The sequence below is a fragment of the Prionailurus bengalensis genome, chromosome B1 (genome assembly GCF_016509475.1).
Source record: "Prionailurus bengalensis isolate Pbe53 chromosome B1, Fcat_Pben_1.1_paternal_pri, whole genome shotgun sequence".
NCBI classification, from domain to species: Eukaryota; Metazoa; Chordata; class Mammalia; order Carnivora; family Felidae; genus Prionailurus; species Prionailurus bengalensis.
The window spans coordinates 186,633,571-186,777,749 of NC_057344.1; the positions used below are offsets into that span (position 1 = coordinate 186,633,571).

The window sequence follows — 144,179 nt, forward strand, 5'->3', positions numbered from 1 at the left end:
AGTGTCTGAAGAGGTCAAGGCAGCTAGAATGTGTGGGTCACACCAGAGAGGAAAGAGTCACATGGAGAGAGCTCTGAAGACCTACAGAGGGTTCCCTTTGAGTGTTTCAGCCTGGCACTCCTCAGTACATGTGTATCTTACTTAAATCCAGCTGCTGTGACAAAATACCATAGGCTGGGTGGCTTAAACAATGAACATTTATTCTGCATAGTTCTGAAGGCTGGAAGTCCAAGATCAGAGTACCTGGTCAAGTTCTTGGTGAGGGGGCCCTCTTCTTGGTCATACCCTTAGGTGGTCTTGCTTGGTGCTGCTTGTAGATAGGAAAGCATCCTGTGTTTCCTCCTCTTTTTAGAAGGGTGTCAATCCCATCATGTGAGTCTCACCCTCATGACCTCATCTAGCCCTAATTACCTCCCAAAGACCTCACCTTCAAATGCCATCTTGTTGGGGTTAGGGTTTCAATGTATGGATTTGGCGGTTTCAAACATTCAGGCCACAGCAATGTATATGAGAAGACCACATGTAAGTGAGAGACCACCAGAAAGGATCACGCAGAACAGTCCCCACAACTAGCTTTATCAGGGTAAAGACCCTTCAGGACCTAACTATCAAAGCATAATAAAAGCAAGCTTTGAAAGGATCAGATTCCTTTGCAATATTTTAACTGTGTCCTAAGACAAAGCCCAAAAATATTTAAAGGGACAAAAAATACCCCGTGTTGAACAAGACAAAATTCATAGTATTTGCATCTAATGAAAGCTTACCAGACATGCAAAGAAGGAGAATAATATAACTCATGATGATGAGAAAAAGAATCAATAAAACAGACCCAGAAATAATACACATGATAAAACTAGTAGGCAATGGCATTAAAAGAATAATCCCGTTTAAGGAGGTGGAGAAAGGCACGAATGTGTTAAGAAGGAGCACAGAAGATATAGGAAAGACCCACATGAAATTTCTAGTGACTGAGGTTTTGAAGACTGAGCCATTCAGTGAATTGGCCTGTGGTGAATTTTGGCTTTTCGAAAATTGGCTTTGGGGGAACTGACCACTAACTGTAGCTCAGACCTGTGACTGACAGCGGGCTAATCTCTTCACTCTTGGAATGGAAGTAGCACCACTGGGTAACTGTAGGCATTCCTCCTCCTGGTGGAGAAATGGGGGCAAGAGCAGTGTGGGTGTTCTTCTTGGCCATTTACAGGAGGAGTAGAGGAAGGGAACAGACTCCATTGGTGGGCAGGCAGATCCAAGAGAACAAGAACCAAAATTCTGGGTCACACAGAGACTCATTAACCCCACCCAACTGAGAAACATGAACTAATGGAGATAAGGCTCTCGTTGAGTGGGTGGAAACGGTGAAATCTTCCTCCTTGGTACTTCTCTATGAGGAAGATTGCCTAAAAAGTGTGTAAAGCTGGGAGTGGAAGGAGAAACTGTCCCCATCACTAAGTTCTAAGCACCACCAGCTTGTGGTGATGTGGCTGCTGTTCTCGTTTCTCAGTCTGGTGGGCCTGGTTCCTTATTGTCTTCTCCTTCCTGTTTTCTTTCTAGGCTTCCATTCATCTTACTTGCCTCTCAAATAATCCCGTACCTGTATGGGGCTGGTAACAAGGTGCTACCCTGAGCTTTCTGCTGCTGTGTTTATAAAGTTGACATGAGAGGGGGAGACTCTGGTACAAAATACTAGAGCCTAGAGCACGGTCTCCCTTAGACTCAGGGAACCAGGGCTCAAGCCCTGAATGGCCCAGATCTTATGATCGTTCTTATGACCCCCGGAGTCCTGGGCCATTCAGGGATCCACCAGGGGTCTTTTCGAGCCAGTGTTCACCCACTTGGTCAGTTGTCTAGAGGGCCAAGGGAATGTGGCCATTTGGAGTCCCTATCCCTGGGAACCTGGACAGGAGGCAGAACAGTGGGGCTGGGATGTCCATGAAGGGAAGGGAGAGAAGGTGTGCATACCACAGGCCAGGAACATTCATTTGTATCCTTGATCCAGATCCCTTAAATGTTGGCAGTAGGCCTGTTTGCCAGTCTGAGGTGGTCTGAGTTCTTGCTGGTGGAACTCAATATTATTTTTTACCAGCTTGAACACTTTCTCTGGGGTCTGGATGTTGTATCAAAACTCATGGCTTTACCTATCCCTCTGTGTCATATATTTTCATCTCTCATTCACTCAACCCCTTTGTCCGGGCTTTTATCCCCACCATTTTTCAGAAACAGCTCATATAAAGGTCATCAATGGGATCCATCGTTCCAAAGCCAGTGGTCAGATATCTGTGCCATCTTATTTCAATGTTCATTTTCTACTGTTACTGTAACACATTATTACACACTTAGCAGCTTAAAGCCACAGAATTTATCTTATAGGTCTATGTGACGGAAGTTTGACAGAGGACTCACCAGGCTAGAATAAAGGTGTCAGCAGGACTGCATTCCTTCCTGGAGGCCCTAGGGAAGAATCTGTTCCTTTGTTTATTCAGAATATTTGCAGAGTTCAGTTTCTTGTGGTCATAGAACTGTTTGGTTTGCAGGCTATCAGCTAAGGGTTGTTCTCAGTTTGTGGAGGTCACATTCATTCCTTCGCTCATTGCCCCCTTCCTCCATCTCCAAAGCCAGCAACAGAGGGTTGGCTCCCTCCCATGCTTTGAATCTCATCACATTCTTTCATCACATCAATCTGACTGACTGTTCTGCCTTCCTCTTCCATTTTTAAAGCCTTTTTGATTACCTTGGGATTGCCAGCATAATCCAGGATAATCTCCCTATCTTAAAGTCTGTGAGCTTAATTTCATCTGCAAAGTATCTTTTGCCACATGATGTAATAGATATAGGCGAAACATCCAGAGAATGAAAATCATAGAGCCAAAGTCCTGCCTACCTTACTGGGCTTCCTAGGAACATGGAATGTTTTCTTCTCGAGATGCTTACTATTCTTATTTTAAGGGGCCTGTTTTTGATGGCTGGTTCTCCTCCGTTGCCTTCTCTGGCAGATGAAAGGGCGCCAGGAGGATTCCAGGGCCTGGCTCTTACTCATGGAGGAATGATCTCACCTAGTTCCATGTTTTCAAATAACATCTCTATGCTGATGACGCCTAGGTTTATATCCCCAGCCCTAAGGTTTAGTTGTAGGCTTAGCTGCCTCCTTGGTATCTCCACTTGGAAGTCTGATAAGCATCTCAAACTCAGCACAACCAAAATAGAACACTTTAAAAGTTTGTTAATGTTTATTTACTTATTTTTGAGAGGGAGAAAGAGTGTGAGTGGGGCAAGGCAAAGTGAGAAGGGGACAGAGAATCCCAAGCAGGCTCCATGCTGTCAGCGCAGAGCCCAGCATGGGGCTTGAACCCATGAACAATGAGATCATGACTTGGGCTGAAATCAAGAGCCAGACACTCAACTGACTGAGCCACCCAGGTGCCCCTCAAAATAGAGCTCTTAATTCATTCCCTCTGACTCCCCATCACAATCCTACCCACCTTAATAAACAGTTCCACCATAAACCCAGTTGATCGGATGTCCCATATTCTTCTTTCTTTCTCCTTTCTCAACCTTCTGTTGAGACAACCCATTAGCATGTCCTGTTGGCTCTGCCTCAAGAAGAGAACCCAAATCCAACCATATCTTGCCTGCTTTTGCCATCATCTGGGTCTAGTCACCATCACTTGTCACCTGAGCTACTTCAGCAGCTTCGGTACGAGTCTCCCTGCTCCCATTTTTGCCTTTTTCCCCAAAGTTGATTCTCCAGTGGTAAATGGTAGCTAAAGTGACTTATTAAAAAGTAGAACAGGGGCGCCTGGGTGGCTTGGTCAGGTAAGCGTCCGACTTCGGCTCAGGTCATGATCTCACGGTCCATGAGTTCGAGCCCCGCGTCGGGCTCTGTGCTGACAGCTCACAGCCTGGAGCCTGCTTCAAATTCTGTGTCTCCCTCTCTCTCTGACCCTCCCCCGTTCATGCTCTGTCTCTCTCTGTCTCGAAAATAAATAAACGTTAAAAAAAATTTAAAAAATAAAAAAGTAGAACAGAAATAGGCTGGAATACATCCAAACTCCTCACCATGACCCATGGGCCCTACACAATCTGGCCCCTGCTTATCTCAGTGAGCTCATCTCAGCCCAGTCTCTCTTGTTCGCCATCTCCGTCCACACTGGTCTTTTCCTGTTGTTTACACACTCATAATAATTTCCCTCCTTACACTTCTTTGTCTGGAATATTCTTTTCCAGTTCCTAAAAAGGCTGAGTCCCTCTTGCTTTGGCAAGTGCAACTTCTAAAAGGAGTCTTTCCTAGCTACCTTCTCAATATACTCCCTTGTAGCATTTTCCGTCATTCTCTATCATACTATCCTGTATTATTTTCCTCACAATACTCATCAATGTCTGAAATTATCCTATCAATTTATTGCTTATTGTTTATTGTTCTCCACTGGAATAGAAGTGTCTCAAAGGCAGGAATCTTTTCTATTTTGTTTATCACCATAGCCTTAGCATCTAGAACAGTTCTTGACATATAGTTGTCACTGAGGAAATGTATGTTGAATGAATGAATGAATGAATGAATGAATATATGAAACTTTCAAACTTTCTGACAAGTCATCTAGAATGTGTTTGGAGGTTGTTTATATTGAAAATAAGGAAACCAACTCTAGTATCTTAAATTGGGTTTCCTGGGAAGCAGATACTGACATTGAGATGAGCACGTAGGAAATGTATAAGAGAGTGCTCCAGGGATCAAAACAAGTGGAAAGGAAGGGAAGAGAGTAGGATTGGACAGAGAGAAAAGTGTGGCTGTGAGAGTCCCCCAAAAGGCTGACGTCAATCCCAGTGGGAACTCCAAAGCTAGGATAGCTCTTCCAATTGGGTCCAGTTTACAGTGGGTGGGACCAAGACTTACATTCCCATAATAGTAGGTCATTAGACATAGGCTACCCTGGTGAGGAGGGGTGCAGACACCAGCACTGCAACAGGTCTCAATGCTGCAATGAATCCTCATTGCCTCCTTCCTCTACTGCCCATCTACTTTACCCTCACTCTCAGGCAGCATCTTGGGTGCTCCTGATGGCTTACCTGGTAATAAAACCCAGGCCTTCAAATCTTAAGGGTCTGAGTCCCTGGTCATTATGCCATTCTCAGGCTATAGCTACTACATTTGTATATTTATTATCAAATTTAGAAAACAGAGTATCTAGAGGCGCTCAAATGAATCACCTGAGTGGAAAACATATTCTTTTTTATGTAGCAGCAGCCTGATCTCCTTCTGGTGACCAAAGCCAATTATCTCCTTCTGGTGACCAAAAGCCATCCTTCTGCCAGGATGGTGATTCCTCTTCCTGCCTTCTGGTCCCTTGGCATGAAGAGCTTAGAGAGCCCAGTTGACGGTCATGGTAGGAGTATTCCCTTTTAGGAACCAGGACCCTTAATTATTCAGAATCCAGACTTTCAGGAATGGAAAGTATAAATTCTCAAAATGAATCATTAGAAGTGAAGGAAAGTGGGGATACTCTTTCTCCCAACTTCTGATTTCCAGATCTACGTATTCTACCTATTGGGGAAACAGCACCATATAAAAGTCATTTATTTAGTGGGGTTGTTGTTTGTTTGTTTGTTAGAGAGAGAGAGACAGAGACAGAACACAGAAAGACAGAGAGAGAGGGAGGGAGGGAGAGAGAGAGAGAGAGAGAGAGAGAGAGAGAATCCCAAGCAGGCACCACACTCAGCACTGAGCCAAAATTAAGAGTAGGATGCCCAGGGGCGCCTGGGTGGCTCAGTTAAGCGTCTGACTTTGGCCCAGGTCATGTTCTCATGGGTTCTTGAGTTCAAGCCCCGCATCAGGCTCTGTGCTGACAGCTCAGAGCCTGGAGCCTGCTTCTGATTCTATGTCTCCCTCTCCCTCTGCCCCTCCCCTACTCTCGCACGCTCTCTCTGTCAAAAATAAATAAAATTAAGTTAAATTAAAAAAAAAAGAGTAGGATGCCCAACTGACTGAGCTACCCAGACGCCCCCAAAGTCATTGATTTAGGATGTGCATCGCATTATGGTGGATGGCATGCCATCTACATAAGATGTTGTCTCTGAGCCAGTTATCCCATCATACTCATCACTTCTGGGTATTGCACCATGTGATAGGAACAGCGTACCTCCTGGTTATGTGTCTGTTCCAGCATTTCCTTTAATGTTAAGTAGGTCCCTTTGTCTGACACAATAGTATGTGGAATCTCATAATGGGGGATTAAATATTCCATATGCTCATGGATAATGGTACTGGCTGAGGATCTGTGGATAGAGAAAGCAAACCCATACCTATTCTTGTCAAAATGTGTTTATTCTTCGCAAAATGAATGGCTACCCCTTCCAGGGTATCCAAAGTAGTTAACCTGTTATCAAGCGGTTGCTCGGTCTCTTGGAGAAGTTGTATCATGCTGGGCATTCAGTGCTGGTTTCTGTTATGAAAAGGTTGGACATTCTGTTGTTGCAACAGTTAGATCAGCCTTGTTACGTGGGACCCAGGCTGTTGCATCCACATATAGCCTCCATCCCTGCTACCATGACAATTTCATTCATTTGCCCATCAAGCAAGCAATGGAGTGGCTGATGACAGAGGGCCCGTCTATCACCGGATGATATGTGGTTTATTAGTGCCTCTTCTATGATGGATGTTCTCTGATATGCATTAGCATATGAAATAAAGGTCTTCGCACTCTGTGCCCACTTCAACTGCATGGCTTTACCCTAATCCTCACTGTCTACCATCGTCCCCCCAGTCTTCCAAGCTCTCTGCTTCTAGACCCCGGACCAGATGGTCAAGCTATCCGGCATTGCCCACGAATCCCTGTGTTCTCATTTCTTTGCAGGCAAAGTGGCTGACTGAGTGCGACGACATCTCCTTACCGCTAATCTTTCAGGACCATGCTGAGTGAGGCGGCAGTGCAGCCTCTGTTCATTTCCAGCTTTCACCAACAAACCCAATCGAGCCATTTGTGAATCCGTCTCAGGCTTTTCCCTCTTGCATCACCTGATCATTGAGAGGGGAGATGAGCGGCGGTGTCCCGGTAAATATGTAACAACCAGCTTACTGAAAAAAAGGAAAAAAATATGTGATTTGCAGCATTGGCTCACTTTCGTGGGAGAAATACTTCTACTGTGGTCGGTTTCCAACTATCCACGGGATGTCAGTGGGATGGCAACATTCCTGAAAATTTAACAATGAGCTCGCGCGAGCTGGTGCGAACTGGCTCCAGCATACCATTACAGCTGAGGGAGGGGTGGTGTAGACCGGGGGCGGATGATTGAGCTACATGCCCGCTTCCCGCTCTGGCAGTTTTCTGCTTTCTGGTTTTATTGACGTCCAGTCCTAAAAGTTCCTCTTCCACCTGGGCCCATCCCACTCTATGGTTTGGAGAAAGTCATAGAACCTAGCTCACGAGGGGCAGTTCTAGTGTCATGGTCACTTGATGTTGTATGATAAGGTACCTGCCTCAGTTGGGGCCTGATAGTACTCCCAAAGCTGTTTTGTGAAAGGTGTTCAACTCTCTGTCGTAGTTGATAGGGTTTTGATCCAGAATCCTATGGATCCACATTGTGATTCTCCAATTGTAGTTACGTAAAATCCATGTGACATCTCTTTCCGTCACTGATATCCCTAATGCCATAGGATCTGCTCAGCGGTATGGCCCAGAAGGCTGTTTGCCCTCCAGCCTGGACCCGTGGCAGAGTCCTTTCCAGCTGTGTCACCCAGTGAGTTGGAGCAGTACTTCTGGGAACATATTGCTTCTTAAAAAGATTTTTTTAATGTTTACTTATTTTTGAGAGAGAAAGAGACAAAGCATGAGCTGGGGAGGGGCAGAGACACAGAATCTGACACAGGCTCCAGGCTCTGAGCTATCAGCACACAGCCCAACACGGGGCTTGAACTTGTAAACCACGAGATCATGACCCGAGCTAAAGTCGGGTGCTTAACCGACTGAGCCACCCAGGTGCCCCGGAGTATATTGCTTTTAGAACTTGAAGAGACCAACCTGGCAGGCATTGTGCATGATGGCGAGGAGGGGATGTCCCCGCATAGCGAAGATCACTAGACTCTAAAAAATTACTTATGGGTCAGGCTCCTGAATCTTTCAAGGTTTGCCTCCCTCAAGAGTGCATGTGAATTACCAAGGCCTCCAGACTCCCAGCCACTCATTTATTTGGTCTCGCTAGTATGATGTCACCAATTTCCCAGACCAGTGTGATATTCTGTGGGAGGTCCAGCTGGTTCATGTCTCCTTAGGCTCTGTTATAACAGAGGACGGCAGAGTTAACACAGCATTGGGGCAAGTCTATAAATGGAAACTGTTGCATACTCCAAAGGAATGTGAATTCTGATTCTTGTTTTGATAGGGATAGAAAAAGGGTGGATTTGCCAGATCACTGCCACATGTCACATACCTGAGTCCATGCTAATCTGCTCTGGCAGAGGTAACACACCTGACACAGCAGCTGCCATTGGGGACGCTATTAATCAGGTTTGCGATAGTCAATTGCCATTTTCCAGAATCTGGCTGGATTTTGCAGCGTCCAGACCAGTAAATTAAATGGAGGTATGATGCAGACTCCCACCCATCCATCTTTCAGATCTTTAAGGGAAGCAACAATTTTTACCTTCTTTCTCTCATTTCCTTTTTAATGTGGCAAAATATATACAACATGATGGTTGCCATTTTAACCATTAAGTATATGGTTCGGTGGTATTGTGTTCACATTGTTGTGTGTATACTCATCTCTAGAAAGGTTTCGTGTTTCAATGGAAACTCTGTACTCATTAAACAAGAAATCCCCATTTCTATCTCTCCCCAGCCCCTGACAACCACCATTTTACTTTCTGTCTCTATGAATTTGACCACTCTAGGCACCTCACATGAGTGGAATCATATAATACATGTCCTTTGGAGTGGGGAGGGGCAGGGGGAGAGGGAGAGAGAGAATCTTAAGCAGGCTCTATGCCTAGCACAGAGGGGGCCTGATGCGGGGCTCGACGTGGGGCTCGATCTCACAGCCATGAGATCACGACCTGAGCTGAAATCAAGAGTCATTAACCAACTGAGCTACTCCATTTTACATTCTCAACAGCAGTGCACAAGGTTTCCAATTTCTTCACATCCTTGCCAATGTTTGTTTTATTTGTTATAGTAGCCATCCTAATGGGTGTAAAAGTGGCTTCCCATTGTGTGTTTTTTTTTTCTTTTAACGTTTTATTTATTTATTTTGAGAGAGACAGAGACAGCATGAGTAGGGGAGGGGCAGAGAGAGAGAGGGAGAGAGAGAATCCCAAGCAGGTTCTAGCTGCCAGCACAGAGCCCAACGTGGGCCTTGAATTCACGAAACCACAAGATCATGACCTGAGCTGAAACCAAGAGTCAGACACTTGGTGTCCCTCCCAGGTGACCCTCCCATTGTGGTATGAATTTACATTGCCCTAATGATTAGTGATGTTGAGCATCTTTACATGCACTTATCGGTCATCTGTGTATCTACTTTGGAGAAATGTCTATTAAAATCCTTTCCCCATTTTCAAAAAAATGTTTATTTTTGAGAAAGGGATGGGGAGGGGCAGAGGCTATGAAGTAGATTCCCTGCTAACCGGAATGAGCCCACCTCGGGGCTCAAACTCTCGAACTGTGACATCATGACCCAAGCCGAAGTCGGAAGCTCAACTGACTGAGTCACCCAGATTCTCCTGAATCCTTTATTTATTTTTAAAGTAAGCTCAACGGACTGAGTCACCCAGGTTCTTCTGAATCCTTTACTTATTTTTAAAGTAAGTCGTTTTTCTTGTTTCCCTAGGTTGATTTTGTAACTGTTTTCTATTCCTTATAGTTTTTTCTTTATTTTTTTTCACCTGTTCTTTTGCTTGCCTTCCGTGGCTTAAATTGAGCATTTTATATAATTCTATCATATCTCCTCTCTTTATTTAAAAAATGTTCATTATTTATTATTGAGAGACAGAGTGAGAGTGGGGGAGGGGAAGAGAGAGGGAGGGAGACACAGAATCTGAAGCAGGCTCCAGGCTGTCAGCACAGAGCCCAACGCGGGGCTCAAACCCAGGAACCGTGAGATCATGACCTGGGCTGAAGTCGGACGCTTAGCCTACTGAGCCACCCAGGTGCCCCTATTGTATCTCCTGTCTTAATGTGTCCCTTACACTTAAATTTAGTTGTTGCCATGCACACCCTCTTGGCTCCTGCAGGTACCTGTTAGCTAGGTCTTACAGCCTTTGTGGGACAGGGTCACTTTCCAATATTATCAACCCTAAGATGTCCCTGGAATATCATATGTTGTGACTTCACTTTATTGCCTAGTAGTCAGCAGGGGAAGTGGGGGTATATCCTGAGAGAAGTGCATTATTATCCCGCAGACAGGAGGCCTGTCACTAATTCACAAGCAAGGACCACTGGCTTTTAATAGGGAGGAGTGGGGCATTTGGGCCGTCTCAGCAGGTTGAAGGGAATTTAGAAATTCAACATTGTTCAGGTGTATCAACCTAAGTGCCCCCATCCCATGTGTGACAGTTCCACTCTCCCTACCAAGGCCCTGCCTTTGACAAATCACGTTTGCCTAAGTTGAGAGTTTAATCTTTGCAAGTTTCCACTTGGCTTTCTGTACTGTCAGGTTTAAGTCCTGGGACTGGTCCTCAGTGTTCTCTGCCTTCCCACTGCAGATGAGAACTTCTTTATATGCTCCCAGAAGGTCTTCTGGTGTTCACACTTCACTTTGAATTGCAGATCTACCACTCTAATCATTGATTATCTCTCCAAAGCATCAACTCCATTTAGCAGTAGCCATCACATCCTATATGTTTACAGTTACTATTTCCCTCATATTTTGACAGCAATGCATGTTCTTTCACTATATACCACAGGCTCTTTCCCAGTACACCATGGGCAAAACTTTTAACAATTGCCCTGTTTTCTCGTGGTAGCTATGTTCTACCCATCAACATTGATTCATTGTGGGCCGGTGACCAGTGGCAAACTTCAAAATGCAACCACGGCGTCTGCTTTCTTAGACCGTTCCTGGCACCAAATCTTTTCGAGTGGGTTCCATGAAAAGTAAACTCTGGGGGTGCCTGGGTGGCTCAGTCGGTTAAGCCTCCGACTTCAGCTGGGGTTGTGATCTCACGGTTTGTGGATTCGGGCCCCACGTGAGGCTCTGTGCTGACAGCTCAGAGACTGGGGCCTGCTTCGGATTCTGTGACTCCCTCTCTCTCTCTAAAATAAATAAACATTAAAATTTTTTTAAAAAAAAGTAAACTCTGAAGCAAAGATCAATGTTAAGGAAGTTTATTAAGGAGTACACTTAGGACCAACACCGGTGGAAGGGAAGAGAGGACAGCAGGATCAGACAGTGAAAAAGATGGGCTGTGATGCTTTTGCATAATGCAGGATTTGACTGGCCTTTGTCCCTGGTTCCTGAGAGGTAACTTCTAAACCCTTGGAATTTCCCAAGTGATAGGACTGTTTTTGCCATTTATGGTGGGTCTTTGGACCACACTTGAGTTTGCTAATAAGATGGTTCAGGGTGAGGGCTGGTCATGCCAAAAAGACAAACCCTGCGATTAAAAGGTTGAGGTTTTGAGGGGCGCCTGGGTGGCTCAGTCGGTTACGTGGCTGACTTGGGCTCAGGTCGTGATCTCACCCGTTTGTGGGTTTGAGCCCTGCATCCAGTTCTTTGCTGCCAGCTTGGAGCCTGGAGCCTGCTTCAGATTTTGTGTCTCCCTCTCTCTCTGCCCTTCCCCTCCCCCCCCCCGTCTCTTTTAAAAATAAACATTAAAAAGAATTAAAAAAAAAAAGTTTGAGGCTTTGAGCCTCTTGACATCAGCCCAACCTCCTGACCTTTAGGGAGGAGAAAAGGGGCTGGAGATTGAGTTCAATCATGGGGCTAATGATTCAATCAATTATGGCTACAAAATGAAACCCCAGTAAAAACTCTGGACACTGAAACTTGGTGGAGCTTCCTGGTTTGTGAATACATTCACGTGCTGGGAGTGTGATGTGTCCTAATTCCACAGGCAGAGGGTACAGAAGCTCTGGGTTCAGGACCCTCCCAGACCTCATGCTATTTCTTCATCTGACTGGTCCTAATTTGTATCCTTTATAATAAAATTGTACTCATAATGATAGTGCTTTCCTGAGTTCTGTGAGTCATTGTAGCAAACTAGTGAACCTGAGGGAGTTGTGGGGGAACCTGAATTTGCAGCCAGTTAGTCAGAAGTGCAGGTGGCCTGGGCCCCCCGAACTTGTGGATGGCATCTGGAGCAAGGCCAGTCTTGTTGAGGACTATACACCTAACTGTGGGGTCTGAGCTAACTCTCTGGGTGGTTACCGACCGAACCGTATTGCGGTACAGAAGATGCCATTATAACAACAGCCCCAGGTGACCTCGCAGGGAGCTCTGAGACTCTGGAGCTCACAGTTGTCCCAAGTTAGGAAGAAGGATGAGGCGCATATACTTCCACACTGTATTCAAAATGCCATCGGGGACCTTCCCTTAGCCAATGAGCTTCCTGAAAGGAGCTGACAGCTAAAGGATGTCTTCAGGTAGCCTTCTTGGGAACTGAGGGATGTCATTCACTCTTGGCAGGATTTCCATGGCCAATCATAGTGCCGACTACACTTTGTAACCATTTCTATCCATTAAGTGGTGGAGAGAGGACAGGGTGATTAAAGGCAGTACTGAAGATTCTTGCAAATTAGTAGGCATTTTGCTGCTAAAGAGAATCCAAAGCGGGGGATTTGTGGCAACTGATCCTGGCAATTGCTCAAGGGTGATCATACTGTCTTCGCACTTAAAACTTTGTGATGCCCTCCTGTTGTTCTTGGGAAGGATAAAGTCTCCACGTCCTTAGCAAAACCCCTCAGGCTCTGCATGATGTGGTCCCTTCTTGGATCTGCGGGATCATGTCTTTCTCATCTCGTTGCAGTCGTTTGTTCGGTCTATGGATTGCATCTGACCTTTGAAAGTTTTGGGGCCTTTGCACAGGCTGTTTTCTGTTTGGAATGCTTTCCTCTTTTTGCCTGACCAATTTGTACCCGTTTTTTAGGTCTTTGTTTACATGTCTTTTTCTCAGGTCTCCCCTAACACTCATTCTGGTCAGAACCACTTGTTATATGTGTGCAGAGCACCTGTCCCCTTTAGATGGCCCTTTTGGCGCTTATCAGAGCTTTAACAAATGACAGGTATTTTCAGCTGTTTAATGCCTCTCTTCCTTTGATAAGTGTTACGAAGGCAGGAGCTATGACTGTTTTGTTCTGTCGTCTCCCCAGGACTAAACTCAGTGCCTGACATGGGGGTTTAATAAACACTCATTGAGTGAGTAAGTACATGAAGTAATTAAGATAGACAATAGTGATGCAGTGTAGTGGTTAATAGTGTGGCTCTGGAGTCAGGCTGGGTTCAAATCTTCCAAATCCTAACTTGTCTACCCAGAGCCCTGTAAATGAGTCCTCCCCTCGTACAATGTCGAAAATTCAGTTTATCAGTCCACATTGAGTTTGTCAGATTCGTGGAACTTGTCCTTAATAACCAAACTCTAGGAGAACAATGTGGGGTAAGAATACCTACTTAGCAGCAGCACAGCATAGCACTTAAACACAGTCTGGGAATCCCAGAACTGTGATCTTGCCCACAGTGCTTAACCCTGTCTGTGCATGTTTCCTCATCTGTAAAGGAGTCTAGCTCATAGCACCTAGCTGAAAGTTGTTGTAAGGGCCAGATAGGTTAAAATATACAAGAAACAGGGGCGCCTGGGTGGCTCAGTCGGTTAAGCATCTGACTCTTGGTTTCCATTCAGGTCATGATTTCCCAGTGGTGGGATCGCGCCCTGCATCAGGCTCCACGCTATCAGCCCAGAGCCTGCTTGAGAATTTCTCTCTCCCTTTCTCTGCCCCTCCCCGGCTCGCTCTCTCTCACATAAATAAATGAACTTAAGAAAATATTTATATACGTGAAACAGTGTCTGGTACGCATTAAGTTCTTCATATGCATTTGCTATTTTCATTATTGTTAATTTAGGTTGGAAGACATCTCTGACTGGACATTTGGAGCTGGTTAGTTGCATAAGACGTTCCCTCCGGGTGAATAAATTCATGCCACAGACAAATAATAGATCAAAGGTTTGTCTAGTAGATAAAGAGTTGGCGTAAAGGAAGTATTTCCTGGCATTTCCAGGAAGCTCTAGGGACCTGGTGGGTGGCTCTTCTCTCTTCTAGGGCCAGTTGTATCTAAAAGTCTAAGGTAGGACATCTAGGCACAGGACTCTGCCCCTCCTTCCAAGCAGTGTGAACGTTCTGGCAGATTTTGGCTTTTTGTTCCCCTTATTACAGATTCCAGAAAGGCCACTATCTTTTGGTAGGTATGGCTTTTCTTCGTTCAGATTACAACACAATTGATTAGGTTATCCTTTTCTTTCAGTACAGGCTAGGACCAAGGCAGAAGCATCACTGTCTTGATTTCAGATCCTCCTTCACCAGGTCTCCATGCACATTTAAGACAGGCTGATTCTCTTAGGGTGGATAGAATTCCAACTTTTCCATCGTTGTTTCTCCAAAATTTTAAAGTACTTAATGGTAGCCTTCAAACTGGGAAACACATATGCTCTGGGTGCAGAGACCCACAAAAGTCATTTCACCCCAACAATTTTCTATGGCTTTCGGATAGCTATTATGACCGTATGACTTACCTTCCCCAGGCTCAGTGTTCACATCTATTAACACCTACCTTGCAGTGTCACTGTAAAAATGAGGACAGAAGTAGGGTTAACACTGTGGAATCCCATAATACGCACACAGGGGGTAAAAAAAAGCAAATTACGCCTTTACTGCCAGTTTCCTCTATTCTGGGAAAAAACATACATACAAACAAAATATAGATTGAATACAGGCCGCCCGTGCTAGTTTAAAAAAAAAAAAAAGGGCAAAATGGATCACGGAGAGTTTTGACATTTTCTCACCTCAGTTTCCCTGACATAATTGAAAGGGGTCTGGTCAGTGGCTGGCTGCAAGTTCTTTTAGATTTGGAGTTACAAAATACTGGGTTCCAAATTTGGCTCTGCCCTGTTTTTGCTGTTATAATCTCGATTAGTTTCTTAACCTCTCATGGTGTCAGACTCCCCTAAAGCCAGGATAATGGAGACGGATAAAATTTCCTAAGCAGGACTAGACTGTCTCCTCTCTGAATTTCCCAAATCAGAAGGGCAGGAAGGCCATAGGACATATACCTCTGAGCAGCCGCACCGTTGGCGGACAGAGCTCTCAGGAGGGAGGAAGCCGCCGAGGCGGAAGGAGGGCGGGCCTGGGATTCCCGCCTACGATGCGTGCGCGCGCACCACGCACGCATGCACGCACAGCACGCACAGCACGCTGCGGAAGCGCGCGCGCAGGCCCAGCCCTCGCCGCCGCCGCCATTTTAGCTCCTGGTTCCGGCCGCACGGTGTAGGCTGTTGTAGCGGGAGGGGTGGGGGTCCTCCAGAGTTAAGTAGCTGCCCTCGACTGTACCAATACAGCCGCCAGCTTCTTTTTCTTCTTCCTTCAAATCCGCGCGCTTGCAGAGTCCGAAGATGTCCAAGCGGCACCGGTTGGACCTGGGGGAGGATTACCCCTCCGGCAAGAAGCGTGCGGGGACCGATGGGTAAGCCAGGCCGGGGGCGCGAGGCAGCGGCTCGGGCTTTGTTGGGGTCCTCCGGAGAGCGGGCCAGGGCCGGCCTAGCCACGTCGGCCCTGGAGCCCGACCCTTTGTTTCCCTCTGGGCTTGGCTCACTAGCGGCGGGTCGGGGAAAGCGGCGCCACTCCCGGTGTTCGGCTGGGCAAGGGCGCGGGGAGATGTGTGGTGCGGCCGCCGCCCGGCCCAATCGGGAGGGTGGAGAGGCCTGCGTGGCCACGAGGGCGCCTCCTCCCCGGGCCGAGCCAAGCAAGAGTCACTTCGAGGGGAGCAGCCGGGAGGAACCGCGGACCTCGTGGCCTGGGTTCCCGGGTAAGGCCTGGAGAGGGTGGGGGAGGGCGCGGCGGGAGTCTTCCCTTCCAAGGGCACCAGGTATTTCTCAGGCCGAGCGACCGCGGAGAGGACCTTGCGGGGGGGGGGGGGCGGCTGGGTGCCCCGCAAGGAGAAACGCGGAGGCCAGAAAGTGAGGGAAGCGCGTGGATTCTTGTGTAGGTTGGGATGGGGGTGGCGGGAGTTGAGTGAGGCGTGCGGACGAGTTCTCGGGGGAAGGGAGAGTAGAGGGCCTGCGGGGGAAAGGAAAATGTGGAGTATACCTGATGGGCACGAGGGCTGGGGGTTTGGAGCCACTGCATTTGTAGTTTGGCGGGAGAGCTTGTGTCTCGGTCCATTCAAACACTTCAAAGTAGATACTAGGCAAACTTCCGCTCTCTGCGTACGCTCCCGCCATCTCCTTTATTTCCTGCTTTGGCTAAAACTGGTTGTTGGGCATCCCTGGGATGGGAATTAGAAGGCATTCCCCCCCCCCCCCCCCCCCCAAGAAGTTCTCGTTTTCTGCCCCTCTGCTAGTAGCTTTCGAAACAGGCAGACACCTTTCAAAACGTTTTTAGTATTTATGGCAAAATGTCGCCCGTGGGGAGGTTGTTGGGGAGTTGAAATAGACTCGTGATGTTTCCGATTGCTTTCCCTTCGCGTTTTCTGAAAGCTACAGAGGAATTTAACAGTTGACTTTAGCAATTTCATCAAAATCGTTTCTTGTCCAGTGTGTGTTTTCATTCCTGAAGTTCAGAGATTTATTTGGATAATTCAGGCTACAACACAAAAGTCTGAGTATCCAAATACTTTTCACAGTTTTATCCTTGAGTATGTAGAGAGAGCGTAAAGAATCACTGTGTCAAGCCATCTATATAACTTCTGTGAATTTTTGTCCGCCCAAAGTTCTTCATTTGGATTGGTTTCCAGGTGTCTGTTCAGTGTCTGGAGTATAAGCCAGGGTAGGGTGTACTTTTTGATACCTTCCCGTGTTGAATGTGGAAAGCAGAAGTATGTAACATTTTAATCTTGTGATTTTTTTAGTTTTACAGTGTTAGACATTCGTTTTCTCTATTTTTAGGCTATTTTCTTTTTAGGATCTCTCCTCCCCTGCCCTCAGCAAAACTTTAGCACATTTGGGTTATAGTGTTACAGACTCCTTAGAGCTGGAAGTGACTTTGAAGAGTATAATCAGCTCCACTCAAGGGATGAGAGATGGAGACTCCGTGAAGGTGGCTTGGGCTCTTAGTGTGTAGCTGGATCTGGAACCTTGATCTTTTCATTCTCACTCTTGGCCATTTTCTTGACAGCACAGACCATGGCTGTAGTTAAGTCAATGCAGCCTATCTTAATGACATTTGTAACGGGTTGTAAAGTAGGGAGCACTTGGTTCTTGGTTCCTGTGAAGTAAAAATAAATTGCATCATCTGGCTAAGATGCACCTGATGTCTCTCACACGAGTTCACGTTGAAACAAAATACACTGGGATGCAGTGAATTCATTTATTCATATTTGTGTGTATGTGCACCATTTAAATGCTTTTCTTGAGATGAGTGGTTCCATGGTACATATAGAGCTGCTCCCTTTCTCTTGCAAAACAGCTATGCTCTGTAAAAATGTGGACGTTTTCGGGTCTGCGATGGTGACCCTATGATTCTCTTGGATATCACATGACATCTACCTGTTGGTGAAGGAGAGTTCTTTGGAATAAAGCCCAAGTTCTGAGATATTCTGGAGAGAAGTTTCTGTACACATTTCTGTATCACTTCTCACAGAACTAATTTTCTTTAACAGTGGGTTACAATGTTTGATAGTGCTTGGGTTCCCCCCCCCCCATTGGATAATTTTAAAAGTTAACTTGTGTTGACTGCCGTGCAGTCTTGAAGGGTTTTTTGGTTTTGGTCCTAATAGTTATTAGCAAGTGGTTTTATCTAAGGGAATAATAGGCTTGTCAGTCTTATGAACTCCACTGCTGAAAATGGCTGGCCCATTTCCCCAGAGAAGGAAGGTAATTTGGTGGAAGATTTCATTTAGATTCAAGTTCCCAAACTGTATCTGGCATTATTTAGTCCTGCTGTATTTTATTTGGAAATCAAGTACAAAAGTTGAAGGTTTCTGTTACATAGTGACCTTATTACTGCTTTTTTCATCATCCCACGTTTTCTATAATAATATAAAATTATTACCAAAAAAGGCAGCTGAAGTATGGAGAAAACTTCATGAACATAGGGACATTATCCATTTTGATGTTTGTTTCAGAGATTACTTCCTTAAGAAAACATTTTTTTTTAACGTTTATTTTGTGTGAGATGGCATGAGTGGAGGAGGGTCAGAGAGAGAGGGAGACAGAGAATCCCAAGCAGGCTCTGCACTGTCAGTGCAGAGCCGGATGCGGGGCGTGAACTCACGAATTGTGAGACGATGACCAGAGCCGAAGTCAAGAGTCCGATGCTTAACCGACTGAGCCACCCAGGCACCCCAGAAATTACTAACTAATTGTGGACAAGTGAAACAAATAAAACATGGGTAGAATACATAACTGTGCTCCCCAAAGGATTCTGGGTGCTTTGTATGTATAACCACATTTTCACTGCAGTCCTTTGATGAAAGTGAGGTTTTAAGTCACTTGCCCCAGGGAACCGAAGAAATGTCTGTACTTAAAGATACAAAGGAAAGGCAGAAACTTCTCTGAAATCTTCATCCTCCTGTTTAACCCCTTGATGAGCATTGTATTTAGTCTTTGCATGGTTATTCACAAATAGAAGTTGTAATATTTATTACCAGTGGGATGTTTCAATATTGGTTGTTTTTATTTACTAAGAAATGTGTCAAACAATAGACTAGATATACATTATCCTTTTCACTGGCTCTGTAATATTCTATTTGTAAAGGGGTATCATGACTTGTCTGCCCTGTTTCCTGTTTGTTGGTGTTTAGGTAGTTTCCCAGTCTTTATTATTTTACAAGTGAAAAGATTATTGATATGTATACATACATGTTTGTGCACTTCTATCCTTAGGAGAACTTCCAGAAGTGAGATTGCCAGATAAAAAAGCTTGCTTATTTAAAATATTCTGATTTTAATAATCCGTTGACATCTTATATGCAGTTCTTGTTATTTCATGTGGAATTTTCACATGGTATTGTAAATTAAAAAAAACTTTAATGATAAGCATATTTATTGGGCATTTACTGTGTTCAGGCACAATTTTAAGCACACTGCGTATATTAACTTATTTAATTTTTGCAATACTGCACAAGACATATGAGTAACCACATTTTACAAAGAAGTAACTGTGGTCATACTGTTAGCTTAAGTGCTGAGCCAGGGCAGTGGCTCAGACATTTAAGAAACAAGTGCTTCACGACTGTGTCATACTGTGTCTACCTGCCAGTACCGTGGCTGTGTGATCAGTAAGCACTGTTTTTTACTCAGGTTTTTAAACATTACTCTTATCTCCATGAGTAAATCTTTGTGACAACAAAACTCCTGTATAATAAAAGTGCTTGTTTAAAAAAAGAAGACATGCATGTACTTGGTAGTCTACACATTATTTATGAAGCAGTGGGTTTGAGAGTCCTCCCTAGCTGACTTAATTTTTATCCTCCCTCCGCCATTGAAAGTAGGTAGTTTGAATCATAGGCAGCATTTCAAGATGATTGAATTTACCCTCTGCATCCTTCTTGTTGCTTTCTTTCTTTTTTAAATTACGTATAAACACACACACACACACGTGTGTGTGTGTGTATTTAATTTGAGAGAGACAGAGAGCACGGTAGGGGAGGAGCAGAGAGAAGGAGAGACAGAATCCCAAACAGGCTCTGTCTGCTCTGTCAGCACAGAGCCTGATGCGGGGCTTGAACTCACAAACCTTGAGATCAGGACCTGAGCTGATATCAAGAGTTGGACGCTTAACCGACTGAGCGGCCCAGGCGCCCCTCTTTTTAAAATTTTTTAATGTTTGTTTATTTGTGAGAGAGGGACTGAGCACGAGTGGGAGAGGGGGAGACACAGAATCTGAAGCAGGCTGCAGGCTGTGAGCTGTCAGCACAGAGCCCAATGCGGGGCTCGAACCCATGCAGTGCGAGATCACTACCTGAGCCCAAGTTGGCCACCCAACCGACAGCCATCCAGGTGTCCCACTTCCTGTTGCTTTCTTATTTTATTACTATTTTATTAATACTTCTCATTTTGCAGGTTAGTAAATTGAGGCTTATACCTTGCCAGTGGTGTCTTTACTTCCATTTCTTAGCAGTTAAATCTTGTGTCCTTAGAATGTATTTTATGCTTCCTATGCTATATTTATTTTTGGTAATGAAGTTTCTGATGAAATAGGCCCTCGAAAAACATTTTTGTATCGCTGTTAACAAGGTGATATGATTTACTTTGTCAATCACTTTCCATCCCCTGTATTTTATAACTCTTGAAAGATTAGGTCCATATGTTAAATGCCTGGTACTGTGCTGGGAGTATGGTGGAGTTCGTTAAACTTCTATTTTTGTCCTGTGTCTCTTGTTGGTCAGGTAATGGTCTTGTGTCGCACCCTGCCCCCCACCTCTAGAGTACTAGAAACATGAATCCTTTGCATTTAGACCAGATTGTTCTTTAAAGGTTCTTTTATGTTCTGTGACCTTTTTTTTTTTTTTAAATTTTTTTTTTCAACGTTTTATTTATTTTTGGGACAGAGAGAGACAGAGCATGAACGGGGGAGGGGCAGAGAGAGAGGGACACACAGAATTGGAAACAGGCTCCAGGCTCTGAGCCATCAGCCCAGAGCCCGACGCGGGGCTCGAACTCCTGGACCGCGAGATCGTGACCTGGCTGAAGTCAGACGCTTAACCGACTGCGCCACCCAGGCGCCCCTGTTCTGTGACCTTTTAAGATACCTGGTCTTTGAACCATTCATGGCTACGGTGCTTCTCATTTTGCTGGGCATATTACTGTGTCAAAGTTACAAACTTTCCCATTTACATTCGGGGCAATATGCTTATTTAATTAATGAGCACCTGAGACCAGAGGCAGAATGCGGAAAGCAAAGAAAGGATGGTTGATGGCATATTTCAAAGATAGGGTAGGGAGCTGAGTTCTGAGACTTAATTTTGTATGTTTACTAGGTTATCCTTGGGGTTCTTTTTCCCTTTGATTTTCTTTTTCTTTGTGCCAAATGGGATGAAAGGCTTCAATCCTAGCTTGTTACCTCCTGTGATTCTGGAGGTGAACACTGGGATGGGAGAAGGGAGAATCGCTTTTCATATATATGTTTTATATGTATATGAAAAGTGTAAGTGGGTATATGAAAGTATACATACATATGAAATGTGTGTATGTATGTTTGCACATAATAAAACTTTTCTGTCTATGTAAATTACTGTGCAATTCAATTATATTTTAGGGAGGACAACATAAAATATAATTGGTCTCCTTTCGGTAGTTGGGAAACCATCCTGACTCTTGCTGGGTCTAGCATTTTAGCTGTATACTACCAAGGGATTTCTCTTGTCCTGCTGATGTGCTAGAGAATGAATGGTCCTTCCTGCTTGGCTACTGATAATTGGGGTATGGGAAATTTGTATGTCTTTTGTGTCTTATGGATAAGGGATAGTGATGTGTAAGTGGCTTGTCTTCTAGCTCTGTGTTGCTTCACTATTTCAAGTCTGGATCCAAACACCTTGTGGCCCATTTGCTATAGGATTTGTTCTGAAGTAAACAGGATTAGTAGAATAAAGAAGCAGAGATTATTTAAAAAGTATTGTATTAGGAGTCATGTCTAGTAAATAGAAGTAGATACTAGAATTGAGTACTTAAAATTGATGTAGGTTTAATACAGTGGCCATCTGCAGAATTTTAACATTTAAAAAAAAATTTACTGTTGTTCATTGGAGCTTGTTTTTATTGGCTATATTTCACTTGATGGTGACAAAAATATACATAGGCTTACAAAGTAATTTCAGTGTTTTGCAGTTGTTATAAAGGAGATCATGTAGGAGTAAACAATGAACAAAATAATGAAAGTGTATTGATTTTAGTATTTCTTATAGAGCAAATATATGCTTATTAAACAATGTTGAGAACGTGCTGGAAAGTGTAACTTGGAAACAAACTCACCTACAGTCCTTTAATTTATATCCTGTTACATGAAAAGGAATTGTCTTTGAGTACAGAAATAGTTTTGAATTTTGAACATACTAGTCAATGCAGAAAATACATTTCATGTAACATGAAGGAGAATCTGGGGAAGATTGTGGTATCACCCTCTTTTTGCTTTATTTACCTCTACCTTTTCCCCACCTTGCCCTCAGTTTTTAACTTCTGCTGTCCTGTTTAAGAAGGGATTTTACCTTACTCGAGTCTGAGTTCTTGTGTTATCTCAGCTGGTGACTAAAGGTTGTAGAAAGAGGCCGTCCCTTAACAAAATTTGAGGCCTCATCATGGAGGGAGAGATGTTTATGGGTGAGGCATGGAGAATTCTTGATTATAAGGACTTTTTATTATCATTATTTCTGATACTTAAGTAATTCATTGAGTTTTTTACATTGGTTTTATACATTTGGTTGTTGGACATTTACTTTCTTTGTGACTGTAACATTGCCAAAAACATTTTGCGTAAAATTTCAGAATCTGAATTCTAAATTTTTGTTTTTAGGAAGGATCGAGATCGTGACCGGGATCGTGAAGATCGGTCTAAAGATCGAGACCGAGAACGTGATAGAGGAGATAGAGAGCGGGAGAGGGAAAAAGAAAAGGAGAAGGAGTTGCGAGCTTCGACTAATGCTATGCTTATCAGTGCTGGATTACCACCTTTAAAAGCTTCCCATTCAGCTCACTCAACCCACTCTGCTCATTCAACACATTCGACACATTCTGCTCATGCAACACACACCGGACATGCAGGACACACATCACTTCCACAGTGCATTAATCCATTTACCAACTTACCCCATACTCCTCGATACTATGATATTTTAAAGAAACGGCTTCAGCTCCCTGTTTGGGAATACAAGGATAGGTTTACAGATATTCTGGTTAGACATCAGTCCTTTGTACTGGTTGGTGAGACTGGGTCTGGTAAAACAACACAGGTGAGTTATCGTATACCATGGTATATACTGTATTGATGTTTACCTTTACTAAATGTTGCTTATTTGATTCTGGTCGTCCTTCCCATTGTCTGTCTGGTAGAACATCCTGAAGAATAATAGCTGCTTTGATGGTTAGCACTTTTCAGTGACAGAGAGTGGGAATCCGGTAGGGAACGCCTGTTTTCCTGAGTCTAGAGGGAAATAGCAGTGCTGTTTTGTTAATATTAAGTATGGCAGAATGATGTTTTCCCACCACTTTGATTCTGGGGTAGTGCAAATTTGGAGGTACAAGTTTTGTCCATTGCTTGAGTGTAGAGATTTGAACCATTGGGACGGTTTTGTTTTTGCTATTCTCGTTTGTTTCTTTGTTTTGTTTTGTTTTGTAATTGTTTTGAACCATGTGAGGATTATCTATGCTTAAAAAAAAAAATGGAATGGCTAAATTAAAGTCTGTTTCCCCGTGCATGACCTCCATCCATCTAGTTACATCCTCCCCCCGTGTACATAGAAGTAAATGCTAGTATCTTGTTAGTAATATGCCTAGGATATTTTTCAAAAATGGATGAGCCATTGTTTACTGGATCCACGTTATAGACCCCTATGCTGCTTCTAATGGTTTTCATGAGCAAGTAGATCCATATCCAATAGAGTATACTACTGAATGTGAAATTTTACAAATCTGATAGGTAAAAAAGGGCATTTCAGTGTAATTTTTTTTTTTTAAATTTTTTTTTTCAACGTTTATTTATTTTTGGGACAGAGAGAGACAGAGCATGAACGGGGGAGGGGCAGAGAGAGAGGGAGACACAGAATCGGAAACAGGCTCCAGGCTCTGAGCCATCAACCCAGAGCCCGACGCGGGGCTCGAACTCCTGGACCGCGAGATCGTGACCTGGCTGAAGTCGTATGCCTAACCGACTGCGCCACCCAGGCGCCCCTCAGTGTAATTTTTAAAAATAATTTAAAGTTTATTTTGAGAGACTGAGAGATGGTGAGCAGGGGAGGGGCAGAGAAAGAGAGAGAGAGAGAGAGAGAGAGAGAGAATCCCAAACAGGCTCTGCAGGGTCAGTGCAGAGCCTGATGACGGGGCTTAAACTCATGAAACTGTGAGATCATGATCTGAGCCGAAATCAAGACTCGGATGCATAACCCACTGAGCCACCCAGGCACCCCTGAGTGTAATTTTTCATTTGCATTTTCTTGCTGTGAGTGAAGTGTTAATCATATTTTCATATGCTTGACTTAAAAGTTTTTAAGATACTACAAAAGTAGTAGTCCCTGGCCATTGTAGAAAATGTGGAAAATCCAGGGAGTACTGAAATGAATTTAATAAATTCATAAATTATTATGTTGTGTTTCCTGGTGGCTTGTTTTCCACGTTTATATACCTGTGATACATGTATAGAATTGAGCATACTGCATATGCGATTACCATTTATTTTTATTTTATCTCTATTTTTTTTAAGTTTACTTATTTTGAGAGAGACAGTGCGAGTGGGGAGGGGCAGAGAGAGAGAGAGGGAGAGGGAGAATCCCAAGCAGGCTCCATGCTGCTAGCACAGAGCCCAGTGCAGGACTCGAACCCATGAAACTGAGAGATCATGACCTGAGCCGAAATCAAGAGTCCGGATGCTTAACTGACAAAGCCACCCAGGTGCACCTCCCCACCTCCCGCCCCATTTTTTTATTTTATTTTTTTAAAGTTATATATGCTACAAACCTATCAATTTGGGTATATCATGGAGACATTTTGAAGGCTACAGTGGCAACCAGAGTAGGAAGCTTTTAAAGACTGAGCCTTTAAGGGGCACCTGGGTGGCTCAGTTGGTTGGGGATCCGACTTCAACTCAGGTCATGATCTCACAGCTTGTGGGTTCGAGCCCCACGTCGGGCTCTGCGCTGACAGCTCAGAGCCCAGAGCCTGCTTCGGATTCTGTGTCTCCCGCTCTCTCTGGCCTTCCCTGTTCATGCTCTCTGTGTCTCAAAAATAAGTAAACATTTAAAAAAAAAAAAAAAAGTTACATACACTACAAACCTATCGATTTGGGTATATCACGGAAACATTTTGAAGGCTACAATGGCAACTGGAATAGGAAGCTTTTAAAGACTGAGCCTTTAAAATGATTTTTCTTAATAAGTGAAAGAAAACTTCTTGTGTTGATATTAGGAATTGAAACTGATTTCAGTTTCACTATTACCTTGTGAAAATTTGAATAATGTGTGAAAAGATATAATAACTCTAAACTTCTTAGTATAGTATTTTGAAGAATTACTTCAACTGGTTTATCTAGTTTGGACAGTGTTAATTTATCTGTTTAGTTAACAGTTGGATAAAGCTAGGCACTGTGTCCTATGTATGTATTACCTCACTTAAGTGTTTCAACAACCCTACAAGGAAGTTAATCACCATTTTACAAATGAGCAAAATGAGCCTTAGACTCATAACAATCTTAGAGATATAGTGGGTTGCCCTAGGTTACGTAATAGATATTTAGGTGGGCTCAGTATTTAAAACTATTCCTTTGTTATAGCTAAAGTTATATTTATTTCATTCTGCTATTCTGTGGTCTTACGTGGTTAACCTTAATTCAGAGATGAGTTTATTTAGGAGCAATTAATGTAGAAGAACATCAGTTCGAAACAAAAGGTTTGTGATTATTTGGATTAATATTTATGGGTTTTTTTTTTGTTTTTGTGTACTTACAATGGCAGGGCATTTGGGGGATTCAAAGGGAAGCTGAAAGCTTGAATAATGAGTTGCATCCAAATGCTTTTTTCACATAATCCTGTTAAAAACTTTGACTCGAAACCACTAAGAGTAGTCAGCCATTTTTGGTTATCTTTTGGTGCCTGTCAGAAAATGAAATCCTCAAAGCAAAATCTAAACTATCGACTTTTTTGACTAAGACTCCTAATAAAGTCACTTTGCATTGCAACTTGCTACGTTCCTACTATATCCATATATAAGAGACTGAAGCTAGTTCTTTCAGTCCACGGGACCGCATGAACAAGGGCACAAGTTCAGAGAGGAGAAAGCTTTGTGTACCCTGGCCAGCACATAGGGTGTGTGTGAAGAGGCAGGTGAGATGAACAGCGGGCTGAGAGCCTTAATGTATCATACTGTAGATGGGGGAGCCATCAGAGCATTTCACTGGAGGAGAATGATAAGAATTTTTACAACAATGTTCTGTCTTTGAGAATGTTGATGACAAGACTGTGTAGGAGGTAATCACAAAAATTTGACTGGATAAGGTGGTAGAATGGAGAATGACAGGTGGATTGGAGTTAGGATGTTAATACTGCTGAGGGGACATGGGAGGAATTAATAAGTATTTGGAGGAAGGGGAGAAACGGTTTTGGTTTTGAACTTCCTGAATTTGTGATATCAATGGACTGCTCAGGTGGAAATGACCACAAGGTTAGGTATGGGAACTGTCATTAGGATTGTTATTTGGTGTATTCTAGGTAATGTTAGAAGTCCGAGGAGAATGAGACCAATCAGGATAATGTGTAAAATAAGACTAGAGGGTTGAGGATCAGTTTTTAGGAAGGTAGCCTCAAATGGAAGGGCAGAAGCTGAAAAGAAGGGTTGGAGCCAGTTTGAAGCCTGGTTTGAAGAAGCCTGTACCCTGCATATTTCCGTTCCTGCTTCCCTTCTTAATGCTGTTCTTAGAACTATGAATAGATGGCATTGACTGCGCCGTTTTCCAAATACTGTCTGGGAACCCTTGAAGGTCCTTGAAACTCTTTCTAAGGTCCTGGGAATTTCTGAGTTTACTTCCAGTGAAACACAAATAATGGCAACACATCCAGAATTGAAGCCCATTAGAGAATAAAACTCTTCTAGTAAGCCAGACATTAGACATCTGCAATAATGCAGGAACAATGTACTCTTGCTAATTTTTTCTTTTTTCTTTGGAAGATGTAATTATTTTTCATAGAGAATGTTTGTGTTAGTATAGAGTGGGCTTTTATTGTTAGGAATTAATAGTCTAACAATTTTTCAGTTTTAATTTCCTAATATAGTAAATCTATTAGTTTGGTATCCTTGGTTATTTTAAGAGTATAAAGAGGTTCTGAGATCAGAAGTTCAGAAATTGCTATATTAGTCAAAACTTTATATTTTGTTTTTAAAGTGGGAGTAAGTTATCCATTTCACTGGAGTAAATTTAAAAATCTTTTGAACGTTCTTGCCTTCAGAATTCAGAATTAGTTTTAAATAGCTTTAACTGAATGGCAAATGTTCCTTTGAATTTCATTTTGTTTGGTCTTATAAAGTACATGTTTTTGCCTATGTAAGAAGCTTGATGAAATGAGATAAATCTATAAAACTTTGCTAGAAAGCCACTTAAACTTTGGTTTGTGGGTTTACAGACGTAGAGAGGAGACCCTTCTGTTTTAGGGTAGTATTTATTTCTGTTCATTTCAAATCCTTTAAAGATACATATTGTTAAAAAATTCTTAGAGAGGTTGCAAAGTCACCCTTCCCCTGTCAGATATTTGTCAGTGAAAACGGTTATCCCCAAATTGCAGAAGTAACGTAACTAAAATACAGTAATGGTACAGCAGCCTATATACAGGTGTCCTTGTACAGATCCTGTACCAAAAAAACCCGCACATGGGTTTTCTCTAGTATCAGAGTTTGTTAGGCTTTTGGATGTTTTTATGGACACCCATCATGAACTTACAGCAATAGATTCCCATTTCTCGTAGTGATCACTTAGATTTTTTCCATGGTTTTTATGCAGGTAAGTGAATGAAGAGCCATGAAATTCGAGGTTCTATTAGGTTCTATTGATAATGGAACAAGGAGGAAATGCACTGTCACCATGGCAGCCATCCAGCTTGCGCTTGGTGTTTTTGGTGATTTTTCTGGCTTCTCCAGGTGCTGTTGAATTCGAGATTGACAATTACTGTAATTGACTTCTAAGATGGCACCTAAGGTGTTGGTATTGTGCCTCCTCTCCTGCAGGCAGAAGGATAGGAGTTAGATTCTGCTGGCTTACAAACCAAATTTGAATGGACCTACAAGGCACATAGCTCTATAACTACAAGAGGATGTGATTTCTACTTTTACCTGCATTTTGTAATTCATTAAGAATTTAATTAATAGTTTCTTAGAATAATTTTGGAAACTCACATTTGTTACAAAGTAGAATTTTTCTGTATTTTTTTATTAAAAAACTTTTTTTTAATGTTATTTATTTTTGAGAGAGAGACAGAATGCAAGCAGGGGAGGGGCAGAGAGAGAGAGGGAGACACAGAATCCAAAGCAGGCTCCAGGCTACAGAGCCCGATGTGGGGCTCGAACTCACGAACCGTGAGATCACAACCTGAGCTGAAGTCACACTCAACTGACTGAGCCACCCAGGCGCCCCTAAAGTAGAATGTTTCATGGGTTGAGTTTCTTTCCAGTGTATAGAGAAATGCTTAATGATGGAACAGTTGATGTTAGAGAGTGTACTCCGCACAGCCTTGGGGGACCTAGCCCGTTCAGGAGTACAGTTATGTCATATCAGTGTTATGTAGGACTCCTCCTTGGCCTAGAGAGCTCACAGAGCTCATGCTGTAAGTTTGAGTCTTAATAATTTGTGGTGTGCCTGACTGAATTTTGTTTTACGTGATCGGAATGCAATAAAATACGACATGTTAAGTATACCTAATATGCAGGCAGAGTAGAATTTAATTTAAATGTGAAATTATTTGATAGATTCCACAGTGGTGTGTGGAGTACATGCGATCATTACCAGGACCCAAGAGAGGAGTTGCCTGTACCCAACCCAGGAGAGTGGCTGCAATGAGTGTGGCTCAGAGAGTTGCTGATGAAATGGATGTGATGTTGGGCCAGGAAGTTGGTTACTCCATTCGATTTGAAGACTGCAGTAGTGCAAAAACCATTCTTAAGTAAGTACTATCTTTAAAAATGGCTACTTTGTTTCTCTCCTTTCAGTTTTCTGCCACTAGACAGGGGACTTGCTAGTGGAGTCTCAAGTCATCCAAGTTTAGACTAGTGCAGAGTAGACCTTCCTAGACTTACTAGGTGACTTTTTGATATGGATTCTCTTTCTTGCTGGTAATATATATCGCTCAGTAGACAATGAATTTCAAAGGTCAGATTTTAGTTATTTTGTGCTGTATTGTAGGTGAAATGTTCTATCACTTAAATGATAGAAAAGTTAAGTGATGCATCTTAGTAAAGGATAGTTACTTTAGAAAGAAAGATGTGTGGGATGAGATAGAAATTATTTGGGGAAAAGGGCTTTTAATGTTAATTATACAGCTATTACCATACATATATTATGAGCTAAAGAGAGGAATCTTTTGTTTTGTAATATACTCTAGGAGTCTCCTCAAATTCCTTTTCCTTTTCCTTTATAGCTGTGGTGCATTATTGACTACCATATGGAGTTTTTTTCTAAAATTTTCTTTAACTCCTAATTTTTTTTTCGTCTTACACTTGTACTCTGCATAAGTCGTAATACATGTTGCCTGATGGTGATTCTTTTGAAAATCTTCCCCTTTTGTTGCTTCTGTTTTTTCTGTGTGTATGTGACATTTAAATCATTTTTTAAAAGTGATTTGTCACAATGTAATCTCTTCCCTGAGGTTTTTAAAAGACATTTTTGGAACAGAATGTTACATGGGCAGTGAAATGAGTCATTGATGGCAGAAATATATGCGGTGTTGTAGGGTAAATTATGTATTATGGAAATTGTCAAATGTATGCAGAAGTTACCGTAGTATAACGAACTCCCATGTATTCGGCATCTTCAGCTGTGACAGTCTTGTTTCATCCAGATCTCAACCTTTTCCCTGTCCCGTATAATTTGGAACGAATCTTAGACGTTACATATTTTCAGCTCTAAATATTGCAGTGTATATAGCTCAAAGATAAAGTTTCTTAAAATACGGCTATGATGTTCACAACTTAAAATTTTTCCCTAATCAAAACATCCAATCACTCTTTAAGTTTCATGTCAATTTTTTCTAGCTTCTTTGATAATATTTTATTGGAACTCCAGGTTAAAGAATTCAATATTGTTTTTTTTAATGTTTATTTATTTTGAGAGAGTAAGCGAGCAGGGGAGGGGCAGAGAGAGGGAGAGAATCCCAAGCACACAGGGCTCTAACTCACCCTGAGTTCATGAGATCATGACCTGAGTTGAAATCAAGAGTTGGATGCTTAGCCTATTGAGCCTCCTAAGTGCCCCTCAGTATTGTTTTGTTTTTTTAATTTTTTTTAATGTTTATTTATTTTGAGAGAGAGAGAGCGCGCGCGCGCGCGCACACACACACACACGCACGCACACATGAGTGGGGGAGGGGCAGAGGGAGAGGGAGACGCAGAATCCAAAGCAGGCTCCAGGCTCTGAGCTGTCAGCACAGAGCCTGATGTGGGGCTTGAACCCATGAACTGAAGATCATGACCTGAGCTGAAGTCGGACGCTCAGCCTTCTGAGCCACCCAGGCGCCCCTCAGTATTGTTTTTAATATAGTAGCTGGATAAGTATTTACTTAAGTTAGTTTGCCTTTTGACTTTAAGGCATTGTTTTGGTTTGTATCTTAAACTTCATTGGATATTGTTTACTTGTAATTATATAATTGATGAAAGAACTACATAAAATCGTAAGATTTTATACTAATTTAAAACGTAGATAATGTCAAGGACTGGAGGAAAATAAAGGTAGATTCTACCCATTTTTAGAAGAAATAATATAATTTTGACATTCACTGTATTGAATGTTCTTTGGTAAGCTACAGTTGAGCAAGGAAAATGGAATTTGGAAATGGGGCATGAAGAAAGTTACATGCAACACTGGGTCAGAGAGAGAGAGAGAGAGAGAGAGAGAGAGAGAGTGTGTGTGTGTGTGTGTGTGAGAGAGAGAGAGAGAGAGAGAGAGAGAGGAAGTGGCAGGCTTTCAAAAGATGTATGCTTATGGTTCACTTAATAGGGAATGACAAGTAATGTAAATTGATTTGATAGGTCAAAATGAATGTATTTTTGGCATTGTGATGTTTTCTTATGGAATGGTTCTCAGAGGCTATTACTAAACTTAAAAAAAAAAAAACAAAAAACCCAAAACTTAATTTTGGACAGGGTAAGCTTACTGAGATTTCTTCTAGAACTTGAAGAGCTAGAAACTAACCCAAGATTGTCTATAAGTGATAGTAAATCCCATTTAATAGTAAGGAGTTAGTGGTAGTTTTGATGATAGGAATGCTTCATCATAAATCTCTAGATATATTTTGTATAGTCATCTATCAACTCATTTCTTGAATACCCCAGATCCCAGATGTTAAAAACAACTAGAACCTTCTTCTTTTTTTTTTTTAAATGTTGACTTATTACTTTTGAGAGAGACCGAGAGAGTGTGAGCCAGGGAAGGGGCAGAGTGAGAGTGGGAGAAGGAGAATCCCAAGCAGGCTTGATCCCATTAACTGTGAGATCGTGAGTTGAGCTGAAACCAAGAGTTGGATGCTTAACCTACCGAGCCACCAGGTGCCCCGAAAATAGCTAGCACCTTAACTTAAGGAAGATCAGTTATAGGTAATTGGGCAGGAAGAGTGAATACCTCAGGCAGCTCTCAGTGTGTCCTCTGTTAGCTTTTCTCATACACAGATGAACTTTGAGCCACATAGGGAGTAGGAGCAGCAGCCCCCCAAGTCAAATCTGTATATACCTTTTTTTTAATGTTTATTTCGAGAGAGAGAAAGTATGAGTGGGGGAGGGGCAGAGAGAGAGGAAGAGAGAATCCTAAGCAGGCTCCACGCTGTTAGCGCAGAGCCCGACTTGAGGCTCGATCCCACCCCTGTGAAATCATGACCTGTGAAATCATGACCTGAGCCAAAATCAAGAGTCAGACCCTCACCTGACTGAGCCAGCCAGGCACCCCTGCATATAACTGTATAACTTGTGACTTCCCCCAAACTTAACTTACCAGTAGCCTACTATTGGCTTCATCAGTAACCGTCAACACATATTTTGTATGTTACGTGTGTACTATCTACTGTATTCTTACAACAAAGTAAGCGAGGGAAAAATAAGCGAAAATACATTTACAGTACTGTACTGCATCTGTTGAAAAAAATCTGTGTTTAAATGGACTTCTGCAGTTCAAACATGTTGCTCAGGGGTCAACTGTGGATATAAATGCCTGTATGTCCATTATTTAGCCAGGAAGAAAAAAACTTCTAATTTTGACCATAGAAGGATGGTTAAAGAGGACTAACTACTGAAAAATCTACCTGGGGGACTCAGACTGCAACCATACTCTTCCTGATTTCATTGTTGAAACTAAACAAATAACTTTTTTGCTAATTAAATAATTTTGTTTTAAGAGTATTTAAATTAGTGTATATTTAAGTCATCTCTTGGCACATTAAGGGTTTAAAAGTACTTTTTCCGGTGTTTCAGACATAGATACTTACATTCTGGATTCTAGGTCTAATCCTGTGCTATTTTCAGAAGATTGAATCTAGTGTAAATTCGTATACTCTGTTAGACTAGCCTTAAAAAGCTGTCCTGTCCCAGTAGACAGATTAGTTTTCAAGCCGCCACAGCTAAATGGTTTTTATATTTTGTTTGTTGTGATTTTTGCCTGCTCCCGTCTCTTTTCTGAATTATTCCTTTTGCAATATGTTTATGTTCCATTTACCATTTTGGGATGGAAATTACGAAAAAAAAACCTAGTGAGATAGCTAAAGAACAGCACCAGTCAGTGGACGATGTTGCCAGGTTTGTGACTCGTCAGTGAAAATTATTTTAATTCACAAAAATTGTGAGGAAGAAGAGGTGATATACTTCTGCAGTGGATTTTAAGAAGCACCTTGGAGTTGTGATAAATTGTAAGAAATAGGTTATTTTATTTTGAGAGAGCAGATGATTTTTTTAGGGAATAAAACAAGTTGATAGTCTTGAGCCTTCAGGCAAACATATTTGCAGTTGGTAATTTGGTAGCTAATTTAGTTATTTCCTTTTTGTTTTCTCCCCCAAAGCTGCAAAATTTTGAGATATTTTGCTATTGAGAGAACCTAGTCATTTATGTAAGTCAGTTAATTGAGTGCCTTCTGTGTGTTGGACAGTGCTAGATGGATAGTGCAAGATGTGCTAAAATGGAGATCTGGTTCTTGTCCCCATAAAGTAAATACTACAAATGGTGATTAGGTTTCTGAAAGAGAGTACTGGGGGTTATATGAGAGCATGATTTGAAAATTCAACTTAGACTGGAAAAGAGAAGGTGGGATTTAAGTCAAGGCCTAAGTTGAAAGTAATAGTTCTCTAAGTGTAGGGATTGGGGTGCAGGGAGCAGAGCATTCTTGGCAGATGGAACAGCATTTTTAAAAACTTTCTGAAAGGAAGAAAAAAGCACTTGAGAAGACATTGCAGTCTATATATCCTTTAAAGTGTCCAAATGATTTGTGTATGTCAGCATTTCCATGCCAAATCACTTTTGAGATGTTACAGGACTGGTTTATGGAAAGTATGGATAATTAAAGATTGGTTTCTTTCTTTTGCCTAGTTGGAGTATGAACTCTTTAGGAACAGAGTTTGTGTCTATGTCTGTATACTTATGCATGGAACTTAAAAAAAAATTCTGAGTTGGAAAAGGCAACAGAAGAGTGAAACTTGTCAATACAATGTAGAGTGTGGGTGAATCTTAGACATAATTGTGAGACATGGGTAGCTTTTTCATGAAAAGACATTTTCCCCTATTTCTTGGTAGAGAGGGTATAGTGATAGTGTAATTTGGTGTATACAGTTTATAATTTGCCTCTTATTCTGAATCTTTTGCTTTTGGGTATCAGATTCCAAAATTGAAAGGAATCTGTCCCAGGCTAAGGAATTGATCTGGGGTAGTGTTAATGAAACAGAAAGTGTTATGGTTCTTTATTCAAGGACACGTGTTTGTTCTTTAAGACTGCACCATCCTGAGTTGTTATTTGTGTATATGTAGCTTCAGGACAAGCTGCTGGAGAAATCGAGAAAAGTTAAGGACAGATCATAGTTTAAATCTATAATTGTGAGTGATAAGGAGAAATTAACAGTCTTGGGTCTTAAGGTGTGGTAAACTCCTAGAGAGCTTGAGGGAGAAAAATTTTGAACAAATCAGCCAAAGAAGTGCTATTCTACACAATATGGGTCGGAAATTTTTAGCATTGTTTAATCTCCAAAAGGCAATCTGGACAAGAAGATGAAAGAAAATCTAAAAATACTTATTAAATATGAGATTCCAGGACAAACATTGCTACGATATGGAGCTGGCTGGTGCAGGACCTTTAAGGTTGACACTGGGGAAGGTTTACCAGGCATTGCCATAGCAGATCCCCATAGCAGATTGTTTGGGGCCTGTGGAAACAACAGTTTCAGGGGCCAGCTGCATAAAGACTACTTAAGCGATTCAGAGCGGGTTTTCAACAAGGCAACCTCGTTATTAAACTGATGAGAAGAGAATCAAGAGCAAATACATCCTAAACCACATCCTAAGATTATAGGGCCAGAATTGTGTCCTAGCTTTGCCACCTATTAGCTCTGATCTTGGCAATGTTAATTAACCTCCCTGTGCTTACTGCTTTTTCAGAAGATAGAGCTAATCATAACAACTACCTCATACGGTTGTTATGAGATAAAATACATTCATTTGTGTACAGCCCTTAGAGTAATTCCTATCGCCCAGCAAGTGCTAAGTCAACATTTTTACTTTTGCTGCTGCCGATAGCAGGGGTAGATTTCCAGTTGGAGAAATTATTGGATCTTATTAACCGGTTAACCCAGTTAATTAAAAAGAAACATAAAAACAACTTAATGAAGTTCCTTTTAACGCAGCAGTTGAATTACAATATAGGGGTTTTAACTTGAATTAAAACTTGACATTACTTATCATTATGAAATGGATGAATCCAAATCTTTTAGGGCTGGAGGTAAGCTGTGGAAACAGACCATTAATTACATAAACACATATAATGTTTATTATTTATATAATACATAGTTATGTGTGTTTATATAAACATAAAATATACATTATTTTAATTATATAAACATCAATTATAAATTAATTTCTCAAACATCTATTTTAGTAGGCTTTGTTCTAATTCAAGTATAGCACTGGGATTAGATAAAGGTAATTTTGACTAAATCTTTAGAAAGGGGTGGTAATAAAGAGTAAGTGCAGTTATTTACCATTTACTTATTTCCTGTCAGACTAAAAACTCGTTATTGTCACCTAGAGTTAGAATTCTTGGGCTTTTGTTAATTCATAGAAAGCTAACATGATTTCCTAAAGGTATGCATGTATTATTACACTTGACCTTTGTGTTTGACTTAGGTAATTACAAGGGTTTAGTTACAGTAGGCTCTTTATTTACCTTGCTAACATCTTACAAAATATTACATAGAACGTATGCATTTATACTAGCCCTCTGTGAATTGTGTTGTGAGGATGATAGAGCATTTCTTTCAAAATTTTTGAAAACTTGAGGAATGGGCAGTGTATTTCGAAACAGTGATTTAGTTGCCTTCTATTGTTGTTAATTTCTTAGGCATTTCTTTTGCTTGATTACATACGTAGCTGACTGAAACACACCAGTTGTATTTCAGCTGTTTGCCCAAATAAAACTATGTTTTGGATGCCGATGTTAAGCATTTCAGCTGAGAACTAGGAGGCTGTCTATACATGTGACAAGTGGGGTTTGATGTTTTCTGTTTGCTTTCTTTTTGTCCATTTTTTGGCATTAGAAATACATTAAAACATTGTAGATTCCACATTATTCAAAATATTGTGTGGTACCTTTCCATGTGACTGTTTACATCTAGTAGTTGTCATTGTACTCAATATCCTGGTATATATAGGCTGTTGTGATTGTAGTAAGAGGACTGTTGTTTCGATGTATCAAATTGAACTTGATCCTACATAAATGTTGACTTATACCATTACAGATGAAGGCAACATTAAGTACATAAAGGAACTGTGCTAGTGTCACTGGTTCTTCTCTGACTTGGTTGGGGGGCTTAAGCTGTGAGGCAATTAAGAAGATAGTTTGACTCAGTCACATGAATTGTGTAGATGATTTCATAGAGACAAGGTATTTCATCTCATTGGAACTAAGAAGGGTGGGAAGGCTTAGGTAGGCAGATTAACTAGGTAGATGAGCTAGGTTTTAAGTAGAGTAGAAGTTCCCATGCTACCTTGGGTTCACAGCATCAGTGCTTAATAATGTCTCACTAATTTTTCATGGTAGCCTAGGCCTGAAGAAATAACTAAGAAGTCCGTTTATTTAGTAGTTCGGTCCTAAAAACTTATTACTAAGAATATTTATGTCCTAACAACTTAGTAGCCATTTAAACAAACACCACACATACATCGGGAAAATACTTTTATTGCATTCTTAACTACCGTTGTCTATTAGTGTGATGTCTGCGCCAGTCGAACACTGCAGTTTCTTAAACTTTGGGGTCACATTGGATACGGCCACCTTTATTTATTCCACACTGATATTTGCCTTATATTTGCTTTTTATTATAGCAACGATCAGAAATTGAGCTTTTGAAAGGTAATATCAAAAGGAATATAGCATAATGAACTACTTCTGCTAGTAGTTCCTGTGGCATCCCATTTTGAGTGTATGGAAAACAATAATTAATATAAATTGTTTGGAATCATTAAGGTGAGAACATAATTAGTCTTCTCTCTGGACGTAGGATATCATGGAGCAAATTGAGTCAGTTTACTAATAGCAAGTTAAGTGACCTGTCTATACTCAAAGAAGGAAGTAGTTTTCTCCTGACTGGATGTATAAATAGATGTTAAAGTTATACAGTAATCTAAATTTGGACTGTGCTAGGGGATTATGCATAAGCTCTCCTTCAGGAGATCTTAATATTAAACACAAGTGTATTTGATTATTTTTTTTTAATGCTTATTTTTGAGAGACTGAGAGAGCACAAACAGGGGAGGGGCAGAGAGAGATGGAGACACAGAATCTGGAGCAGGCTCCAGGCTCTGAGCTGCTAGAACAGAGCCCGATGTGGGGCTCAAACCCATGAACCATGAGATCGTGACCTGAGCCAAAGTCGGATGCTTAACCGACTGAGCCACCCAGGTGCCCCTATTTTGATTTTTTAAAGTGCTGCGTTCACATGTATCAGGTTTGTAAAGTGTTGTTGTTTTTTAACATCATAAAACTATATAAATTGAGAAATACAGTGCTAGCATTTTGGACACATACAGAAGACTTTAAGTTAGTGATGAATCCAGAAATAGCCAGATTACCTTAAAGAGGTGAGTAATTTCCTATTAAACTGATTTATATGTACTTTGAATAGATGGTCAGTTCTCTTATTTTTGTACCCACGACATATAGAAGTAAATGATATTGGAAGAAATTGTTGGAGGAAGGTAATTTGATGACTTTCAGTAGCTGCTGAATAAGTACAATAGCATTCACTGTGTGAACATGTTTAAAAATTGGTAATTGACCATTTCATTATGTTGGTATTGTGAAAGATGGGTAGTGTGTGGGTGTTAGACTCACCATATTTATAGTAGTGAAAAGAACTGTATTTTATAAAGTCACTATACTATATATGCTTCTTTCTTCTAATATAGTTCCTGGCAAGCGCATGCTGTTTTTAGCTTTGTCATTTCTTCTGTTTCCTTTACTGCTGTTACTTAAAACGTATTTTACTTATAGGGGCTTTAAACAAAAATAGGTTAGGTGATATGGGGGGGAAAGAGAATAAATTTTTTGGGGGGTTATAGTCTTAGAAGTCTTGATTCATTATAAAGAATATTGCACACAAAACTGTTTGTGTAGCCATTTTAATGTGGGTAGTTTTTATCTTAAGTTTGTTTATTTTGAGAGAGGCCCGCATGCATACACCCAAACGAGGGAGGGGCAGAGAGAGAAGCCCAAGCAGGCTCCACACTCGGTGTGGAGCCCCATGCAGGGCTTGATCCCATGAACCTTGAGATACTACCTGAGCTGAAACCAAGAGTCAGATGCTTGACTGACTGAGCCACCCGGGCACCCCTAGTTTTTCTTTTTCTTTCCTTTTTTTTTTTTTTTTTTTCAACATTTATTTATTTTTGAGAGACAGAGCAAGACAGAGCATGAGTGGGAAAGGGGCAAACAGAGAGGAGGACACGGAATCCGAAGCAGGCTCCGGGCTCTGAGCTGTCAGCATGGAGCCTGATGCTGGGCTCGAACCCACAGACTGTGAGATCACGACCTGAGCTGAAGTCAGATGCTTAACCAATTGAGCCATCCAAGTGCCCCCTATTTTTTCTTTTAATAGAGCCACTCATATGATTAGATTGGATTGTAGTGGGTTAATCTAAAGATTTTAGTAAACAGTAATAAAAATTTATACAAACCTTAAACAGGTTCTGAATTATAACTTAAAACTTGTACATTCATTCATCAGTCTGTTAATGTAGGACTGACACCTTTTCCTTGAATACGGACCCTTTGTTTGGAGTTGAATTATGTAGTAAAATGTCTAGATCTTACCGTGGTATTTATAAACTTCACACACTTACAAAATACACAAGCGTTATCTTTCTGGAAATCAAGAGAATTCACCCTTTGAAATTCTAGAATTCCAGACTGCTTTTGCTCTTATAGTTATGTCAAGCATTTGATAGTTGTGTGTGTGTGTGTGTGTGTGTGTGTGTGTGTGTGTGTGTGTAACAGCTTTTTTAAGCTTTTCTGAGCACATAGTAGGACATGCATATAAAACTCTTTTCTGTGCTAAGAGTTTACCATTTCATGTCAAGTATAATTATGTTGACCCAACTGGTAGGAACAGAAATGTGGCTATACCACTGTATGTTTTAAAGAGGGTATGATTGGGGCGCCTGGGTGGCGCAGTCGGTTAAGCGTCCGACTTCAGCCAGGTCACGATCTCGCGGTCTGTGAGTTCGAGCCCCGCGTCGGGCTCTGGGCAGATGGCTCAGAGCCTGGAACCTGTTTCCGATTCTGTGTCTCCCTCTCTCTCTGCCCCTCCCCCGTTCATGCTCTGTCTCTCTCTGTCCCAAAAATAAATAAACGTTGAAAAAAAAAATTTAAAAAAAAAAAAAGGCAAAAAAAAAATAAAGAGGGTATGATTATCTCGAGGATTTATTCATTAGATAAGAGGTAATTAAGAGTGTAGTGTGGACTTCTATATTGAGTATTTAACAGGTGTCAGACAATTGGTATACTAGGTTCTTTTAAATACATTGTTTTGTTTAATTTAAACAAAACGACCGTATTCTCATTTTACAAATAGAGCATGAGAGAAGTTCATCTTGTTCAAAGTCAGCTGCCAATAAGAAAGCAGGGACTTGAACCTAAGTTTGTCTTGATCAAGGATATATTCTTAACCACTGTTACTCCTCAACCATCCTCATTCCTCATCTCCATGTAATTCTTTTATATGTAAGTATTTGGAAAGTGGTAATTGTAATTAGATTAAACAGTACCAGTCATTTGTAATAGATAAACTTCAAAGTAGGTACCAAGAATTTCTTTGGGTCATGCTGTGTTTTGGATTCTTAAGAAATGCAGTTTTATATTATCTGCATATTTAATTATGCCAGAATAAAGTCTATACTTTGAAAGGTAACCGAATCCTAACAGTATTGTAATGGCACTACATAACTAGGATTTTCAGAACTAAAGATTAACTTCGTCAGTGTTTATAGCAGGGCTGGTGTAAGACATGGCTGCTGATTTCACTTATATTGTTCTAGAACAGTAAAAATAAAGTTGCCCTATTTCTTTTAATGACTGTATATAGTTTGTCAGATTCTATCGATGGGTACTCAGATTTGTGGTCTTTGCTATTAAAAACACTTGCTGCCCTTAGTACCCTCTTAGAACCTTGTACACACATTTTTTCACACATGCATAAATATATGTCTGAAATGAATTCCCTACAAATGAAATTGGTTGGGGCACAGGGTGTCTTTGAATTTTATTAGCTTGCCAGATTGCCCTTCATAGATGTATCTACCCCAACCAGTAAATAATGAGCATGCAAGTGTCTATTCTGTATTCTTTGCTGGCACTGTGTTGTGGAACTTTTTTTTTTTTTTAATTTTTTATTAATGTTTATTTATTTTTGAGAGAGACAGAGACAGAATGCGAGTGGGTTGGGGCAGAGAGAGAGGGAGACAACAGAATCTGAAGCAGGCTCCAGGCTCCGAGCTGTCAGCACAGAACCTGACCTGAGGCTCGAACTCACAAGCTGTGAGATCATGACCTGAGCTGAAGTCAGACGCTCAACTGACTGAGCCACCCAGGCACCCGTGGAACTTTTTATATTTGTCAGTATTATAAGTGAAAAATGAAATGTTATTATGGTTTTAGTTTGCGTTTCTTTTGTATGAAATTGAAATCTTTACATGTATTTATAGCCATTGGTGTTTCTTTTTGGATCTAAGACCAGTGCTTTTCTCAACTTTCCAAAAGTATTGCTACCTGCTTGACTGACAGTCATTTGTAAGGTGGTATTTTAAAATGCATCCCAATCACAGAGAAGGTAAATTTGAAAAAGTGTAGAGTACTATAGGATTAATAAAACTTGGTGTCTGTTCATATTCTTTGCCCATCTTTTTATGGTTAGCTGGCCTTTTTCTTTAAAAAAAATTTGTTTTAATGTTTATTTTTGCGAGAGAGAGAGAGAGTGCGCGCGCGAGCGAGCAGGGGAGGGGCAGAGAGGGAAGGAGACACAGAATCTGAGGCAGGCTCCAGGCTCTGAGATGTCAGCACAGAACCTGATGTGGGGCTTGAACCCATGGACCAGACTGCGAAATCATGACCTGAGCTGAAGTCTAATGCTTAACCGACTGAGCCACCGGGGTGACCTGAGCTGGCTTTTTTCGTATGGATCGTAGGTGCTTTTAACAGAATAGCTTTCTCGATAGAAGTTGCAATTTTCTTAACAAAATTGGCATTCTGTATTTAAGTTCTAATTTTTGCTCCTGTTTTTTTGCTTTGTTTATCACTTCATACCATGTAGAAACTTGAATTTTATACAAGTGCTTTTAATGAATTGAATTATTTGAATCCATGTGTTCCACTATTTACTGTTTTAGTTTGTTTTATACATCTTTGATCAATCTGGATATATATATATAATATATATAAAATATATATTATATACATATATACATATATAATATATAAAATATATATATTATATATATATTTTTTAGTTTATTTTGAGTGAGAGAGAGGAGAAAGAATCTTATGCAGGCTCTGCACTGTCAGCACAGAGACCTACTTGGGGCTCGAACTCATGAACTGTGAGTTCATTACCTGAGCAGAAATCAAGAGTTGGATGCTTAGCTGACTGAGCCACCGAGGCACCTCAATCTGGAATTTTTTTTAGATGGATGTAAGGTTTGAGGTAGGGATTCAGGAAGGCGCACAGTCTCTATCTCAATATATTCCCTCATCAGAAAACATAACACTGAGTTATTGGGGGTTATTTCCCCATATTGACACATTTTCATTACTCATAATTTGAGCATTAGTCATTGAGATTCATTAAAGTTATAAATAATTTGATAGAGTTCATTAAAAATTTAAAACTTTCTGGTGTACATTTTGGGAAACATTTTCACCTTTCTGTGGGATCTTTTTTATGATTCGTTCTTTGAACCAGACCACTTGAGAGATACTTCAAAAAACTCTTATGTATATGTAAACACAAAAGTAAACAAATAATGCCTTTGCAGTATCTCATGTTTTGCCATACTTGGTTCACGTCAGAATTGGTGATACTGGCTGGTGTGAGGTTTGGCACTAGTTGTTGTACTATGCCATTTGCGTGTGCCCGTTACAAAAAAGTACTCAAGTTGATACTACTCAGCACGCTGAGGTTTTTTTTGGCTTATTTTCTTAATTAAACAGGGTTGGAAATATGAACTGCTTTTGACTTGCTTTCCAAGCATGTTTTTGCTGCTTTAGGCATCTATTTAACATGCCTCTTATTTGCCTTGACTTAGAGTACTGTTTCTCATGCTTTAGCGAGCGTCAGAGTCACGTGAAAGCTGGTTAGAATAGATTGCTAAGCCTCATCCCCAAATTTGTGATTAAGTGTGTCAGGGGGCAAGACCCAAGTTTTGTATTTCTAACCAGTTCTCAGGTAATACAGATGACTTTTTAAGCGAGTCTTTGTTTCAAGACCGGAAAACACTGGATAACAGGGTATCCAGTCAAATGTAGAATTTGACTTTCTTGTGCAATTTTCAATTATTAGTCTGTCATTGAAACTTCAAAATTAGGTAATCACAGTTTTTTTTTTTTTAATTTTTTTTTTTTTTAATGTTTTTATTTATTTTTGGGACAGAGAGAGACAGAGCATGAACGGGGGAGGGGCAGAGAGAGAGGGAGACACAGAATCTGAAACAGGCTCCAGGCTCTGAGCCATCAGCCCAGAGCCTGACGCGGGGCTCGAACTCACGGACCGCGAGATCGTGACCTGGCTGAAGTCGGACGCTTAACCGACTGCGCCACCCAGGCGCCCCTGGTAATCACAGTTTTAATAGCGTGACACCCTATTTTTGTGACTGATGCCTTAGTCTGCATAAATACTCCATGATTATTATGAAAGGTGGTAAAACTTAAAAGGAAAATGGTTATAATTCATAGGATCACTAGTACTTGGTTCTGCCTTTTTCTGTGCTCTCTGTTAGGTTATTTATTTATTTATACATACGTGGAGGGCCTCATCTATTTAGTAGTACAGCAGATCATCGGGTAGCTTTTCTTTTTTTCTCAAGGTTAATAAAGGCCTTAATTTCTCTCTCTGTCTCTCTCTCTCTGTCTCTCTCTCTCTCTCTCTCTCTCTCTCACACACACACACACACACACACCCCTCTATGCATAATTTAACAAGGAAAGAAAAACAAGAATCCATAAAGGATATGAGGGAGCAGTTCTGTTAAAACACAGATAAAGTGCTGTTCCATACAAAACAGCATAAAGAATAAGAATCAAGTCACTCTGAACACGAAGAAAATCATCTCATAAATCATGTAGCCAAAGTTGCCAGTAAATCTGGTATTGGCTCAATTAGGCAACCTGCTGGATCCTTTTCCTCTCTGTAGCATAAGTAAACGACACTGACAGCAGGCCAGAGGGGTCTAGATGGAAGGAGGAGTACAGAGAGGGAGGAAACCTGGGGATGATGGGTCTGTGGTCTTGCTCCCTGCCTCCCCTCTGGTTTTGAAATAGGCCAGGTCAGTTGGTTGTGGTCTTCATTATTTCTGACATTTTTGACCTGTTGAACTTGGGTCTTGATCTAGACCCTCATCCCCTCTAGTTTGCCAGTGAATATGCCTATACTTTGAACCTCTTACTGTACTTTGAAAAGTCCACAGTGTTCGCAGAGTCAATGGCTTAAATTCATACTAGTATACTTTTTATCTAAAATTTCAAAACCTCAGACATATAGCAGACATAGAAGAATTTACTGTGTATAAATATAATACAGTGGTAACGACTGCCTCAAGCCTAGTAATCAAAGCATGCCATAAAGGAGTCTGTGATTGTGGTGACACACAACAGAAGGATTGTCACAAAACTCTCAAGGCCTAACACACCAGTTTTCCAATAAAATATACTTAAGTTTTTCAGATGTTAATAAGATACTCCAGTAGAGACAGAATTGGAGTTTTGAAGTGATACATGAGAAAGATGTTAGTTAGATCTAAGGCAGAAATCTGTCCAGGTTTGGCATACACTTAAAGAGGGCATTGCTCAGTTTTCAAGTCAGATGGGGAGGGGGAAAAGGACATAGCTGTTTTTGGAGGACACTTTTATGTGACTTGCATCTGGTGCTGGGTTATTGATAGATCTACTTCTGTTTCCCTGATTTAAAACAAAAGACCACCTAAGGGTTGGGATCAATTAAATCAGGGCCAAAAAAAAAAAAAAAGTGCAGATGACTAACAGCATCCACTGTAGATGAAGAAGGACAGAGAAGAGTAATACTTTTGTTTGTTTTAATATAATCTCTGTTCAGTAGATCACAAACTTTTTTTCCCTATGTTTCCAACTCCCACCCCCACACTAGCTAACTTTTTGCTATTTATACATACATTTTCTTGGGACTTTGAGGAGAGTGTGTTAATGTAGGAGGGGCCCAGGATTGGGAATCAGTACAGTGATAACTAGTCTTAATAAGCTGCTTAATTGGCTTCAAGACCCTGGAAAGATTAACTACTAATACTGAATTTTGTTCATTGGAAAAGCAGCAGTATTGACTGTATTTTTAAGAGACCTTTCAACTTTAAAAATGTAGTTTTTCCTGAAGTTCTCTATAGCACAAACAGTAAGTTTCTTATATTCCTGTGATAACAGGATAGCAGTAGATAACAGTAGCATCTCGTGGAATTGGATCATTGGGTGATGATCGAATATTGAGGTACTAGAGTAGTGTTGACTGTCTGTGGAGTCTGGAAGTCTGAGGGTTTGACCATTTAACTGAGTACATACACTATGCCTAGTTTCTAATAAAACATGGCAAATAGTTCCGTTAATGTACAGTATTGGTGTTCTGCCATTTACACCAATTTGTTCTCAGCATTTGTTCTCAGAAAAATAGAAAAGAATGAGTATTTGGGTTAACTGTGCTTTTGAATGCCTTTACTTTATGCTGTTGAAGCTTGAGGAGTCTGAGCAGGAAAAAGATCAAAATAAAGAGAGTGGCTTTTTATCTTAATGTGTTTCAAGGAGTTTTCAAGTTCAAGTCTGATCTGTTACCAGTTCTGTGACTTTCTCATATTTTTAGTATGTGAGATTGAAGGTACATTTTTACAGTCTGAGGGTCTTACAGACTGGTAGCTGTTTGGTGGTTATTGCCTGTGAATGCTTGAACTTGATCTAACTGTACCTATTTCACTTCACTTCAAGTAAGTAATGTGCTACTGTTGGAACTATGTATTGAGGTAACTTGCTAATTAAAATGTCTTCAAAAAGATGACACTAGGATTCTATTTTGAAATGAGTAAACTTGGAAACTGAGCAGTATGGTGGTGTAAATTTGATAGTATTTAAACAAATATTTATTGTTCGACAAGTGACCAATTTGGTTTTTGTTTTTTTGTTTTTTTTTTCTTGCCTTGCAAGGCAGCAGACAAGCGCTTTGTTGAGTCTGAGGAAGTTACTCGCAAAGTAGATGAAAACTGTATTACGTTTTGCTACTGAGATAATGTGGAAAAGGATTGCCTGTCTTATGTCAGTAATCACATCTGAAGGCAGGAGAAGTTCTAAATATCCTCAAATAGATCAAAGCTATTTCAAAGCAACTACAGGCTCTAGTGTAGCTGATTCATGCTCTGTGCTGCACTGTCATTAAGGCACTGAGTCATAGTTTAATTGGCACTGGTTTTTTTTTTCATGGTCTTAATATAAAATAATCTTGCAGGTAGTGCTGTGTCAACTCCAGAAACGTAGTTTGCTTTAAAAAATATGGCCAAAGAAGAAAGAAGCGTAAAATATATTGAGTAGGATGGGTTTGTTTGCCAAAAGTCTTATTAAATTTAGAATTAAGTTCAGGTGAATTAAAGAGAAGGCTTCACTTCTATTGTACATTGTCAATTTGGTGAATTTAAGTGCTCCAACAGATGGCATTAGCTAAAAATACCAAGTTGGTCCGTGAAAGATTAGGTTAGGCTATTTTGTGAAAAGTAGAGACCCAAAATAGCAAAGTCATAAATGATGACTTCAGATTTTTATACTGTTTTTCAATTTGTAAATAAACACATTAATTGAATGAACTGTGACTTCAGCATTTGCAGGTGGACTTTATTTTGTCCACATGCTGAACAAAATATGGTTGTTTTGTGCTAGTGACGGTAGCAGGTGGAGTAGAAGGGATGGGAGATGGCCACCCATACCGGTATTTGCAAACCACACTTCATCTGAGTGCTACATTAGCCAATTTGTCTTGAACCTTCTCTAAACCTAGTTTCCCTCTCTAGTTCATTGATTTAGCAGATGTCCTTTGCCTTTCTCTTTCATACATGTTTATCAACATTTCTATAGCACTAGTTCCGCCCCTTATTATCCCATGAATGTATTCCTTTTTGTGCTTCTTTGCCATCATTTCATTGAATTGGGTGGGGCTTGGGAAAAGAGATGGTAGACTTACATGCTGTTTTAGCTCTTTTGAACCGAGTGGCCTATTGTTAGCGTAAGTGGGGAATTACTGAGGCTTTAAACAAATGTAAATTTGCATGTGGTAACATTTTAGTGATGTTACAAAACCAGTGTCTTAGTTTTGTTTTGCAGGTTGAATATTTGTGTTTTAAATTTTGTACTTTAGACACTCATTTAAGTGATGACTTTTGCTTTGGTATTTGTGTGAAACCACGTGATCATTATATTCCATAATCAGATTTAAATTTGTTAACACGTTTTCACCATTACAGTCTCACTTGACAAGATTTTGTAGTGTATGACTTGTTTCATATATACTCTTTAGAAATTTTTCTTGATGGTTAATTTTGCAATTGATTATGAAACAATAGCACATTTGTTTTGGGAGAAGGTTTAATTTTGATTCACCTGATGTCTTTGCGTTTTATTTTTATGTCATGAAGTTCAGTTTTAAATGCCCTAAATGAACCTTGACCAACTTTTTTTTTGTGAATATAGGTATATGACTGATGGGATGTTACTTCGTGAAGCTATGAATGATCCCCTCCTGGAGCGTTATGGTGTAATAATTCTTGATGAGGCTCATGAAAGGACATTGGCTACAGATATTCTCATGGGTGTTCTGAAGGAAGTTGTAAGACAGAGATCAGATTTAAAGGTGAAGTAATTTTTTTACTCGTTTATTTCATAAAAAAAAGGTACATATAAAAAACAGAACACATGCTGATTACTCTAATCAACTGTAAAAGAAGGAACCAGTAAGTACCTGCGTTGGCATTTTTCTTTGTTTCTAATATCCTTACCTGTGTCTTCATTTTAGACTTTAGTATGATTCCACTTTTTAGTAGTGTATTTTGAAGCCAAATCTTTTCCATTTCTTTTTTTTTATTAAAATTTTTTTTAATAAACGTTTATTCATTTTTGAGAGACACAGACACAGTGTGAGTAGGGGAGGGGCAGAGAGAGGGAGGCACAGAATCTGAAGCAGGCTCCAGGCTCTGAGCTGTCAGCACAGAGCCTGACGCAGGGCTCGAACCCACGAACCATGAGATCATGACCTGAGCCAAAGTTGGATGCTTAACCGACTTAGCCACCCAGGCAGCCCCACCCAACCCTTTATTAAATAGAGAAACTTCTTCCTATTAAGGATCAAATCTTTGTTCTGTCCCAACATAAACACATCCGTTATAACTTGTCACGTTGGGAAGTAGGAACAACTGTACTCGGAACAAGCTGTTCCTCAGAAATGTGTTTACTTAACCTACTTGTCTCCACCAAGGCAGAAGGATTCTGGGTCTTAAAAATTGTTATCCTAGTTTGGTTTTGCTTCTAGAAATTTACATTTTTAAAGATTGAAGTACTATGAGTAGTCATTGATTAAAACTTAGGAGCCGTTGAAGTTTGTGTTTTGTTTTAATTGAAGTATAGTTGACACACTGTGTTAGTTTCAGATGTGCAGCGTAGTGATTGGCAGTGACAGTTCTGGGTGCTGTGCTCAACTCGAGTGTAGCTACCAGCTGTCACCACAGTGCCATTACAGTACCATTGACTGTATTCCCTGTGCTGTACTGTTCATCCCTGTGACCTATTCATTTCCATAACTAGAAGCTTATACCTCGCACTCCCCTGCACCTATTTTGCCCATCGCTCCGCTTCCCTCTTCTCTGGCAACCACCAGTTTGTTCTTTGTATTTATGGGCCTGTTTCTGCTTTTTGCTTTTAGATACCACATATAAGTGAAATCGTGTGAACTATTAAAGGTTTTAGGAAGGAAAGTCAAAAAGTAGAAATTAACACTCTAGTAGAATAGTTAATGGGAAAGCTTTTATTCAAGTAAATTTTTAATGGCTTCTATAATGTGTGATTTACATGGAGGGAGGGTGACTGCATAGTTTTATATCCTTGCACCTGAAGAGCCTTTTGTGCTGTGGCTTTTTTACAACAGTGTAGAAAATCCCTGTTTAATTTTAGGAATTTTTAATTTTAGGAATTTTTCTAAAGAAGTCATGCTTATTAAAGATGATTTGGGGGCGCCTGGGTGGCGCAGTCGGTGAAGCGTCCGACTTCAGCTCAGGTCACGATCTTGCGGTCCGTGAGTTCGACCCCCGCGTCGGGCTCTGGGCTGATGGCTCAGAGCCTGGAGCCTGCTTCCAATTCTGTGTCTCCTTCTCTCTCTGCCCCTCCCCCCTTCATGCTCTGTGTCTCTCTGTCTCAAAAATAAATAAACGTTAAAAAAAAAAAATTAAAAAAAAATAAAGATGATTTGGAGAGAGGAGAGTAAATTTATATCTGCCACATTTTTTTTTGTTTTTGCATCCTGTTTACTGTGTACAAGGTTGTCATGTCCTGTTTTAATAAACATAGCAGTAGTTGCACTATTTATTAATGTTGCTTTTACCGATCCCTTTTATACATTATGTTAACCTTATGTAAACATAAATATGTGTTTTATAAACTTGGGTTTTTTTTTTAATGTTTATTTATTTATTTTGAGAGCAAGAGAGAGAGCATAAACGGGAGAGGGCAGAGGGAGGGAGGGAGACAATCCCAAGCAGCCTTCGTGCTGTCGGCTCTGTGCCCAGCACAGGGCTCGATCTCATGACTGTGAGATCACGACCTGAGCTGACATCAAGAGTTGGGTGCTTAACCAACTGAGACACCCAGGTGTCTCTAAACTTTGGATTTTAAGGTATTGTTTCATGAAAATATAGTTTATTTATCGGATATCGGGTTTATTTCTTATTTTTTAAAATGTAAGTCTTTTACTGTAGCTCAGTGTTTCTGTATTTGATTTTTTAGTTAGTTTATTTATAGGAAGGCTTTTGTAGGCTTTTTTATAATTGATGTATATAGAACAGTAAACATTAACTTGTCTTTTTTTCCTGAAGACCATGTGAGAATCCTTGAAGACAACTTTAAATAATTGACTGTTTTCTTTGCAGGTTATAGTTATGAGCGCTACCCTGGATGCAGGGAAATTCCAGATTTACTTTGATAACTGTCCTCTCTTAACTATTCCCGGGCGTACACATCCTGTTGAAATCTTTTATACTCCTGAACCAGAGAGAGATTATCTTGAAGCAGCCATTCGAACAGTGATCCAAATTCATATGTGTGAAGAGGAGGAGGGAGATCTTTTACTTTTCTTAACTGGTCAAGAGGTATCGTCATTGTTTGCTTCATTATTTAGCCTTTAAACATATTAAATTATGCAACTTTTTAAGCCCAAGAACTTGGCATATATTAACCACATATTTCTTATCCCATGGTATAAAGTTTCTCTTCAGCCTGATTGCATTTATATATGAAATACATAACCCCTTTGTATACTCTGTGGATACCTCTGTGTCATTAGTGTTAATTACCCTGAGAATAAATTGTTTTAGAATTTCACGATTTAGCAGCTGTAGTCTCGACTTTGGAGAGACCTGGGTGCGGTAAGTAGTGGTGTGTGGTAATTTGCAGTTTTGCTGAGGTATGAATTTGATCCACACAACCCCTATGAAGTCGGGTTGTTAGCTTGTGAATGAACTTGAGTAACTTGGATGCCCATCCAACGTCAGAATGAATGTTTGTGTTTTGGTTTGGTCATCTGTGTGTGCGCTGAGGATTGTAAGAAATCGTTGAAATTTTTTAGTTAGAATTTACCCGTTTTAAGATACACGTTTTATTCTCAGGTGCTGCGTGTTTTAAACTTCTTTCCCACGGTAGCTTTATAGGTGTGCTGTGACATTCTGGAGCTGAAGTTGAGGAAAAAGCTGTCTGGATAAATCCGTTTCAGAGAGCCTTTTGGTGGAGGCTGTTCTTAGAATTTGTCTTCTGTTTCAGTAGGCTTTAGGGGTTTTCTAGAATGTGCTTCTCAAACTGACATACGTGCAGATCACGTAGAAAATTTGCAGATTCTGATTCAGTAGGTCGGGTGGAATCTGAGACTGTTCCTGACAAGCTTCCAGGTAATGCTGAAGCTCCCCAGGTTTGAGTCGCACAGGTTCTAGAGCGGCGTTGTTCTGTTAGACCTTTTTTCAGTGCCACACGTGTTCTGTAACTGTGCTGTTCAGTGTGGTAGTCAGCGGCAGCGTATGGCTTGTGAGTGTTTGAATGTGGCTAGTGAGAGAAAGGAGTAAATTTTAATTTTACAGCATTTGAATGAAGAGCTACCTGTGACCACCCTTTTCCTGTTTCAGTTTTTGTATGGCCCATTAGTTAAGAATTTTTTTTTCCGTTTTAAGTTTATTTATTTTGAGAGAGGAGAGAGTAAGAGTGCGGGGGAGGGGCAGGAGAGAGAATCCCAAGCAAGCTCCTAGTCCCCAGCCTGGAGCCCACACACTGTGAGAGCGAGACCTGAGCTGAAACGAGAGTCGAACACTTAACCGACCGAGCCACCCAGGTGGCCCTGTTTTCACTTTTCTGAAATGTTGTAAATAAGACCAAACAATGTGCGACAGACAGGCTGTGTGGATGCAAAGCCTGATGGTTTTTGGCCCTTATGGTAAAAGGTCTGACCTCTGCCCCAGAACATTTCTCAAGTGTGGCCAGTGGACTGCCTGCCTGGGGAAGGAGAGTTTGTTAAAGCAAGTTCTTGGTCCTGTTCCAGACTTGCAGAAATAGGTGAAACCTGAGGCCAAATGTCGGAATCTGCATCTTTGATGAGGTCTACAGGCCACTTTTATATTTCCTTAGGTTTAAAGGTCACTGTGCCAGAGGGATGTTTAAGCCTGTATAATTCCTGTAGTACGTTAATGACACAACTCTGGACAGGGTTGTGGGGAATTGCCCTAGTTGTCCCAGATACCAAAATCCGAGGTCTTCTGTGTGATTGCCTGCCTCTATTGGAATGTGAATTATTTGATTTGTATTCAGTTTCTACGGGAATGCTTGGTATACATAATATTTGAGCAAATGCTATTGCTTTAAGAGCTAGAAATGTTGAGTAATTGTTTATCCCTGCATTTCTTCAGTATTCATGTAATTTACGATTTGTGCCCCATTGGCCGTGGTTCCTTTTCTATAGAGCAAGGGTTTTCAACCTCAGCGCTGTTTACCTAGTAGTTCAATCAGTATTTTTGTTGTGGGGCGCCCTGTGCATTGTGGCATCTTTGGCCTTATCCGTTAGATGCAGTAACGTTCCCTCCTCCTGTTGTAGCAACCAAAAATGTCTGCAGACATTGCCAGATGTCCCCTGGGTGGAAAATCATTACCAATGCAGTCATACTTTTTCTTTTGGGATATAAAACGTGTTGCAAATTCAGTTTTACGGATACACCTCTGTTGGTACTAGTCTTCCTTTCTGTGTGTTTCGAATGGAAGAATTTTTATATATTTTGTCAACAAGAGTACCAAATGCTTTTTTGATGGCATATAAACAGGATTTATGCTCTAATGCAGTGTTTAGGTTGTTGAGGTCTTTTTGTCCTTTTGTATCTGGTCTCTAGTTTCTTCATCTAGAGTGCATAGTGTATTTTCTTAAACGACTTCTTAAAATAGCCATTATATTCAGATAACTAAGCAAATTAGAATCTTATCAAATATCAGATGGTCTCATGAAAGGCTTTTCTATGATTTAACTTCATGTACTTGATATTTTGGCAGCCATCCCATATTTGGGGAAAGGGAGTAAGCCCCATGGTTTTCAAATGTGTGCTGGAGTGTATGTTTTCCAGTGAAGTTATTAACTGTAATTGTGAACTAGTTTTGCATGTGCCCTGTTATATTTTTAAATACCCTTTAGGTGACTAGGTTTGAATTTTGAAGATCTTTAGGGAGAAAGTAGCAGAGTACCTAATGTATTTTGTTTCACTGATTGTGTTTTAGTAGAGCTGACTCAAAGACATATAAAATACTATTTTTCCATGGCTGTGAATCTGTGTTACTCCTACATGGTCAGTTAAATGGTAGATTTCTAGAATTCTCCGGACTCTTGTCTTCATAAATTTGAATAGCACCCATAAAATTTAGTTTTCTCATGAAATTTTAAAATGATTTTTTTACGAGCATTTTACCATTTTGACCACTTAAACAGTAATGCTTGTGTGCTAATCTGAGTAAATTTGGGTAAAGGAGATCAATCTTAATTGGTGAAAGGTTGGGAAGAATTTGAATTCTAGAATTTTTTTGTGTTATTTTATTTTATTTTATTTTATTTATTTATTTTTTTTTTTAAATTTTTTTTTTTCAACGTTTATTTATTTTTGGGACAGAGAGAGACAGAGCATGAACGGGGGAGGGGCAGAGAGAGAGGGAGACGCAGGATCGGAAACAGCTCCAGGCTCTGAGCCATCAGCCCAGAGCCCGACGCGGGGCTCGAACTCACGAACCGCAAGATCGTGACCTGGCTGAAGTCGGACGCCCAACCGACTGCGCCACCCAGGCGCCCCTGTGTTATTTTATGTTAATGCATAAAATCTGGACTTACGATTAAAATTAAAAGTCCTTAGGGAAGCTATACTTCTGAATTAGATAAGAGTGATTGTAACTGAAATATCAATTGTTTGTGATATGAAGATGTTGAAACCATTCTTAAAGCAGCACGTTCTTTTACCGTGAATTTTGATGAATAAAATATCTTTTCCATATGCAGTGAGTTCAGCCTCCTCAAATTACTAGTCCAAATTTATTTATTAACCTATATTAATACTTTTGGAGCTGAAAGTCGTAAAAACTCCCGAGCTTCTGTCTCAACACTCAATCTTGCTCAAAACTAACAGATGGTTGCTTTATGCTGATGAATGTCAATGAGTTTTGTTCTTTTCTGAACTTCCCATGTTGACTGTGGGAATTTGGTAAACTTAAGGAAAAATTTTGTTGCAGTTTTAAAAGTGTTTAGAACTTTGCTTATATAAAAAACATAAGTGGTGTCGGAATTTTTTCCTCTCAACTTTAGAGATATCTTTATATCCCATGCAGTAGTTCTTTTGTTTTAACTCTGTACACATTTGACAGATTGGATAGCCTAGTCCAAGTAAAACTGGGGTTACCTTGTTAAAATTCTGGAATCTGCAAATGTACGATTTTGGGTACTTTGTTTTCTGATATATGACATCTGGATGTTTGCTGGCGTTGGACCTTTTATTGTCTGGTCAACTACATGTTTAATTAAGTAAATTAAAAACATTCTGGATATTGGAATCAGTTTTTTTCCTATGTTTCTTAATTTTAGAAAAAACTAACTTGGGGCTTATATCCAAATCTTTTTGATTTGGAAGAGATATAATTTTGTATTTGCATACCAGCAGGGGGCATTCTAATCTAGATACAGCATTTAAAAGCTTTTTTTTTTCCCTAAAAATATTTGTTTTATTTGTTGTAGTTTTTCTTTCAATCAGTAGCAGTCTTTGATTTTCTTTTAAAACTTCAGATTTCAAAGGGAACTATTAACATCAAGTCCTTAATAGTAATTTTCTGTGTGATAATTTTCTAAGACCCTTATCTTTTTTTTAAGGAAATTACTGTATTTGAACGAGAGGGGACAATTTTTGTTCTTAAGTGCCCAGAAACTTTGTATTCTTTAGCATGGAAACAGAATTGCATGTTGATTTAAAATCATTTCAAGGAAAATCATTTTAGTTTGATGTAATAAAAATACAGACTACATTTACCTGATACATTTTCCCCCTTTTTTGTTTAATCATTCTGATTTTTAAATAAGAGATACTTTGTTGATAAAGATAGCTTCTGATTAGGTTGTCCATTGGATAGGCTTCCACATTATTTAACATACTTCTGAGTATAACCAAATTAAGGTTTCAGTAAAATTTAAATTTCTGGGTCCCCCCCCCCCCCCATTTTTAAGTCCCCTTGCCACTCCCTTAGAGCCTTCACCTACCTCTCATTTTCTGTCTCCCACACTCTGAGTAATCATTGTGTGTCTTCTCTTTAAAACCTGGATTTGAATGAAAATGCATTGCGATTATATTCTGTGATGGAGAAGTTTTTGAAGATGCTAAGTTATTTGGGTTAGCCTACTTCTTAAATATCTGTGTTGATACTGTAAAGGTGTTTGTTCTCATTAGGCACAATGAAGCAAATCTTCCATATAATTACATTAGCGATACGTGACATTAAAGCCTAATTGGCTTATTTAAAATATCTAGCACATCAATTTCTTTTAGATTGTGAAAATTGAAAAGGTTATGAGTGCAGTTAAATATTCCTGGGTGAGAAATTTCAATTTTAGTACAATTTGTTGAGAATTAATTAGGACATTTGACTAGAAGAAAAAGAGTGTGGAATGCCAATAAGATAGTTATCTATTTATTTGATTATAGAAATGAAAATTTCTTCAGTAGTTTCGGAAACCCAGTGAGGTTTACCTAGTTTGGGTTTACCAAATTCGAAATAAGCTCTACAGAATTAAGATAATGGTAAATACTTACATGTTTCAGTGTGTATTTGTTGTTTTTACACTCAGACTTTTATTTTGTAGGAAATTGATGAAGCCTGTAAGAGAATAAAGCGTGAGGTTGATGATTTGGGCCCTGAAGTTGGTGACATTAAAATCATTCCATTATACTCTACACTTCCACCTCAGCAGCAACAACGCATTTTTGAGCCTCCGCCTCCAAAAAAGCAGAATGGAGCGATTGGAAGAAAGGTTAGCATAGAAATGTTCTCTGTAAACATTTCATTAATACAGAAAGTGTATTGAAGTATGAAAGTATGAGATATGGAAGTATATTGAATTATTAAGGACTATGTGATGGGTGATAGTGATCTGGATTGCACACTACAAAATCTGTATTTCAAATGCAAATATTAAACCGTATATTTAGGTGGAATTTTGCATAACTTTTGACTGTAAAGTAAGAGCATGTACTGTTTCCCATTCCCTCCTTATTAAATGGGAGTTTGATTAGGCTGGCTAAAGAAAAGAGGGAGATGGCCTAGTGTTGTCTTTCTCTCCATTAGTAAGTGGATTTCTTTAGAGCTCGAATGTAGATTCTCTTAGTATAGATGTCTGCCTGGCATAGGAAGGGAGCAAGGGTTTTCCAAACCTGTTTCTGGGCTCTTTGTTGGGATGGGAAGGGTATCTGAGTTCTAGTTTGAAACAGAACAGCTATCCTTTTATTTTTTTTAAGAGCTGGGTGTTCTAGTAGATACTTTGAAAATAAAATTACATTGCTTGAAAAGGTTTGAAAAACACTAGTATAGTGGAGTCAGTCATTAGGTTAAATAGTAGCTGTATATGAAATTTGTGAAGATTCTTGATCTCTGGATTTAAAGTTTTCATTTAAAAAAAAATTTTTTTTTCAACGTTTATTTTTGGGACAGAGAGAGACAGAGCATGAACGGGGGAGGGGCAGAGAGAGAGGGAGACACAGAATCGGAAACAGGCTCCAGGCTCTGAGCCATCAGCCCAGAGCCTGACGCGGGGCTCGAACTCCTGGACCGCGAGATCGTGACCTGGCTGAAGTCGGACGCTTAACCGACTGCGCCACCCAGGCGCCCCTAAAGTTTTCATTTTTTAAAAACAATTTTTTTTAACATTTATTTTTGAGGTGGGGGGAGAGAGCGCATGGTAGTGGGGGAGGGGCAGAGAGAAAGGGAGACAGAATCTGAAGCAGACTCCAGGCTCTGAGCTGTCCGCACAGAGTCTGACACGGGGCTCAAACCCATGAACTGCAATGCAAGATCATGACCTGAGAAGTCGGATACTTAAGCAACTGAGCCACCCAAGCGTCCCTTAAAGTTTTCCTTTTTTAAAGTAGGTATAATTTACCTTCATCACCTTGGGAGATTATTATCAAGGATTAAGCTTTGTGTATACAGGGTACTACTATATCTAGAAGAAACTAGTCCTTCATGGTAGCTGCCATAAATTCCTTGAATATATTCACGTAGAAAAAAGTCTCAGTTGAAATATTACTTACTTATGATTTACTTATCAGATTTGGAATTTATTGCTCTCTTATTTCTATATTCAGGACTAACAGTCTCACAACTTTTTTCTGCTTGTTTTCAATCTTTTGCTAATGTTTATCATGATTATTGAAAAATTACACATTATCAAGGTACTTAAATATATCAGGGCTAATTATTTCTTTACATGGTTGTGTAAAAGTTAAATGAACCAGATACATTTTTCAAATTAAAGGAACTTACTGAGAGGATATACAACACCAGCTTAGTGGAGTGTAAATTAACAAGAGATTGATAAGGAAGAAATCAGCCTTCTGAGTTTTTCAGATCAGCAAGAGTAGTGAATATGACTTAAAAAACTGTCTGATCAGAGCTTCATTATGTTGAACTTTTCCAGTTATTTTAGTCGTAGTGCTGTTTCTAGAACATGTTAAAATAGTTTTCCCTGTTACTTTATGTGCATTCTGAACTTTGGGGAAAACTTGAAGTTTAAGTGATAGTTTTAGTATATAATTCTGAAGTTGATCTGTTGACTGAAAAATACTTGTGGAATTCTTAGCATAATTCTGTATCAGTGGTTGTATATAAAGTAGCTGTTTTCTTATATATTTCAGTAGTAAAGAGGAGTGGCCTTAAGGCAGATGATTAAATTTTTCTTGAAATCATGTACACTTTGCATATCTGCATTTGTTTTAATTTGATGGGTTTTTTTTAACCACTGAGTAAAATTACGTATATAGCAAGATTTGCCAAATTTGTGTCTTTTCGTGTAGTTCTGTTTATTCCATTTTTAGGTTACTGTGAGAACTTAAAAGGGCCTGAGCTTACTGAAATATATTTCACATCTGAGCTCTTTTGCTCTGTTAATTATCAGTGTATTGGAAAGTTAAGTTCAGTCTGCTGCCAGTCCAGTAGGTGATATGTTTTCTAGGATCTTCAGCTTAAGCTCGTGGAGTATAATTGAACTCTTGCTTTTTGTGTTCTTTTAAATCATAAGGATATTGAGGAGAGTTTTGTCTTCCTGAAAAGAATAACTCAGCAGTAGTTGGATGTATGTGTGGTGAAGGCCATAGATGATGAGGGGGTGACTGGAGTCCCCAGGGCTTGGGGAATCCCATCCTGGGCTTTTAATTCAGAGTCAAACCAAGGGCCATAGTGCTGCTTCATCATCCATTGATGGTGTTTCATTCAGCTAAGGCTACAGGACCTCTTGCTGGGAAATCATGTTCTCTTCTTGGCATGAGTCAGCTTCATCTTCCAGCCTGAGAAGAGCATTATCACAGCCCTCCTGGATGGACCCAGGAGAGGGAGGGAGGACTTCATTAGTGCTTGGTGTGTCATTGTCATGCGAAAAAAAGAGCTTTGAAGCCTGGCATGTTTGAGGAGAAGTAAACGTCTTTATGGAAGCCTAGTTACAGAGAAAGATTCACTCCTCCAGTCCTGTTTTTGGTGCCAGGTGGAGAAGTTGCCTGGAGGAAGGTAGGAGTGCCAGCTGAGACCCAGAGATAGCAGAAAAACACCCCGTCCACGTGCCGTGACTGGCACGTATGACGAACCGATGACCTAGCAGGTCGCAGGCGACCGTGACCCTTAGAGAGGTCAAAGGGATTAGTGGGACTTTGGGGGAAGGCGGAAGGGTATGACGGAAGATGCAGAGGTTCTGTGAAGGCAGGTGGCTGGGTACTGGAACAGGAGGAACTGGCATTCTGTTGCTGTTTTCCTGTTGCGCTATTTTAAACAAAAATGCCACAAGTTTGATAATGTCCTGTTTATATTATAAAATATAGGGCTAGAGGCCAGGGCTTGCTGCTTCTGTCATGAATTCATTATACTGCCAGTTACTAGAATGGAGCTTTCATTCATGAGTGTTAAACTGTCACTGATTGATATTCACAATTGATTTAAATGTACAAAGGAACGTTTAAGGGATTTATGTTCTGCTTCCAATTGTGTAAAACAAAATACAATTTGATTCTGTTTTTTCGTTAAATTTGTTCTAATATAAGGATACTAGCTAGCATAAAGTAGAATGTAATAAGTTAGAACGTTTGGAACAAAGAGAATATTTAATACAGTTTTTAAAATTCCACCAAAATATTTAAGTATAATTCCATGTTTATATTGGGGCACCTTTCGTAAGTAGTGCCTTGTTATCTTACTGAATGTATTAACTTATGCAAAATAGAGTTTATAATATGATTGCAGTAAAAGAAGCAAAACAGCTTTTTACTATTAAAGTTTTAAAATGTAGGCTCTATTAAAGGTAAAGTTTTATGGGCATTGGGGACTTTAACTAGCATTCCTTTTGCAAATAGTTACTGAGTTTTTTTACATGGACTTCTAACACAGCACTACTGGTAAACAGCTTCAAAGTTTTAGTGATCAAGAAAGTTGAGAATGCATGTATTTATGTGAGGGTAGATCATGTTACCTGTTTTTGTTTGTTTATTTGTTTAATGTTTATTTTTGAGAGAGGGGGGAGTATGTGCAGGGGAGGGGCAGAGAGGGAAGGAGAGCGAGAATCCCAAGGAGGCTCTGCCAGCACAGAGCCCTACATGGTGCTCAGACCCATGAACCTTGAGATCATGACCTGGGCCTAAATCAGGAGTCAGACGCTCAACCAACTGAGCCACCCAGGCACCCCCGTTTTACCTGTTTTGATCATGCTTGACATTTATTCACGTATTTGACTTTCAGCTCAAGCTACAGTAGTTTTATAGAAGCATTAAAGTTTGCTCATCGATAAATTACTTGTATGCATCTTTTGACTAAGACTTACAATTGCTGTTTTATAGATTTGATGTTATTAAAATCCAGCAACTATTCTTTAATTTCACTTAGTTTTCATTAATTTTGTCCATACAAATAGCTGATTTTTCTGTAGCTTATCTTACAGTTTACTAATTAACATGGCTCAAAGCATACGCTGCTCAATAAAAAAGAGAAATGGCCCTTGTGGAGATGGTTCTGTAGTTTTAAAGAGAGGCTTAATGATCCACTATCTGAAGATAACTTAGTGTGGTGCTGCTGGGACGTGTATAAATAAAGAAGTTAATGTCCTTACTGAGGTGGCGACCCCCGCAGAGTTCCCTGGGGACTAAAAATCCAGACTAGTTGAACCTAAGTGCATTATTGTGTCCAAGTAGAATTCAAGTAGAGCAACTCAACGAACTCTGGAGTTCTACTTTCAAGTGGAATTGCTGAAATAAGTCAAAGTGGATTTCTTTGGAAGGCGTGTTATTGAGGGGGAAGAGGATACGTCTAGATGAAAGTTTAATCTTAACACTTCACATAAAAACATAAAATTGGCAGTGACGTCAAACTTGTTTCCACAGAGTTTATTCTATATTTAGGGGCTATTTACCTGGAATAATTGCTTGGCCAGTGAGGTTTGAACACTTCTTAAGGTTCTTTGAGTGCGTATTGCCATGTTGCAGTCTAGAAAGCTTATCCCATTTATATATATTCCCATTGTTCATATGTAGGTCCCTTGATAAATTCAGGATCATTTTGTGTTCTGGCCAGTTCCTAATTAGATCATATGCCACTTAACATCTAGAACATACTTAGGCTTGCATTAGTCCACTGCTAAGGTTTCAAGGGAGCTGGGTAACTTTTATCATCTCCTTTGTTTGTTCTCAGGCGTTATGTATGTAGGTTTTCTTTCGGTTTAGCTAGTATGGCCTCTCCATCTCCAGTAGTAGAGTTATTATTAGAAGAAGCACCCTGAAAGTTGTACAGTTTGTTATGTGAGTTTTTTCCTCATTTTGTCCCCAAACCTACCTCCCATGGTTTCAGAACCCTGCCTTTTTTCTCATAGACACCTTAATAATTATTAAATCAGTATGGTAGGCAAGTCCTGCTCAGATGTTTTTTAACCAATTTTTCTTTGGGGAAAAAACTTGAAAGTCCTATTTCTCTGTGTGGTCTTTTTTAACATTACTTTGACTTTTGGGTAGCAGTAGACTATCGATAATGACATGGGGTTTGCCAGGATGGCCTAATCCTGTGATTCTTAAGCACTTGGGGAATCACAAATCCACACCTCCTTGTAAGTATGCTATGATTTGTAACATACACACCAAAAGGAGATGCATGCACATGAAATGAAATGATTTTATGGAGGAAAATTATTTTTAAGTAACTCTAAAGAATTGATGTCATCAAGAAATTTTTATCACACTAACTGTATTCTGTTGTAGAAGAAACCTGTGAAATGTAAAATTTTCATTTCCTCCATTGTTCTAAATATATATCCAGAACCATAGTAATTTCACCCCAGAATTCCAGAAAACTCTAAGAAATCACAAGCATTATCTGGTTCTGTAACAACTTTATAAGGAGTTTTTACATATTTTATGCAATTTTATTTGCTACAACTTTGTCTTATCTAGATTAATATGCAGGAGTAAAAAAAAAAAAGGTAATTGAGGTTTGGGAGTGTTAAAAACCTTTCCACTAGAACTCATCTTTGCGGGTTTGCTCCCCAGCTCTGCCACCCGACTCCTAAATTCATTGCCCCTTCCACCACAGGATGCTGACTTTGTAGAAAAATATTAAACTCAGGATAGTTACTCAAATTCACCTGTCAACCTTATATGCTTTGCTTATGTTTGCTTCAGTTCTAGCGATTGAGCCGTGCAGATCATCTAAATGTCTTGAAAAATATTTCAGTAACCTCAAACCTCCATGTTTCTTCTCCGTTTGCTAGTTAGCAGTCTTGGCAGCTGCCCAGTGAAAAGAAGGATTTTGGTTTTAGATACGTGAATGATTCTAAAATATTACCCTGTTAGTGGCTCCCTAGTAAGTTTTAAGACCTCCATGAGGGCCTGGCAGTACGAGTCCTTTAATTTTTTAGTTGTGCTTGTGGACATTTCTGCCCATGTGCTCTAGTTTGAGCTGAGTCTTCTACTACTAGTGTTCTTCCCGGCTCTCTTGCGGCAGATCCCACCCTAGCCTCGAGAACTCTCCTAAGTGCCGTTTTCTCAGTAAGCTTCCTTTGTCTTCGCTGTGGAATTAAACCCTTTTTAAGTCCCACAGGGAATCTTTGGCGTCATTTACACTTTCTGTCCATGTCTAATCTTCCTTCACAAAATGTAAAAGCTGTAAGAGCAGGCTCTATATCTGATTCATCTTCTGTGTCAACTGCTTGCATATATAGGCATCTTCCCTTAATGGCAGTTTTCTGTTCCTGAAAATCAAATGTTCTGGGAAAAAATACTAATGAGAATCCCATTTACTTACTGCTTAAGAAGAAAAATTGCGTGACATGTTACTCTCAAAGCCCAACCGGTTTCCTAAAATATATCTAAAATCCATCGTATATTTACATAAAAAAAACCTAGCTACCATATTAGTATGTAAATGATTTAAACATTATTCCCTGGCAATAAAAGGTTCAAATGATTCTTGACGGTTGGTATGCAATGATGTTTTGTTTGAGACTGTACTCTTTTTAAAAAAATATCTACAGTTGATTCTTAAGATTTGCCAGATCTTGGAGTATAACTTGAGATTTGACCCCCCCACCCGCCCCCTAGCCTTCATGTGCCATTTTGTTTAAAATGTTGAGTTTTGGTGATACAAAGTTTCCTTATAAATATTGTCAGAAAATATTGAAATATTGAAAGAAAATACTAAAATGTTGTAGAGTTTGGATAATAAACAAATAGTGTTCTGTAAGGGAGGCATTTCTGTAAGGTAAGCTTGAGTTATTTCGTTATTTTTCTTTTGATGCTATGCTTAGGTTTAAGAAATCAAAACATAATGTGATTGAATGATAACCTGAAGTAATAGTTTTTGTTGAGAAAGAAATTTGCTGTAATGGACTAAATGAAATTTTGAATTGAGATCTTAAATGTTAATTTGTCTTGATATTGCATTGGCTGTTAAGGATGAAACCTTATTTTTAGTTTATTTACTGGATTGAAATTCATTGTTCAGTAGAAGTTCGTGGCTATTTTTTTTTAAGTTTATTTATTTTGAGAGAGAGAGAGTGAGAGTGAGCGAGCGCACGTGAGTGCAGGGGAGGGGCAGAGAGAGAATACCAAACAGGCTCTGCACTGTCAGCAAGGAGCCTGATGCAGGGCTGGAACTCAGGAACCATGCGATCATGATCTGAGTTGAAATCAAGCGTCAGACGCTTAATTGGCTGAGCCACCCAGGCACCCTGTTATAGCTATTTTTATTGTCATTTGAATTTTACCTGATTTGTAATACAATTTATGTACTATTTATTTCTTAACAGGTAGTTGTGTCAACTAACATCGCAGAAACATCTTTGACAATAGATGGTGTGGTATTTGTGATCGATCCTGGATTTGCAAAACAGAAGGTACATATGTTGGTACTTTAGTTGTATACTTTATTAAATTAGTGTTAGCTTCACAGTACTTACTATCTACTCATGTAATGACTGGAATTTACTTTTTAGAATTTTCTGTTGTGTCTTGTTTTCAAACGTCAGTGGTGATGAGCTCTTTCTGTTCTAGCTGGCTCTCATTTAGTAAGCCCAGGCATGATGTTTAGTCCTAGGCTGCTTTTCTGTTTCCTGTAAGATTGCTTTGGCCTTTTTGTTTTTGTGTAGTAATAAGGGAACAGGATTGTCATCCCTGTAGATCAGTCACTTCCCCTTTGAAATTAGGGTTTCTGTTATTGCCAGGCATAGTATCTGAAAAGGTGTTAATTTCTAGTTTACTGAATACCAAGCACTTTGGCCAAATGGAGTGACTAGTCAGTAAATAGTGTGTATGTTCTATTATTCACAGATCTTTGATTATATTTGATTACATTTTGTAGGTATAATTGGGAGAATTTGTTACACGTAGTGTTTGTGTCTCTGATGGTAATTTTTCTTTTTAAATTGGCAGTATGTAACTGATTTCTTGTGGATTAGGTTCAAAATATATTTCTTGAACATTCACTGTGAACATCAGGTGTTGAAATTGACAGGTTCTTTTCAGGCAGAAGCTTTCAACGCTGTTTGTCCACTCTATTAAAGCAAGATAAAACTGGTAGAACTGAAATTATTTTATTTATTAATTTTTTTAACTTATTTTTGAGAGGCAGAGACAGAGCATGAGTGGGGGAGGGGCAGAGAGAGAGAGAGAGAGAGAGACACATAGAATATGAAGCAGGCTCCAGCCTCTGAGCTGTCAGCACAGACCCTGACGTGGGGCTTGAACTCACGAACTGTGAGAGCATGACCTGAGCTGAAGTCGGATGCTTAACCGACTGAGCTACTCAGGTGCCTGAACTGAAATTATTTTAAATTCGGAAGAAAAAGATGATGTAATCTCTGTGTATAAGAGCCTTTTCTTCTTATTGAGTCTTCAGAATGATAGAGTCAGAATATCTGAAAGTTAAGGCACAGGATGACTGATTCTCATTTTCCATTTCAGTGTGATTTACAGCCTTCATTAATACTACATTGTTTATTGTGGGTTTAGCTGTGGACTTTGTATACTTTATGTTAGATTACAGTTTTGTGTTTAACTGAAAAAATTCTGAACGTTATTTCCATTCCAATAGGTGTACAATCCTCGTATCAGAGTTGAGTCCCTTTTGGTGACAGCCATTAGTAAAGCTTCAGCTCAACAGAGGGCTGGTCGAGCTGGGCGTACCAGACCTGGGAAATGCTTCAGACTTTATACCGAGAAAGCTTACAAAACAGAAATGCAGGTAAGGGGGTTTGCTGTATACTTACTATGTGTTTGGAAGGTTAAGTTGAACTTGTTACCAGAAGAAAATTGTTTTATTTACCTCATCCTGCCTTTTGGCACCCTTACCTCCTTACTTTTTCCCTGAGAGAGATTTATGGTGTAATCTACCAGTATAGCTCTCTGTTAACAGCTCTAAGTTGAAGTGAACAGCAGCAGAAACACTTTGAACCTTATAAAGCTAGTTTCACAGAATCTGATCCCTTTCGGGTATGTTCCACATGTATTTTTCTCCTGTGATCAGTGGTTTAGAAGTAATGCCAAAGTAAATAGCCAAAGAGGCAGAGAACAGATATGTTTTGTTTTCTGGAGCAAGAGGATTAAGGCATGTTTAACAGAATAAACATTTTTGTTTTTTGCTAGGATAACACCTATCCTGAGATTTTGCGTTCTAATTTAGGATCAGTAGTGTTACAGTTGAAGAAGCTTGGTATTGATGATTTGGTGCATTTTGACTTTATGGATCCACCAGGTATGAATCCTCAAAGCGTATTTTAGCAAATGTTGTAACCAGAATTCACTAGCTCTGCATTGTATTCTTTACCCACATGCACACACGCACATAACACCCCCTTTTTTTCTTCTGTGTGCATCCAGAGAAGTCTTGTATTTTAGGATTAAAACTAAGGAAGTGATAATTATATGAGAAAATTTTTCTTAATTTTTTTCTTTCCTTGGAATAACTAAATTATTCTCGGAATTATTGATTGCATAGGAAAATGAGAACTTTCCTTATTTTTTTTATTTGAGAGGAAGAGCGAGCATGCGTGTGTGTGGGGGGGGCATGGGTCAGGGAGAGGGGCAGAGTGAGAGAGAGAGAGAGAGAGAGAGAAAGAGAAAGAATCCCAAGTGGGCTTTTTGCTCAGCACGGGGGCTGATGCAGGGCTTGATCCCACAACCCTGTGATCACGGCCTGAGCCAAATCAAGAGTCGGATGCTGAGCTGATTGAGCCACCCAGGCACCTCTGTTACTAATTTCATTTTTGTGAACAATTATTTAATTTACTTAGGAAGATGACAGTTTTATCTCCTGTGCAGGGAAATTTTGCAAGTTTATATGATTCATAGTTTGCTAGATCTCTGTAACTGAATTTGATGACAGGTTGAGTTTTGAGTTTGGTCCACTGTAGAATGAAAAATGAGATTGCTTGTAATAGTTTGTACTTTATCACATTTTTGCTTATTAAGGCAGTTTGTTTAATAGATTGCCTTTTCCCCCAGCTCCTGAAACTCTGATGAGAGCCCTAGAACTTTTGAATTACCTGGCTGCTTTAAATGATGATGGAGATCTGACCGAATTGGGATCCATGATGGCAGAGTTTCCTCTAGACCCACAGCTCGCTAAAATGGTTATTGCAAGTTGTGACTACAACTGTTCTAATGAGGTCCTATCTATTACTGCTATGTTGTCAGGTAATAGAGGGAAAGGAACTAAACAAAGCCCAGCTCTTCACAGTTTGGGTGGACTTCACATTTGGTTTTGTTTTTTAATATTTAGCATGATAGCGGATTTTATAGATGGTTTTGAGGAACTCCTTTTGTTTCCTAAATATCTTGTAAATAGCTTTATAAAGACATAATATTTACAGAAGTAAAGTAATTCGTTGTGCACAAAATATAGTAAAAACATTGGCTCTCTTGAGTGCAGTAAAATTGCAGTAAGGGAAGAGTACGTCTGAACACAGTTGTAACTGACTTCTTTGATAGGTCCATCAGTTTTGCGGTTTATTACTGAACGTACAAGAAGAACCTGTTCTAGTACTTGGCACTGTTAAGTGAGCCTGAGACAAACCCAGACAACTGTCCTTAAATTGAGCTTTTCTAGTGGCAGTCAAACAAAACATGAATTTTAAACTTAGTATCAAGTAAATAGAAGTAGTAATGTATAATTTTAGGCTTAGAATCTAATCTGATAATTCTTTTACAGTGGCAGAAAGCACTTGATAAAAGAAGTATACCTAAAAGATAAAATGGCTAATTTTGGAAATTAGAGCATTAAGCTGAACAAATCATGCTGTTTTTAGTAGCAGTAAAACATAATCCACGAATGAACTACAACTTGGAATTAGATTTTCCAAAAAGAAGAAATACGGCTCATTATTGTTCACTGATTCTCACAGCTAAAAATAGAAGACATCTTACGTTTTTACTGATGGTCAAAGTATTCTATACTACTAACTAGTTCCAGTACTGGGGAGAATGACTTCCAGTTTCAGAGTGGTTTATTAGTCTTAATTACAAACTTAATGCCTCAAATGATTCAAAATCTTACATGGAATTAAAGGATAAGTTTAAAAGATTTCTAAATATAGCAATTTTGGCTCAGTTTAGATGTATGGTATGTTTTAATGGTGTGACTTTTTTTATTTAAGAACTAGCTAAAATGTTTTTTTGCAGAGTTATGACTGATCAGACTCAGAGCAGATGGGCAGGGCAGTATCGAATCATTTTAATAAAATTGTAGTCTCACTTGCGGAGGTGGTGGTAGGTTGTTGTCTGCCTTTCTTACATGTTTTTGTTAGATGCTCCCAGTCGTACTTCCACAGGATTTTAGTTTGTAGAGAAAGCGTGGGGCAAGAGTTAACAGACTGTTTGTGTATTTATTTGTTATCTGCTCGCTTTTTATTCTTCCAGTTTCTCTATCAGGCATTCTATATAATTACCATCAAGTGAGTCTAGATTATTAGGCTTTTAAAAAAACTGGTCATTGTGACACAGTTGAAATCTTCCAACTGTACCTTTTACTTGTAATAAGGAGCTCTGCAAAACGTAGGGGTTTATTAGCATATCAAGAAAATGGACATTTATGTGTAGCAGTTATTAAGCATGACGCTTTTGGGGGGACAATGTTAAAGGGTGAGGAAGAAGTCATGGAACAAAAACAGTTTGCCCAGCTTATAATGCTTTGATTTTCATTGAAATAGTTTTTGAAGTTTTCAGGTCCTGATGTAAATAATGCAAATCAGGGGCCTTATAGGGTGCTACTTATTCCCACTGTTAATTCTGGGAGCTAGTTCTCATTAACTTTCACATCTTTGAGAGGTTTCTGTACTTTTATGCATTACCTTGCTTCAGTTACATTAAGCAAGACATTTAATTATTACTTATTGTGATCATGTGTCATTGTCTCTCTTGGCTTCTTTGGTATCTTTTTAAAGGGGAAACTGTATGGGAAAGTAAATTGATACTGTATTTGATCTTGTTGTTGGTTATTCCCATTATCTTCTATCTGGACTGATCATTTATACTTTTTTATATTGACACGGTTTTAAGAGCTTTAAAAAAATGTGTTGACAAAAGTCCCAAGCTGTTAAGTATTTTTATTTTCATATTGCTTTTATGACTATGGAATTGCTAAAGTGAATTAAGGAAAGTTGTATTTTAAAAATGTAGTGCACGCTTTGTAACAACTTAAAAATTTATGTGAAATAACATCAAGGCTCTAAACAAATACTGTAGTTACCTATTTTGATGACCCTTGAAATAATGACTGTTTCAGACTAATTGTCAACTTTTTAAATACTGGATTTTGCTTTTTATATTGAGGTTTTGATTCAAATAACAGTTTTTTTTTTTTAAACTTGGGACGTCATTCTCTAATCTTTTTATTAAAATGCTGGAAAACTAGGCTGAATCTCCCCAGCCTTTTTGAATTTTCTTAATTCAAAGGCGGTTTAACCTTCCACCACTACTGCTATCCTCAAAACCCAAGATTTCATGATATTTTTTATGTTTACATATGCTTCTGCTCACCGGTGCTAATAGTGATACCCACCAGTTGGTAACAGCCACAGCACTAGGGAAAAAATTACAGTAGAAACGTGCCAGTAGATCGGTTAGAAAGTTGTTTTTAGCCCTGCAGTGGGCAAATAGAGCTTCGTAACTTCCCTAGCCACTCAGTGGATTCGACGGATGGCCTTTTGAAAAATTACATTTAGCTTAAAGGCTATTGACATTCTGGTTATTGGTAGAGCTATCGGCACTGGTTTTTGAACTAAGTTGAGCTTTCTATCTCTAGTATCTTGATGGCCTTCAGAATAGCTGTTTTGATGCCTACTTTTAGATCTAGTTAAAATAATCAGGTACTCTGTAGCTTTGAAACCCTCTTGTCTTACAGATGTGGTTAGGTGTTGATGTACCAAATCAAGGTAGTAAACAGTCCAAGATGCAGTTGGAGGCCATCCTGCCCTGCCCTATGCTCTGTGAACTGACCTAGCTAGGCCTTGTTCCTCTATCTGTGAATGCGTGACTCATCGATATGGGCGTTTGTGTTGGGCCCATACCAACCTTGTTTAGTCCCACAGTGTTTTGTTCGCCCCACGGAGGCCAAGAAAGCCGCAGATGAAGCCAAGATGAGATTTGCCCACATAGATGGAGATCATCTGACACTGCTGAACGTCTACCACGCTTTTAAACAAAGTAAGTGTAAATTAGATTGAAGGCACTCTTTTGTCTAAATGTCACTTGCAGCGCATAAGATGTTTCTTCATCTCACTTTCATTTATTATCCGTGACAACTTTACATTAGAAACCCAGAGGTACTTTAGGAAAAACTCCTGACTAGCATTTAAAATAGAAATTGTCTATCTTTTTCAAAGTTGTTTGCACTTGTAATCAGGGGAAAAGCACCGATTATAGAAAGCTGGAAAATACAGGACAGTAAAAACAAAATATCAGTATAAAATTTACTATTAACACAGACATTTTATATACTTTCTTTTACTGTTTATTTTCATACCGTTCGTATTTTTGTAATTTTGTATTATTTATAGAATCTTTACTGCTTAATAATTTTACTAATAAATAGCTCTTAAATAAATATAAAACTGACAAAACAGAAGACTGGGCTGCAGATGTGAATGATCATTCTCAGTCAGGTACAAGTGGTCTATAAGCGGGGGGAAAAGTCAACTTTACTTGCAGTTCAAGAAGAGCCATTATTATTGAGAGGTACCATTTTCTCACCTATAAAATTGGTTACAGAAAGGAGGTTATAGAAAAATAGCTCTCAGATGTGTAGGAGTGGGTTTAGTGGAACAGTCCTTCACTGGAGCTGGGAATAGAAGTTGATGTTGTCTTGATGAAAAGCAGATTTTATGTTATCAAGAACCTTAACAAGTTCATACCGTTTGACCCAGAAATAATCTATGCAATTACCTTTCAGTATCCTGTGGACACAGATATAGTTAATGACTTCACCTCAGAATTATTTATGATAGTAAAAAAAAGGGGGGGACTATCTAAATTGCCCATGAGTAGAAAGATAGTTCAGTGATTTACACTATAGCCACATGGTAAAGTGTTGTTCTAACTTTAAATCATGTTTTCAGAGTATTTAGTGACGTGAAAAACATTTTCCAGTTGTTTGAAAACAAGGAAATGCGGTAATCAAGTTACTGCCTGATACTGTTGTTGGAATCGACCATTTATAAAAATTAGAAAGTTAAAGAAAAAAATGCAGAAAAAATTGAAACAGGTTGTGGAAATGTTTGATATTTATGTATCAACATAATTGGGTGACACGCAATCAAAGAATGGTAGCTTTACATCATCACCCTTTACCAAAACTGGGGTTCACAATCACTGTTAAGTCTGTGTTTTCTGCTGTTAAGAAAATGGTTCCCTAATTTATAGCCTTGATAAATTTTTCACCTCTGGTTTTCTTTGCAACTCATTGTTATCTCATAAAAATCTCTGTATACGCCTAAAATAGTGTGTTGATTTTGGCACATCTCCTTTGGGGTGGGGGTGAATTTATTTATGTCAGAGTCTAAAAGTGCTGGAGAGCCCGTGAGTGGAGCAAAGAGCAGAGCTGCCAAAGTCCTGCACGTCTGTGCAGGTAGGAGTTGACTAGAATTGATAAATAATCTGTTTAAAAAAGGGAAAAAAAAAAGATGAAGGCCAGTATACAGTTTACTTCAGAACATTTATCCCTCTCATGTGCAAAGTATTGATAATGCATCATGTTTAAAGATTTTATTCCGGGGGTAGGTCAGTCCAAGAAATACTCTGTATTCCTTTGTGTGTCAAAGTGTACCGTGGTGGTTGATGCTGGGCGACCACCAGACACATAACCTGTGGACGGACGATGAGAAGAGGTGGAGGGGGGAGGGCCTTGGAAAGGAAGGCTCCTGTCCCGTCGGAAGGAGCAGATTCATATCCATCTTGCCTGTCATGATCCTTTGGTATCATTAAGATACTGTTTTAAGTGGGATTTAAAAGATGTCTAAAGGAGCAGCACAGGTTTTTACCGTATGGTCTCACAAGACATTTGAATGTTCTTTGAAATTAGGAGATTGTGTTATTTTGTTCTGTAAGTTTTGATAATTGGCACAGCAGTCAGCGTATTTGGATTTCATAATTTGCTCTGAAAATAAAGTTTAGGGCGCCTGGGTGGCTCAGTTGGTTAAGCGTCCAACTTCACCTCCGGTCATGATCTCGTGGTTCCTGAGTTCGAGTCCCACATCGGGCTCTGTGCTGACAGCTCAGAGCCTGGAACCTCCTTTGGATTCTGTCACTCTCTCCCTCTGTCTCTGACCCTTCCCTACTCTCTCTCTCTCTCTCTCTCTCAAAAACAAATAAACATTAAAAAAAATTAAAGTTTCGATTGATAATAGAACTATGCATTTGGATTTTAAATATGAATGTAATAATTCAGAAGTTTAATACTTCAAATGATAAAGTTACTAAATAATGCTTATCTTTACATGTTGGCAGTTGGGGGCTTTCTATGAAAATATTGTACAGTAGGTATCTATAAAAGTTTTATCCTACCTTTTTTTTTTTTTTTTTAATTTTCCATTTCGAGAGAGAGTGAGCACTTGTGGGGGAGGGGCAGAGAGAGAGAATCCCAAGCAGGCTCTGGAGGGTCAACACAGAGCCCAACATGTGGGTGGAACTCAAGAACCATGACATCATGACCTGAGTAGAAATCAAGAGTGGAACCCTTAACTGACTGAGCCACTTAGGCTACCTGCCCCCCCGCCCCCCTCCCCTTCAGTACGATTAGTGGAGGGAGTATCGTGAGTGAGACTGGTAGCATCCACTTAACTACATACTTGATGCTTGTCTACTACGTGCTTCTCACTGCCATAGGGATGGTAAGCTGTTGGGTGGTTTTAGACCTTTTGTGGTATATGCTGGTCTTAATAAATAAGGTCAAAGGCAACAGAATGACTGAACACTTGGTAAGTGTCTCCAAAGGATTCAGCCTTTAATTACTGACCTATTTTCAAATAAGGAGAGCCATTAAAAAAATAGTGTCAGACTTTGAGATCTCCTTATAATACTTGGACATTTCATATCCATTTGTTGAGTTTGGAATATTTTCACTAATTTTTAAGTGATACTATGTTTTAATTAAAACAAGTATGTTTGAAAAATAGCAACTGTGTTTCAGGTATTAGTCAAGAGGAATCCTTTCATTACAGACAATGGTTGATTATACAGTGCAGCTAAAATTCATCTTAATACTGTTGAAATAGAAACAAGGGGATTTAAGTTAATTTGCAACACCTTGATTTCTGTATGTGTATATATGATTTCACTCTGAAGTGATTGGATTTTAGATCTTAAAAGTAGCTTACTGGATTGGTAAGAAATTTGTAACTAGCATTATTTTAAGAATATGTTTCCATTTGTAGGCTTTATTTATCAAATTATTTCTCACAAATTTAGAAAATACAGATAGTATTTGTTTATTGACAACTTGAATTGCCATTTTGTTACCCTTTAGGGTATGAATTCTGAAATTTAGAACTCCAGAAAGCTATACTCGTGGTCAGGGTCTGCACATCAACTTCCTTTTTCAAAAGGCCCCCTTTTTTATTGTCTCAGTTTGGACATTAACCATTGCTTTTCAGCTCAGTACATTACAGCAGCATAAGCAAGAATACCTCTAAAGCATACTTTCTTTGTCTTCTCTCTGGAAGATATTTGGTGCTTTGTTTAAATGTCAGTAAGTTCAGATGGATCCTGCTTCTCATTCTAGATGGGTGAATTAATGGTCTTGAACACATCAGTTCTTCAATTGAAAGATCGTTTACTACCCCACCTACCCACCCACCCTTTCTGAATTGTGGCTGCATTTTGTAATGGGCAAACATTTATTAATATATTGGTTGTTTTTTGAAAAGCAATTAAGAAAATATTGTATGTTATAATTGGTAGAATCCTAGAACTAAGGAGAAAAGAAAGTGCCAAAGATTAATGTACATTACAGAAACGGTAGGAAGGATCAACAGTTTTGATTTTTAAGGAACACCCCCCCCCCCCCCCATTTCACAGTAACCCTCTTAGGTTTATTTATCAAAAGGCCTCTGAAGTAAATAATGAAGTTTTCCATTGTGACTCTCTGGGACATAAAAATGTCACTGTATAATATATTATGCTGCAGTTTGATCTCTTTGATTAGATGAGAAGACAGTGGATTGGTTGGAAGCTTGTCAAGGAGTCATCAGTGGAGAGATACCCTTTGATAATAAATAAATACATGGATTGAAATTATTTGAAGTGTTCAGCTTTGTTTATTAATACTAATTAATAAGCCTTGTTTATTAAACATGAGTGGGGATTCCAGACGTCCTTATAAACTATATCACTTGTATTTTAATTTTTTTTACTTCTATAGTACAGCTCTTTATTTGATTGTAAGTTTTTATTTTAATTCCAGTTAGTTGACGTTGTTACATTAGTTCAGGTGTATAATGTAGTGAATAATTCCAACACACCCGTACATCATCCTGTGCTCATCACTATTCATAGGGATACACGCACCCCTATGTTTATAGCAACGTTACTTGACAGTAGCCAAGATACGGAAGCAGCCCAAGTGTCTGTCAGTTGATAAATGGATGAAGAAGAGGTGGTATATATACACAGCGGAATATTATTCGACCTGAAAAATGAACGAAATCTTGTCGTCTGCAACAACATGGACAGAGCTAGAGAGTGTAATGCTAAGGGAAAGAAGTTGGAGAAAGACAAAACCATTAGTGCTTTCTTTCACTCATGCAATTGAAGAAACAAAACAAATAAGCAAAGGAGAAAAAATAAGGGAGGGGCAGATCAAGAAACAGACTCAATTAATTGAACAAATTGATGATTACCAGAGGGGAGGTGAGGGGGAATGAGTTAACAAGTAGGTGGTGGGGATTAAGGAGTGCATTTATCACTTGAACTTTAGATCTTGTTTGGCCAACACCAAGAGGCACATGGGTTGCAGTGAAACTTCGAAACACTTCAGGTTTCACAGTAGTCGCTTGAGTTCACTTTTATAACTTCTAAATTGTTTTTGGTAATCTTAATCTAAGGCTGTCTTTTCTTTGAAAATGAGAAAGACCTGGATGGCATTTTATCAAATTCCCTCAACTCAGTCTGTTAGACTGTATTAGAAACAACCAGGTGGATGTTTGTGGATAAAATAACTTCGTTAAAAATAGTGTATTCAAAATCCGTTTATTCAAAGTCACAAAATCCGCTAGCCAGAAACCTTAGTGCTGTTTCTGATTTTGCACTTCACTACAGATTTTTGGGAAAGTTGATAAAATTTTGATTTGTTTTTACCGCTGATGTGGGTAATTTTCCTTTTTGGATTACTTAGTTTACACTTAATAATGATTTGCCTTTTTAATTAGATAATATACCTATTTGGATGATTCATGTCCGCTTTCTTTCCCCCTCCCTCCAACTTTGTAGATCATGAATCGGTTCAGTGGTGTTATGACAACTTCATTAACTACAGGTCCCTGATGTCAGCAGATAATGTACGCCAGCAGCTGTCGAGAATTATGGACAGATTTAATTTGCCTCGTCGAAGTACTGACTTTACAAGCAGGGACTATTATATCAATATACGAAAAGCTTTGGTTACTGGGTATTTTATGCAGGTATGTGGATAATGCACGCATACATAATTAAATGTTTACATAATATTGTTTGCTTTAACAGCCCTTTGAATCTCCTTAAACACAAGGTAAAGAATGCCTCTGATTATTGATTTTAAATGTTGTGTCCAGATTCTTGAATCAACTGATAATGCTAAGAAATTTTATGTGTCTAATGAGTAACAGATTAATTTGCTAAACAGCAAAGTCAGTAATCCAGTTACATAGAAATCAATTTGGAGTTAACTTTTTAATTACCCGTCTTTTTTTTTTTTTTTTTAAATACCAAATGAGGTGCTAGCCATTTTCAGGTGGGATTAACGATTTCTTCAATGTAAATTTCAATTCTTGGCTTTTGATAAACATATTGAAAAGTTTCTGTGACTAGATCTTAACTGGGGATGTATAAACAATGCTGAAGTGAGGCATTTGTCTGTGTGCATCCAGAAGTACAGTTCACTTTCCTCTCTGTAGAAACTAAAGACTCTAAAAGTCAGATACTCAGACAGCTGTATTTGATTCACAATGCTGTGGAATGATTATTGGTATTTACAACTGAGACACGGGTTCTGGGAAAAGACAAAAATGTTATTTTAAGTGATAAGATGAAAAGTAATTTAAAACATTTCATTTAGTGTGAAGTGTGATATATATAGTGGGGACTCTACTAACTGAAGTACAGCTTGTCAGGTAAACATAGCGGACATTTATTTTAAGGGATTTAAAACAAATTATGTTTAAAAAAAACTCTGCGGTTGTAAAATTGAAAACAAATCAATCCATTACTTGGGATTGGATTGATTTTAATTATGTCTTCTGTCTCCTGGTTGTTTTCTCATTCTCTATTTTGGCTATGTCTATTAAGCAAGATGTGGCCTGCCTTAAGGCCAGATGAGCTGAATAAATAGAACGGACCCAAATGCGCAAAATCAAAATAAGAATTGATTGGTGCATAGTCTGTAGTTGAAATCATAGTGACAGTAAGAACTTTTATTGTGACATCTTCCAAGATTGCGTGATTAGAGTTAGGAAAATAAGAGAGCTAGGTATGAAAATTCATTCTTCAGACTCTTTATTCTTCATATTTAATAGGTACTAGGATACAGTGGCTTCTTTTTGACATATTCTTAGATTTGCTTCTAATTCAGAAAAGATTGGCAAAGCCATATTCAAGCATAATGGGTTTCTAATTCTCTCAGGATTAAACTTTGTTAGAAACAGGGCATGCAATATAGTACCTGGCACCTAGCAGGTGCTTAGTAAATATTTAGTGAAGGAAATGGAGTTCATTTTCTGTTATTTATTCAAAGTTATTCACGTCAATTATTCACACACATTCTTCATATTACTGTAGGTCTAGAATTTTAAAGGGTGTATCGTCTTCTGTTTCAGTGTTTGTTAATTAGTTATTACATAAGTGCCACCAATCAATATGTTTGATTATAGAGAGAAGTACAGGAAGGAATTACGTGCACCTTCCCCCCTCCATTCTTTTTCTTTTCTTTCTCCTCTCCTCTCCTCTCCTCTCCTCTCCTCTCCTCTCCTCTCCTCTCCTCTCCTCTCCTCTCCTCTCCTCTCCTCTCCCCTCCCCTCCCCTCCCCTCCCCCCCTCCCCTCCCCTCCCCTCCCCTCCCCTCCCCTCCCCTCTTTGTAGACTACCTTTTGGTTTTCACTCCTTTTTGCTTTCTTTGTCTCTTAATTGTGAATCTTCTAGTAATTGTTCATCTAATACATAGTTGTTACCTGGCACTAAAGAACCCTTTCTAGTCCTTCTAAAGCAGGAAGGACCAGGTAGTATATATATGAGGCTCTGTGGGCCCATGAGGTCACTGTTCACCTGCTCAGCTCTGTCTGCCCTTGCAGTGCAAAAGCAGCCATGGGCAAATGAGTGTCCTTGGGTTCCAACCAGACTGTACTTATGGACCCTGAAATTCAAATTACATAATTTTTACTTGTAATACAAGTACATAATTTACATAATGCAAATTACATAATTTTTACTTTTTAATTTTACATATCTCCTTACCCCACCCCCAGTTATTTAAAGATGTATGAACCATTTTTGGCCAATAGGCCTTACAGATGCAGGCGGTGAGTTGGATTTGGCCTGCAGTAGTTTGCTGTTCCCTGCTTTTATCAGGCAGTGATAAAATAACTGTAGCCATTGAATTAAAAGCAAAAGATGAGGCCTGCTTGTTCCTAATCCTATAGGTAGCTTTTCACATGTTTGTTTTGTAACTGGCACATCAGAAGCATTGTATTAACTTACTGGGTTTTGGTTTCAGGTGGCACATTTAGAACGAACAGGGCATTACTTAACTGTGAAGGATAACCAGGTGGTTCAGTTGCATCCCTCTACTGTTCTTGACCACAAGCCTGAATGGGTGCTTTACAATGAGTTTGTTCTTACAACAAAGAATTACATCCGGACGTGTACGGATATCAAGCCAGAATGGTAAGCGACACCCTTTGTCCTAACAGAGTTTGTTAGTATTTTGCTCAGAATGCAGTCTGACTTCGTTGGCAGCAGTCTTGTCCTTCCTTTGATTCCGAGGAACTTGATGGTCTCATCAGCTCAGGATGTGTGCTCCGTGTTTAGGTATGGGGCTTTCACCGAATGGTATGGTTGATCTCTCTCTTGTGATTTTGCTTTCCTAAGATGACAGAGGGATTGTTGGTATGGGTGTGGGTGGGATTTGCAGCCAAATACAAAATTACAGCTGACTAGCATCAAGGGTCTTTGGAGTCCTTCTCTTGCTGTTGTGATCGACTCAAGTCTCCTGGTACTGTCCTCTAGATATCAGTCAGTCTTTGTATTTTCTCTGTTCCATTATCATTAGCTCTGAATTATTGATGATTTATATGTTGATACTTTGGAAAGAGTTAAGCAAGCCTAAAAACCACACATCTCGTTGTATCTTAGCATATTTGATTTGCAATTTGTTATTGGAACTGATTGCCATCATTTTTTAAAGTTTTTTTTTTTTTCTTAATGTTTATTTATTTTTGAGAGACAGAGACAGACAGAGTGCAAGCAGGGGAGGAGCAGAGAGAGGGGGAGACAGAATCCAAAGCAGGCTCCAGGCTCTGAGCTGTGAGCACGGAGCCCGATGCGGGGCTCGAACTCACCGCGAAATCATGACCTGAGCCGAAGCTGGACACTTAACCGACTGAGCCACCCAGGCGCCCCTGATTGTCGTCATTTTAAGCAAAATTACCACCCTTCCCCTTTTGTGTGTTTGGCTTTTTGTTTTGGTTAGTTGGTTGGTCAGTTTGCCAGAATCCATTCTATAACTTAAGATAGGAGACGTCAGCTGGGAATGGTGGGACTGAAAACACTTCTTTTAGTTGATGACACTTGCTGTGAGCCTGCTTTCTTTCCTACACAGATTTATTATGACTTCTGACACTTGTGTAGGACATTACCATTTTATCTTAAAGGCTTTGTTGAGAAAAAAATTGTATGGCCAAACATTAAAAAAGATTCAGTCAAGGGAATTCTTTGGGGTATAGAGCTATATTTATAGTTATTAAACTTTGAGAAGATCCAATCATTTGAATACCAAGATATTTCTCCTACAGAGCCTGTGTTACTCTAACCTTGGAGAGGTTGGTCATAACGGTGTTCTAAAGTGAAGAGATTAGTGGCCTAATTTTCATATCTTTATATTAATGTAAAGAAAGGTTTTTAAAAGATTTTATCTCCAGGTTTTTTTTTTTTTTTTTAAGTCTATGGAAAGTCCAACATGCTAACTAAAATAAGGCATTTCTAAAAGTGGTGTTAGGCATTTGTAATTTGAATGTTGATTTGGGTTTGTAGATTTGCCTTTGTTCATCATTATATTAATGAGTAATTCCTATCCTACTAGCAACTCCAGTACTTTAATTAAATGTTAATTTGGTAATTTTTCCCCCCCTTCCGGACAGGTTGGTGAAAATTGCCCCTCAATATTATGACATGAGCAATTTCCCACAGTGTGAAGCAAAGAGACAGTTGGACCGCATCATTGCCAAACTTCAATCCAAGGAATATTCACAGTACTGAATTCAGTGCTTAGAACTGAAGTTATTCAGAGGACAGCTTTAAAAGATGAATGAACTCAAAAGTTCAAGTTGTGCTCTTCACGTTGGTTCAATAATGGCCTTTATTTGAAAGCTTTTTAATTTTTCTTTACAGTAAATATTCCATTCTGATTTCATAAATTAAACATTTATGCCTCCCTTTTGTGTTGACACTGTAGCTCATACTGGAAAAGTCGATCAATGTTTTGCAGTTTATTGAAAGTAGTTCTATATATAACAATGTTATAAGCATTTCTTTAGAAATGGTTGAAAATGCTTCTAAAATGTGATTATCGACCATGGTATGCATGATCGTTGTAATTGTTGACATTCCTTTTAGAAGTTGTGAAATGTTACAACTTGTGCTTATGTAGACACAATCTTCTGTCTCAGTACAGAGGCACTGACTTCAATAAAGTCTATTTATACTAATTTCAGCCAAAGCACTTTGATATCTTTGTTCTAGTCTCTTTATGGCTTCTTCTCAAGCATGGGGCTATTTTTTTAAATTGTAAGTATACCATGATTACATACTTAGCATCGTTCCACAACCTTTCCTACTTCCGTAGATAAAGTAGTCATTAAAGCAGTATTTTCAAGAACATAGTGTGGCACTTTGTTAGGTTAATCAGGGTGTGATCTAATGGGATAAAAGTATATGGTTTTCATTCACAAGGCAGAGTAATGAATAGCTTTCTCTGGTCTTAAAGTTTATTTCATAAGGCTGATTTTGCACCACATTTTTAGTAGATCTTTTCTATACAAGAGAAACACCCTAGCTTCTGAAACCAACATGTATTATTTGTATTAAGTAGAGAGTAGGGAGTGATGTTATATTACAGATCTTAGTCCATTTTACTAGAATCTCGGCGTTGGATAGTTTATGCAGTCTACAAAGTAATTAGTGTGTTAAAATGTGAATTTGACTTTCCATTTCCTGTGACAGGCAGTAGACAAGTTAAAAACACCTTTTTAACAGCAAATGAGGTGTTTGGTGTGACCCATCAAAGGGCCTGTGATAAATCACTTCCTTTCACTTAAAGATTAAATACTGTACTCATTAATGTCTGGACTCCCGTCTTCTCTTCCTCCCTCTCTTTTACAAATATTTAAATGTTAAAGGGAATTTATAGGTGTGTGTAGTTGGAATTTAAATGTACTTTGAAGCATACATCTTAACGCAGTTTAAGGGAGTTAATTGGGCAGATTAGAATTTTTCAGGCTGTGTACTTTTTACTGTATAGGTAGCTGTTCTTAAATGATGCTGGTGGCTTAGAAGAGTTCAGATGCTTCTGGAAATGCCTCATGTTCTTTTCATGGAATAATTTACATGCTGAGATGATATTTTAGGTTACCCTTAACAATTTATTCTGCTTTAAGTATTGGCAACATTATCTGCTAGAATTTTTTTATTTTTATTTTATTTTTTTTTAGATTATGTTAAGAAAATCTAGGCACTTAGATTTGTTTCCCCTAAACCGGCACCTTTTGCCAAAGTATTATGTTGCATTTTTTTTCAGTTGCATCTTCTTATAATGTGACCATCTATCTAGTTTTAAATAGATGTCAGTGTCGCGTATGTATTGTTTAATCTTGTGCTTTTTAAAATCCTAAATGAGACCATTAAGTTTTCTTAACGAGAAACTTAAGTTGCCATGCTGATGTAAAGAATGCAGGTTGGCATTTGGCAGAGTTTCTAGGAACAGCCGTGCTCTTTACATCTTGGTAAGTGATGAGTGTGCACTGGGAGTGGCTGTGTGGAAACGGTAGCGCGAGCTGAGCTCTTTTGTCTTCTGCCCTCATGCCGACCCCAACTGTTCAGTTTTGCAAGCCCGGCCACATCTGACCAAAGCTGTGAGTCTTAAGCACTGATGTTATTCACAGAGGTGTGGCTCTTAAAATTGGTGTCCTTTAACCCATTTATTATAGGCTTGCCAATTGGATACAAACATGGTTACAATTTCCCTTGTTTACCTAGGTGGTTACAACTATCAAATGAATCCCCTCAGTGGTGTGGAACAAGAAAATTAAGTGTAAAACGTTGTCCCTAATACTCCGAAAATCTTTCTTGATGATCTTGTTTTCTTGAAGAAATCTTGCCTCAAAATAGTGGAGCTGCTTTTTGTTGTGAATGTAGCATAAGAAAGGAAGGCCATCAGCAAGTAGAAATTGGGCAACAAGGTGAGGAAATGAACTCAACATGGGGGAATAGGACAAAATACACCCCTCCAGTCACACTACTTAGAACCCCACAAAACAGAAAGCATATGACTTAGTCCTAGGATTTGAGGCTTGTAAGGTAACACAAACACCTTCAGATTCTCTTGTGCATAATTTTGATGGCTATCTCCTGTGTTCAGATACTTTAAAGAAAACCATTACTTTCGAAGACATCTTAATAGTTTGCTAGAAATGCTGAGTTAAAATTTCTTTCTCCGTGACTAATTGTTTCTATTTCTTGCTTTTAGAGCAAAGTTAGTTAAATAAGGATGTTTGTTTTACTGCATGATGCTATTTAGATACTTAACTTTGTCTTCTTTCTTTACTCTGATTTAGGCTGAAGAGCCTGTTTTCCCCTCTTCGGTGTGGTTGCTAGATAATCCTGAATATTCCTGATTCTGCTAGGTATTCTTTGGATTGTAGTCAGTACTGTGGTCTCAGCTGGGCAGTAGCCAGTATTGTGGTCTCGACTGGAACTGGTGTTTCTCAGGGGACCAGACATGACATCATTTCTGTTAATGCAGCTGAGGATCACATTAACCGTTCAAACATCCGCAGCATACTTTGGGTTCATATTAATCTTACCGTAAATTTAAGGTCTCTAATTTTTATGTGATAGTTTGGCATGTGTCTCAGGGCCAAGAAAAGACCCTCACAGACCGTGGGCATTGATAATCTTCAGAGACCTCACCATCTATTGAACTTAGAAATAAAGTTGACAGATTTGGTATGTACCTATTTAAGCAATGATTTGAATTTTAAAACTTCTTTTTATCCTAGAGAAAGCGGGGTGGGGGGGGCAGTTGTGTTCTTAGGTATTTATAGTGATGCGCCAGCCCTGTACCGATGGGTGAGATGGCCCCGTAGAGAACCGTTGTGCGGGTGGTCAAGTAGTTTATCTTGCATCGAGAACATGCTGCTGCAGTGACTTCTGATTCCTTCTCTTGGAGCACACTGGCTAGATTATGGACACTGGTTTGCTTGACCGAATTCTCTAGCTTGGACTCGGCGATTGCTCATTTCTAGAGTATTTGAACCAAAGTTAGCAAAAGCAGTTCTCTGTCACCACCTCTGTTACCAGTTGCGTGCTAAATGTAGCCCAACCTGGGAGTTCTTAGGTTTGGCCAGTTTTCTTACATTTTTGATTTATATGTGGGCTTATTTTTATCCTCTCTTAAAAGATGCTGTTTTTTGTAGGGCCTTCATTTGTAATTATAGTAGGTTGTAGTAAATGGAACGTGATGGAGAACTCAAGTGATAAACTTGGCAAAGCCACATTTAAATAACTTGGGGTGTTTTTGTTTGTTCTTATTTTTGTTCGTTCACATTCTCCCTGATATCAGCGATTTCATTTCATTAGTAGTATTCCTTCATAGGATTTCTCTAGAAATGACTTAGTGGTACCGATGGTTGTTCATTTTATTAAGCACCAGCTCTTAAAGGCATTGTGTGGGATTATAAAGAGTAGATTCATAATTCAGAGATCATCTCAAATTATGGTCTAGTTAAAAAATGTGCAAAGGTCTGAATATAAAGCATGGTATAATGACTGTGATAAGACGGATCAAAGAGCTATAGGTATCAGGAAGGATGGGTTGTAATTAAGCAAGTGTTGTCACAAAATCCCTGATGGTATTTCAAACAAAACTGGAAATAACAAAATGATGGGTGAAATCTTCCTTTTAGAAATCTGTAAATTTTTTTTTCTTAACACTTAAAGCTGGATTCTGGGCAGCCACTTGCAACTTCTGGGTTAAGGAATCGGGAAATTTTGTGGAGGAGTTTTAGTTGGACCTCACATATTAGGCTTTCAATCAGCACGGAGGATTTCTTAGATGATTAACAGGATTTCAGGCCAAGAGTCATAGTTCAGACCGTTTTTAAAGTTACGCTTTAATTGATGCATAGTTTACTCAAATGATCCCCCCCTTTTTAGGTCTTCAGTGTTAAGTGTGAACAGTTTATGCAGTTGTGTGATCATCACCACAGTCTACACAGCATTTTCATCAACCGAGAGGGCTTCCTTTCCCCTGTTCTTTGTAGCAGATCTTCTTGCCCCACTCCCCAGTGCTCTGCAACCACTTAACTTTGTCCTTCTGTTTTTGCCTTTTCCAGAATGTCAGAAATGGGATGGTACTTACTGTATGCGGTTTTGTATCTGGTTTCTTTCATTACTTTTAAGATTCATCCATACTGCACGTATCAGTGCATTCCTGTTGATTGCTGGATAATGGTCCATTATGTATGTACCATATTTGTTCATGCATTTATTAGTTGCTAGGAAGTTGGGTTATTTCCAGCTTTTGGCTATTGTGAGTAAAACTGTTTGCATGCAGACCTTTGTATGGATATGGGTTTTTATTTCTCTTGGGTTGTAGGATACGTGCATGTTGGATTTTAGGAGAAGGTGCCAACTAGTTTTTCAAAGTACTGTACCTTTTTGCTGTCCCACCAGCAATGTACAGGTGTTTTAGTTGCCCTGCAGCTCACCAAAATCTGGTAGTTACCCATTTTTGTTTTCTGTTTGCCATTGTAGTAGGTACATCTTAGTTCTTCATTGTGGTTTCAGTTTACATTTCGCGAATGACTAATACTTAGCGGTGTCAAGCATCTTTTCTTGTGCCCGTTTGCCATTCATATCTCCTCTTTGGTGAAGTGACTGGTCGCATCCTTCACTCTTTTTAAAATGAGTTTTATTGTGGAGTTTGATAAGAGTCCTGTGTATTCTGGATCTAAGTTCTTCCTGAGATACACGTTTTGCAAATGTCCCCGTCTGCTGGCTTTCATTTTCTTAAGAGTCTTTGTAAAAACAGAACTTTTAAATACTGTGTAAGTCCAATTTATCCTTCCTTAATTCCTTTAATGGTTTGTACCTTTGGTGTTCAGGGCCAGTGTTGATGGTCTCTTAAAGGGACAGCAAGGAGCATAGTTTGGCTGGAGCATGTTCTCTAAACTGCTAGAGAAACGGTTAAAGAAGACTATTTAGGTGATACAGAAAAACACTTCATAAGGTAAACCATCTCCTTTTAGAGAGCTGCAAAACAAGGCAGAAGGCAAGAAGCTTTTACAGGATAAAGAATAAAGAACAAGGGAAGACAAGTAGAAAATGTCTGATTGTCAGCCACGTTGACAACCTTGTTTGAGGTGAGAAGGCCCAGAGTTGCCTTGACGTTTGGCATTTCTGGTCAAACCAAAATTAACCTGACTTGGTTTGCTGATGTGGCACTCCGGCCAGGAGTGGCTCCGTTCGGGTCCTAAAATTTATTTCAACGATATAGAGTAAGGACAGATGAGGCTGTGAAGGTAGGTTGGGGTTGAGTCACGGAGGGCTTTGGAGGCCAGGTTGGGAGTGGATCTGAGTTCAATAGAGAGGATAGAGTGTAGGAGGTGGGCATTGGCCACCGCTCGAAAAAATATTATAACCTAAATAGTGAGATTAAACTGAACAGAAGACTAAGAGTGAAAGAGCAAGAGATAAAGTAGTGATACAAAGAAAAAATAGTGATTAAAGATAGCTGGTTTAGCGTGGGAGTGAACGAATGAGTGGCGTGCCGGTTGGGAATCCAGACTTGAGAGCGTTCTATGGAGATCCTGGCTGCCGCTAGAAGAAAAATGGCAGAAATTTACAGACAGAATCCTTCGAAAGGGAATGGGCGAGATGAAGGAGAGACCAAGAGAGAGAACAATTCTTGCAGCTTCGTGTTGCAGGAAGGTGGGATGGATGAGGGCTGTGCATGTTGAAGAAGGCCACCGGCTGTGGCAGTTTGGTCTTCAGCCACCTTACGCAGGGACTAAGGTGGAGGCTGCAAGCAGGTAGCCAAGAGAGCCGGAGGCAGCCTGCCCATCTGTCTCACGTAGCCCTGATGGGGCATTTCGACCCAAAATATCCGTAGGTCTGGCCAGGACAGGCCTTCCTGATGTTTAAGCGTGGCACTTGAGGTAATCTGCTACTCTGGGGTTATGGCTGCCCCCTGTAGGTAGGTGCCTGTTCTGGTTTGCCAGACCCCCTTGCCTTCATTCACTCTGCCACCCCCCTGGCCTCTGTAGGCGATGTTGAGTGAGAGAGGGTTTTGAAGTGGAAAAAACTTGCAAAGGCTACTTTTTACAAGAAGTCGTATGGTTAGGATTGAGATCAAGAGGAGGGATCCTGTTTTAGGGGCGCCTGGGTGGCTCAGTTTATTGAGCATCTGACTGATTTCGCTTCACATCATGATCTTTGGGTTTGTGGGTTTGAGCCCCGCTTCAGGCTCCATGCTTCAGTGCATTGCCTGCTTGAGATTCTCTGTCCCTCTCTCTGCCTCTGCCCTGTTCATCCACCTTAACATGTTTTGGGGGGAAATTTCAAATTAATGTCTCAGGAGAGAGTGGGGTTGAGGCCAAGCTTGGTTGCGTTCACCTTAGAAATGAGAAAATTTCCTTAGAAAGATTAGGATAAAGAAGGGACAGTTAAGGGACCTCAACTCAAATGGCCTCTTAGGGGGAGAGTGCAGGGATCAAGTTCAGGCTTGAGGGAGGGGAGTAATGTGTGAAGTTGACAATGGATTTCTTCTTTGGTTCCTCTTCTGTGGTCTTAGCCTGGGAATGGAAACATCGGGAGAAGGCTGCCCAGCTTGATAGGGGTGCCTAGGCGTGAAGAAATGTGGTAAAATCTTTAAGATCTTGCCATTAAAAAGAATCATTGATGGCAGCTGTCCCCATAAACTCATCTAGTATCTGTGAATTTGCCTCCTGCCTTGTGCTTCTGTGATGTTTGGTCAGTAGCATTGGTGAATACATTCAGTACACAGTAATGGTTGTGATGTCTTTGCTGAGAAGCCTCTTCATTTTAGCTCATAGATTCATTTTTTATATGAATCGTTGGGCAATTGAAATTTTGTCATAGCCAGATCTGAGGCCTGATGAGTGAAATGAGGCATGCTCTCAGTTTTAGGGAGTGACTTACTTAACAACCCTTAATGAATGGAAATTTATTTTGATGCTTACAGAGGTGTGTGTTGTTTTACTTTAGATGTAGAATTGCTAAGAAGTAGAATTGCTAAGGCTAGATTGTGGGGAATATTTCAGCCTTATTGCACTAGGTCTGTTTAGTGTCTTATCAAAGAACCCTGTATTTGATTCATAGGATTTACCTACCAGTGCTAACGTTGTTCTTTAAAAGGGAAACATTTTAACTTTTGAGGAATGATAAACTCGTCAGTAAATTGTAACAGAAATGATGAGAAATTTCATCTCTGAATGGCGATCGTGTATGTATGACATTACTTGAGTATATTTGCCCTTAATTGTACAATCTCAGTTCTCCTTAGTGTAAAAACATACAGTGCTATTTTGTAAAATACTTAAACATTGTTAAAGCTTTGTATTTGGTGGTTTTGTGTAATCATTACTTCCCCACATTGATTAATGAAAGAAATTTCTTTGATTTAAGATCGTTAATGTTTTATTATTTACCTTTTTACATTTAAGAGGGGCTGTATTGATGATGTTGAAGATAGTTTTTAAGCTTTGAATGTCTGTCTGCACTTGTCCTCTGGAGACATTTAATCACCTTCAAGAAATATAGGACTTTGTACAGAAACTAATGACTGATTGCTTTAGAGTTGTCCCTTTAAAATAATGTAATGATTAGGATCCGCTCATGTCAACTCTGGTACAAGATATCTTGTTTGCAGGGTGAAACACATTTCCCCATTTTTGCTTTATTAGTGGAGAAGTGTAATAATGGGTACCTTTTTTGTAGAGGACTGACACTAGTCGATCGCTCTTGCAGGTTGTGGTCATGTTTTCACTAAGAAATAGTAAGATAGACTGAAGGCAATAGAAATGATCAGGCATGGTGGAGGAAAAGAGAAAGCAATCAATAGCGACTTTTAAAATAGTTCATAGGAACTCTTCAGAGTCCTTTATGAGAACCGAACCTTACAACTCTGGGGTATATTACATTATTTCCATTTTTCTGGGGGGGGGGGGAGATACTGAGTTCCAAGGTCCTGCAGCCACTTAACAGCACAACTGGCTATTCCTTACTCTGCCTAAGGGCCCCTGTACTACATGACTTTCCCCTGAGCTGTCTACCAGGGAGCTTGGATATATAAAGCCATTTTGGAGTTTTTGATCTGCTGCGTGGTCCTAAGATTGTGATGCCCATAAGTTTATTTTATTTTATTTTATTATTTTTTTTAACGTTTATTTTTGAGACAGAGAGAGACAGCATGAACGGGGGAGGGTCAGAGAGAGGGAGACACAGAATCCGAAACAGGCTCCAGGCTCCGAGCTGTCAGCACAGAGCCCGATGCGGGGCTCGAACTCACAGACTGTTGAGATCGTGACCCGAGCCGAAGTCGGCCGCTCAACCAACTGAGCCACCCAGGCGCCCCATGATGCCCATAAGTTTAGAGCACTATCTGAATTGTGTATTAGGCATCTCTATGACCACAGTTTTCCATTCTGGTTTAATGTTCACCAGAAAATGGAAAGGGGACTTTATTGTATCCCTGGTCCTCTTCTTAAGTGGGGCTGTAAGGGTCTGATAAGGATACCTTTTTTTAACTGGTAATTTGTTTATTATAGTGTGGGTTTTCAGTGCAACCTTCTCCTGATTGTGTTTTCAGAATGGATCAGTGAATATAATCTGAAGGGAAGTCTGAAGCGAACATAACCCAAAAGTGATTTGTTCAGTTTTGGGATTAGAAATATTTCCAACCGGGGTGTCTGGGTGGCTCAGTCAGTTGAGTTGTACAATCCTTGATTTTGGCTTAGATCGTGATCTCATCATTCATGAGATCGAGCCCCCTCATCGGGCTCTGTGCTGAGCACACAGAGCCTGTTCAGGATTCTGTCTCTGTCTCTCTCTTCCTCCCACACTTGCATGTACTCTCTCTCTCTCACTTTCAAAATAAACTTAAAAAATATACGAGTGAGAAATGTTTGCAAACCAAAGTGAAGCGTGTTTATTTCCTCCTGCTCATTCACACTAAACTGCTTTTCCCCATGACTTGGAGCCATCGTGATGATAGATTGTCTCTCTCATTTCTCTACTTTGAGTACAGAGTATTTGAGGCTGTTTTTCTCCACTAGGCTGGGCGTCCTAGAGCTGTGTTGCTTGTCTCTGTCCCTAGTACCTAACCCTAGGTCTGGTATGCAGGAACTCTTCTTGCATTTTACAAATACAACTTCTGTGGCTTTCTTGGGTTTGGTTTTTTATATTACTGTTCCCTTATTACTGGCAGTGATAGAACTTAAGACTTCCTACTCTTTTCACCCATTAGACTAAAAACCAGATTGTTCAAGGGTATGTAATGGAATGGGGCAAGAATATGATGTAATGCACTTTGGTAAACAGACCAGATTTTATGTTTTCCTTTTCCAATCAGGTTTTAAACCCCATCTCTGCCCTTACCCAGCAGTACGATTGTGGATTTGTGACTTACCCTAACCTGATTCCTCATTTGTATAAGGGGAGGCTTGATTATAGTACTTTACCCAAAGTGTTTGGTTCACTAAATGAAATAACCCAGAACTTCTGGTCCAATGGATGCCCATCCTTGACAGCTTTTCCTATTCCACTGTTAAAAATATGAATTAAGTAGGTATTTCGTGGGGGCCTTAATAAAGCTCCATTCTTTTTTTTTTTTTTTTTAATGTATTTGTTTTGAGAGAGGGGCAGGGGAGGAGTGGGACAGTCCCAAGCAGGCTCCCCGCGGGCAGCACTAGCAGTGTGGAGCCTGACGTGGGGTTTGAACTCCTGTACCGTGAGATCGTGACCTGAGCCGAAACCAGGAGAATCAGCCACTTAATCAACTGAGCTATCCCAGCGACCCAAACCTCTCTTCTTTATATGGAACTTGAAACAATTATTGTGACCTCTTTCCAGAGATCGGTCTTGCTTTTTCCCTGACTCTTTGGATTCTCGTGAAGTTCCTTGGAAAGAGATTCCCCTGTGTAAACATCGATACTGCTGTGACCAAGACAAGCAGATCTGCGTCACCTGAATGCTTTCCCTTCTTGATTTCATGGTAGGGGATGCTTTCAGGGAAGTATCCGGAATGTATTGGATGTATTGAAAGGAATCACAAGCTTTTCACGGGTAATCCAGATTGATTTATGAATTGACAGAGTGTAGTGTCTGTGACTGTACCTGTTGATAGATCTTGTGCTCCAATCTGCTGAAGTCATCATCTGATTTACAAATAAATAACCAAAGTATTGATGTACTGGGTGAACTCAGCATCATGCCCTCTTTAAACATCTAGTTTAAGTTTCCAGGGGAAGGCCTTACTTGTTTTTCTTTTTCTTTCTTTTTTACGTTTATTTACTTTGATAGAGCATGTCACACGAGCCAGGGAGGGGCAGAGGGTGAGGGAGAGGATTCCAGACAGGTTCTGCACTGTTGGTGCAGAGCTCCACGTGGAGTTCTATCCCACAGACTGTTGAGCTCATGACCTGAGCCGAAATCGGAGTCGGACGCGTAACCGACTGATCCACCCAGGTGCCCCAGGCCTTACTTGTTTTGACCTTCCTTTTTAGTCTCACGACAAGGGTTTTGGCACAGTGAGGCAGGCAGGAGCAGGTGTTCAGACTTACAGAAGGGTTTTGGAACTGTTTGGCATAAATTATTATTTTTCCTCTGTAGCATTTCTTTTCGGTCTCATAAGGGAGGGAAGAAAAAAAATAAATGGCATGAGCTTGTTATATTTCATATTAAAAAGTAATACCGATAGCTTTTATTATTGGTAGCTATTGTATGGGTATATCTAGAGAAGTACTTTTCCAAAATTCACTGACGTTACGAAAGGGAGTATCAGGTGTTACTTGCCCAACTTCTTTCGTTAGCAAATATATAAACACCATTGATCATATATTCATATTTATTATTAAATCATATCTGAAAAATACAAAGACTGATAGTGACCTAAGAGTTTTCCATGGCCATTGGCTTTCCCACAGAATTCCTAGGCCTGCTTAGGTTTAATCTTTGTAAGTTAGTGTTCAAAGTTTTGCTCTTTATTAAAAAAAAAAATAGAAAGCTTAGAAAGATAAGTGGCAGTTCATCACTTCCCAGGGCCCATCCCTCTTTTTATTTCCAAGTCATTATCTAGGTTCTGAATACAGCGTTGCCACCCTGATTTTTTTTTTTTTTTTCCCACTGTTCTGCACTAAAATATTTGAGATAAGTCCTTAGTGTTGAGGAAATCCTGAATCCTAGAGCCGGGGGTTAAAAGAAATACAGTGACAGGCTATGAAATAGTGTTGTCATAACTTATCAGTGGCTTGTAAATAGGGTAGTTGCCTTGTGACACCTTTTTGAGTGAAGGCAGTTTAATTGCGTTGGCTCTGTTTAGATAAGCATTTGGGATCCACAGTCAAATGTGTGAATGCTGTGGTTTAAAGTACTCCCTTATATAAGATTTGATTTCTTAAGTGATTTTTCTTTCTAAGTTCTATTTTATATCAAAAGTTATTTTGGACAATGTCTTTCACTATGTACCTGGAGAAAGAAACCTCACCTACAAATGTATGTAAATCCAGTGACTGTAAAAATTGGAAATTTGCAACATGAATGACAGTTGGTGATTTCCCCCCATGTGTCACCCCTCACCCCCCAGTCCTGTGGAAACAATTAAACAATTCTAAGAATTTGTAATTTTTTACTTGTGTTCTTTTTCCGTGAAGAAGACATCTTCTCTGTTGAGTGAAGATTCTAGAGTCTGGGCATATCACATTCACGCTTCCAGCCTCATTGCTTCCTGCAGCATAAACAATCAACACTTAAACCACTAAGCATTTGCCAGGATACTCGTAGAGGAAGGCTGCAGCTATTTGAGCTAATTTTTGCATGCTTTGTCAATTCAGATTTTCTACTAGGTTGAAAATCCACTTTGGTTTGCAGTGGTGATGGGTTTTATCCTCTGATGATTCAACCTTTTCGATTTTTGAAAGAGAGAAGTTTTAACCTTAGCAGTCATGTAGCACTTTAAAATTCAACACAAGAATTTGACTCTTTGACTCTTAAAATGATACCGTGTGTTTTGTTTCTGTGGAATGGGAGGGCCAGATGGATAGTTAGTTTCTGTTGCAATTGCAACGGCTGTCATAAAATCAAAGAAAGTGCTGGAAGGGACCTCAGAAGTCCTTGATTTCAGACCCTCATTTTCAGAGAAAACCAAGGCCTTGAGATAATCAAATTCTCTTCAAGGTCATTCAGTTTATTTTGTCTCCTCATTCCGAGTCAGGGCTTTCCCCCCATATCCAGTTACATACATGGTGGCTTTTAGTTGCACCTAATTTTCTGCTTTCCGCAAATAAACAAAAATGGCTTTTGAACTGTACCGGTGGCATTAAAAGACCGTGGATGATAGTTACCAAAACTTGTATGTGTGCATTATTTCAGTTATTTCACCATGAAGGAAGTTTTAAACCTTTGGTAATTTTCTAATCACGTGATTAGGATCTGATATGGCTGTAAACTATTGACCCTTTAAAACTAATGGTCTAGTTTTATTTTTTTTTTTTCCAGGAAATTTTTGGATAATGCATACCATTTCCTGACTTCCTTAAGAAGGAAAAATCTGTTGAACTCTGGAAGAAAAGCACATTTCAAACACATTTTGATTTGCCCTACCATTTTTTGAACACTACTTTTATGTTACAGGTCTTGTGCTGATTAAGCACTTAACATGCACTGAATTTAATCCATTTTTCACAAAGGCCCAGCCAAGGAAAACTAGGCCCTGTGAGGTTATGTAACCTGCCAAAGGTCTAGGACTGGTGAGAGCTGCGTTTTAAACTTTGGTAGTGCAGGTGGAGGGTAGGGAGAGCAGACCCCAAAGCCCCATTAACTTCTCCCTCCAGCCATGTTCTCCCCAGTCCAAACCAGTGTGAAGCCGGCCTTTGTTGTCCTATCTCTGTGCCTCTTGGGACATGGTCTCTTGAAGGCCCAGGCTTTATGGAGAAATCAAAGTTTCACTCCACCCTTAATTTGCATCCCTCCTGCCTCGGTCTTGCCAAGTTTGGCAAATGTCAAAGTATATGCCCAGCCAGTCACATCATCATTTGAATTCTCAGGCCGTTCCTACCATTCCCATCCCAGGGAGTTCCCGTTTCTTGGCATTCCCGGCTGTGCATTTTCAGAGATCTTGTTAGATTTTTTTTTTCTTCTGCTGCATTTCCAGGTGTTGTACGAAGCTCTCCGGTTATCTGGGTCTAGAATTGTTGTATGTAGAGGTTAATCACTCCTCCATCTTTAATCAGAAGAAACGAATGAGGCCCCATCACTGTGCTGCCTAATGAATTATTTGTACAGATGTCGAAAAGATAAATAGTAGTTGATGCAATCAGCTGGGTGAAAGTTTAGTAAACTCTCCCTGACATATTGACATACTTGGGCCAGCTGATTAGTCCTGTCCTTTTAGCAGATCTCACGAGTTCTATTGGCACCATTAAGTGGGGTTGATAAACCATGTCTATTTATTTTCTTTTTGCCTGAAGCCCGACACCCCGTGGTCAGGCTTTGAAACCAAAGCATTTCTTTGGGGGGTTAACTAGGAAAAATAGAGTTGGGTTCTTGGCCTCCTGCCTCCCGCTTTTAGCTCCGCCGCGGAGGAAGTAGCTGAAATACTGAGCCAGGGGCCAGACCAGGAGAGCCACCCGGTTCTTGAGACGACTCTACGTTATCCCTTCACAGGGACTTGCCTTGAGGAGATGGGGATTCTGAATCGCTTCTTTGCCCATTGTCCTTGTTACTCGAGAGCTGAGCCTCTGTTCCTTCCCTGATCTTTCAGAGAGGCATCAAGTGGGGTCTCATTCACTTGGGTGGTGGCGGGGGGGGGGGGGTTAGACTCTAAAGTCATTTCTTAAGGCTAAAATCATTATATAGTTCAAATTAAATCTCCCCGTAGAGGGGAGATGTTAGAGATGCATGCTGGACTATTTCAAGAGGGGAAATGTGGCCATTTCCCCCTTCAATATTGGAAGATTACAATTTTTAAGCTAAGAATTGGTATAGTTGACCTTCATTCAGAGTCCATTTATAAGAGTCCCACTCTTTATGAAGACGCGCTTTAAGAGGCAGGCAAGCCTTGAGCTAAGCAGGTGGCAGATTCACACCTCCTCTATTTCATAAGACTCAAGGCCCTCTCTCACTTGTATTTCCTCTGACTTTGTTTTGGTCTTTGGTGGACAGCTTATAATTGAATTAATCGCATTTAACTAATTCATCGCTGTCTTGGGTTTTGTGAGAATTAAGTTGGGTAGTAGTCATGGTGACAAACGCTTTTGTGAACCGTAAGATCCCTCTGGTAGTCGTGAATGCAGTCCTCCAGATATTTTCGGTTCCAGGAGTACGGTGGGTTTTCGCATGCCCCATGTGATTTGCTTGAGCCGACGGGACGGAGCAGAAGTGACGGGGGCACATCTGAGTGGAGGCTCTAAGAGCACAGGGTGCCCTTCCCGGGCTCCCTCTCCCTCGGCCCCGGCAACTTGCCATTGGAGGGGACACAGCAGAGTTCCCAGATGACCTCAGGTGGAGATGAGCAAGAAATAAACTTGGGCTACAGAAGCCACTGACGTTTGAGGACTGTTTGTTCTTAAAATATAACCCTACCCTGCCTCGTGCACAGAACGCACACGGGTCTTACTTGGTATTGTGCTGTCTTGACCTATAGGCGTAACCAATCAGTTAAGCCTTAAGGTAAAGGCACAGCTGTGAGTTGTATCTACAGTGAAATCTTTTAGGGACACCTGGCTGGCTCGGTTGGTAGACCATGCGACCCTTGATCTTGGGGTCGTGAGTTGAAGCCCCACATCGGGCATGGAACCTGCTTTAAAAAAAAAAGAGTCTAGGGCATCCTGGGTGGGTCAAGTCAGTTAAGCGTCTGACTCTTGATTTTGGCTCAGGGCATGATCTCATGGTGTGTGAGTTCAAGCCCTGGGTCTCACGGAGCCCTCTTGGGATTCTCTCTCTCTCTCTCTCTCTCTCTCTCTCTCTCTCTCAGTACCCCTCCCCCACAGTGTGAACACACTCTCTCTCAAAAGAAATAGCGTCTTAAAAAAGAAGAGGCTAAAATGAAATCTTAAATCTTAAAACTCATCATAGATCCAAGATCCTCCGAGGGTATGTTTCTTTCATTCCTGATTTCCACTAACCTAACGCCATGGGCCCTTGTTGATAAGACAGACTTGCCTTCCAGTCCTGGGTCCACTGAGGAAATTACTTACCCTTGCCGTTTTGTCATCTAAAATGGGGAAAGTATTGGGGCGCCCGGGTGGCTCAGTCGCTTGAGTGTCCGACTTCGGCTCAGGTCATGATCTCACAGCTCGTGGGTTCTAGCCCTGTGTCAGGCTCTGTGCTGACAGCTCGGAGCCTGGAGCCTGCTTCGGATTCTTTGCCTCCCTCCCTGTCTGCCCCTAACCCACTCGCATTCTGTCTCCGTCTCTCTCAAAAATAAATCAACATTAAAACAATAAATAAAATGGGGAAGTATTGGCATCTACTTCATACATATGTATTCGTATATATTAAGAATAAAAATGTGTAACATTTAAAGAACGTAGTTCCTAGCCATGGAACAAGTACCCAATAGATTATTATTGTGGCTTATTTGTAAATGCCTAGGAACTATGCATCAGGTAGGGCAGGAAAGAAAGTCCCCTTTGCAGTGAAGCCAACCCAACCTCTACAAAGTTTGAGAAGCAACTAGCCCAGGTTCTCACGTGTAGGCCTAGGATCCATTTTCCTCCTCCAGATCTAATTTTCTTCTCATTCCATGCTGTCTCTTCTTTAAATTTCAGTTTCGTTACACCAGGTGTCATTCCCTTAAATTAGCCAACAGGAGTGAGTTGGGGGCCTTTGTGAGGCTAAGGTAAGCGCTTGGGGAATGAAAACACTAGGCTCCCCAGTCCCGCCCAACCCCCCTCCCCACTTACGCCTCTGGAACTGCCTCCAGCTGTACCCAATCTGCTCCCTTCTTAGAATTATTCTGTTGAGTGACATGGCTCAGGGCTCGGGGACGTTAAGGGTGGGACGTTTGGAGTGGTTCTTAAGGCCCTGGCTCCCAGCACTTGCACAGCTGTGGGACTTCACATCTGTGTGGTGCAACAGGTGCCTCGAGAAGCTCTAAGGGGAGGCAGGGAAACAGGTTGTCCTCTAGAGCTTACAGAAGAAATGCACCATCTGTTGACAGCATGATTTTTAGCCTGTGAGACCCATCTTGAAACTCTGACCAAATTCTTGATGCCGCTAGATTTATGATACTTTGTTACAGCAGCAAGCGAAGCGAATACAACCTGTATGGCGTTTCCTGCAAAAGCTCTAAGCCAGTATGGTAATGCCTTCTGGTTCCCTCTTCCTAAAATCTCCCCCACAAACCCACATGGCTTCCTTCCTCACCTCCTTTACCTTCTTAAGTCCCTCTCTACTCGTGTGCCCCTTACTCACAGGGACCTATTTCAGATAACACACTTCCCTGTCGCTATTTCCACTGCTTTCTGATTACAGCCTGACTGTAAATGTATATAAATGTATGTTTTTATTCATATATGAGAGTAGAGGCTTGGCTTTTTTTCACTTCTCTGGCAGAAAGTAGGGGCTCCATGAAGTATTTGCTGAAATGAGTGAAGGAAGGAGAGATCTTGTTTGTGATACGAACCCTCTAAGTTAAAGGCTTCCTAAATGACATTCCTGCTTCACCTGTATTCTTAGTGTAGTTTGTACATTTCATCCTCAGATCTTTCAGGAAAATGAGGGCACTCTGCTTAAATGACAGAATGCTTCAAACACACAGCACGTTGCCAGCAAGAAATCGGCATTAATTCTACATGGCAAATGGAGAAATGAGGAAAAACAAAAGTGCCTGGTCCAAGACCAGGGGCTTTTTTAAACCAGAATTGTGGGGATTTGGGCTGCTGTGCTGGGCAGAGGACAAAGGTGAGCCCAATGGCTCGCAGGACTTCCCAAGAAGAGCAGATTTGTTTCCTCCTAATCGTTCTCAGAGATCAGCAGACCTGGAGGGGAGCTGGGGAGATCATCTGGATTCACTCCCTGCCTTTGCTGTGTGGCTTTTGAAACATTGCCTGGGCTCTGGAGTTTCAGAAAATAGTACCCCTCTTCAGAACATTCCTTCTCCCAGGTTCCATCTGGCCCCAAACTTCCCAGCCTGCAGCGAGCCACTTGATAGGTTTTATGATACCGCTGGTGATGGAGAAATCCTGGCCGACCTGGCTCCGTGCAAAGGCAGTCAGGCGGGTTGGTGACTGTCGAAGGCCCCTGGGACTAAGCTCTTGTGCCTGGCTCCCCGAGGTGGTGGGACTAAGCTCTTGTGCCTGGCTCCCCGAGCTGCCAGCTGCGGGCAGGCTTGAAGAGGTAGTGGCCCCAGGAGCAGCCTTGAGCCAGACTGCGGTGGGGAAGGTTGTATATGAACACCTCTTCTCCCCTTCGTTGGATGATTCTCAAGCACGTTCTGCACCGTCTCCCCCGACCGAGCTCCAGATGCCCTGGCAATATGAACCTTGACCATGGCCCTTCTATTCGCTTCCTCCCCTGCCCTGTTTTCCTACCAGGACTTTCAGGGATCACGTTCCCGCTTGCAAAATAGACACACTGAATTTCCGTCTCAGGGTCTGCTTTGGGGGAAACTCAGCCTGGAAATCATCCCTTAAGCCCACCTTCGCCAGCTGGCTCACCCCGTGGGTTCTTCCGTGCTCACATCTATCTGGGCGGCCGCTCAGGGCATTCCCCATCTCGTCCCATCCTTACCTTCTCCTTCCGCCCTAGCCCATTCCGTCCTCAGCCTGATAGCCCTCTTCGTACTTGGCGGATGTTCACTGCCTTGTGACAGCTCTGGTATTCAACTTTTGGTGGAGTCAGGGTGGACAGAGTGGGCGTATCACTCCCCGTGTGACCGCAAGTTCCTGGTGGGGAGGGACTGTCTTGTTAGACGTGTTCATCTTAGAAACCTTAGAGACTATAGTTTCTGCACGGGTGGTGCAGCCCGACATCACTGCCGTGGCCTCCGCGAGTGGAGAAGAAGAGGTTCTCGCTCTCTCAGACCCTGATCCAGACAGTAGGACTCTAGGCAGCTGAGCTCACAGTGCCTGTTTCCTTGTCTTTGAAAACGGGAATAATAATAGTATCCAGCAGAAAGCAGCGTTGTGAGAATTAATAGAGTTGCTACTTTTAGAGCATTGCCAGATCCATGGAAAGCACTCGGCAGATGCTCACTATTGTGTGAGCAAGCTAAATAAACATTTTTGATTCTGTGGAAGCACTCCTTTCCAGTAAGGTTGGAACCGATTGGTTGGTGAGTAAAAAGATGGCTCCTTAAAAATGTTGTATCCGGGGCGCCTGGGTGGCGCAGTCTGTTAAGCGTCCGACTTCAGCTCAGGTCACGATCTCGCGGTCCGTGAGTTCGAGCCCCGCGTCGGGCTCTGGGCTGATGGCTCAGAGCCTGGAGCCTGTTTCCGATTCTGTGTGTCCCTCTCTCTCTGCCCCTCCCCCGTTCATGCTCTGTCTCTCTCTGTCCCAAAAATAAATAAACGTTGGAAAAAAAAAATGTTGTATCCCTGGGGCACCTACTGTCACCAAGCAGCACGTTAGATCCTGGGAACTCCTTGGAACTGAAAATCTGTGGCCTTTGACCAGTGGCGCATTTCCACTTCGCCTCATCCCCCACAACCACCCTTCTGCTCTTTGTTTCTATCAAATACGATTTTTTTTTTTTTTTTTTTAAGATTCCACATATAAGTGATACCACACAATACTTCCCTTCATCTCTTTCTGGCTTATTTCACTTAGCGTAATAGACTCATCCGTGTTGTGGGAAATGGCAGGATTTCCTTTTTCATGGCTGAATAGTCTTCTTTTGTATCTCTGTCGCTACCTCTTTTTTCTTTACGCGGTCATTCGTGGAAAGACACTTGGGTTACTGCCATCTCTTGGCTGTCGTGACTAAAACTGCTGTGTTCAGGGATGTGCAGATACTGCTCTGAGATACTGATTTCATTTCCTTCTGATATATACCCGGGAGTGGGATTGCTGGATCAGTTCAATTTTTAATGTTTTGGGGAACCACCGTTCTGTTTTCCATAATGGCTGCACCATTTTACATCCCCTCCCAACAGTGTATAAGGGTTCACTTTTCTCTGCTTCCTTGCCAACATTTGTTATCTCTTGTCTTTTTGATTATAGCCATCCTAACAGGTGTGAGGTGATATTGGGGCTTTGATTTGCATTTCCCTGACGATTAGTGATATTAAGCACTTTTTTTTTTTATGCACCTGTTGGCCATTTGTAGGTCTTTGGAATATATCTCAGATACATGGTTTGTGAACGTTTTCTCCCGTATCAGTGGAACAGAATAGAGACCAGACATAAACCCAGACAAATACAGTCAACTAATTTTTGAGAAGGGTGCCAAGAACACAATGGCGAAAGGATAGTCTCTTCAGTAGATGGCATTGGGAAAACTGGATATCCACACGAGAAAGAATGAAACTGGACCCTTACCTTACACCACTCACAAAAGGTAACTTGAAATGGATCGAAGACTTACATGTAAGTCCTGACACCATAGAAGTAAAAACAAGAATGAAGACAAAACAGGCAAAAAACTCAAAACAGGGAGAATTGAAGAATGTTTACAAGTTATAGTGGTAGTTTCCCCAAAGACATTACAACAAGATTCTTTTCATGCGCTTCATCAATGTTACTTCCACAGTGACGATTGGTAGATAATGGGTCCACCCAATGAGTAAAGACAATCTCTAGACTCACTGGTCGGCCTAGAAGTCATGGGGATGAGGTGGCCTAGCACTTTGGTATAGACGCACATGGAAACAGAGGCATGTGGTAAAGCTCACAGGGACTGCAGCCATTGACCGACCAAACGGTTGATTGTATTTGTAGCCAATATAAACTGTGCAGTACCTTCTAGAAGAGTGGGAGACTATGATGGAATACCATGTGTTGCACTGTTCGTGTTCTACAAAGTGGTACGAGTCACTGGGCCAGGCTGTAGCCAAAATCAACCTTGTAGAACTTTCTAGAAGAGTGGGAGACTGTGATGGAATTCTGTCCCTTGAACCAACATTATCCTCACCAGACCGGGTCTGGCCTCCCAAAGGAGTTGGTCCTGGTAGTTTCCTTTCTGCCACCTCCCGTAGAGGGGCGTGCCCTCCCCACGCAGTCCTGTGGCGTTGTAGCAACGAGCCATGTTTTATTATCTTAGTGGAATTTTATTGAAGTTCTTCCCATCAGAGTACCCTCTTTATTTCTTCGTGACCAATCACCTAAGGATCTGTAGGCCTATTCCTTACATAGACCTGTTGAGCTTAATTTCCCTTCTTCAGGCCGAACCCCTTTTCTTGACTTTTCCTCAGAGAGGTTAAAAACAAAGCCAACCGACACCAAAACCATCTGTATGGAACTGTAGCTAGGAAAAATTCAGAAGAGGCTGGGCAACCTGGACACATGACAGATAAGTCCGCATTGCCCTGTTTCCGGCGGAGGGGCTGCTTCTCAGGGGCAGTGGTTGTGGGGGCGGGGTGGTGGAAGAGTCTGGCTCAGCCTTAATTCGGAGACAAGTGTTTCTGCTGAGCCCATATCCACGTCTCTAGAACTTCCACTCTCTGCTCATTGAGAACAGCCCGCGAGATGGGTTTGGCTCAGCGTTACGGCCTCCTGTTTTGCAGCTGCACAAATCAGAAATCAAGGCCCGGCTCTCTTGTGACACAGGTTCCCCTGGGCGACTTGCTCTCTCAATTCTGCTTTCTCATCTGTCAAATGGGGATAATACTGTGACGGGCACCAGATGAGTTTGATGTGGACACTGAATGGAATCATGCAGGTGCTAACCTAGCACAGGACTTGGCTCATGAATAGTGCCGTTACCATGGTACTGACCCTCGAGACCCTTCCTTGCAGGATGGCCTTTAGAAAACTGGCGGACTGCTGCCTGGGCGCCCCCTCGTGTCCGTCAGGAGGACTGCCCCTTCCCTCTCTTAACTCTCTTTCAGCCTTCCGTGAGCTCCACTCGGGCACAGGGCTGTGGCCCAAGCACGCTGTCCCCAGAGTACCATCTCACTTCATGTCTGTCCTTGTCCAGTACCGGTCTCCTCCCTCCCCCCTGCCTTCCCCCTGCTCTCTTCCTCCAGCCTCCACCCTGCCCTCTCGATCAAATCCTGCCCACCCTCTCTCGCTCTAGAAACCTCCCCTTGCATCCCTGCCTGCTGCTGTCCGCACCAACACCTTAACACCCGATGTTGCTGGTGGATTTGTTGTCTTTTGTCGTTTCTCCCTAAATAGGCTTTGGGCACCTTGAGGACCAGATAAATATTTTAAGTGCCTCTTTTTTCTTCTTTGGTGCCTGTGCTGGTGACTTGTCCTGTGCTGTCTGCTCCATTCTCACCTACCAGCTCTTCGCCCTCTGCACTGTCCTCCCCACCCTCCTCCTCCTAGCTTCTGCTCCGGAGAGCCACCAGTGGGTCAGCGTCCACGAGAAACGGGCATTAGCTCATTTAACCCCCAGTACCCATGGAAGCAAGTAAGAGTCTCCACCCAGAATGGTTAAGGGCCTGGCCCACAGTCACGTAGTCGGGAATGTCGCAAGGACCGGCTGATCCCAGGAGCCTTAACCACTCAACCACTTAACCTTACATACAGCCCATCCAGCCGTCCGTCCGTCTGTCCTTCCCACCGGTGCCACCTGCTGCTTCTGCCCCGAGTGCCGCACTCGGGCTGCTGGTGTGCGAGAGGCTTAGAGACCCGGGAGGGAGAGCAGACCATTACCGTAAAAACTGTTAAATAAGAAAGCAAAGGGGAATAAGCAGACCGACGGGGAAGAGGCGGCAAGGAAGGGCCGCGTTTCTCAATCACGCAGGTAGTGCCTGATAAATATTAATTATTCGGCAATTGATTTGGCTCCGTTTGTTCCCTGGGAAAAGCATCTGCTCTCATGGCGAAAGGGGAAATGCAGTCGGTAAACTCTGAAGCGCTTACAGATGTCAGCACGCGTGCCTGTGGTTACCTGCCCAGTGAAACCCTGACACGTAGTAGGTGCTAAACCCATGGCGTCAGTGTTCTCTAAGGATGAGGGTCCAGAGTGCTTGCTTTGCTAATTTAAAGGCAAAAAACTTTTTTTTTAATGGCTCATTTATTTTTGAGAGAGAGACACACACACAGAGTTACGAGCGGGGCAGGGGCAGAGAGAGAGAGAGAGAGAGAGAGAGAGAGAGAGAGGGAGACACAGAGTCCGAAGCAGGCTCCAGGCCCTGAGCTGTCGGCACAGAGCCCGACGCGGGGCTCAAACCCACGAGCCGGGAGATCATGACCTGAGCCGAAGTCGGACGCCCAACCGACTGGGCCACCCAGGCGCCCCCCCAAAAATCCTTTAACATTGTGAAGCTCTTCCCTCCCTACTTTTTTCGCGGTCAGCCCCGTAGCACATTTTGATGACAATTCTCTGTAGCCTACAACTTTTATTCTATTTTGGGCAGTGTCCCAGGTGCCTTCTCTTGCACCCACATAAACTCACCATTCACTTTGCTTTTGCCCCACCTCTTTGACCCCTCGCATCTTGGGTGGGTTCTTCCCCTTAAGGGTTGCCTAGTCATTGAAGGTACTGGAGGCAGGTGAAATTGAGTTCTTGTGTTCCTTGGGGCGAGTTTCTTAATTTTCCCAGGGCCAAAGCCTTAATGCTCACGTTCGTGTGATTACACGACCTGCCTTGCGGAGGCTTCCGTGAGGACTCCAGGAGGTGGCATTCCCCCTACCTCGGTGCCTGTCATAAAGTGGCTCAGTGAAATTGTGTTCCGGCTCTTGAACAAATGACCTCGAATTTAGCGGCCCTGAATTTAGACGACAGGCGTCCTCTTATATTCCATGAGTGTAGGGTCAGGTTTTCCAGGATGGACTTGGCGGGTGCACTTCCGAGATGGTTCGCTCCCACGGCTGGCAGGGTGGTGCTGGCCGTCGCCTGGAGCTCGGAGCTCACTCAGCCAGAGCGCCTTGCGGCCTCGTCGCCGGGCCGCGGGGCGGAGCCCAGCCGCTCCTCGAGCGTGTCCCGGGAGACCGCGACGCAAGCTGTAATGCTTCTCGTGATCCAGCCTCACGAGTCCCTGGATGTTACTGCGGCTGGATTTGCTTGAGCAAGTGACTCCCTAGGACCCGCTCAGATGCAAGGGGAGGGGAATCAGACCACACCTAGTAAAAGGAATTATCCAAGGATTTGCGCCCATAAGGTTAACTCTCGCCAGGAGCAGGGACCGTTGTTATTTGTCATCCCGAGGCACGAGGTCAGCGGCAGCTTCTGGGCGCCTGCGCCATAACCGAGGGTCTCCTCGGGGTCAGCCCTACAGCTCCTCCAGCTGTGCACGTAGCAGCTGGTTCCCTCCTTGTCTCCGATGGCCTCTCTCTGAACCGGGAATGCAGGTTCCAGAGCTCCCATGTGTCTAACCATCTGTCCCCGTGGACGCTACTTTTTTCTCCTCTGTGTTGACTTCCTTCCTTCCTTCCTTCCTTCCTTCCTTCCTTCCTCTTTCTTCCTCTTTCTTGAATTTATTTTCCTGAGTAATCCTGTAAGTACTGTTTAAATTCTTTTTTCCCCCCAGTTTTATTGAGATACAACTGACAAACAGCACTGTGTAAGTTTAAGGTATACAGCGTCATGATTTGACCTACGTATATTATGACATGATCATCACACATGAAGTTGTTAACACCCACGACCTCGTGTACTTACAAAACATTCCCCTTCCTTGCGATGAGAACTTTCAGGATCTACTCTCTTAGCAATTTTCAACTATGCCATGTAGTAGCGTTAACCACAGTCCTTAGGTAGTCCATGAAGCCCCAGGTTTTACTTCTAGATGGGAGTTTATGCTCGTTGACCCCCGTCATCCAGTTCTGCCTGTCCCCACCTCCCGCCTCTGCTGACCACAGGTCTGATCTCTTTTTCTGTGTGTGTGTTTTGTTGTTGTTGTTTGTTTGTTTGCTTTTAATTCCACATATAGATGAGATCGTACATATTTGTCTTTCTCTGACATGTTTCACTTAGCGTAAGGCCTTCAGGGTCCATCCATGTTGTCACAAATGGTAGGAATTTCTTCTTTTTAGGGGGCTGAATAGTATTCCAGTGCATATATGTGTATACCGCATTTTCTTTATCCATTCATCTGTCTAGGGACACGTAAGGATGTTTCCCGAGTCTTGGCTGTTGTGGACTGTACTTTTCTAAGTCATTCAAATGTCGAGCCACAGGAAAACCTTGGGTCACGTTGGTGAACATAGCAGCCTCACAAATACACTCACATTCTGGGGGTGCTGGGGTAGCTCAGTCAAGCGTCTACCTCTTGATTTCAGCTCAGGTCATGATCTCATACTTCGTGAGATCGAGTCCTGCATCAGGCTCTGTGCTGACAGTGCAGAGCCTGCTTGGGATTCCCTGTCTGCTTCTCTCTCTCGGAATAAATAAACTTAAAAAAAAACCAACAACTCTCATTCTGTGCTTAAGGTCTTAGCTCTGAGCATGCACTCACAAAATACAGATTCTGTACTCCGTGACGTGAAAGAACTTGGTTGTCTTTGATTCTGTCTTCTGGATTATATTTGGGAGTCATCCTGAGTGCCGAAGTGGTTTTTCATATCATGAGGACTTTAGGTTTCTTTGTGGTTCTGATTCTGTTTTTCCATAACTCAAACTTTCCGTTAAATATCTTGCTTGGGCACATTTTCCCCTGTCCTGGGACATCTGTGGCAACTCATTATTGAAGTGTGTAAGGTCTTATTTTTTTACTTTCATTATGTTCTTTATTTACCACAACCAGCGTTTCTCAAAGTGAACCCTGATAGAGATTATATGGACATAAAGGCCCTGATGTCAAATAGGTTGGGGAAATGCTGACTGGCTTAAACAAAGTCAAGCAAACAGGTTTCTTTACGGCAGGACTTGTCAGAACCTTTAACTAATGTGCACTTTGTATTTCAGAGAGAATAGCGAAGGCCACATTTCGTGGACTTATGTGATTCTAGACTCTTTTTAAAGGGCACTTCCCAGGACATACGTTCCGCGGGACACACTTCGGGAAAGGTAGGCCCAAACCTGTGCTCCTTTTGGGGGGAAGAGGCACACGGCCCACCATTTTGCCGGTGTCTGCATACCTTCCCTTCCTCCAGGCAAAGTTTAGTGCTGCCCTCTCCTGGGGTCCTGCGGGCAGCCTGGTAGAGGAGAGAAAACCGGGTTCCTTCAGTTTCTCCTCTTTGCTCGGTGATGCTGGGCAGGTTAGCCCCATCGGTCTCAGGTCTAATGTGGAGTTAATCCAGTTCCCTGAGCTGGGGCAGTGGAAGGATTATGAGCAGTAGTGCACACGGAGATGGGGCTGGAGCAGGTGCCCCGCCTAGGCTGCCTTTCTCTTCCCCGGTTTGGGGACTGATCCACCACCGGGAACAATGAATGAGCGCACTCGCCCCCTAGTGGGCATTTCTGCCTCTGCCACGTGAGTTGACCATCCTCGGAGAAGACCAGACGGCTTCCGTTGGCTTGTCAGCAACTGTTCTGGTGTGTGGGCAATTCGTTTTAGACTAATGGGTCAAGACATTATTTAAATGAAGACGATAGATTTGAGAGCAGAGACGGTGGGTTCTTTTCTCAGTGAGAGATGAAGTACTATCCCCATCATACGGATGCTGTCCTCGAGGTCGCCCAGAAGGTGATCGGGTGGGGGGGCGCCTGGGTGGCTCAGTCGGTGAAACCTCTGCCTCTTGATGTCGGCTCAGGTCATGATCTCATGGTTTTTGAGTTCCAGCCCCATGTCGGGCTCTGTGCCGTCAGCACAGAGCCTCCTTGGGATTCTCTCTCTGCCCCTAACCTGCGTGTGCTTTCTCTCTCTCTCTCTCTCAACATAAATAAACATTAAAAAAAAAAAAAAAGGATGTGACCAGGTGACAGTGGGACTCCCAGTGGGTCATTTTCACACAGCTGAATGTCTGCGTAGACAAACAAGATCTTATTACCTTCATCACGTGTGGTTCTTGATTTTGAGGGGAGGACGGGGGTGGGGGATGATTCACCCGATTCTGTCTTTGATGGAAGGTAATGTCCGGTATCTCCAAGTCTTGCAAATAGGAGGCAGTCCGTGACAACAAAAGTTATTGTTCATTGAGAGCTTGGTCTGTCAGGAAGCGTCCTAAGTGTTTTACTTATTTAATGCTTGCAAGAAGCCTTGGAACATGGCATATAATGGCTGTCCTTCCCATCTGAGAGTTGAGCAAGCAGAGGCGCCGAGCATCTGAGTCACCTGCCTCAGGTGGCACGGCTGACGTGGGTTGAATCCGGCATTCGCCACCCACGCGGTCTGACCTCACACCTGTGTGCCTAACCAGCACGCCTCCCTGCCTCTCCCAACGGCCGGCTGCCCACCTTGGTGGCCGCAAGTATGTATTGTGTCCCTGTTGTGTGCCCACCCCGGTGCCGGGAGCTGGGAAGGATACAGAAGATTCATGAGACTATTTGGTATCTATGATTGCTCCAAAATTGGTTTTGACTTCTTAATAAAGGGTAAAATCCCCGAGGAAAAAACTGAATGCTGAAATTTAAAAGAGCAAGTTTTTCAAAGTAGGAAGAAGCTGGTTAATAGCAGGCTGAAGGGCAAACATGTTTAAAAAAAGAACCAACGCCGGGAAAACCAACACTGTATTAGTGACCCATATGATTTGTATGCCTGTGAGCAGGAAAATGCAAAAGGGGGAGAGAGCTGTCTTCTCGAGTAAATGAAGCATAGAAGTTCATTAGGACTATAAAGAAGTGTTGAAAGAGGAAACCCTGCCTTCAGAGCATCAATGGACGGTAATATAAACCGTGTCAGGTAGGTGCAAATTGGGAACTGGAGATGCAAAGGCCCGATCTGAGGAACACATTTACAAAAATATCAGCTAAATAATAAATTATTAAATATGTTAAAAGCTAAAAGGATCTTTGTGTCTGCAAGGCTCTTAAATTCAAGAGAAAACAGTGCTGGGTTGGTCCGGTCCGAGAGGGCGAAGGGGGGGGGAATGGAGACAGTCTGGCTAGAATAGTCCTTCCTCCGAAGACGCACAGGAAAACACCCTGGGTAGAGCTTCCACAGGAAATCATTAGGCCCAGGCCACATGCAAGTCCCCAGGGGAAATAAAGGAACAAGTTAAAAACACCCGGGCATTTGAAAGATGGGAGGTTCCCCGCCCTCATTCTGCGCCCAGGAGCCTGAGGCCTGGCGGGAGATCCCTCTGCCCGGTGCAGGGAGGTCTGGCCACCGAGGCCCTCCTCTCCCCCTCCGAGTAGTGCCCTTCGGCCCCCCCCCCCCCACCATCTTTGTTTCTGGCTGCTCAGGACCGCGGGGTGCGGTGACTGTGCAGGCCCAGTGCGCCTGCTTGGCGTCCAATGTTTCCTCTGCCCTCCGTGCCACCTCTCCCACCGGGCCGTGGGTGTTTACCCCACGGATGGGAAGGAAAGACCCCACGGCCGGCGGAATGGCCAAGTGAGTATGAGCACAGGATTCGGGCCAGACGGAGCTCGGCCCCTTGACCTGCTGGGTGACCTTGAGCAAGCTCGTCAGCTGCCCGATTGTGAGAGGGCGGTGGTGATCCCGATCGCGCTGCACCGAGTTCTCCAGGCACCCGTGGTGCACCTCTTTGATGGTCTGCTGGACACGGTCCCGGCCTGGGCAGGGCTCAGCGGAAGGGGAGTCAGCCCTAGGGCCCCTCCCTGGGGGCTCGTGCCATTGTCGCACCATCCCGTTGGGTCATTATCAGCATGTCCGTCGTGTGACCGACACGGGAACCGGTGGAGCGAAGCTGGTGAACTTGCCGGGAGGCACTCGGCTGGAAAGAGGTGGCGCTCGCTCCAATCCCACGGACCCCATGCCTGAGCTGTGCCCTTAGCGCCTACTTTCACACAGAAAGCCAATAATCGCGTGGACAACTGTGCCGTTGGAGCAGTGACGGGCCGCACGAAAGAGAACACAGAGCATCTGGGCATTTCACTGAAGAAATGACATCACTGGAATCCGAAGACTAGGTCGGAGCGAACCAGGAGAAAACAGAAGGGGGGGGGGGTGGTCCTCAAGGCAGAAAAGGATGGGACGTAGGGATGTGGAAAGGGCGGGGCACAGAGCTAGCTGCCTAACTCCTGTGTGGCCTTGGCCAAGGTCCTGAACCTTGAGGGACTTGAGTGCCCTCATCTGTATCATGGAGAGAACAGGAGGTAGTCCTACCAAGCGCGTGCCCAGCACGCAGCAGGAGCCATCGTCAGTGTGACTTATGGTCACGAACAAAGATGTGTTCTTTGTTGTCATCGTCCCCCTAGGGGCCCCCCGCCCCAAGGTCTCTACCTCAACTCTGACACCACGTGAGAGTTGAGAGAAGTCAAGGGTGGTCGGCGGTGGGGGGGGCCCAGGAGGCTTCTCCCTCAGTCTACCAGAGTCAACGGAGTAGATGAGAAGCCGAAGTCACTGAGAATTTTCTCGGCTGCCCTGGCGCTGAGACTTACCAAATCGTGTGCAGAGTGTTATCTGAAACTTTTTATTTTATTTTATTTTATTTATTTTGAGAGAGAGAAAGCACGAGCTGGGAAGGGGCAGAGAGAGAATCCCACGCGGGTTCCCCGGCAGCACAGAGCCCGATGCGGGGCTCGATCTCACAACTGTGGGATCGCGACCTGAGCGGAAATCAAGAGTCAGATGCTTAACTGACTGAGCCTTCCAGCTGCCCCTCGTATTATCTGGATCTTGATCCTGATATGGGGGCAGGGCCCCACAGGCTCCCGAGCCCATGTGGTTTGTGAAGTCTCAGGAATCCTGTTGCACCACGGATTAATACAGATGTCACAGCAGCCTGGATTTGACCTTCAGCAGCCAGGCCAACTAAACACTTCACTGTCAATGCCAACAATAGCTCCGGCACTCGGTGTCCCCCCACAGGCAGTCCCTTAGACCACTTCATGGTCCCAGCCGCCCTGCCCCATGCGAAGGGTCACAAGCCCAATTTGCAGACCAGGTGACTGAGCTGCATCTCAGGCCGCTCGGAGAACAGAGCCAGGATCAGCCCCCTCCAGCCCCTGGCCCCGGAGCCTTGCCCTTCTGCCTCCCTGCCCTCTCACACCTGTTCTTCAAGAGAACTTCCTAAAGGTACCGCGGAGGATCATCCCTCGGGTTTCTTCTCGTTTTGTGTGAAGAGACTTGGAGAAATCGGCCTCGACTGCCGTGAGATTACCTCCTTGCCGCGGGAGTATCGCCTCCAATCCTACCTCTTCAAACGGCCTAAATTCCCACCGCCGCTTCCGTTCTTTAAACCAGAGGCTGGAACGGTTTTCCCGGCACCCCTCACAGCCTCAAATCGCCTCGCTCACACGTCTGCGTACTTTTACTGCGCGGCTCAGCCTGCTGGACGGCGGGTCCCGGGGCAGTGGGAATCGTGTTGGTCTCCGTTGTCCCCTGGGACCGGCAGATACCCGCGTGAGGCAGGCGCTCCGTGTCGGTTTCTGAGGGCGCTTCGTGAACTCTCTGGGTCGTAGTGCTTTTTCTTATTTCATTTGGTTCTTCCCTTCCTTCCTCTCGACCTCCCTTCCTCTCTGCCTTTAGGCAAACGTGTATCGTTTTGTGTAGCGAGGCAACAGCACCGAGAAAAGTCATTTAATATTAAAAATCGGGAAATCATAAAATGGGCAAGGTACCCTTCCCAGGGAGGGGGGCGGGGGACGGGCTCTAGTCTGTCACTCTCATACCCTGTCCTCCAGGAGGCCTCCGAGCCAGCTAACAAGAAGTAACACTTAACCAAATGCTTTTCTGACTCCCCAGGCCTCACACGTAAACCCCCTTCATGAATTGCACAATTAATCCTCTCACCAGACCTGCCTGATAGGTGTTATCATTGCTGTTAGATAAGGAATCCAAGGCCCAGAGAGGCCAAGTGACGTGTCCCAAGAGCGCCCAGCTTCCAAGGAGGCAGTCCTTCAGCCGGGCCTATCTAACTCGGAGCCCGAGACCTAAAGCCTCATCACTCAAATTGCTGGCCCCAGGCCAGCAGCATCAGTCTCACCCAGGAGCTTGCTAGAAAATGCAGAATCTCAGGCCCCAGCCCAGCTTCACCAAGCCGGGAGCTGCACTGTGACGAGATCCCCAGGTGGTCTGTGGGCATAGTCAAGCTTGGGAGACCCTGGTCGAGCCGCTGTGCCAGGTGGCGTCGCCCAGACTTTCCCCTCCGCCTGCCTCCCTCTCGCCTGGCCTGACGTGCCTTCCCACCGCTCGCTGGGATCTCACTGACTAGAAATCAGCAAGAGAAACCAGTAGAAGCCACCTCCTGACGACTCTTGTGGCGACTACTCAGCAGCTCTGAGATAGAGGTTTGAAGACAGAAGGTGTTTGAAGCCACAGACCTGTCGTGGGGATAATCTACAGCGTGCCCATATCCATGTTACCCCTTTCCAAACAGTGGGCTGGGAATAGGATATTTTTGTTCTTTGAAGAAAAATAAATACTGCAGGCTTCATAACCAGAGGCCTTTCTAATATGCTTAAAAGCAGTCCAGAAGGCCCTGACTGAAGGATCTCGTGATAGAACAGCAAAGGTAAATTATCCCGGCCTGTGGGTGTTTGTACATGATGATGGAACGCAAACAAGTATCGTTTGGCTCAGGACGCACACGCACACACCAACACAGGCTCTTTAGGGTGAGAAAACAAAACGATCAAAAGAGAGTCATCCGGTGTTTAATTCTGCCGGGGTAACAGATCGGAGCTGGGCATTTCTCCTGTCTGTGCGCGTATGTGGGTTGTACAACCTGATAAAGTCAAGGTGCTGGCCCATAGCTTCAGGTTTTGCCAGTTTCTTATGAAATATCAGGGCTTTTCCACTAGTGTGAGAGCCAAGGCGGAGAACTAGAAAGATAAATGATTTAATTCAGGCTGTCAGGTTCTGTTTGCTTGGAAGCAAGGATTCGCGAGGAGAAAGCACATTAATTGAAGTCTCAAGGTGGTAGTGGAACACATTTTCTTTATTACTGCTTTCTGTGCAGGGGATTGCTTTTTTTTTTTTTTTTTTTTTTTAAAGTTTATTCTGTCTTGTTCAGTCAACGTTTATCGAATAGGTCCTGTGCGAGGTGGGGAAAATCAAAGTAAGACCGGCTTGTGGGAAATGGGCCGTGGGAGTGGTTAGAAACAGGGAGAAGAGAGACACAGAGTTTCCTCGGGGGCTGGTACAAAGGGCTTTCTCCAAACAAGTGACTTCCAAGCTAGATTTGGAGAAGGTCTTTGCCAGGCAGAAAGGATAGAAAGGGCATTCCAGGCCCCTAGAACGATAGGGGCAAAGTTAGACTCCTGTGGAAGGATCGAATGTCTGTGGGACTTCAGCGTGTGGGCCGAGAGACCCGTGACAAGGAGCAAAGTTACTTGCAATGAGAGTGGAGAAGGTAGGTGGTAGGAATTGCTCGTGAGGGGTCCTGTGGCCTTTTAGGCCACACGGGCTCATAGGGAAATACGTGCCTTTGGGTCAGGTGTGAGTGCCTAGAGTGGAGGCATGGGAGGGATTGCTTTAAGGGCTTTGATCCAGAGAGCGATGGAAGCCCACTGAAGGGAAGCCATGATTAGATCTGTGCTTTGGAAACATTATCCTGGGGCACCTGGGTGGCACGGTCAGCACCCGACTACTTGATCTCGGCTCGCGTCATGATCTCAAAGTTCGTGAGATCGAGCCTCAAGTGTGGCCCGGCATGGACAGCGCGGAGCCTGCTTGGGATTCTTTCTCTCTCTCTGCCCCTCCCCCACGCACACTCACGCACGTGCTCTCTCTCTCTCACAATAGTAACCTTAAAAAAAAAGTTTAAAAAATTTTGAAAAAAATGGAAAGACCATCCCACTGGCAGGGTGAAGGAGGGCTGGTCGAGGGTAAGAATGGATGTAAAAAGACCTGTCGGGAATCTCCTGTAAGGTCCTGGCAAGAGAGGAAAGTGGCCTGGCCTAGGGTGGCAGAGCGGAAACGGAGAGACGTGGGAGTTTTTAAGGGGGGGAAACACCGCCTGCGGGTGTTGAAGGGGGGGGAGGGGCCAAAATTACTCTTCTCGCAACATGGTCCAGACTTCCTCCTGATTGGCTCTTACGGACAAACACAACGTGCCGTCGGATCTTCAAAGGGACCTCCAGGAATGGTGGCCCCAGGTGGTCTGAGCGTCCAAGCTTCTGTAGACGTCTCACCCCCTGGCTATCTAGAGCCTCTCATTTTTCAGCAGGTGTAGCGGCCAAGTCCGATAAACCAGCGTGACAGGTGAGCCGATCTCAAGTCCAGCCTTTCTTGGCTTCTCTCCCACTGAACTCCCGTCCCCTGCTCAATGGCTGATACTGTAAAGTCACTCACTCAATATCCGTTGCCACGCCTCCTACTTAACCCTTTGGTACTTAGAGGCCAGAAAACTACATTTCCCAGATTTCTTTGCGGAAGAGGCCATGCATGTGACTAAGGTGCCCCCAAACAAGGTGCCTGCCCTAGACGGACAGGCAGCAGTGCGCAACGTATGGTGGCTGCTCGGGGCAGGAGATCAGTCTGGCAAAGTCTTGTTTTCCAGGGCAGCGGGAAGTAGAGTGGCTGGTGTCCACGCCCTACGGGCATGCGGCTTCTTCATCTGGCTGTTTTGTTCCTATTTGTAGCATCTAAACCCAATTCGCTGGCCCATCCCGGTAATTACATAAGTTCCCTCAGACTTATCTGCTTAAAGTATTGAAGTGGACGCTGTTGCTCTGCGAATAAGAATCTGCAATTCATTTATTGTCATATATTTTCTTTGTTGCTCTACGTATAGTGTCACTTTTCCCGGAACAAAGTATGAACTCTTTAGAGACGAGGAAGAGGTCAGGGGTCCTCTGTAATGTCAATCGGTTTGCCTGCCTGACAGCCGACTCATTGTTCTTCCAGAAATAGGAGGCTACCAGATTGTGCCCTCGTTTTTCTCTGGGAAACCACATCTTCTCCGCTCTCACAGTTTACGTGCTTTGGTAGCGTGGATTCCACCAACAGAGCCACGGATGGCCATGTGACTCAAGTCTGGTCGGTCAAGAGTATTGCTTCCCACTGGCTAGTGTAAAGATGCCTGGACCCAATCAGAGCCAGTGACTTGTAGTCTCAGGGTTTTGTCCGGGACCGTTGAGAGAGAGGGGCATCTGTCTACTCTCTTCCTGTTAGAACCACCGGTAAAAAGGAGGCGATGAGCCAGGTGCTTTCCCGGAGGCTCTGTGAGCGACTGGGCATGAGGTCAACCCCAAGGCAAGCAACACCAAGAAACTGTTCATGCTGTTCGAGCCTTGCGTAGATCCAGCATTGCCTGAAGACAGCCCTATCCTTGGTCTCTTCAGTTAGAGAAGCTAATAAAACACACACACACACACACTCTCTCTCTCTCTCTCTCTCTCTCTCTTTTGCTTTAGCCGGGGAAGTGGAGTTTTCATCACTTGTAACCATGAGTCTTGACTAAAACAGGAGTTGTCCCTAAATATCTCCTGATTGGCTCATCAAAACAAAAAAGCACAAAACAAAACAAAACACCAACCACCAACAAAAACCTGAAGGCCTCGACTCCTTATTTCTTTTCTTTTCAAATTTTCTTGCACGTCTACTCCAGACTTTCTTCAAAGGACCAACATGCTGACATGGCTGCACTTTTAATGATTTGGTGGGACGATTCAAATAAAACCGAGAGGCACCCTGATCCCTTATCCTCTTAAACAAACTGGCAGCTGCTTCTGGAAGGAGAGAGGCTCCAAGTGAAGGCCAAGCAACGAGAAGGATGATGTGGCTCTGAGCTCTGTCCTGTGGTGGATGCTAAATTGCCTTCGTGGTGCATGATGGTTGAGGACATGTGCCATAGCGCCGTATGCAGTTAGGGTTACTCGGGTTTGAATATTACTTCCGCATTCATTAGATGTGTGATCTTGGCCAAGCTGCTTAACTTCTATGAATTCAACTCAAACTGGCTTATAATTAAAGAGGAGTTTATTGGCTTGTGAATTTGGAGAACCCAGGCAAGTGTCTAGCTGCAGGTTGGGCTGGGTCCAGTTGTTCAAAAGATGTATGTCAGGAACCCGGGGTGCTTCCTGTCAGGGCTGGATCTTCAGGCTGGCTTTCCTCTGGGCTGGCTTCATTCTCAAGCCCAGTTGGGTTCATTCTCGTGGGAGTAACACGGTCTGGAACAGCTCCAGGCTTGCATCTTCCTGGCTTTGCTCTCCCAGCAGAAAGAGCATACCTCTTGCCCTACAGCTCCTGTGAAAATCGGAGGGAGAGCTCTTACCAGGACGGCTTGGGTCACAGGCACATATCTGGAGTGAGGCAGTTAGGTCAGATCACCGAGCCGGGGGAGGGAATGTTTCTCAAAGGGAAAGCAGGGGGCTGTTACTGGAAGAGGGAACTGATGGTAACTGGGTAAAAACAACAGATGCCACTTCTTACTCTCCTAGGCTGTGTTCTCTGGGGGAAAGTGGAAATGTAATAGTTCCCACTTCACAAGGTTTTTGTAAAATGAAATGAGTTAATGTTTGGGTAGCAGATGCTCTTGGAGCCCCACCCATATCCCCACAGCCCCTACCATTTCCATGTACATGGCCACAGATTCTAACAGCCCGTGCATCCCTCTGCCTGAGGACTTTCTCTGGCGGCCAGACCCCACCTTATCCGTGCTTGTCCCAGGTCGTACGTACCCGGGAGTTAGCAACACCTGGGAGCAGCCTTTAGCTGAGGAGTTGGAGGGTCAGTACCCAGGTCCTGTCCCCCTCACCCCTACGATGGGTGAGTCTGATATGTGCACGCTCCACTACCTGCAAGGTTTTCTCAAGTAGTACTGGGTTCCAGTTGCCCAAGGTAGCAACCATCATGCGTCCTTCACTTCCTGTTCTCACTTCTTTTACTTCCCTACTGTGTTTCCTAGGATCTCCTCCCAAATAAACAACTGGCACTAAAACTCTTGTCTCACAGTAAGAAAGACTGCCCTGCACTTAACATCACGCCTAACATACCGTAAGCGTTCGGTACGTGTTTGTACTTCTTATCGCCGTAGTTATTTTCTGCCGTAGTTTGTTGTTGCCTTAACTGCTGCATCCTTCCTTATGTCCTTGCCTTTCCGTGCTTTTCGCTGTTATGCCGTTCCTCTGCCCTCCGCACTTTGCCTTGTCTCGCTACTTCTTCCTTTTCACCTTTCCCCAGGCTAGCTGCACTTTTGATGAGAGGCTGGAAATTTTTAAACAATTACAGAGAAAAACTGGCAACTACAATAATTGTTAGATCAAACAACATTTGTCAGGGACTGTAAACTTCTTGAAGGCAGGAACGATGCTGGTTTTCACTTTGCCTAGAAGTAACACATGAGTTTGTATTCAGAGGGCTTTTAAAAATAAGACAAATTCGGGGCGCCTGGGTGGCGCAGTTGGTTAAGCGTCCGACTTCAGCCAGGTCACGATCTCGCGGTCTGTGAGTTTGAGCCCCACGTCAGGCTCTGGGCTGATGGCTCGGAGCCTGGAGCCTGTTTCCGATTCTGTGTCTCCCTCTCTCTCTGCCCCTCCCCCGTTCATGCTCTGTCTCTCTCTGTCCCCCCCAAAAATAAATAAACGTTGAAAAAAAAATAAAAAAAAAATAAGACAAATTAGCAGACTTTGTTTTAATAAAGGAAGGAGACTGAATGGATTCTACTTTTGTGTATCACATCTGCTTCCCCTCTGCAGTTTTGGCCCAAACGATCATTTTTTATCCACATCCACGACAATCTGGCCTCTCCCATCTGCAGAGCAGAGCCACCATTCACTAAATGATACTCTAGTGGTAGGGACTGTAAATGCACCTCATTTATAAAAAGGAAAACACCCCAGCGTCATCTGGACTATTAACCAATTTCCAATATGAGATTAATGGAAAACTTACGTCTTGGGGGGGAAAGTGTTTGTGAATAAAGATGGGTTTTTCTCATTAATGGGATGATACCAGTTGGACAAATCACACATTTTTGCTGTGACAAATCATGACTTGGCAAGATGACAGGAATGCATGCAGAAGAAAGTTTGGTTTGTCTTGAGAAAACCAACTACGGCGGATTTAATAATCAAAAGCTTTCTGTTTCGGGTTTCTATCTTCAGACCTCTGACTACCGTACAGCAAGAAGTTGGCAAGGTGGCCGGGGTGATCTTTCCTCAACGAGCTTGCTCTCTTCTCTCTGCTTCCCGAGGGGTTGTTGCATCTGTTCTGGGCCCCAGTGGGGGTAGGGAGGGAGGGGATGGCTTGTTTTTATGTTGTTGGGAACTGGCAAACAAACCTCCATGTTACTGTGCTAATGCCAGGTGAGCAAATCTACTGAGGAGGAATTCTTTCAGGGTGACAGGGCTGCCCTGGGAGGGTGGCAGGCTGGGCAGAGAGGGAGGCGTTCTGTCAGAAGTCTGTCCAGGTGGCCCTCCTCGGGCCTCCTCTGCTTAAAGAGAAAGAGCCAGAGATTTGAAGGGAGCCAAACATTGGTGGCTGGAGGCCAGACTTCATTTGTACAAATGTTTTCCTGCATGTCACTCCGAGAAGATTCTTTCCACCTGTCCCTCCCTGCCTTTTGCCCCTGCAGGTCTCTGCACTCCCGGGCCTTGCTCAGTGGACCCACGCACCTATTTTTCCTGTGTGTTTGGGGTCGGGCAAGACTAATATTCAGGGAAAGAGAAGTCACGAACCAGAAGTCTTTGGTTCAAGACCCAGCTCTGCCTTTTAACTAGCAGTGGGTTGGAGGGGGAATTGGGAGTCTGAGTCCGATTCCTCATCTATAAAACAAGAATAGTGAGAGCTTCCTAACAGGGTCTTCCTGAAGAGTGGATGAGCTGGTGAATGCGCGATCATCGTTTAAGCGAACACGTCTCACAAATGTACATTTCGGCAGTTAGAGGGGGGAACCACTGTCTCTATTCCTGGGGGGGGGTTGCGGTATTCACTCATTCAACCAATACGAAAAGGGGATCACAGAGACAGAAGTAACTTCCGCTACTGGGGTGGGGGAAACCAGGGAAGCAATAAGTGGCTGCAGGCACAGAATGTAAATTTGAGCTAAACTATACAGTTGACCCTTTAACAGTATGGGTTCGAACCGCACGGGTCCGGGTGTACATGGATTTTTTAAAATAAATACAGTACCGTACCGTGAATGTATTTTCTCTTCCTTATTTTTTTCTTGATCACATTTTCTTTTCTCTAGCTTACTTTAAAAAAATTTTTTTTAATGTTTATTTATTTTTTAGAGAGACAGAGAGAGAGAGAGAGAGAGAGGGAGAGAGAGAGCCAGGGAGGGACAGAGAGAGAGGGGGAGACGCAGACTCCGAAACAGGCTCTAGGCTCCGAGCTGTCAGCACAGAGCTCGACGCAGGGCTCGAACTCACGAGCTGTGAGATCGTGACCTGAGCCAAAGTTGGACGCTTAACCGACTGAGCCACCCAGGAGCCCCTCTAGGTTACTTTGTTGTAAGAATATAGTATATGATACATATACAAAACATGTGTCTATCAGCTATTTATGTTGTTGGTAAGGCTTCCAATCAACAGTGAGCAATTAGTAATTAAGTTTGGGGGGAGTCAAAGTCAGACCCAGATTTCCGACTGTGTGGAGGTCTGCCCCAACCCCTGCATTGTTCAAAGGTCACCTGTAAATGAAAGCACTCTACAGACTAGGTTTCTATAGAAGCAATATTCTATATTTCCATAGTAGAAATATTATCTAAAGAATTTTATTTAGAGAGGAGAGCTAAGAAACCCCAGACATTGGTCCTAATCTTATATTTTCCAGTCCTTTCACATTTGATATTTATAGGCTTACGACTGCAGGAGGATTAAAACAGCATGAAGAATGCTTCCGTCTTTCCCCAGGAAACAATGGAAGGAATGATGGAGGTGAAGCCCCTCTATTCAATAACGGTGAGATCAGCACTAATTTTGATAACTGAATAGAATTTTGTGGGTCTAATACTTCTTAAAAACTATTGTGTTTTTGAAGCGAAGTCAGTCAGCATTATTTGGGTCTGAAGTTAGTACATTAAATTTCATCTCTCCATGTTCTTTCTTTTCTTTCTTTCTTTCTTTCTTTCTTTCTTTCTTTCTTTCTTTTTTTTGGTTAGGAAAAAAATCCCTTTCCCCTTCATTAAAATCTGTAGTGGCCAGTGTGGTTAGGGGCCACTGATTTGAAACACCATTGTTCACAAACCCAGAAGAGGAAGGTGACCTATTTTTTTTTTAAAGATCATTTGATGTATCTTGGAAAAATAAGTCAGTCTCAGGAAAAAACAAACAAGCAAACAAACAACCCCCCCAAAAAAAACCCCCCAAAATACAAGTATTTATCCAGAAATCTAATATATTTTCTGAATCTCTACTTGCGAGCAATGCTATTTGCAAGAAACAGAAACTCTTTCTACAGAGATCCTTTCTCCTGCTTTATTTCCCCTCTGAAATCATGAGCCGATGTTTGTGACATCACTGGGTTGCTGTGGAAATGTTTATTTCACAGAGGATTTCGACCTCAAGTGGGTAATTTGTAGGAGGAAGTGTGAAGTCTTGGAAAAACACAATCGGTTTGAATAAAAATGGGCAGCATTTGAAAAAAGAATTCAGAAAGAAAACAATATAAATTGTCTATAACAGGTTGTTTCAAGTTTTCCTGTGAGGATTCCAATACTTGTAAGAGCATCTTACACTGATAGGCCCATTTTTATTTGAATTTTACTCACTGGAGAGATCTGTATAAAGAGTTGGGGGGAGCAGGTAAGGAATGGGTTTTTGCATTAGAAAAAACTTTTGGCTACTCAATTATTAAAACTGAAAAGGAGGTTTGGTCCTAAATACCATCTTGAGGTGTGTGTGTGTGGGGGGGGATTACATTCTGTTTATATTTTTAGAACATACAATAGACTTAAGAGAATTGCTCCATTTAAAGAATTGTGACTCAAGGGGCCTGAGTTTTAGTTGCAGAAGCTACAAAATCCCTTTTCGTCTTAAACTGTTAAATCAACAGAATGCCAAACTAGAGCCTTTCTTCCTGCTGGGGCAGTATTGTCCCCTAAATCCACTTTCCAGTTTTCTCAGCCTAGCCTAGTTTGATGTAGCATTGACTTAGCTTAACTACAGCAACCGGCAAAAGGAAGTGGCTTTGCATTTGGGATGGGAGGAGGCGGCCACGGGTGTGTGTGCGTGTGTGTGCGTGTGTGTGCGTGTGTGTGTGTGTGTGTGTGTGCCTGCGTGTGCGCACGCGGGGGACGAGGGGCCCGGGGAAAGAAAGAAAATTGAGACATAGCAACTGTGTGAAAATAATTTCCCGTGGCTGGAAGAGGGGTCTCTGCACGGGAAAGCAATTTTAGGAATAAAAAAAAAAAAATCTTCAAAAGAGGGCGGGAGGAAGGCTCGCTAGGAGGGTGCGGGGCGTAGCGAGGGACATGTGCGTCTCCGCGGGCATCTTCCTCTCCCCCTCCCCGCGCGCCCACCTGCCCGCGGCCGCACCCGCGCCCCCTGCCGTCCCGGAGCGCGCGCGGCCGGCCGTGCGGGGAGCCGGGTGGAGGGGGGGGGGGCTGCAAAGGTCTGGCGGCGCGGGCTGATTTAGTGGCCGGGGCTGTAGTACAGGCTGTCCCCGGCAGCCGGCGGAGTCAGCGCGCCCACGTGACGGCCCCGGCTCTCCGGTGAGCTCCCCAAACAGACGCACACCCAGCCACACGCGCGCACACACACACGCACGCACCCCCGCGCGCACACGCCCGCCCGCCCGCTCTGCCTCTGCGCCCTCCATCCCGGCTCGCTCATTCTCTCGCCCTCTCGCTTCCCCTGCGGTCTCTCGCTCTGCGCGCACACACCACACACACGCACACGCACACACACGCGCGCACACACGCAGCCGGCACAGGCGGCGGCGGCGGCGGCGGCGGCGGCGGCTGCCCAAGTCAGGACGAACCTCTGTAGGTACCGTCTTGAGAAGGCGGCGGCGGCGGCGGCAGCCCGAGCATCCCTCCTCACCCGGAGAGCGAGCACCGCCGAGAGTTTGCGTTCCCTTTGCCGTTCCCTTCCCCCTCCTTTTCTTTATTTTCAAGAGAATTTGTTCTTCGCTTATTGGTTTAATTTGATTTTGAAAATTTTGGGTTGCTTTTGTGTGTGTGCTTTTTTTTTTTTTTTTCTTTCCTCATTTTATTTGCATCCAGAGCATGGCGGGCTGCGGGCTGTCGGAAGACACCTTCTTCTCTTCCTTCTTTTACAACTACGGCTCCTCCTGGGAAACCCCTTCCAACCAGGTAAGGGGTGGCTCGGGGCCCGGCGGCGTCGCGCCCTGTGCCCCCTGCCGCGCGCTCACTTGGCACTCGGCGGGGAGGCAGAGGCTTGGGAGGGGGGTGGGGAGGCTGGGGGGCCAAGTGGGTCGCACTGTCTGGGTCAGTGCCAAGCGGCGAGAGGAGGTGCCCCTCTTCCCCAGCGCCAGCTCTTCAGTCTCCAGGGGCGGTCGCGTCCCTCCCATGCCCAATCTGCCTCCCTACCCCCCTCCACCTCCCAGCCCAGCGGGAACCCGAGAAAGAGGCAGGAGCCGGCACGTTACCCCGAACAACTCCTGGCAAAACCGGGGAACTCGAGCGCAACCTTCCCCAAGTCGCCGCGGGCGCCGCGCCCCTGTGCGCCCGGCGCCTGCCCGCCCTCCAGTTGCGCCGAGGGGCTGCGGAGCTGTGAGTCCCCCGCGACGTGCTGTTCCCCTTCCACTCCCCCCCGGGCCCGGAGCTATCTCTTTCCCTAAAATGGCTGCAATCTCAAGTGGAGGCGTCCCCTGACCCCGCGGAGGCGGGGGTGGGGGGGCAGAGTGGATGCTCCGGCGCCCATGACCCCGCGCTTCCCATGGCGCGCACAGGCACCCCACAAACACACACACTTAACTTTGATGACTGTGCAATGCAGTCCGGCTGCATCGTGCCCTCGACGCTCCCCGCCGCCGGCCTCTAGGTGTGCATGTCGGTGTGACTCCGAGGTGGAGGGGCTGGGGAAGCTGGAGGTGGACGCCGGAAGGGGGGGCGTGGAAGGAGATGGGTGTTAGCCGGCCACGGATAACCTGGAGAGACAGGACTGTGCTCAGGGTCTAGGGGTGCAAAAGCTATTCTGAGAGCCAGAGCGAGCAAGAGAGAGAGGAAAAATGCCTTTTAATTAAATAACTGTTGTAGTCTGCTGCCCCCACCGCTTGTTTGGTGAAAGTCTACAGGCATCTGTCATCTCCAAACTACACGGGGAAGTGGAGCTGGAGTCGAGGGAGGGGAGGTGTGCGTGTGTGTGTGTGTGTGTGTGTGTGTGTGTGTGCACGCGCGCGCGCGCGCGCGTGTGTGTGTGTGTGCGCGCGCGCGCACACGCGCATGTCCTGGCTGGGGAAAGTTGGGGCCGGAGGAGAGGTGAAGGAGCAATGGTGAAAGGCAGCAGCAACTCGGTGGGCGGTCGGGGCTCCGGGCGCTGGGGATTCCCGAGCCCGGCGGAGTGCGCGCCGCGGGGGAGCCGGGCGGCAGGGGTTGGGGGTGTCGAGGAAAAGAGCTCGGTTCGGCCCGGCTCACGGGGCCGCCGCGGCGTCTCTTCTCCCCAGCCTGCCCGCCAGCCTCGGCCGCTCGCGGGGCTGCCCGCCGCACTCGCCGGCTCTGGCGCGCTCCCTCCCGGGCCCGGGGCGCAGCGCGCTCCTGTGAGCTCCAGGCTGAAAAGCCAACCCCCCGAAGCAAAACAACCGAAAAATGCGCTCCGCCGCCCCCGCATCACCCCCAGTTTCGAAGAAACGGAAATCTCCAAACTAGTAGTTGCCGGGCGAAGCCCTGGCGTCTCCGGCGAGGGCTCCCCAGAACGCGCCGCGGCCATCCGAGTGAATAATACATAAGGGCGGTCCGGGAGCCTTGGAGAGGCTCCTGCCTCCGCGGCAGCAGCAGCGGGAGGCGGCGGCGAGCTCCGGCCAGACCGCCGGGCCGCCGCCGCGGGTGGGGGCGTCTGGGCGGCCCCCGGGAAGCGCGCCCGGCGCGGAGCTGCGGATGGGGCGAGAGGGCTGCCCAGGCGCGTGGAGTGGGGGGTTCGGGGCGAGGCAGCCGGGAAAGGGGAGGCCCCGCTGTGAGTAGAAACTTGAAGAAACTGCCAGGGTGGTCGGGCTGGCGCTGGAGTTGGGGGACTCGAGGGGTGCCGTGGCTGCCCACGGCTGGTGCAGGGGGGCTTTCTTCAGACCACCCCCCGGGTCCTGCGGGACCCCGTGCTCTGCGTGCTAACCCGCACCGGCTCCGGGTAGTCGAGGGCCAACGACCCAACTCCAGCTCTCCAGGAGCGGGCGTCCGCGCTCGTGTGTGTGTGTGTGTGTGTGTGTGTGTGTGTGTGTGTGTGAGAGAGAGAGAGAGATTGTCGATGAGTCAGAAACCAACCCCTGCTCGCCTTTAAGGACCGAGACGAGTAGGAAAGGCTTGAAGCGCACAGCCCGCACGAGCCCGGCGGGGATTCGGGACTCGGGATTCCTCGGCAGCGCCGCGCCCCCCAATCCCGGAGTCAGATGCGTTAGGATAAGTTTCCAGGCGCGTACCTCCGACCTGTATCTCGAGGCCGCGAAACTCAGGCACTGCGTTCGCCTCTGAAAAGAGAGAAAAAGCATGGAAGGAAACTCGCAGTGAGACAGCTTTACAGCGATGCGAGCTTTGGCAACATCTTTAAGGAGATGGGGAACAAGTCGTTTGTGAGCGTTTAAAGAGCGTAGGGCCGTGGCCCGAATTTGCAAGACTGGCAGTCACGTGCAAACTCCTTGGAAACCGTAGGAGGTGGGCGAGAGGGAGGGGAGAGGGGGCAGGATCGGAGTAAAGGAAAGAGGGAGCCAGAGAAGCGGGGGGGTGGGGGGGGGCGCGGCATTTATAAAGAGGAAACCTATCGGTTTCCTCGGGTAAAGTTAGTTTAACTTGATTTGGAAAAGCATTTTCCCAAAAGGCAAGATCTTTCTTCTAGAAAGGGAGACTCGTGTTGCTAAGAAAATCGGAAAGAATTTCTGATAAAGCAGCTGGCGCTGCTCTGTGGAGGATGATTAGCTCGCAGGCTGGATTGTATGGTGGGGAGAGGGAGATTATTTGCAATATTGATCTCTCTTCCAGTGGTGCGGTGTGAACTTGACGATAAAGTACAGAAACAAACGAGACATGTACCTCATTAGAGAAGGGTGCCCTCAAGTGCTACCGAAGCCTTCCATCTCTGGTGGTGAACGCGGCCAGGCAGCGCGTCTTGCCGGGGTTTGCGGTTTCCAGCGCGGCCGGCTCACCATTTTCCAGGGATGCAGCTATGTGCCTAAGAACCTAGGTCCTTAGTGCTCTCCAGTTCACATTTGCAGCGGTGGGCATGGGCGGGCACATGACCGAGAAGCCTGCCCCTAACTGTTCTTCGTCGAAAAAGGAAAAACAAACAAACAAAACCAAAGGCAACACTAAATCTCATCTTGGACTCAGGCAGGGCTGCTATGGGGAGGCCTGGGCCAAATTTGAGAGAGCGAGACTTATTCATGATTTTTACCTGAATTCCTGCCAAAAAAGCTTACAAACCCTCCACTCCCTAAAAATAGCTTTGCTCTTCAAATATAATTTGTTTACTCTACCTCAATTAAAAATAAAACCATCTTCCTGGTGTTACAAAGTGCTCATGAACGTAAGGGTTGACTGTACTAAAAAAAAAAAAAATCAAGCTTTTTATTTCTAGATCAATATGATGTGCTCTCGACATCTAATACCATGTAAGAGGAGCCTTTTTACAACATCAATAGCAGGCAGGCATGTCTCCCTAAGAAGCTCTTTTCCTGGAATCACAAGGCATTTTGATTACGTTCATTTTCACAAGAAACATGATTATGACACCTCTAGTTATAAACAAGCAAGTGAAAAAAAATTTGGAAAACAAGCAAGTGAAAAAAAATTTGGAAACAACGGGGGCATTTATTCACTACCGAACCCCAGAACAAAAACAGAAACCCAACCACGAATGACTGTTGACTCCAAGGTGTTCAGGCTTCTCTGTGACATTTTAGCACTCAGGCTGGGGGAGGGGGGATCAGGGTGATATTTTGGGAGAGAGCCCAATGTGTATCAGAGCCGAAACTGCATCTGTTACCATTTAAAAACTGGGAAATTCCATCTTATATCTGAATAGACCATGTTGCAGATCGTTTGCACCCACTTGCCAATGTGCAAAACATACCATAGTGCGAGTGTGTGTGTGTGTGTGTGTGTGTGTGTGTGTGGGAAGCATCTGCTTAGGTGGAATTTATTTCTTCGATTCAGATGAAAACCCCAATTAAAGTGTGTATGTGAAATGTCTCTGAGTTGGCTCAGTGCAGCAGACAGCAGACCATTCTTTAATTTACAGTTTCACGCCTAGGGATGGCAGTAGTGTGAGCTTCCAAAACCCAGCATTATCTTTTTCTGTTGTGCTTTTCAACCTGCAAGGCTCTCCTGTGGTGGTTTGAGTCTCCGTCATGATGCGGAAGGTAGAGTGGTCATTGCTGCTTGCAGCGTGGACCTAGGTCACCTTTATTTGGTTGTCACTGTGTGAGCCCAAATCAAGGCAGGCCGGGTCTGTATGATATTGAATCAATCAGTGGGAAGTGAAAAATGGAGCCAATCCACGAGGCCAGACATCTGACGTTACTCACCTGATTGCCCAGTTCTTCGGTTACTGGATAGCCTAACCTGAGTTTGTGAAGAGACCTGCTACCACCAGACTCGACTATGCTTCTTGGCTTTTCTTGCCCCCTCCCCCAGCCCCTGCCTCTGCCTCATTTTCCAGACTCGAAATATAAAATGGCATCCTTATATGGACACACACTAGCTTTCCAGAGTAGGCAGTGACTGTTTTGAATTTGGCCCTGGAGTTTTGTGAGCCAGCATCTGCAATTCTTTCTACTCTATCTTTTCAGGCAGGATAGAAGTTTCAATGCAGAATCATTAATGGATGTGGGTAAGTTGTTGAAAGCTTGTGCTGACTGCCTATTTTTTTTTTTTTTTTGGCTTGGCAGAACTTCCATGAATATGGATAGCCAAGCAGAAAGCAGCCCACTGAGGAACACTTCTTTCCCATCCAATCCAAGTACTATAAAGAATTCAATACTCTTTTCTTCTTTCCTGGTTATTTCATAATTGTCAAAGTAGTAACAATGTTTGGATCCACGGAGATGAGCCAAGACTTGGGAATGTCCTGCATGTACAAGGTTGTTGGAAAACCAGTATCTTAAAGTTCCAAAGATACAAACTGGGTTTCTAAAATTTTTTTTTTACATTTATTTATTTTTGATAGAGAGAGAGAGAGAGAGACGGAGCACAAGTGGGGGAGGGGCAGAGAGAAGGAGACACAGAATCCGAAGCAGGCTCCAGGCTCTGAGCTGTCGGCACAGAGCCCCACGCGGGGCTCGAACTCACAAACTGTGAGATCCTGACGTGAGCCGAAATCGGACGCTTAACCAACTGAACCACCCAGGCGCCCCTAAACTGGGTTTCTGTGCACTTTAAACATTTTTATTTTCCTGAAGATGTGCGGATGAACTGCAAAGTCAGTTTTAGGTGCATTTCTATATATTTACTTTAAATACATTTTAGAAGTACATTTTCTAAATCTGGCTCGCATGACCCCCGTTTTCCCAACGTTGGGTTTCTCCTCGGTGGATAGAAGAGCAAAAGAGACTTTTGTAATATTTTGGGTTTCTTGGGGGTCTTCCTGTATGGCTGGCTTCCTTAAGGCACCAGCTTGGAAATACTGTTTGCTTTTCCTTGTAAAATTCTGGTAACCTGAAACTTAGGAACCAAGCAGCAGTGATGAGAGCTGCTGTTTTCTAATGCTGTTCCAAACACTCTGCGAGTATTTGAATCCTTTAATCTCCAAGACAACATACGAATGAGGTACTTTTGTTATCGTTCCCATTTGATAGATGCAGAAAATAAGGCACAGAGTTAAATACTTTGTCTCTCAGTGCTGGGTAGGGGCGAACCTAGGGTCTCCTCTACCCAGTCTGGTTTCAGAGCTCAGAGTACCAACTAATTCTTTCTCTCCACACTACTTACTCTCCAGTACAATGTAAGACATCACGTGGCTGCAGGTACATGTCTAGCAAGTTTGTGATGGTGTCATTCATTTCCCAGCTTCATGAAATAGTGAAGATCGCCTGTGTTTGCCCAAGTTTGTCCATTTTTTTTCTGGTCATTTACATAACCGGGTAAGTTTCTCTTTGGCAAATGAGATGAAGTCTTCTGTTTCAGCAAAATCAACCGCAACCACCTGATGCTTTTCTTTTTTCTTGGTGATGGACTAAATGTTTTCAGTTTGCCCCCCCCCCCCGTTTTTTTTTTGGTTTGAATGGTTGATTCAGTTTGAGAGATAGGGTCTTTAGATTGCCAGCTCCCAACCTCAGATAATTATGACTTAGTGGAGGACCCATTACAAATATATGTGAGTATCAGTGTAATAACACTCTACAGAACAAATGTAATTTTAAGATTCATGAATAGAATAGTTTTATAAATAATCACTCAGATGCATCATGAAAATCCTATCATATGTGTGTGTATTTGTGTGTTTATGTAGGATCTATGTGTCATGTATCATATGCATGTATATATATATATATATATATGTATATATGTATACATGCATATATAGGCATAAACTTACTCTCATTATGTAAGCAAACCCATATCATGTTGAGTTGCCCTGTATACGGTTATATTTTCAATTTAGTCCCAAACTTATCTTTTTCAGCATGGTCATGTTATAACAGGTGTCTTTTGCATTGAATCATGCATCTAATGTTTCTGTCCATCGTGAACCTCAGGGCTTTTCGTGGTTCATCCCTTATATTGTGATCTTCCAAAATACAGTCGTGGGAAGGGGAGGGAAAACATTAAATGTCAGTAGTTACGGCAAGACAGTCTCTAGGAAGAGGGCAGTTTCTCGGTATTTTCACATTCCTGTGGCCCTAGCGGAAATGTAAAAGTGCACGGTTTGCATTGGAATGAGAATGGGGTCACCTACCCTTTGTAGTCATCATCAAGGAAGCAGAACTTCCTTCCAGAGAGACCATAGGAAATCAATGATCACACTTTGCCAGTGAAGAGGTAAGTGTGGACAGCAGCCGACATTAAATAAAAGGGCAGCAGAAAAGTGATTTACTCTAGAAGGCAGTGTGACTTTTTGGTCCGTTCAAAGAATTCACGTTTTTGATATAATAATGACATTTAAATAGTTTTCTCTTGGAGAATGTTTGTGGAAAAAAGGAAAGGAGAAATGCCATTAGGTGATGCTACCCGTGTTTCCCTTGAACATAGCTATTTAAGGAAGGCAGAGTGTCTGGAATATGGTCACAGATACGCCCTCCCCTGATTTTTGTCTTAGTAAGAATTGACCTGATTCGTTAAAGTTACTGGATTTCCGTTTGATTGTTTTTAGATTTCGCATAGTCCCTGTTGCAGAGGGGAAGCTTGCCGCGGGGGAGGGCTCCCCTCGACAGCAAAGTGTTGCAGAAGAATCCTCCTAGGGGAGAGGCATGGGGTGGGGGGTGGGGGCCGGAGAAAATGGGGAGAGTGATCGCTGACGTCCAGGGAAATGTAAGTTTGGAAGCTTAATGAGATGTGGAAGAGCAGGTGTGCAGTTCTGGTACGCGTCCCCTCTTTCGCGTGCACCTCTGATTGCTTTGTGAGCATTACCTTCTTCCGGTAGATTTGAAATCTAGAACTTCAGGTGCTATAGCTGAGGGGCAAAAGGGAGCCTTTGGCTCCTATCCGGGAGAATACAGAACATCCGTGTCATCTCTTGCCTGAAAGCGTATTAGAAAAAGTGTGTTGGTTGTGTAACGACAAAGCAAAACAAGAGGCACAAAGAAAAAGAAAGAAAAGTCTCACCAGCAACCCCTACCACAGTTTGCTCCAATTTATTATTTCCAGTAGAAGTTTAGTCCCTAATGTTAACAATGAGTGATTATGATGCTGTAGTTTCGTTTACAGCATAAATTAGCATTTTGTTTTCTGTTACGGCTTTTGGATGAGGAATTATAATGTATAATTTGCTGAAAATAGATGTTATCATCTCTTAGGAGGAGAACAACCACATCAACTTGAACAAATGATAAAAATGGAATCAATTACATTTCAAATGGAAGCAGTTTACAAACCTCCAAATACAACGTGGCAATAGTAGCTGGTTATTGTAACAAATAATTAGTTTTTTTAAACAACGTTTATTGAATTCCATTGACAATTCGGTAATTGTTCACAGTCGACTGTAGCCCTCCCTCTTGCAAAATGAAATGTGGTGTGGAATGACTGTGTTTTATAAACTGCACTTTTCCCCATTATTTAGTGCTGCCCCCAGAATGCATGTGTATTTGCATAGGCAACCCCTTCTCACTAATAGGAAAACGTTGACTTGAATAAAACGGTGTCACCAGACCTAGTTGACGGCTTAAGATAAACACCCAAGGGCTGATGGTTGACAGTGTTTTCAGGTTCCAAAGAAAGAAAAGAAGCAAAGAGTTCAAAAGGGTGTGTGCGCGTGTGAGTCTTTGTTGAAGGGGGAAACATGCAAAATGATTTATCAAATAGACGAATCGTATTTTGCTTCAGCAGGAATTAATTTCTCTTTGCACCGTTGATGCTCCTTCTCCTGCCTTTTCTGTAGTGTCTTGTCTTGTCCTGGTTTATGTGCCGGCTCGCCTCCCACACTACCTAGGAGCCTCCCTGGGGGAAGGCACCTCACCTGCCTTGGTTCTAGATCCTTCCTCGTGTCTAGCCTGGAGTAGACACACAGAACAGATGTGTTGGATAAATGGCTGAAATTTCAGAAACAATATATGTGCCATTACGTTACATACAATACTGTATGCCATTACTTGTGTCACCTTATTTATTGTTCTTTGTTCCATCTCAGGATGATGAGGGTAATTCTGCAATGTCATTTTTGAAAACGGGAATTTGACTCGGAGAATAAATGAATCCTACCTTCATTTAAGCGTCTCCAGGGAAGAGCATGATTGGGTTACCATAAGCTCACTAGACCTCTTAATTTTTAAAATGAGAAATTATGAAGTATATACTTAAATTAATAAATTCAGAAAGGATAAAGGAGGAAAAGTGGGAATCGGAGAGCTTTTAATTTTAATTTTAATTTTTTTTTGGTAACTGCTACAAGCTGAGTGGATCATTCATTTTTGATTATTCCTAAGATTAATCTATTTCTTTAAAGTTAATATGCAAAGAAATATGTTCAACATCACTTTATTTTAGATCCCACGATTGAGTCTGAAACAAATCAGTGGTGCATTATAAACACACAAGAATGTATCTAATGACAGGAGTCAGGCTGAACAGATGCTAAAATAGATGCTTCGTGTGAAGTCGAGGGAGCTGCAGGAGGGATGGAAAAAAAAAAAACCCAAAAACCTCTAGAAGTTGGAGGGCTTGTGAGGCGAACCCTATGGAGACTTTTTACCCGTGAGACAGGTGCTTGTGCAGTTCAGGGCAGAAGAGAACACTTGTAAAGGTGAAAAGATGCTATTGGCTGAGTCAATGTTAGGTCTTATCAGTCCGTCCTCAAATATTTATAGAGTCCCTACTGATGCGGCAGCCTAGTGGAGTGCCTGGCACATGGTGGATTCTTAATAAATTATATTGAGTCAATAATAATAGAATCCATGTATTGAGCACTTACTACAACATTCCAGAAACCTTCTAAAGTGCCTTATGTGGATGAACTCATTTAGTCATCAGAATAACCCTATGAAGGTGGGCACTATTATTGGTATGACATATTTTTTTTTTATTTAAAAAAATTTTTTTTTCAACGTTTTTTATTTTTTATTTTTGGGACAGAGAGAGAGAGAGAGAGAGAGAGAGAGCATGAACGGGGGAGGGGCAGAGAGAGAGGGAGACACAGAATCGGAAACAGGCTCCCAGGCTCCGAGCCATCAGCCCAGAGCCTGACGCGGGGCTCGAACTCCCGGACCGCAACCGCGAGATCGTGACCTGGCTGAAGTCGGACGCTTAACCGACTGCGCCACCCAGGCGCCCCAGTTATTGGTATGACATATTACCTGTCACCAGTGAGGCAACTGAGGCACAGAGATCCCGCAGCTCGTAAGTGGTACAGCCGGGATTTTTGCCTATTGTGTCTGGCTTCCCAGCACCCGTTGTAACCACCATGCTAGGCTGCCTTCGGGTGGATGAACCAGTGGATGACAGGAGAATCGAAGAGGGATCATACATGTTTCCTTCGGCATGGTTCTGGGACGCAAGCCGGGCATCACCTCTCTGCCGCAGAGAAGCTTAGAAAATGCTTTAAGAAAGGAGCAGAGAATAGTGCTATCTATGGTCATTAGGATGAGGGAGAGTTTACTCTTGCCTGGCAGAATCACAGAAGGTTTTAAGAAGGTAGTGACATTTCATTTGGACTTGGAAAAACGGAGAGAATTTGGGCAGGTGAGTATAATAAAGACAGGCGTGGGGCAGAGGGAGTATTTCTGGCAGAAAGAAAACATGGGAGGAATTTGTCAAGGAGTAGTTGTGAAGGGTTTTTTTTGGCGATTTGTTTTCGTTCAAGACTTATTTTGTGCCTACAGTGTGGTGTCCCTGCCCTCAAGGAGCTTTAATCTTTTTTTTAATGTTCATTTATTTTTGACAGAGAGAGAGAGAGAGAGAGAGAGAAAGCAAGCAGGGGATGGGCAGAGAGAGAGGGAGACACAGAATCGGAAGCAGGTCCAGGCTCTGAGCTGTCAGCACAGAGCCCCACAGGGGGCTCGAACCCATGAACCACGGGATCATGACCTGAGCCGAAGTCGGATGCGTAACTGACTGAGCCACCCAGGTGCCCCTCAAGGAGCTTTAATTTAGTAGGCAAGACGTAGATCATGTGACATATATGGTATGTGTGTAATTTACATCATAGAAGTCTTTTTGTATCTATATCCATACATATACACATGTCACGAATCTGTCATCTACTATTCGTCTATTTATCCATCCATCCATCCGTCCTCATCCTGCTTATTGGTTTATTCATTTATTTTTGAGAGAGAGCACGTGCCAGCATGTGCACGAGCGGGGGAGGGGCAGAGAGAGGTGGGGACAGAGGATCCCAAGCAGGCTCTGCACCTGACAGCAGAGAGCCCGATGTGGAGCTTGAACTCAGGAACCGTGAGATCATGAACCTGAGCCCAAGGCGGTCACTCAACGGACCGAGCCACCCAGGTGCTCCTTTCCTCACTCCCTTTATTTGTTTTTTAATTTTTTTTAACGTTTTTATTTATTTTTGAGACAGAGAGAGACAGAGCATGAGCAGGGGAGGGGCAGAGAGAGAGGGAGACACAGAATCCGAAGCAGGCTCCAGGCTCTGAGCTGTCAGCACAGAGCCCGAGGCAGGGCTCGAACTCACAGACCTCGAGATCATGACCTGAGCGAAGTCGGACGCTCAACCGACTGAGCCACCCAGGCGCCCCCCTCACTCCCTTTAAACTGCGAGGTGTCAGGAAAGAAAAAGAATGTCTACAGTAAGACCAGGAGAAGGGGGCGAGGTCTGTCCTGAAACTCATGTGTGACTTTGGAAATTTACAAGTGGGGCCTTCCCAGGGTGAATCTCCCTCCAGCGGCTCCCCTCCCTCTCTCTTACTCAGCAAAGGGAAGGAGCTGGCAGAGCTGGATCCTGTGAGTAATCCAGATCCAAGACTTGCTTTCCACCCTGTTCTGTCACAAGCAAGCAAGCTTTGAAACTTCGCTGGAAAGGGAGGATCTATGCATCATTCAAAATCCGCTCTGTTGACAGTGTCAAGAGAACAGTTTAACTAGTAAGTCAAACGTAAGATTTTATTTTGGAGCTTCTTGAGCTTTAATAGATTCCTAACCTTTTTCTGGGTTAAAATGAGTCACCCGACCTAGAGAGTAAAATAGCATCTGAAGTTGGGGCCACACTCTGGGCCTGTGCAGCTGTGCTAATGCAATCTTTTACTTCTTTCTTTGTGTGATGTCAGACTGAAAGGCTTACATGGCTTTGTGAAAAGAGCCCAAAAATTGTAAAAGGGGATGGAATCATCTTTACAATGTTTATCAAAGGCTTGTTATTTTTAGGAAGTAGGACTCCATTGCTAGTGGATTTTTTGATCTGCTACACAATTGCGTGAGAAATAATTGAAAAATTATTCCCCCCAATTAAACTAGTCCTAACGACCACGTCGCCAGAGTGGTCCGATTCCTTGGGTACGTGCGTGAAAGTGAACATGCTCGTTCATTCTTCCGAGATTTTGGCCGTATCCATTCTTTTACTGTTCTAGGATAATCAAGTGTGATGATGTTTTGGGGGAGTGTTTGTACACTGTAAAGTTCTGTCTTAGTCATTATCATTATGATGGAAGGAGGGTATGCTTTCCGAAAAGGGAAACCATTTTTGTATTAGAGTAGCACGGAAAACAGACCCAGAAATAAAGTAAATGTTAAATAAATAGACGTTATTCTCACTTAAGTAGTGATTTTTAAAATGCTTGCTTACAACGATATTAAACGTTTGCATTGTGGGGTCTCACTCCAGGAGCAAGGACTAAATCTGTATTAAATCTCTTTGCCTCCGCCGTAATGGATTCCATCAAGTGACCTCTCAAAGCATCCCAAACAAGCATTGACTGAGGTCATTTCAGGCTAATGAGTCTTCCCCAAGCATTACTTAGTTGTTTAAATAAAGTAATTAGAGAATGTCCTATAATATGAGAGCCTTCGGAAATACTCGAATAGCCCTCCTTTCTGGAGAATTTTGGGAAAATGCCTCACAGATTTGGGCATATATAGTAAGTAAGCCTTTATTTTAATGTTTAGTTTTGAGAGAGAAAGAGGGGGGAGGGGCTGGGAGAGAGGGGAAGGGGCGGAGAGAGAGGGGGGCAGAGGATCTGAAGCGGGCTTCGTGCTTGAATGCAAAGAGCCTGATGTGGGCTCGAACTCACAGTGAGATCACAACCTGAGCCGAGCCGACTGAGCCACCCAGGCTCCCCAATGAAGAAGTCTGTCTAAACAGTAAGCACTGCTCAAATGCTAGTTGTTACTAGTGCTTTTATGCCTGCATTGTATGTAAATAGCTAGCTTTTTTCTTAGTTGATTTATAAGTGCCGTGTGTTTTTCTTTTTTTTTTAAAACATTGTTTGCACCCCCCACAACATTAAACACACTGTTGAACATGAAATAGGTGCTAACTAAAATCTTTATCAATCATTTCAATAGAGAAATAAACCTGGGCTCGTTATGGGAATTTCAAGATATCAGCCCCTAATTCAAAAATGGTCAGACCATAGAGGGGCAGGAATGTTCTCCTTTCAGTACCAACCCCAAAGGCCCTTTTCCTTCCAAATTAGGACTGATACCTCTGTTGCCCTGCATTTTCAAGTGCAGCGAATACTTTCCTCCTTTATATTTTGCTACCTAATTAAAAAAATATGTGTGTAAACTTGTTTTCTAGGGCACTGTTTTTGAATATCATCTGCCAGGAAACTGATAAAAACATATCGTTAATTTTTCTTATCGATAACATTTTTGTTTTGGAAAATTTTCCTAAGAAAGTAAAGAAAAGAGAGGAAAATCAAAACCGTACATAATGCAAATACCTAAAGATAGTCACAGGTGATATTTTAACATATACACTTCTCTACTGTGTTCTTAGCCTTCAGATTTCATTTTTGAATTGGTATCCTATGTATTTTTGTAACCTGATTTTAGCCCAATAAATCATACCCAACTGCCGTGCAGTATTTCATATGCCTTTGTGTCCCTTTTAATGGCTCTGTAGTATTCCGTTGTGTGATTATAGGACAATTTATTTTATTTTTTTATTAAAAAAGTTTATTTTTATTTTTATTTATTTTTTTAATATATGAAATCTATTGTCAAATTGGTTTCCATACAACACCCAGTGCTCATCCCAAAAGGTGCCCTCCTCAATACCCATCACCCACCCTCTTCTCCCTCCCACCCCCATCAACCCTCAGTTTGTTCTCAGTTTTTAACAGTCTCATATGCTTTGGCTCTCTCCCATTCTAACCTCTTTTTTTTTTTTCCTTCCCCTCCCCCATGGGTTCCTGTTAAGTTTCTCAGGATCCACATAAGAGTGAAACCATATGGTATCTGTCTTTCTCTGTGTGGCTTATTTCACTTAGCATCACAGTCTCCAGTTCCATCCACGTTGCTACAAAAGGCCATATTTCATTTTTTCTCATTGCCACGTAGTATTCCATTGTGTACATAAACCACAATTTCTTTATCCATTCATCAGTTGATGGACATTTAGGCTCTTTCCATAATTTGGCTATTGTTGAGAGTGCTGCTATGAACATTGGGGTACAAGTGCCCCTATGCATCAGTACTCCTGTATCCCTTGGATAAATTCCTAGCAGTGCTATTGCTGGGTCATAGGGAAGGTCTATTTTTAATTTTCTGAGGAACCTCCACATTGCTTTCCAGAGCGGCTGCACCAATTTGCATTCCCACCAACAGTGCAAGAGGGTTCCCATTTCTCCACATCCTCTCCAGCATCTATAGTCTCCTGATTTGTTCATTTTGGCCACTCTGACTGGCGTGAGGTGATACCTGAGTGTGGTTTTGATTTGTATTTCCCTGATGAGGAGCGACGCTGAACATCTTTTCATTTTATTTATTTTTGAGACAGAGAGAGACAGAGCATGAACGGGGGAGGGGCAGAGAGAGAGGGAGACACAGAATCGGAAGCAGGCTCCAGGCTCGGAGCCATCAGCCCAGAGCCCGACGCGGGGCTCGAACTCATGGACCGCGAGATCGTGACCTGAGCTGAAGTCGGACGCTTAACCGACTGAGCCACCCAGGCGCCCCTAGGACAATTTATTTAACCATCCTCCTAAATATTGGGTATTTAGCTTGTTGCCAATTATGACTGAACCTGGGGGCATATCTATGATTATTTCTTTAGGGTAATACCAAGTGGTAGGACAGCCAGGTCCAAGGGCATAAACATTTTAAGACTTTTGTGTTACTTGCTTCTCAGAAAAGAAGCACCAACTTAACACTCTGAGTAGCTATTTGTTAAGTTCCCAGGTGGAGGCTATTATATAATGAATCTTCATAGTACAGTATTTTCTTTGCCTGTCTGGAAACTTCAAAATAAACCTTTTTTTAATGACTGTATCCGTCAAGAGGTTATACTCTTTTTTTTTTCTTTTTTGAGAGAGAGAGGGAGCACGCATACATGTGCACATGCATGAGTTGGGGAGGGGCAGAGGGAGAGGGAGACAGAATCCTAAGCAGGCGCCACGCCCAGCGAGGAGCCCAATGCAAGGTTCCATCTCATGACCCCGAGATCATGAAGAGTCAGGCGCTCAAGCGACTGAGCCACCCAGATACCCCAAGACGTCATACTCACAACAATGATGACCTTTTGTCTTCAGCTTTTGCAAATCCTTTGGGCTACTGGAACAAAATGTGGGTTAGGTGACCCAAGCAAATCGTTTATGTCAAGAATTTAAGTCTGGTTATCAGATGAGCACTTTTTTTCTCTTTTTCCAGGGCCTATCTCTGCAAATATCTACCGCCTTATGTTCTGTTGAGATCTAAAGAGAGAAAAATCTTTCTTGTTCCTCTCACTGAATTACTTAAACTTCAGCACAAGGAATAAGCCTGGACTGTAAGCAGTATGTCTTGTCATTCCAGAGATAATTCCAAGGGAAGAGGGATGTTGACTACAATGCATTCATGCGTCGTTGTTGTTGGTCTGGTCTGGACGCCGACAAAACAAATCTTAGAGATATTCATGACAATGAAAACTCTTGTACAAAAGTCAGCATGATTAAGTTCTGTAATGAAGGCCATTCTCATTTCTCTCTGGGTTTCCCCACTTCCCCCCATCTGAGAAAGTCAGATGACCTCCTTGCGACTTTTCTCAGTAGGACTTTTTTAGGACGCTTGGTCCATCGGCAGTATAAACGCCCCTTCCCCAAATCTTGCCTTGACTGAAATTTCATTCCTGTCTAAGAAAGTGCATTTTGGGGAGGGGGCAGCAGTCGTTCATTTGTTTACATCCCTTAGGCCCAGGGAGGCTGTGGCCATTGTTGCTTCCAGAACATTATACTATCTCACAAAACCGTATGATCCCTGCATAGCCTCCAGTGAAATTCCCATCAGACCTTTCATCCCGGCCATCTTATCATGTTCATGTCACTTCCCTGTGTCCTTCAGGGCCCAGGACCTGGCTCATGTCTCCTCTCTACCCCGAATGCCACCACCCAATGATCTTCAGCATCTGTGCATGGGGAATGTACCCAGTGGCTTAGCTTCCAAGTGGCAGCCCCGTCACGTTGCCCACACCCTGGCCTCGTCCTTTGGAATGGCACTGCTTCTAGAAACTTAAACTCCAGTGTAATCATCTATGACTATAGTCTCATAGCCTTCCTGCTCCCTCACCCATTTATCTGCAACATGTCTGTCCCTGTACTACTCTCCCTTTTCCCCAGGTCATCAACCATACTTTCCCCCCCACTCCTTTAGCCAGCCCAGATCCTAGGATATGTCACTTTAACCATTCTCTTGAGAAAACCTCAAAGCCCTTAATCTCTTGCCCTTCTGCATCTGTCCGTTAAATCTCAGTCTTGGATCCGTCCAACCAATGGCCTTGGTTTGCTTCCACAGGCAAGCTTTTGACTTGCTATTGGAAGAACCCAGTCATGTTAAAGAATGCTGCTATAATTTTATTGTCCCCCACCTCAGTGCCATTCAAGAAGCCTTGTTTGGATCATCGGGCTCACTCACTGTCCATATCTGCGACTGCAGACACTTGCCCACCGTCAACAACCCCCCTGCCCACCCTGGCTGTCTTGCCAGGTGAAGATTTGCGATTACCCAATATAAGTTCCGTCAGCTTTTGGTCTCCCATCTGGAAATCTCCATCTTTCCAGCCCCAGTTTTCCTTGAACCTGTGGATATCATTCCCTCCCATTCTCTCCAGGATGTTGAGCCATTAGTTATGCCTTTGTGACTCCACTTAGGAATAAATGTACCAAGATCTCTCCCAGCTTGAAAAATTTCTCCATCAACATTTCACTTCCCTTTAGACGTTGTCTGTCACCTTTTGTTGAGTGGCATGAAAGACCCAGCTGTTGTTGGGGGCCATCCATTTTAATGACGTAAATCCACAGATTCTTGGAGCAGAGGGGCAGTTAGTGTTCCAGGGCAGGGAACCTGTTGCCGTGCTCAGCAAGAGACTTGTAGACACTCACTGTTTCCAAATCCTCCCCTCCCTTTCACTTTTTAGTGCCCTTTAATAATGGTTTTAGCCTCCACTACTTTGCTGAAGCTCTTCTGGCAATGACTTTATAATTCCCCATTGCTGGGGACTCATATTAGTTTACATATACGTTCTTTAGACATTTGTGTGACTCCGAGTCTGTTGAGAAATTCCTTTGGCTTCTGTGGCATCTTCCTGTCTTTCATCATGTTTCCTCCTCTCCCTCATTGACTCTCTTGCTTTGCCTGACCTTTGTCGTTCCTGGGATCCCACCTGGATCTCATTTCACTCTGCGCTTGCTCTCCTGTGGCAATCTACCCACCCATGAAAATCAGTGACATGCATGCCTTTGTCTTTCAGATTTGTGTTTCCAGGCAAGATCTCTCTCCTGGGCTCCAGAACTGTTGAACCAACTGGATATTTGACAGTCCTGTTGATATTTCAAGCACAACATGTCAAATATGTCCTCATCCAGATTATGTTGCTCTTGAATTCCTTATCTGGGTAAAAGGCAATAATACTCATTGTACCTCTCAGTTAACTCTTGCAGTATACCAAGCCACCCAAAACTTTGTGGGTTAAAACAACCATTTGTAAGTGCGTAATTATACGGGTCAGGAATGTGGGCTGAGATCAGTTGGGTGGTTCTTCTGCTGGATTTGGCTACGTTCAATGATGCCTGTGGTCAGCTGGCAGTTGATGGTCTGACTCCTATCTGGCAGAGGGCTGGCTGTTGGCTGGGCCATGGGGGTGACTGAGCCATGTTTTCATGTATCCATCATCCGGCAGGCTAGCCCATGCTCATTCACATAGCAGTGATCACAAGGTTCTCAAGAAAAGCAAGAGAGAGGAAGACCAAAGGTTTCTTGAAGCCCCTTGCTATCATTATAAAACATTACTTCTGTCTTATTCTGTTGGTCAGAGAAAGTCACAAGGCCATCCCAGATTCAGGGAGTGGAGGAACAGATTCTACTACTGGGAGGGAGGGGCTACATGGCCACGAGGACCACATATGTGTTTGGTGGCTGTGGGAGTGGGTGGGTGGGAAGGAATTCGATTGGCTTAAAGTGGTTCATGCAATGGTAGAGGCCTGGTAAATCCAAAATCTGCAGAATAGATTGGCTGTCTAGAGACTCAGGGAAGAGTTGCTATTTGATTCTGAAACCCATCTGCTGGCAGAATTCTTGCTGAAGAGAAATCAGTCTTTCTTCTGATGGGGACTTCAACTGGACCGGATGAGGCCCACCCACATTATGGAGGGTAACCTGCTTTACTCAAAGTCACCAATTTAAGTATTAATCTCATCCAGGAAACACCTTTACGGAAACATCCAGAAGAATGTCTGGATGCAGGTAGCCTGTGCAGGTACCACGGCCCAGGCAAGTTGACACATCAAATTAATCCTTGCATGGTCCAACTGTCTTGGTCCCTGAGGCACTTCGTGGTATAGAGCAAAACGACTGGAATTTAGGCAGAAGGAATAAACTAAAACAAATAGTCACTGACCTACAGACATATGTAGAGCAGTCTTGTTGAAAATGCCGTTGAGGGGCGCCTGGGTGGCGCAGTCGGTTAAGCGTCCGACTTCAGCCAGGTCACGATCTCGCGGTCCGTGGGTTTGAGCCCCGCGTCGGGCTCTGGGCTGATGGCTCAGAGCCTGGAGCCTGTTTCCGATTCTGTGTCTCCCTCTCTCTCTGCCCCTCCCCCGTTCATGCTCTGTCTCTCTCTGTCCCAAAAATAAATAAACGTTGAAAAAAAAAATTAAAAAAAAAAAAAGAAAAAAAAAGAAAAAAAAAAAAGAAAATGCCATTGAGGTCTTGCCTAATTAAGATGTTAGCCAGCCTTTCCGAGAGATGTTCTGTAGTCTGAAAAGGAATTATCATGTGATTTTCTATAGCTAGAACAGAAAATAGGATAAGCCCGAGTGTTTAAGGAAAATTTGAAATCATTGTTTGATGGTGAACTTAATTCCAGTCGATAAGATACAACACAAATGCAGATACTTGTTCATTTTTATGCAAACACTAAATCAAAGTTTATGATATGTACTGGGAAGGGGTATTATAGATTAAACAAAATCATGAAAATCAAAGAATTATTTGATTAGGAACCCAAGCCGAAGTGCTGATTATCGTAGCTCAGTTATCATCCTTTACTATTACTCTTAGATCTATTTGTGATTCTAATCAAATTCCCTGTCGTTTCTTGTCTTTGAGCAGACTCGGAAAAGTTATGACAAGAAATAATTCTTTCCTCAGAGAGTTTTTGGAACCCGAAAAAGTCTTTCATAACAGAAGAGGTCTTTGTTAGGTGGTCATTTGAAGGGGCAGCAACAGGCACGGAGCTACATCTCCATTAAGCCTTAAAAACATTTTTAAGGGTGAGGAATTTGGAGCCAGCCAGTTTTTTTTTTGTTCTTCAAGTGGCCAAATATTCAGATGATGACGTACTGTTTTCAAAGATGTCTGTAGGCATCCGGTCCAGATTTAATATGCAGGGTTTATGAAATCAAGGGAAGAGAGAAAGGTTACTTGTAATGATGAATTTAACACAGTGGTTATTAATACTGTCATTGTTTTTACTAGTGAGTATAATTCAGGCTTTCGATTCCTCTATTTGTGCTGGGAAGAAAAGAATCTCTGAAACACTGATGTCTTCTTCCCGGGAAGGTTTGCATAAGAAATCTGCCTTGCTTTCAAATTTTGACCTCTGCAAATTGAAAGCTATTCAAATAGAGGTTCTGAAAGGAAATTCGAGAATAGTGTCATGGTGAAAGGTACGGTATTTTACATCCAGCTCTGCAAGGCACTAACCTTCAGTTTTTTGATCTATAAGATGACACATGTGAAGAGCTTAGGGTGATGCGTGGCATGTGGGAAGCGCACAGAAGCCACAGCAATGATGTTAGTATAAAATTGGGCAAAGGGACACCAACGCAGTACCTGCGAACTGATGCTAACCAGGTTTACAGGAGGCAGTTGTGGGGAAACCATGGTATCCATTTGACCTCATTTTTCTGTGTCCCTTTCTTGACTTGTTCCCACAGACCATGTTGGTGATGAGGTAAGTTTCAAGAAGATATTTTCTAGGAACAGACACGTTTATTCCTTTGTTGAGAAGCCCCGTGGCCGGCTGCACACCGGTCAGGTCATTTCTAGAAGGTCTGTTGTCCGCTTCAGATTTTAATATTTCTTTTCCCCGATTTGCAAACAAAGTGGAAAAAATTGCCTATATATTTGCAGGGAATAAAAACATGTAATACCAAAGAAAATTAGAAGGCAAAACTCTCGAATAACGTGATTCTTCAGAAAATACAATCCAATTATAGGAGACAGGTAATATCCAGCTCTTTTTTGGTTGACCTATAATAAATGCAGATTGCTTAGGTATTTAACATAGAGTGGTATTTCAAAACCAAATGGTGACTATTATTTCCATTATCAGTGGGAAAAGTAATGTTAAGGTAGAAATGAGTGCTTTGGGCTTATAAATGGGAAAAGGAATCTTTTGAGCAAAACTAGCCGAAATATCGTAACTCTTTGGATCTCAAGTTAGAGGAGTGTTCTTTCAACGAGTACTTCGGGAGGCTTTATCCTGTTCCAGGCACTGTTTTAGAACCTGGGTGGAGTGCAGGAGTCACGAGAGGAGTTTAGAATTCATTGTCAGTGCTACGGGAATCCCCTGGAGATTTTTAAGCAGGAGAGGGACATGGCCTGCTTTGTGTTCTCAGAAGATCCCCCTGGCTGCTTTGAGGAGGCTGGGCGAGAACGAATAAGGGGAAGAGTGAACCATTGGGGCTCTTGCGTGATATGGATGAGAGAGGTGGGACATGCAGGGACTCAACGGGGAGAGTCGTTTCCCCAAACAAAGAATATGGGCAGCTGCCTCCATTTCCCATCGTGGAGAAAGGCCACCTGAGTGTCTGGTGGGAAGATGCCAAGACAAAGTTGAAGGTGGAGCCTCAGACGCTGAGCGGCGGATGGACCGTTCGGGGCCAAGGCACGGCCCGCTCTTTTGTGAAGTGAGTGTTGGAAAGTGTGGAGCAACGGTATATCCATCCAGTTATATGGGAACATATCGTGGTGCGGGTCATGGAGAGAGTCAAGAGAATTTGGCATGTCCCAAGTTAAGCAGCGCGTTCAGGGCCGATGTCCGTGGTCTTTGGTAGCGAGTTGGCTTCTAGTGGAGGATGAGCAGGTGTCACTGTCGTCGACACGCTCTGCGGACCCTTGTAAGTCCTCTGGTGGTTTTAAATGTCTAAATGAGCAGTGCCCGGCTGGCTCAGTCCGTAGAGCGTGAAACTCTTGATCTCGGAGTTGTAAGTTCGAGCCCCACGTTGAGTGTAGAAATTACTTAAAAATCAAATCTTAAGAAAAATAACTAAGTGAGCAGACCGCTCTTGTGTCCGTTGCTGTAAAGAACAGTCGCCCCTGTTGGAAGAAGGGCTTGGTGCTGAAGTCTTCAGAAGGTCATTGCCTCGGTTGTGTGGGAAAGGATGTCTTCTGGGGCTGTTTTGTGCCAATGTTTCCTCCTCTTGTTTGCAAGGAAGAAAACCCACTACACACACCCCTACGCCCCCACGCGCCGCCCGCACCCCCACCCCCCCAGGGCTTGGGTGGCTAGCAGGTGTAGGTGAGGATTCAGACTCATTATGGGAATCTAAGGTCAGGAAGTGAAGCCACATGTCATGCGAAGTGGGACCGAGCGCTGTGCAGTCGAGGCAGAGGCTGCTCGCCCCTGCTGTCTTCGGAGCCCCTTTCTCCCTGACTCGTGTGGCTTAAAAGTCATCCCAAATGGCTGCCAGTCCAGATTCTATATCATCGCCTCTCAACTCCAGTGCCCCATCCCAACCGACGCTCCTTTCCCGCCTTTCTTTGTTCGCTTGCCCAGAGGACGGTTGTGTTTGGTTCAGCTCCTGAAGTTACCTGCCCGGTCCTGCTTTGTGGGGATGGTCTGGAGCCCGTCAACGTGGCCCCTCATGCGTCCACTCAGTAGCGCCGGACAGAACAATGACAGATGGGTCTAACGTCGCTGTTTCGTGAAGAAGTGCCGTCTTTGGTTTCTCCACAGCCTTGGGACCACTTGGCAATGGAGGGAGGAGAGTGTTTCTGGTCATGTCATGGAGATGGGGGGGGGGGCATCGTTGTTGCAGGGCTGGGTGGCCTGCCCGAGAGCATTCGGGATGTGTCTAGGAGGGACAGGGGAAGGTTGCGGTGGCGTAGCAGCGAGTAGAGAAGAGATGCTCCAGGGTTGAAGTGACCAGCTCTGGAAGGGGGTGTTCCATATGTGGCGGATGAATTTTCACTTGTAAAATCAGGCAAAGACGTGAGACTGTTGTCTAGTAAATTCAGCGTTTCCCCCTGTCTTAGTGAGTTTGGGCTGCTGTAACAAGGCACTGCACACTCAATGGCTTATAAACAACATGTATTTGTCACAACTCTGGAAGTCCAAGGTCAAGGTGCCTGTGTGGTTGGATTCCGGTGAAGCCCTGTTTTGGGTTGTAGACAGCCAGCGTCTCATCGTATTCTCACAAGCCTGGAAGAGAGAGACCTTGGTCTTTTCCTTTGGTTGTGAGAACACTAATCTCAAGCATGGGGGCTGCTCCTTCGTGACCTGGCCTCCTCCCAATGACCCCACTTCTTAATGCCATCACCCTGGGGATTGGATTTCAGCATATGATTGGGGCGGGGCACACACATTCAGTCCATCACACCCCACAGGACTCTGAGAGAGTTCCATCTTTCATTCTGGCCTCTCCTTAGCACCCTTCTGTGTTGTTATGGTGTTAACGGTGTCTTTGTCTCCCCACCCCCCCCCCCTTGAGGAATTGAATATTGAGTTGCAAAGAAGTCCCGCAACTCAATAGCAAAAAACCAATAACTGAATTCTTGAAAAACGGGCTCAAGATTTGAATAGACAGTTGTCCAAAGAAGACATACAAATGGCCAACAGATTTATGCAAAGATGTACAACATCACCGATCTTCAGGGAAATGCAAGTCAGAACCGCAGTTAGATATCGCCTCACACCTGTCAGGATGGCTATTATCAGAAAACACAAGATGACATGTGTTGGTGTGGATGTGGAGGAATTCAACTGTCCCTTTCCTTCTCCTGGCTTTGGTGTACGCCAGGTGGCAGGACAAGACGTGCTGAGGAGACACTGCTTCCCCGCTGTCTTAGCCCGTTCGGGCTGCTGTAACAAAAACACCGCAGACTGGCCGACTCAAACAACAAATATTTTTTTCTCACAGTTCTGGAGGCTGGACGTCCAAGATCAAGGTGTGGTCAGATCAGTGTCTGGTGAGGGTCCGCTTCCAGCTTCCCGGATGGCACTTTTCTAGCTGTGGACTCATGTGGCAAACAAACAAACAAACAAACAAAAAACCAAGAGAGTTCTCCGGGGTCTCTTTTCTAAGGGCACTAATCCCATTCAAGGCAGCTCCCTCCCCGTGACCTAATCACCTCCCACAGACCCCGCCTCATACCATCACGTGGGGAGTTAGCATCTCAGCATAGGAATTTGGGTGGGGACACAAGCATTCAGACCATAAACAATATGGACTGAATCATTTCAATGATACTGAGTGAATATCTTATTTTTAAGTTTATTTATTTATTTTGGGCGGAGGCGGGGGGACTATGAGCAGGGGAAGGGCAGAGAACGAGGGAGAGAGAGAGAATCCCAAGCAGTTCTACGCAGTCAGCCCAGAGCCTGATGCAGGCCTCAATCTCATGAACCATGAGATTGTGAACTGAGCTGAAACCAAGAGCCAGACGCTTAACTGACTAGAACCACCCAGGCGCCCTGAGTGAGCATCTTTTAACCAGTAATGTTCTCTGGATTCTCAGAATGTATTTATTAGAGGTGGGCAGTCCCTGCCTGCTGAATTAACTCAGAAATGCATAATGGGTGAGATTTTTCGGATAGTTTTCATGTCTCCCTGCCCCCCCCCCCCTTTGAGGACTTCACAAGAACCATGGATATACTTCTAACTTCTGCACTACTTTAAATCGAGAGCGTAACACATACCAACAGGTTTCTTGAGAGGTTTGGAAGAACTGAATCCTATGTGTGCCAATTATTACTATTTCATAATAATAAAACTCACCGCTGGTACGCTGCACAGGGTTTCTGTAAAACACGCTAATCCAAAACTGGCAATCTGGTTGCGTCATCAGAGACAAAAAGGAATTGTGGAGACATTGATTTTATATCAACCCGGGCCTATGGAAGCATGATTTAGGACACATTTAAATAAAAGAGCAGTCAGAGAAAGGGGATTATATGAATCTTCAGGACAGAGAGACCATCCGTCTTGAGACCATCCGTTGTGAATGCCACCCACTGCCTAGGGTGTGGTCCTAGGTGGTTAGGGTGAGTATCTTAACATTTGGGGGTGTTTTGTGTAGAGCTGGTCTTTGGTCATGGGGGGCTTCCGGGGGGGCGTCACCAGTGGAAGCCTGGCTGAGCCGACTGCTCCATTTGAAGCGCTGCTCCATACGGCCGCCAAGAAGGTGTCCTTGTTTTCTCCCAAATTAACAACCTCCATTGCTCAGCAAACACTCACCTAGGCCACTGTCCCCTCAAGCACTGCTTCCCGGTTTGCCTGCTTTTCTCTGACTTTCTCGTGTTCATTGGTCTCCCTTTCCCCGGTGCCCGCGCAGTTAGCAGTTGATTCGGAACGACCTTGTGCTGTTGTCTGTTCTGTCGCCTTTGGATCACCTTCCAATCTAGACGGTAGCCTCCTTGGGGTAGAAACAACTCTCAAAATGGACCCATCATCTTGGCTACAACTCGAATTCACACATTCATCATTTCTGGTCTGGAGGGCAGTAGAGGTTTTTGTTTTATTTATTTGTTTTGAGAGAGAGAGAGAGAGAGAGACAGAGCATGAGCAGGGGAGGGGCGGAGAGAGAGGGCGACACAGCATCTGAAACAGGCTCCAGGCTCTGAGCTGTCAGCACAGAGCCCTGTGTGGGGCTCGAACTCAGGAATGGCGAGATCATGACGTAGGCCGAAGTCACTCGCTTAGCCAACTGAGCCACCCAGACGCCCCTGCAGGGCAGTAGATTCTTCACTGAACCACCTGTAAACAAAGTTTCTACAGTGCAAGGCTGGCTGTGGTCATCCTCACTTAAAAACCCCTTAGGGGGGTCCCCTGGCCTGGGCTTGCTTTCACCCTGGGTAGCAAGGTGCAGCTCTCCGTGACCTGGCTGGCTTGTCCCTACTTTGAGTCTCGCCTCCTACCGCTTACTGCCGTCCCTTCCCTCCGCCAGGGCTATTTCTTGGTGTTCAGGTGTGATGGGATCTCGAATCCCTCTGAGCGCCTGCCAGCCCCTTGCCCGGACCTTCCTTTCCAACTCATACGGTTCTGTAATTTTTAGCATATTATAAAAAACACCGTACATTCTTTGGACTAAAATAGTGACATTAAAAGCGAAGGAAGAGAGGTACAGAATGTATGTAATAATGAACATGATTTGACCAACCAGACAAATATATAATTTGTGCAGGTTAAAAAAGCATATTAATAACTTCATGAGGTTAACCAATTTAGGACTCAATTAGAAATGTGATCCCAGGAACTACATACAAATTATTATAATTATGGTGACAGGAAATGGCACTCCTAGGAAATGGTAGGAGGCAGAAATTTAAAAGGGGAATATATTATTTAAAAGTCAGGCAGCTTGTCTTTGCGGCCCCTAAGAGTTGAATTGGGAAAATTAAAGATCTCAGATCATAAAACTACCAGCAGAATGAAGTACTAAGCTAATCCACTCAGCAGAAAGCAGTTCACCACCATAATTGGAAATACAGGCTTGTGGTTACTTAATAGACGTGAGCATTTCATCATGTCAGGGCCACCGTGTGCCATGGATTTAACATACCATCTCTAACATATTTTCAACTTGGACAATTAATTCCACACCTGTACTGTCCCACATCCAG

The 144,179-nt window shown here is 42.8% G+C and overlaps 1 protein-coding gene and 1 long non-coding RNA gene across 2 annotated transcripts; one reads left to right on the forward strand and one right to left on the reverse strand.

Moving 5' to 3' along the window:
- Nucleotides 1–6,300: 6,300 nt before the first annotated feature.
- LOC122478996 lies at nt 6,301–15,334 on the reverse strand. The gene is made up of 3 exons (XR_006296209.1): nt 14,981–15,334; nt 6,886–7,069; nt 6,301–6,437 (listed from the first exon to the last, which is right to left on the reverse strand). It is a non-coding gene; the product is annotated as an uncharacterized LOC122478996 (long non-coding RNA).
- Nucleotides 15,335–15,379: 45 nt separating this feature from the next.
- Nucleotides 15,380–78,182, forward strand: DHX15 (DEAH-box helicase 15). The gene is made up of 14 exons (XM_043572868.1): nt 15,380–15,657; nt 22,641–23,076; nt 28,787–28,980; nt 46,726–46,885; nt 49,170–49,388; nt 54,650–54,817; nt 62,330–62,416; nt 63,613–63,762; nt 64,164–64,272; nt 65,022–65,213; nt 68,097–68,219; nt 73,497–73,687; nt 75,969–76,138; nt 77,611–78,182. Exons 1-14 carry the CDS (start codon nt 15,587–15,589, stop codon nt 77,726–77,728), a joined length of 2,388 nt encoding a protein of 795 aa, XP_043428803.1. The 5' UTR covers nt 15,380–15,586; the 3' UTR covers nt 77,729–78,182.
- Nucleotides 78,183–144,179: the final 65,997 nt, after the last annotated feature.

What these genes read in the sequence shown, in the direction of transcription:
- DHX15 (XM_043572868.1), top strand. Translation starts at nt 15,587, where the DNA reads ATGTCCAAGCGGCACCGGTTGGACCTGGGGGAGGATTACCCCTCCGGC. An exon ending in AGTGCAAAAACCATTCTTAA is followed by an intron (nt 28,981 to 46,725) that starts GTAAGTACTATC and finishes TTGTGAATATAG; the next exon opens with GTATATGACTGATGGGATGT. An exon ending in CTTACAAAACAGAAATGCAG is followed by an intron (nt 63,763 to 64,163) that starts GTAAGGGGGTTT and finishes GTTTTTTGCTAG; the next exon opens with GATAACACCTATCCTGAGAT.